The sequence below is a fragment of the Euphorbia lathyris genome, chromosome 10 (genome assembly GCF_963576675.1).
Source record: "Euphorbia lathyris chromosome 10, ddEupLath1.1, whole genome shotgun sequence".
Lineage (NCBI taxonomy): Eukaryota > Viridiplantae > Streptophyta > Magnoliopsida > Malpighiales > Euphorbiaceae > Euphorbia > Euphorbia lathyris.
Window position 1 is genome coordinate 44601136 of NC_088919.1, and position 144179 is coordinate 44745314.

General features: G+C 34.6%; 13 protein-coding genes, 1 long non-coding RNA gene and 1 pseudogene across 24 annotated transcripts; 7 read left to right on the forward strand and 8 right to left on the reverse strand.

The window, feature by feature from the left end:
* Positions 1–6248: 6248 nt before the first annotated feature.
* LOC136209536 (uncharacterized) lies at positions 6249–7264 on the reverse strand. The gene is made up of 2 exons (XR_010677573.1): positions 6859–7264; positions 6249–6774 (listed from the first exon to the last, which is right to left on the reverse strand). It is a non-coding gene; the product is annotated as an uncharacterized lncRNA (long non-coding RNA).
* A 23321-nt stretch (positions 7265–30585) lies between these two features.
* On the forward strand, positions 30586–32943 carry LOC136209069 (ABC transporter G family member 20-like). The gene has a single exon (XM_066000426.1). The coding sequence runs from the start codon at positions 30690–30692 to the stop codon at positions 32868–32870; it is 2181 nt and encodes a 726-aa protein (XP_065856498.1). The 5' UTR covers positions 30586–30689; the 3' UTR covers positions 32871–32943.
* Positions 32944–38196: 5253 nt separating this feature from the next.
* LOC136208722 (serine/arginine-rich splicing factor RS2Z33) lies at positions 38197–41377 on the forward strand. 5 transcript variants are annotated; one of them, XM_065999849.1, is made up of 8 exons: positions 38208–38351; positions 38468–38582; positions 38876–38989; positions 39674–39713; positions 39861–39956; positions 40216–40403; positions 40523–40624; positions 40742–41377. In XM_065999849.1, exons 3-8 carry the CDS (start codon positions 38883–38885, stop codon positions 41157–41159), a joined length of 951 nt encoding a protein of 316 aa, XP_065855921.1. In that variant the 5' UTR covers positions 38208–38351; positions 38468–38582; positions 38876–38882; the 3' UTR covers positions 41160–41377. The 5 variants fall into 5 exon arrangements, with proteins under 5 accessions (XP_065855920.1, XP_065855922.1, XP_065855921.1 ...); XM_065999848.1 differs by lacking the exon at positions 38468–38582 and having other exon boundaries at positions 38197–38351; XM_065999850.1 differs by lacking the exon at positions 38468–38582 and having other exon boundaries at positions 38197–38351; positions 40526–40624.
* A 2011-nt stretch (positions 41378–43388) lies between these two features.
* LOC136209089 (uncharacterized) lies at positions 43389–52444 on the forward strand. Of its 2 annotated transcripts, XR_010677390.1 has the most exons (5): positions 43389–43736; positions 43820–43898; positions 44435–44522; positions 44757–44902; positions 52242–52444. XR_010677390.1 is itself a non-coding variant. In XM_066000460.1 (4 exons), the coding sequence occupies exons 1-4, from the start codon at positions 43512–43514 to the stop codon at positions 44848–44850; spliced, it is 486 nt and encodes a 161-aa protein (XP_065856532.1). In that variant the 5' UTR covers positions 43390–43511; the 3' UTR covers positions 44851–45075. The 2 variants fall into 2 exon arrangements, 1 of the variants encoding a protein (XP_065856532.1); XM_066000460.1 differs by lacking the exon at positions 52242–52444 and having other exon boundaries at positions 43390–43736; positions 44757–45075.
* On the reverse strand, positions 47005–48907 carry LOC136209088 (uncharacterized). Its single transcript, XM_066000459.1, has 4 exons — positions 48700–48907; positions 48442–48620; positions 48166–48364; positions 47005–47333 (listed from the first exon to the last, which is right to left on the reverse strand). Exons 1-4 carry the CDS (start codon positions 48869–48871, stop codon positions 47110–47112), a joined length of 774 nt encoding a protein of 257 aa, XP_065856531.1. The 5' UTR covers positions 48872–48907; the 3' UTR covers positions 47005–47109.
* Positions 52445–60493: 8049 nt separating the features above from the next.
* Positions 60494–64034, reverse strand: LOC136209905 (protein ALUMINUM SENSITIVE 3). Its single transcript, XM_066001534.1, has 3 exons — positions 63656–64034; positions 63320–63565; positions 60494–61607 (listed from the first exon to the last, which is right to left on the reverse strand). Exons 1-3 carry the CDS (start codon positions 63893–63895, stop codon positions 61293–61295), a joined length of 801 nt encoding a protein of 266 aa, XP_065857606.1. The 5' UTR covers positions 63896–64034; the 3' UTR covers positions 60494–61292.
* Positions 64035–67963: 3929 nt separating this feature from the next.
* On the reverse strand, positions 67964–74816 carry LOC136208923 (uncharacterized). 4 transcript variants are annotated; one of them, XR_010677322.1, is made up of 12 exons: positions 74686–74816; positions 74483–74534; positions 74284–74376; positions 74085–74168; positions 73568–73956; positions 72830–72891; positions 72275–72365; positions 70403–70483; positions 70167–70268; positions 69705–69829; positions 68960–69121; positions 68272–68406 (listed from the first exon to the last, which is right to left on the reverse strand). XR_010677322.1 is itself a non-coding variant. In XM_066000213.1 (11 exons), exons 1-11 carry the CDS (start codon positions 74794–74796, stop codon positions 68259–68261), a joined length of 1338 nt encoding a protein of 445 aa, XP_065856285.1. In that variant the 5' UTR covers positions 74797–74816; the 3' UTR covers positions 67964–68258. The 4 variants fall into 4 exon arrangements, 3 of the variants coding, with proteins under 3 accessions (XP_065856285.1, XP_065856287.1, XP_065856286.1); XM_066000213.1 differs by lacking the exon at positions 68960–69121 and having other exon boundaries at positions 67964–68406; XM_066000215.1 differs by lacking the exon at positions 68960–69121 and having other exon boundaries at positions 67966–68406; positions 74284–74347; positions 74686–74769.
* Positions 74817–75059: 243 nt separating this feature from the next.
* LOC136208921 (pentatricopeptide repeat-containing protein At3g29230-like) lies at positions 75060–77042 on the reverse strand. Its single transcript, XM_066000211.1, has one exon. It carries the CDS (start codon positions 76873–76875, stop codon positions 75061–75063), a length of 1815 nt encoding a protein of 604 aa, XP_065856283.1. The 5' UTR covers positions 76876–77042; the 3' UTR covers position 75060.
* A 7092-nt stretch (positions 77043–84134) lies between these two features.
* On the forward strand, positions 84135–86989 carry LOC136208925 (uncharacterized). The gene is made up of 7 exons (XM_066000216.1): positions 84135–84442; positions 84601–84736; positions 85005–85089; positions 85179–85226; positions 85323–85361; positions 86419–86522; positions 86603–86989. Exons 1-7 carry the CDS (start codon positions 84274–84276, stop codon positions 86724–86726), a joined length of 705 nt encoding a protein of 234 aa, XP_065856288.1. The 5' UTR covers positions 84135–84273; the 3' UTR covers positions 86727–86989.
* Positions 86990–89879: 2890 nt separating this feature from the next.
* On the reverse strand, positions 89880–92450 carry LOC136208922 (pentatricopeptide repeat-containing protein At2g37320). Its single transcript, XM_066000212.1, has 2 exons — positions 90832–92450; positions 89880–90484 (listed from the first exon to the last, which is right to left on the reverse strand). Exon 1 carries the CDS (start codon positions 92363–92365, stop codon positions 90836–90838), a length of 1530 nt encoding a protein of 509 aa, XP_065856284.1. The 5' UTR covers positions 92366–92450; the 3' UTR covers positions 89880–90484; positions 90832–90835.
* Positions 92451–95798: 3348 nt separating this feature from the next.
* LOC136209295 (uncharacterized) lies at positions 95799–101062 on the reverse strand. Of its 2 annotated transcripts, XM_066000727.1 has the most exons (10): positions 101013–101062; positions 100713–100801; positions 100500–100636; positions 100145–100276; positions 98048–98191; positions 97320–97387; positions 97159–97209; positions 97002–97061; positions 96479–96910; positions 95799–96366 (listed from the first exon to the last, which is right to left on the reverse strand). In XM_066000727.1, exons 3-10 carry the CDS (start codon positions 100621–100623, stop codon positions 96328–96330), a joined length of 1050 nt encoding a protein of 349 aa, XP_065856799.1. In that variant the 5' UTR covers positions 100624–100636; positions 100713–100801; positions 101013–101062; the 3' UTR covers positions 95799–96327. The 2 variants fall into 2 exon arrangements, with proteins under 2 accessions (XP_065856799.1, XP_065856798.1); XM_066000726.1 differs by lacking the exon at positions 101013–101062 and having other exon boundaries at positions 100145–100273.
* A 4811-nt stretch (positions 101063–105873) lies between these two features.
* LOC136207969 (dirigent protein 17-like) lies at positions 105874–108988 on the reverse strand. 2 transcript variants are annotated; one of them, XM_065998827.1, is made up of 3 exons: positions 108791–108988; positions 107100–107185; positions 105874–106876 (listed from the first exon to the last, which is right to left on the reverse strand). In XM_065998827.1, exon 3 carries the CDS (start codon positions 106562–106564, stop codon positions 106046–106048), a length of 519 nt encoding a protein of 172 aa, XP_065854899.1. In that variant the 5' UTR covers positions 106565–106876; positions 107100–107185; positions 108791–108988; the 3' UTR covers positions 105874–106045. The 2 variants fall into 2 exon arrangements, with proteins under 2 accessions (XP_065854899.1, XP_065854898.1); XM_065998826.1 differs by lacking the exon at positions 107100–107185.
* A 4923-nt stretch (positions 108989–113911) lies between these two features.
* On the forward strand, positions 113912–115822 carry LOC136209929 (pentatricopeptide repeat-containing protein At2g37310). Its single transcript, XM_066001561.1, has one exon. It carries the CDS (start codon positions 113919–113921, stop codon positions 115785–115787), a length of 1869 nt encoding a protein of 622 aa, XP_065857633.1. The 5' UTR covers positions 113912–113918; the 3' UTR covers positions 115788–115822.
* Positions 115823–125601: 9779 nt separating this feature from the next.
* LOC136208106 (E3 ubiquitin-protein ligase SGR9, amyloplastic-like) lies at positions 125602–126409 on the forward strand (annotated as a pseudogene).
* A 3930-nt stretch (positions 126410–130339) lies between these two features.
* LOC136209128 (E3 ubiquitin-protein ligase SGR9, amyloplastic) lies at positions 130340–131387 on the forward strand. The gene has a single exon (XM_066000507.1). The coding sequence runs from the start codon at positions 130351–130353 to the stop codon at positions 131185–131187; it is 837 nt and encodes a 278-aa protein (XP_065856579.1). The 5' UTR covers positions 130340–130350; the 3' UTR covers positions 131188–131387.
* Positions 131388–144179: the final 12792 nt, after the last annotated feature.

Here is a 144179-nt window from a genome sequence, read left to right on the forward strand (position 1 = left end):
TTTGGATCGTACATTCAGCCTTTAACCTACCTTTTTCAATATACTCCTTTGTTCACCCCTTTGAGCCATAGACATTTTTTTTATATCGCCAATTTCCCATTTTTCCATAAAAAGTAAACCAATTGATTGAAGAATGATCAAAATTCAATAAAGCGTCAATGTTCGTTCAATTTGTCTAAAGAACATTTGAAGACACTACAACAGATGAACAAAGCCATCGAAATCTAAAAAGTGCCCGCTAGGTTGAAAACCCGTAAGGGCGATCAAGGCAAAAGTTAGGGCAAATAAAAACGAAAAAAGAGCCTGCTAGATTGACACTCTCAAAAAGAAATATAGGCAAAAGAAAAGACAAACAATAAAAGTCAATCGCCTGAAACTGAAAGTCGATTGAGGGGAAAATCATCCAAGATAGTAGTTTCCTTTTGACAAATAAGGAATTCTCAAAATCAATTGGTTTACTTGATTCTTCTAAACCCTCTTCCATCATTATTACCCCTTGAAAACCTAAAAAGACCTTTCGATCCTTAGTCATGATGTTAGTCTATATTAGGAGAGAGGAATAATTAAATTATGCATATGACAATTTGCATTTCAAATTTGACTTGATCTTGATAATCTAGTTAGAACATGAAGCTATGATTCGAGCATACACGTGGAGCTGTGACAAGAAACGTCTTCTCATCAGATAATCAAAAGGAGCTCATCTCGTTATTCAAATAAGAGCAAAAAAAAATGGGAGCATAAATAAAAAAAACTTCAAAATTTGTGCAAAGACTACAACAAGAGCACTTCAACAAGCAAAATACCAAAAAGCATTGGGGGCAACAAGATCGATCTTTTTAACATCAACATAGACTTATTCACGTTTGAACCGATAAGAGTCTACAATTGTGAAAAAGGCAAAACTGGGGGAAATCATGGAAATGCCACCAATACAAGCCAATGATTTCATCAAATGTGAGTTGTGGCAATCGAGACGGCGTCACCAATAAAGGTGAGGTTTAGAAGAACATCACATCGAGACACGTGGAGCAATGAAATCTTCTTTGATCATTTGAACTTTTTGATGGTTTCATTATCTAAACCATTCTCGAAAAACTCAACGAAAAATAAAATGAAAAACAAAATTCATGCCAACATTCATCTTTTGCTCATAAATCTTCCATTGAAAATGGTTTTATTCATTTGTTAAAGAGTCGTGATCCTGAAAAATATGTGAAATGAATGTTTTGACTTTTCTGGAATCACAGTCCCTCACAGAAAATGGGACATTGATGCACCACTTCAAATCATTCTTCATCTAGAATCTTGCTTGGGGGCAACCTGGCTAATTTCCTTGGCACCGGATCCTAGGGTTGTAAACGAGCCGAGCCGAGCCGAGCTTTGGCCTGCTCGAGCTCGGCTCGGCAGTTTCTTATCGAGCTCGAGCCGAGCTTCGAGCTCGGTTCGAGCTCAAATTTCTGTTCGAGCTTGGCTCGTTTAGCAGCTCGATTGTTCACGAGCTGCTCATGAGCCGAGCTCGTTTAATGAGCTCACGAGCCGAGCTCATTTATCACCGATAAATGGAGAACTAAGATGAGAGAAGAGCACTGAATCGGAGGGTACAGTCCGGCGAAAATAGAGATCGCGGAGTTAGTCGGCAAGAGAACGACAACACATAGAGTGTGACTGTGAAATTAGAGACGGAGAACGAGATACAGAGAATGGTGGACGGAGTATTAAGAAGACGGTCCGACGAAAAGCGATTGCGATACGAACTGTGATTCGCGAAGAAGAAAGAGAATAGTAAGAGGTGGCTGGCTGGGGTTTAGTCTTTAGATAAGAGGAAAAGAAGGGGAGGCGGCAGCATAGAGTAGAGATGGAATGAAAATTGAACCCTATCTTTCTAATTATTATGGGCCTATCTTTCTAATTATTATGGGCCAAGGCTGATGTTTCTAATTAATTCTATATGGGCCTTAAGTTATAATTTTTATTATATTTAAATTATCATTTTCATTGTATTTCAATATAATTTATATTATTCACGAGCTTTTATCGAGCTTGTTCACGAGCCTCTAATCGAGCTTGCTCGTGAGCTTTCGAGCCGAGCTTTGGTCTGTTCAAGCTCGGCTCGTTTATAAACCGAGCCTGAAAATCGTGTTCACGAACGGCTCGTTTACAAATCGAGCCGAGCCGAGCCGAGCTTTTATCGAGCCGAACGCCGAGCTGCTCATGAGCGGCTCGGCTCATATACAGCCCTACCGGATCCATCAAACAAAGGTACCAATGATGCCAAAATTGAAACAAAAAAGCATTGCGGTTAAGATAACTTCCCATGATACGAACAAAAAGATAAAATGGTTCAATACACATGTTATAAAGAACCATAATCTTCAAGAGCATGAAGATTCAGATCATCCTCGAAGACAACAAGAAATCAGAGGAACAAACTCGAGAATAAATCAAAGAAAACCTGAAGCAATCGAGGCCTTTAACCAGATGAAGTCAAGATCCCCGAGTAGCAATGATCTCTCTTGGATTATGCATTTTGAATGAGCCAAACAGACAAGAAAGCCATTCATTCTTGATGATGTTTTCAATAAAGGTTTTTAAGCCGTCCTTTAAAAAAAATCATGATATACTTTTTGCATCGAAAGCTCTAATTTTCTCAAAAGTTCATTTGTGAAAGTTCTCATGGAAATTAGAGTCGCAATACATATCACATTTTTGCATCAGTAAAAGCATGCATTCATAAACATAAACATTACATGTGTCTTCCATGTGTGTAAATACACTTTGTCCTGCATAGCCACCGAGTTATTTTAGGGGAAATCAATAAAAGCTAGGCAAGCAATCACCGATATTGTCCCAGCCAAATTCGAAAAAATCAAGAGCAAATGCAAAAAAAAGGATATGGAATGTCCGTGTGTAGAATCGCCTATTCACATCATTTTAACATCAATGGCAGAAGAGTCTGCAAAGTCATCCAAAACAAACGGAGGATGCCCGTTAAAGGTCATTCAAACTGGAGAATGCCCAGTCTCAGAGCCATTCATAACTGTAGGGTGAACATTTCAAGTCATCCAAAACAACGGAGGATGCCCGTTAAAGGTCATTCAAACTGGAGAATGCCCAGTCTCAGAGCCATTCAAAGCTGTAGGGTGAACAATCTCAAGTCATCCAGAACCAATGGAGGATGCCCGTTAAAGGTCATTCAAACTGGAGAATGCCCAGTCTCAGAGCCATTCAAAGCTGTAGGGTGAACAATCTCAAGTCATCCAAAACCAATGGAGGATGCCCGTTAAAGGTCATTCAAACTGGAGAATGCCCAGTCTCAGAGCCATTCAAAGCTGTAGGGTGAACAGTCTCAAGTCATCCAAAACCAACGAAGGATGCCCGTTAAAGGTCATTCAAACTAGAGAATGCCCAGTCTCAGAGCCATTCAAAGCTGTAGGATGAACAGTCTCAAGTCATCCAAAACAAGTGGAGGATGCCCGTTAAAGGTCATTCAAACTGGAGAATGCCCAGTCTCAGAGCCATTCAAACTGGAGAATGCCCAGTCTTAGAGCCATTCAAAACTGGAGAATGCCCAGTCTCAGAGCCATTCAAAGCTATAGGATGAACAGTCTCAAGTCATCCAAAACAAGCGGAGGATGCCCGTTAAAGGTCATTCAAACTGGAGAATGCCCAGTCTCAGAGCCATTCAAACTGGAGAATGCCCAGTCTTAGAGCCATTCAAAACTGGAGAATGCCCAGTCTCAGAGCCATTCAAACTGGAGAATGCCCAGTCTTAGAGCCATTCAAAACTGGAGAATGCCCAGTCTCAAGTCATTCAAAACTGTAGGATGAATAGTCTCAAGTCATTCAAATTGTAAGATGAACAATCCCATATCGGTTGCGGGGAGCCGCTCTAAAAACTCAATATCAAGTTGCGGGGAGACGCTCTAAACACTCACACACAAGTTGCGGGGGGCCGCTCTAAACACTCATACATAAGTTGCGGGGAGCCGCTCTAAATACTCATACACAAGTTGCGGGGAGCCGCTCTAAATACTCATACACAAGTTGCGGGGAGCCGCTCTAAACACTCATACACAAGTTGCGGGGAGCCGCTCTAAGTACTCACACACAAGTTGCGGGGAGCCACTCTAAACACTCATACACAAGTTGCGGGGAGCCGCTCTAAACACTCATACACAAGTTGCGGGGAGCCGCTCTAAATACTCATACACAAGTTGCGGGGAGCCGCTCTAAATACTCACACACAAGTTGCGGGGAGCCGCTCTAAACACTCATATACAAGTTGCGGGGAGCCGCTCTAAACACTCACACACAAGTTGCGGGGAGCCGCTCTAAACACTCATATACAAGTTGCGGGGAGCCGCTCTAAACACTCACACATAAGTTGCGGGGAGCCGCTCTAAACACTCCATATCAAGTTGCGGGGAGCCGCTCTAAACACTCACACACAAGTTGCGGGGAGCCGCTCTAAACACTCATACACAAGTTGCGGGGAGTCGCTCTAAACACACACACAAGTTGCGGGGAGCCGCTCTAAACACTCATACACAAGTTGCGGGGAGCCGCTCTAAACACTCACACACAAGTTGCGGGGAGCCGCTCTAAACACTCATACACAAGTTGCGGGGAGCCGCTCTAAACACTCACACACAAGTTGCGGGGAGCCGCTCTAAACACTCATACACAAGTTGCTGGGAGCCGCTCTAAAAGCTCACGCACAAGTTGCGGGGAGCCGCTCTAAACACTCACATACAAGTTGCGGGGAGCCGCTCTAAACACTCTATATCGGTTACGGGGAGCCGCTCTAAACACTCACATATCAGTTGCGGGGAGCCGTTCTAAACACTCATATATCGGTTGCGGGGAGCCACTCTAAACACTCACAAATCAAAATCAAATCAACACGAATCAAGTCAGATCAATACAGATTGATCCAAACATTCAGGGAGTTTTACTAAACATTTCTTTGTTTTTAAGTTTTTACTTTTTCGCTCAATAAAGTGCAAAAATGGTTATCTATTTGTACTTTGTATACTCCATTTCCAATGGAGATATACAAAGGGGGGCAGCTGTAGATACTCATTTTTGTCCGGGACATTTTTATGTTTTAGCTGACAATATTTGGAATTTCGACAAATTTATAAATTATATCGGAAATAAAACACTCCATTCTCACATATGATTTATCTAAAAAATGGAGCTTTTGCATACCAATTTGTTATATCTCAATATAATTACCAAATCACACTCAATGTATAATTCATTGGAATAAATGAATTTTCCATCTTGCTATAAATTATATGTGAGATATAATGTATTATTTTCTGAATATGATTTTGAAATTGTTATATTTCAAAATATGTTGTTAGTTAAAATCAATTTTTATTTAATAATTAAGATAACTTATTCATTTTACGATTATGATCAAGAAATGAATATAGTTTTAAAGTATGATTTATTGTTAAGAGATTAGCTATTGAAGATAATTTTTTACATAAAATCATATTTAGAACACAATTTATTTCTTAGAACTAATTAATCATCAATGAATTAAGGTTCTAACTATTAAGAAATAATAAAACAAAAATAAAATAAAGTGCTTTTATGAAAAAAATAAAGTTTAATCAATTTTCATCTTTTGTTTTACAGATAAGGTCTACATGCAAAAACTCCAATCTCAATCTCAAGCCACAAGAATCAAATACATTATTTGATTTGAATTTAAAAGCAGAAAAGGCCGAATCCACCATTAAAGGCAGCCAATGCACTCCATCTTCATCTTGAAAAGAGCTTCAGTTTGAAAAAAGACATCTTGAAAACATGCAAGAGACAAATGCTGCAGAAGACCCACAAATCAATAATAACCTCACATTTCAGTTCTGAATATAGTTTATAATAAAAAAATCTTTCATTATGATCCTTTTTAGCTATAAAAGGGGGGCCGAATTGTTTTAGAGAGGGGGGAGTCCAGTTTTCAGAAAGGGAATTTTGGTCCAAAGCTTAGAGAGAGCATATTTTTAGAATGTAATTAGAAGATTGGTTTCTGTAAATGTTCTCAATGTAAGCTTAATCTTGTACTCTCCATCAAACTCAATACAAACTCATCCTTTTTACATATAGTCTTTAAAGCTTTAAGCTAAGGGTTTTTATTCCTAGCTTATAGAAACAGTGATTAAGAGCATACATTTTGCTTTTAATATGAACTGATTCTGTAAGTTTTAAATAAAAATCTATTAGCTCTCAGCTGATTTAAATACTTGTTATTCATTATCTTTCATATTTTTGATCTATATATTACACTAACATTATTATGTACATTCAGTTTATACTAATCATCTAACATTATTATACTAACATTATTATGTACACTCAGTTTATACTAATCATCTGTTATTTATGCTAACCATTTATATTTATTCCAATTATTTATATTTATTTTAATTTTCTAAATTAACTAAGTTAATTAAAGTTTGAAATTAGTTCATTTGTAAATTATTATTTTTTATTACCCTTCAAACAGATTAAATCTGATTTCATTCAAATCCCACTGGTACTCTCACTTCAGCTCTCATCGTTTTGGATAGGGCAGATTTCCACTATTATATTTTTGTGTTACAGGTTTTAAGAAAAAACTCATTACAAAAGATCAGAAAGACAAAAAAAAAACTAATCAGCAAGCTAACTTAGAATCTATATATATATTTCCTCCTTTATTTTTTTCCTTTCCAGGAGCTCCGCCGCCGTCCTCCGATCACCGGCCATCCACCAGATCTAGAAACAAGAGAACTTTTAAAATAACAGATCTAACCAAGAACGTAAAAAGGAGACAACATAGAAATAAAAAAAAAACCTTACCTCAACGCCGACGAGACGAGATGGAGTTAGACGGCTTGAACAGTAGCGGCAAGAGCTGAGCCGATACGGCGGAGGGGCAGATGGCGCGTCAAAACGGAGGAGACGATGAGCAGGTGCACAATGGAGTGCTCAGGCAGCAGCAACGGCAGACCAGAGAGCGGAGTGCGACTGTAGATGCGGAGGCAGACGCAGTGACTACGTCTGAGAAGAAGGCTGAGCGGCGGACTGAGACAGCAGGCGGAAAACGGATGGGGAGGAGCATCCAGAACGAACTATGGCATCAGGAACGGGTGGCGCCGGCCAAAGGGGTGGCTGTCGCTGCAAACTTCTTTTTGAGAGAAGAGAAGGAGGGGAGCACGAGTGTGGCTGCACATGAATATGTGCAAATAAACCCTAAAAATCCAAAGTTATATATTTATATTCATATTTTTGTTATTTTAAATTTACCCTTCAATTTTCATTTCATTACAATTCAGATCCCATAGTTTTAAGTCATTCATATTGAGCCTTCTTATCAATTTGACTTTATTAGTTCAAATAACTCTAAATCTTTTTTCATCTACCACATTCTAATTTCTGAATCCAACTCATAAAACCTCCGCCATTGGGTAATGATCTGGTGCTTACTTCATAAATATGATGAATTTCTCGCCAACTTTGCTAAAATTATATTTATTTAATGGAAATGACAATATATGATTTTCTGTTATTTTATCGAGTCTCTACCGCTGGATAGCAACTTTTAAAACTATCAAATCATCTCGATCATTGGATAATGATTCAAATAAATAAACGATAAATAATTAATAAATTATATACTATTAATATCTTTAAAAAATGTGTTGATATTTTAAACTATATTTAATCAACAAATAAAAATAATTTACGGGTTCCTCTATCAATTTTGATCGTTGGATAACGATTCTATTACGGTCGTATGACCACAACCTTACGAGTATCGTCAAAGGCTTGAATAGATACTATTAACAACATTTCGAGGCAATCATAAACACAAGCACGTAGAAGTACAACAGTACCGATTTATCGGGCGGGATAGGGTGAGATTTCGTCTCTTCCCTATACGTAACCGGAAACCGAATTTGGAATCATCGCAGACCAATACCTTATCCGAACTTTACCCGAATGGGTCAATTCGGAATCAAATCGGTGTCCAATCAGACCGTCAAACTGATTGGTGGCGACTCGAAAACCCTTTGGACCAGTCTCCTTGGAGTGACTGTCTAGCACCGTTGAAAACCAGTAGAGCGGGAGCCATATCGAAGATATAAACAGTTCGCGATCCGCGGGCACGGGCGCGACAATATCATTGCGCAACTTCATTGTTTTGGAAGGGGGAAAGTAATAGGAGAGGAACTCCTTTTCGAGCTCGACACATGATGTAATGGTTCCGGCTTCCAAAGAGTGCAACCATTCCAACGCTTGGACTGTCAAAGAGAAAGGGAAAAGTTTTAGACGTACGACCTCAACCGGGACACTATTTTGTCGAGAAGTATCGGCACATATAAGAAATTTATCGAGGTGTTCGTTAGGGTTCTCATGGAGTTCTCCTCAAAATTGACCGAGTTGTTGGATCAATTGGATCATGCTAGTATTTATTTCATATGTGTTGGCCGGGATGGCGGGGGCGACGATTCCGTTGCGATTTTGTGGTCGATGCGGAGCTAGGATCTCCATCATTGTCCGGGTGTCGTTTCCTCCTCCATTCGGCACGTTGATCACCGGTGGGTTGGTTTCATTATTGACGTTGGCCATCTTTTCTCTCCGAATCCTACAAAGAGTTTGTTCAATCTCGAAATCAATAGGAACGAGAGTATCACTCCGAGATCGGGTGTGCATAAACTAAAGAAATAAAGAAATTATGAACAAGAAAGAATATTGTTAGTAAAAGTGTATATAGACAATTTATACAAAGATAATGCTTAGACTAGCAATAAAATGTTTTTGTCTAATATTGCAAGAAATTATAAATCCCCGGCACGGCGCCAAAAACTTGATGAGTGTCCGGTAGAGCTCTAAATATATATTATGATAAAGATGTTACGACTATGGATGTGATCTTCCTAGATGCTCTATCTCTACTAGACGCTACTACTTAGGGGCAAGTGTACCCCGTCGTATCAAGTAATAATCCGGTTAAGACCGAGTATCGAATCCATGGGATTTATAACCACAAGTATTAAACGATTCAGTTTTATATGTTATCTAAGCGGTGAATACTTTGGGTTGATTTGGGAAACAACTACAAGCTACTCCTAACTATGGGTGAGATAGATTTATATAACGAAAACTCTACGAAGTGATATGGATGGCGATAAGTTATAAGTATGATAAACAATGACTCCAAATATATACGGTTAATGATTTACTCTTGCAATGACGACTACGTGTAGTTTGACCGACCCGTGAAGTACTTAGACTACGTGGTTCCTAGTCAAGGCGTGTCTAATGCTGGGGATTAGAAACTAGGGCCCGTAAGTTCCGTGGCTTGTCAATTCCTACGGCTTCCGGTAAGGCAACACCTAAGTGAATCCCTAAAGATAGCCCGAATGGCATCGGAAATCGCGCTCTCCTACACAATAATCAATTACAAATATCAAAACAAGTAGCAAGCATCAACACGTATAGAGAAATAGAGATTGTAAATCATAAATTATAAATATGGGTAGCATAAATACGGAATACAACCAAGCCTAGTACATAGGAAGAGTACAAGCTAATTAGCAAGTGAAAAGGGAAGAATCAGCCCTCGGAACTAGCTAACCAGACTCAATGCCGTCTCTTAGGTCTTGGAGGTGGAACTCTCGAGCTTGGTGAACGAGGATGGAACGGAACTTTTACGGAGTAACGGAATACACGAACAAGCTCTCAAGGTGATAGAGTTTTGCTATGTAAAATCTGAATGCCTAAATGAGTGCTAATCACTCTTATTTATACACATCAAGCTAGGGGTAAAATCGTAAATTTACAAGATACAAGCATGGAGATACATATTATTTCTGCCGTTGCACCATGATACGCCACGCGTAGGGTTGAGGACGCCCCGCGTATTGACCCATTCCGTTAATACTCTCTTGCATGTGGGCCAAATTTGGATTTTGTTGTCTCAACCACGCCCTGCGTAGTCTGGGGTACGCCCCACGTGATTGAGCTCCTAAGATTTAATAGCTTGAATCATGCCTTATACGCCACGCGTAGCCTGGAGAACGCCCAGCGTATGTGAGTCTCTGGATCTTTAGATTGAAGAATTTCCATATACGCCCCGCGTGTAAGGTGGGACGCCCCACGTAGAACCTGTTGACTTGGAAGACCATGCAGTCTGACCTTCATGATTGAGACTATTATTGCTTCTACGCCCCATGTATGTCGGTGGGATTTTGTTTATTACTCGTACCTGAAATACAATTCTCGAGAGCCGAGTTAGCTTGACGTTTTAGTTTCTAAATTTAATAAAAAATAAAGACAATTAACCGAAAGTAAGAATTTTATTTTTATTTTGTTATTTTATTAAAAACTCCTTATTTTTGTAATTAAACTTATTTATTTAGTCCTAAATTAAATCGTAAACCACGCTAAAAGATAGGGACGAAACGCCCCTATCACCGATCTGCCACCCGATTCTGCTCTCTGTAAACATGGCATAAGTTGATACTATCGAAAGAGGAGCAAATCCTTCTAATTGCCTTGACTAAATTTTGGCTCCCTAAGCACAGAGCCCTTTTATCAGAAATTAAATTGATTGCTTCAAGATTGTCTGACTCCACGAGCAACTTCCTAATCCCTAGACCCTCTGTCATCCTAAGAGCATCTGCAACAGCCTCTTAAATTGGCTCTTAAGTTAAAATTTGAGAAGGGAGAATAAAAATTCAGCTCCAACAGTCTCTTAGTGGCTTCTCAAATCACTAAGAGCTCATCCATCCTCTCTATTAATAGAGAGCCTTTCTCCACCTCTTAGTGCCTCCTAAATTCATTTTGTATTAATAATTTATTATTAAGAAGTCTCTCTCATTTCACTATTGGCAAATACAACAACAATCATTGATAATTTTAATTATAAAATAATAAATAAGGAGTGAATATAAGGAGTATTGTTGGAGATCACATATCTTAGTCACTCTTAAATCACTAAGAGTCAATTATTTATATTATTTTTAAAGAGTGTACTAAGAGTCTCTTGGAGATGCTCTAAGCCCAGAAAAGATACCCCAAAGCTCAACAATAAACGAAGAGCCCAAGCCCAGATTCTGAGCAAAACCAGACAACCAAGCACCTCCATCATATCTTAAAACACCACCGACAGCAATTCTTCCATTCTCTTTACACGACCCATCGGTATTCAACTTCACCACCCTCTCACCAGGTCTATCCCAGTCTAACCGATGAACAACTTTCCTTTAGATAGAACCTGTTTTTTTTTAGTTTATTAAGATATTGATCTTTTATTCAGACACATTAAATCTATTATTTTTTTTTTACATTAAACAATTTTTTTAATAGCAAATAACAGGTAAATCAAACATATTCTTAATATATCTAAACAACATAACATAAGGATGCTTTTTGCCAATGTATTTACATATGTATTTACATATGTACAACATATAAATATGTATTAGCAATTTAGCATCATAGCTTATTTTAGGGATAAGTTTCAAAATACCTTAATGATGATACAATTAGGGTTTACTCACTCATAGTCATTTCATTTAAAAAGTAATTTTTTTTTGTAAAATTTCTTTCTTAATCCCTAAAATAACAGTAATGTTAATAAAAAAACCTATAAAATCTAAGTAAATTATCATTTCACATTACTCATTACTTTTTTTTATTGATAATAATTATTTAATTATTTTTTTGATAAATATTTTCATATGGAATTTATAATAAGCTTCGAATAAATTATTATGTTGGATAACAAGATGCGAATCGAATATCCACCCAACCTTAAGAAAGATCGAAGCAATGGGTGGCTTCAGCCTCCTCCACATGTTGAGCATCTTTTCCAGTGCCACTGAAACGCCTGTCCTTCTGAGGATCATAGTTCTCAATCCCAATTTGCAGCTCAATTGTCTTTGTAAAATTGCGCTTCTTTTCTTTTGAAGCATTCACGTATTCGGTCTCAGTAGAAGCTTCTGTCTTGACCTGCATATTTGTTTGAGTTTTGACCCGAGCTTCGGGAGTAATCCCTTAAAAAGTACCCAATATCTCATCCTCATCCAACACAACAATGAAGGGCGATTCCTTAGGAATCTTACCTAAATAAATGGAACCACGACATATGAGGCCATTACTGCAGCATATATGAAGCAGGTATTAAAAACTTATATAAAAAACTGTTAAAAACAAGAGGTTGTAAAAGCTTACTAGAAGGTGAACTATCTTCAGTAGCCCTCAAAGAGCCACTAAAGTTCGTGGCGGAGGGTGAAGACGGCAGACCATTAGGAATGTAAGAGGATACAATATGAGCTGCCTCAACTGTTACCTCAACCTCCTCCCCAACACATTTCTTCATGGCGAGCAGCCTCAGCCGCAGTCGCAGCCTCAGCCTCCTCCTCAGCATGTCTCTTCGCAGCCAATTAGCAAGCTAGCAATTTGAGCTACACATTACTCATGTTAGAACCTGCACATACAGGAATCAAAAAATCAAGACAACGAAAAAGGAGTGTTCAATTCTAACCTGCAAAGATATGATTATATGTGGGTGTTCCCTTCGGATGAACTTGGTTATCCTCATCCACTATAAAAAATGGCATATCCTCCACCAAGTGACTCAACAGTTGATCCCTCGTAAAAGTAAGATGTAGATTTGTCAAACAATCATACATGTCTTGTTCATCATCAGTAAGGGGAGCCAAGTAACGAAAGCTGTCTTTTTCATAACGGCCCAATTCCAGGAGAAATGGTAAGAAAAGCCGAGGGGATAGAGAGAGTCCCCTAAAATTTCACCGCTCCCATATGTAGGAAGGCAAATCTAGAACCAACGAGGTTTAAATTTTTTTATTGTTGGAGGGTTTATCATTCACAAATGGCAGCATATTGGTTGGAACCTTGGAAATCCACAAAGAATCATCAATGTCCCTTTGATATATGGAGTCCAGATATGCCGAAGCAGAGGCCCCGTCAGCATGAATTCCAGATCCTCCCAGACCTTAACCAAGCCTAAAAAGTCCGTTCAAAATATTGTCGGAGAAGAGGAGATGAACCCCATTTTCAAGAAAGATTTGATAAAACCCAAGTGACCCTTAGGTGCCTTAGTTATCACTTGATCAGAAGTAGGAACCCTAGCTTCTAGATGTGCGAATTCAGGCTATCTGGACACTAGTGTAGCCAATGTAAGGTCATCAAAGGTCGATGGTTTCTCATAATTCCTCAAACGGGGAATTTTCGGTTTCTTAGGCTCTTCAGGCTCTTCATTCTTTTTACTTCGAGACTTGTTATTCTTACTTGCCTGAGGTTTCTTACCACTAGATGAACCCGCTCGTACCATTGAGCAATGAGAAGAAGGAAGACATAAAGTAAAGAGGAGAAATAACTTACTTATTCGGGGGGTAGAGCAGCTTCCTAAAGTGAAAAAGGGGGATAACAAGGAACCAAACGAGAGCAAAATCTCAACTCCAAAAAATGAGTGAGAGCAAGGAAGATGAGAAGTAACTAGATGGAAGAGTGAGGAATGCAGTAGGGCAGAAAGAATAAAAGCGTTTTAGAAAATGAAAAGACTCGAAGGCAAATGAAGAGTTTTTCATCACCAAAAGAAACAGTCTCATAAATGAGTCGTAAAACACAAGATTCTAGGCCCAATCATAGTCGAACACGTCAGCAAAATCAAGAGCCTAAAATAGGCGGCATCATCATAACTCCAAAATGACGGTTTAGGGGGATTAAATCACAAAAAGGCACTCTTATAAAGCAAATTTTAAATAAATCTTGAGAAAATGTCTAAAAATGTTAGGGGGAATATGATATCATGCAAAATGACATCACGTGGATGACATCATTCTTGTCCTCCTTGGAGTTGAAAGACCACGTGTCAGAACAAGCGGTCCAAGTTCAAACGACAGCGATCCAAGTTCAACGATAACGGTCCAAAGACGTCTATGGAGGTCTGAATTTGGCAAACGGGGCTCTAACCCCCTAATTATAAGAGAATCTTCTGAAATCCTACGAGATAAATGATTCCTCCTAGGATTCAGACTCCTTGAAGGATAAGGAATCTTAGTCCCATGAGGATTCCTAAAGAGGTAACAACCTTAAACCTAAAAAGCCTATAAATAACATGTATTGACACAAGATACGGTACGTTAACTACTATCGCACAACTAATCCATATCTTTTAATCTGATCTAATAATAAATTGACTTAGGCATCAGAGCGAGTTTGTCGGACTTCGGCCCTGTCTGACCTACATTTTGTTTTACAGATTCATTATGACGTCGGATTGCCTAAGTTGTATGGACACATAAGCAATATCAGGTAACCGGTTATCAATACCATTTCTCGTGAAATAATAATAATAATTAAACAGGTGTAAGTGTAGAGACATGAAAATGAATTGAAGAATGCAAATTGAAGAATGTAGAGAAGGGATTATCCAACTCAGTTACCTTCCAACAACTATCTATTATTTCCCTATATTGGGCATTTGGTGCTTGATGGCTTTATTCCAATTTTAAGAAATTACATCATTTTCATCATTTATATGCTTCTTATTCTCCTCTCCATTTGCTTTCAATTAATTATAAAAATCTGAAAATGCTTCAGAATGACATCAAGCTTACCACCCATCTTCAATTAGAAATAGTGGGTCAGACCTTAAATGATACACTCACCTATAATCCTAAAATTAATTGTGTTTAGAAATTTCAAATTAATTACAAAAAAAAAAGCATAATCAAATTATTTAGATTTACAATAAAAAAAAATAATCAAATTATTTATATTTACAATAATTTTTTTTTATCTCTTATATATAGTGAATTGTTAAATACCGCCTCCAAATTACTAGTTACCACTTCTATTTGGACTTTTTTTTTACCATTTTCATAATTTTGATAAAAAAACTGAAAATTCTTTCTCCAAAATTACAAACTGGAACAACAATAATTGAAATTATGAAAATAATTGATATGTGACAACCCGAAACCCGAAAATGGATGATTACGAGTCGGACACATTAAAATTTACATTTTTTTATAAAAAAATCATGAATATAATGCATATTTTTTTTATGACGATTAGCATTTTTTGTCATAAAAAATTAGAGAATTTTGTATTTTTCATCGTAAAAAGTTGAACAGTTTAACATTTTCCGTCGCTAAAAGTCTACAATTGTGCCTAGGTCCAATTTTGGTCTAGGAGGGTGCCGGATCTGCCCAGCCAATGGCTTGGGCGGATATAGCACCCGATCAAGCCATTGGCTGGGCGGATCCGGCACCATCATAGACCAAAATTGGCGTTTTTTCTCAAAAAAAAAATATATATATCAAAAAGGCAAAATTGTCCAAATGGGGGCAGTCATAAGCAATGTTATCAGAACCGGACCGAACATCAAACCGGATTGATAACTGGATCACGAGTCACTTGGTCGGACCGGATAGCTCGGATTGGTCGAACCGGATGATGTAATAAATAAATAAATAATATTTATATATATTAAATATATATAATTATTTTAAAATTATTTCTTATACATTATATATATCCAAAATAAATTATAAACAACTTTTGGTTTGTTATTTTTTGTTAATTTGAGTCTTAAATATATAACGAATAAATTAAGTTCAGAATAAATTGAAACATATCAATGTGTTCTATGCCATGAGATCTTTTTAAAAATCTACTCATAAACTCAAAACGGACATGTGATGAATGAGAAATTAATATTCAAAGTGAACGGCTTGAAATGGTTTGGAAGAAAATAAAAGGAGATTAAGCATTCACATCCCACATAGAAAAGAAAGGAAAAGCTTAATTAGCTTATAAGCAAATAAGCTTTACAAGGCTTTAACCAATTACTAGGGAAAAGGTTCTCTCACGTGCAGGGAGGGTGCAATCGATTAATCACCGGGTTAGGGGCGCATCTGCACGACGTGGGCGACGCGAATGCCGCACCGTAATAAGGTCCATTGACTTTACCACTTTTGCTATTCAGTGTCCCGCCTAAACAATTTAACCGGACAGGCTCGGACCGATCTTCCCACCGGTTCCCGGCCGGTCGGTCCGAGCCTAATAACATTGATAATAAGTAATTTGGGGTGGTAACAACATTCATATATATTTAGATTAAAACAATTATCGTTATATATTTAGAACTTGTTTTATTTATAAATTAAAGTTATTTTTGTATATTATTGCTAGTAACTTATACAAAATTCTCTATAAAATAAATAACTATCAACAATTTGTTTCTTAATACTAAGTAAACATTTTTTTTTTGGGATAAAAATATTAAGTAAACATTTATATCTATCATTTGAAACAAAATATCAAAAACAAAATGGTGCTTTCAAAAATAATATAAAATGGTCACTATTCCTTAGGAGTGTACGAGAGATAATGATATTATAATAGTTGGTCGCAATTAGTTGATGACATTAGCTGTTAGCAGAATTTTTTTGTTAGTTAATTTAATTAGTTGATTGTGTAAATTTGTTTAGTAAAATTTAAATAATTGTTAATAGTTGTTTGTGTAAAATGACAAATAAAAACTGAAAAACTGTTTCAAAGATCTGAGAACGTAATGTAAAACGTGTCCATAAACTTATACATTATTGCGCGTACATTATACATGAACTTTATACATTAGAAATGAGTAATGAAATATTCAGTTTCAAACTAAATTTATAAGTTTGATTTCTATTCAACACATTCATACGTAGGTTTGCAAGGTTTGCGGTCATGCTTTGGTGGCTCTGGTATAGACGTAACAGGCTGATCCATGGCGGCAACTGGATTGAAGATGAGGTTCTACACCAGAAGGTGCTACAGTTGCTATCGGATTGGCTGCCAAACACGGATTCAAATGAAAACAACCCTTCTATTGTGTTGGTCCTTGATCCTAACAAGGTTTAGTATCCTCCCCCACGAGGTGTCACTAAAATCAATTGTGACGCCTCATATGGGGAAAATGGCCTTTCCGCTAGGGTTGGACTGATGTTACGGGACGACAAAGGGCCGATCCTAGCTTCGACCCTATTGAATTTTGTGAATCTGTTGAAGCAGCGGAACTTCAAGCGATTATGGAGGGACTAGTAGTAGGAAGTGATTGTTTCTTCACACACATTTGTATTGAGTCGGATGCAAAGGTAGTGATTGATTCCTTAAACGGGATCAGAATCCCGACAGCGTCCTTGGATAACTTGTATAAAGATATCTGTAGTATTAGCTTGGGGTTCGCGTCCATTTCCTTTTCTTTCGTTCATAGGGAGGGTAACGTACCTGCTCATAAAATGGCTCGCTGGGCCAGGGACATTACCACTTCGATGATCTTTATAGAAGATTGTCCATTATCAGTTTGGGATCAGTATGTAACGACGCCGAAAGGCTTTAATTAATGATATTTACCCACCTTTCAAAAAAAAAAGGCTTTATTATGTGTCTGCTCTTGCTAAGAATATATTGAGTTTCAAATTGTAAACCATCGAAAATTTCTGTTAAGAATCTATTTAGATTAACTACTGCTTTTAGTTATTTACTTTTTTTTGTTGTTGTTGTAAATATAAGCTGGGTTTTCTTCCAAAATAGTTATAACCGGATAAAGTCTAAAAATATTACTAACATTGATAGCTAGGAGTAATTTTATCTCTAACGTCTAAATGGTGCAATTTACCCCTAACATTGACAACCAAGAACAATTTTACCCCTAACATTGACAAATTAGGTCAAATTGAGAAATAATTCATCAAACTGTTTTTTCGGTCATACACTTCACATTTGCATCATTTTATCACTCATTAGTAACAGATCGCAACCATTCGGACATATGTGAATTTTTTTTTGAAAAAAATTTAAAAATTAAACTATATTTTGTACTAGTTATACACAACTCCAAATATTTTATCGAATCTAAAAAGTATTAATGTCCAATTCTATTATTATATACAAAAAAAAATGTTAAATCTTTTTTTAATCCAACTAATAGGTAACTAGTTGAGGATAGAGAGCAAAATATATATGTTTTATAAGGGCAAAATTGCTCTCTAATGCCAATGTTAATGGCAAAATTGCTCCATTTTAGACATTATGAGTTAAATTACTCATCGTTATCAATATTAGAGGTATTTTTGCATTCATCCCTTTAATCAAACACCATATATTTACCATTCAAAAGACAATTAAATACCGTTTGATTCTTTTTTTTTCATAATTTTTTATATTGTTCACTTCAAACAATAGAATAAAAGTGTTTAGTTAGTCAGGTGCTGAGAGCCGTTTTAGGAGAAAAACCAGCTATTAACAATAACAAATAGTAAACAATTGGCGACAATAACAATGATTGGGTTTGTTTGGTTTATCATTTATTTGTTGTTGTTGTTTGCTCTTTACTATCGGAAAAAATTGTTTTTTTCAAAAAGTATGGATTTTCTACTTTTTTTTTTTTTTTTTTTGACAACCAAAGAAGCATATATTAAGAATCAAGAAGAAGCATATTACAAATAAAATCAGGGGTATAGAAAACCACTCACCCTGACGTAAAGGTAAAATACTACTTCTAGCTAACAAATGAGCAACAGAGTTTGCAGAACGACAGACAAAACGAATAGAGCAATTAAAAAGACTCGTTCAATGAAAAAATGACAATCATTGGCTAAGGCGCTAAAAGGAGATGAAACCTCTAACGGGCGGGCCATAGACTGTACCACGATCAAAGAATCTGATTCAATGATTACATCCTTCCATCCGGGGTCTTTGATCCAACTAAGAGCTTCACGGACCGATAGCGCTTCAATGAACGATGCATCTTGATAATTCTGCAAGGTTCCATTTTTAGCCGCAACAAAACGGCCCGACTCATCCCGAACAATACATCCAAACCCAGCCACATTCTCGTCCGCGAATGACGCACCATCCACATTCAATTTTAGGAAGCCTGTTGGAGGACGCTGCCACACCATCAGGCTTGGCACAACCGAACTGCCTGAAGGAGAAACAGACGCCTGCGCTTTCTTCCAGGCCTGTAAAAAGGAGCCGGCCGACTGGTACAGGATCGAGGGTTGTGAATCCTTCCGATTCCACACAATGTCATTTTCTACTATAAAAGATACTTTTTAACTTTCAAAGTTTATATTAAACTGTTTATGAATTGTGGTTATCACATAAATCAAAACCCACTTCTCTAATATACATTTAATTCATGGATATCAATCTCTTTTAAGGTGTTTTTAATTAATAGTTTAATTTCAAAGCAGATGAGCACCCAAATACTGGAGTCCACAGAAGATATAACATCCATAGCTACTCCTCTCATTAAAATACCAAAAATTGAAAAACTAATAAAAGATTTTGATTCATTACAATAATAATAATAACAGTATGGAAGAATAAGGTTTTCGTAAACAAAAACAAGACGTGCGTACATTAAATTAGGAACGTTGGTTCACCTCTCATCCATCTCAATTAGTCTTTACAACTATATCTACCTATGCACGAAACAAATATTTACCCATAAATAACACTCATTCTACTATTCCACGCAAGATACATATTCCAACAATTATATTAATGATATTTTAACATATTCAATGTAACGATCGATGTCGGGATAGAAGGTTTGTGTAAGGAACGATCCTAAGGAATGATAATAGGGGCAGGAATGAACTGAATCTCATGTCAAAAATGGAGAGAAAGTGACTGAGATTTATTAGTAAGGTGAGAATCTAATACATGCAAACACGTTTTAAAGCCATGAGATCAAGGTGTTGGATTTAGGTTAAAGCGGACAATATCTACATGGTATTGGATCATGTTGTTACATTTAATACACTAATTAACTCAGATGAAATGGTATACATTCTACTTTTAATTAATTGGGTATATTGCTGCTCGTGTATATAATAGAAAATTTCCACAAATAAAGATGTCGATATGTACGAGTTTTGCGGATATTCAATTCTAATGGAGACTATCTAAACTTATATTTAAAGGATTTCAAACTGAAATAAAATTTGAAAAAATACGTGTTGGTCTGGTCCAATGTTTGCTGATCTGCACTGAGGTGGAGCATTGGGTACACTCTAATGCAAACAAAGTCAGTGACCAATTAGAATAAAAAACGTGAAGTATCACATAAAAATGAAGAGACGAAAAAGTAGATATTACCCATTTATATTCTGTTAGACATGTGAAAGCACTGTTCTACTCCTAGAACTGGACGATGAGGTTGTTCTCGCCATGCTGAATTCTGTGGGTTTTTTTATATCATCGAGCTTCTTAGAGTTAGAAGGGCTTTAGAAAATGAATTTGGCCTCTGTTTATACTTGGTTCGAAATAGATATCCTTCCATTACTACTCTAATTTGAACATTAATGTGAAGAGGTGTTTAATGCCTTAGGTCTTTTGCACTTATCCCGACATCTAATTGGTGTTGATTTAAACCTCTGTAACTATTCGATGTAAAATTGACAGTCACATATAGTGGTAAAAATGTATAAAAGCTTGGATTGAGTCATTGAGAACCTTTTCACATTCAATTTCTTAACTATAAAGTGTAAAGGCTAGATTATATTGGCGTTTGAATCTTATAATGAAGTAACATTTTCCTTTTCATGTTAGTTTCACTTCATAATTCCTATTTTCCTATTGGTATTTTACTTTTTTTGTCATTGCATTTGATTTAAGTTCACTTGGTCATTCATCCTTATTTTGAGTCTGTAGACCTTGTTCTCCTTTTCCCTTTTATATGGATGCCTAAATTTTCTTCTTCCTTAGACATTTCCTAAACTGATGACTCTAGCAATGGAGACAAGAATACTCAGTTGAAAAACCAAAGAAATTAGAAGTCACCCACTCTCAAAGGTATCCTTTCCAACCTTGTTCAAATGTAATTCCTTGTTTTTCGAGCTTTTAAGGATGCAAATATCGATATGAGAACCATATATGAAGAAGCCTGAAGGTAATTATGGACTAAAACAAAGACCTAGAGCATGCTTGGCAACAGATTCGAGCACTATCATCACCCTATGCCTTTAATAAAGTTGTCCCTTATTAACAAAGTCATTAACGTATTAACGCTTGGGGATGTAGCCTTAGTATCTATGTATACAGAGTTAGAAAGGTTTATACAGTGTTATGGATAGTAGGGGCGCCAAACTCTCTATAATGAGTAATTTTAGATAAATGTACATCTTTCACCTCAAAGCTAGTAGGTCTTTACTCCTTTAGCTCAAATGGATTCTATTCATTCCGTCTTTTACAGCTCCGGCCTTGAGCATCGTTCCTTCGCTCATAAGATTCTCTTCTATCATAGACTTGTTTCCCATTCATCTCTCGACTAGAATCCCTATGAAACTTGTCCTTTTTTGCTTCAACAAAATCAATAGGGTGCTTGTTGTCATCATAGCGGACAAAACTCTGACCCATAATCACCATTTCCTCAAAAGTTCTAGACGGTTCCGTGTAAAACTTATGCTTCAAATATTCACATTTTGTTCCTTTTAGTCATGGAATTTGTGGCAACCTCCAAGTTTTTCTTTTTTTTTTCTTTAAAAAAGTAGGAAGATGAGTTTTTACCCCTTACCTCCCCGAGGTTCAAACCTAGAATGTCCATCTTTAAACATTAATTGATTACCGCCATGCCTATCCCCTTGGGGCTACAACCTCCAAGTTCAAAGATATGATAAAAGAGACCATCTAATGAAACCTCATGAGATAATCTCTGAGGGGCTCTATTACCCTTTACCGGACATTGTGAAAATCCGTACTTATCGTATAAGCTTTCACTGCTCCAACAAATTGAGCTACAAACAAGTCTTTCAAATATCGAAAAGAACTATGGACCATGATGCCAGCTCTTTGTACCATTCCTGAGACACACCTAATAGGGTAGCGGGAGAGATCTTACACATCATAACGTCCTTTTGAGTGTACAGTTTCATCATGCTCACGAAGGTCGGACAGTGCTCGTTTGGGTCCTCCATGCTATAATAGTGAAGCATGAGAGGAGTTTTCTAAAGAGGTAGAAAAGGAGTGTTAATGGTGAGTTGCGAGAGGGGAGTGTGGGAGGATATCTAGTAACCCACCATTCCATCAAACACCTTTTAGAAAGCGTTGGAACAATACTTCCTAGAATTCTCCTCTCGGGGTCTTTCGCTACTATCCTTTGGATCGACATCATCCACGACTTATTTGTCTTTCTTCTGTTGAGTGCTATAAGAGCATTATTATTGGCACTCTGAATATTTATTTAACCCTTATCTCCTTCCCCTCATTTCTCATGCTCAAAAAGGATGCATTGTCTTTGTTATCTCATAGCTATTGATTCTTAAATTATAGCGTGCCAAATTATATGAAATTGTTTTAGTTATTAAAAAAATTATTTGAAATATTCGATATAATAGTCAAATAATTATCAATCCGTTTAAATTTTTCATTCGATAGGATAAAAGTGATCATTATAAGGGGTAAATTTTTATAATTTGTATGTTATCCCATAGATAAGTATCTCCCATTGATTATGACAACACAACCAAATTGTTATCCAAAATAATTTCTTCTTAACAAGATTGGACCTTTTAAATGTATGCATATCTAGTAAATATCAACTTGTGATATATAATAATAAGAATCTAAAATGAGAAAAAGGACAATTTTATTCATCTACCCGTGAAATATTATCACGTTGACTCTTCTATTAAATACAAAGAACAAGTACAAAATTAATTTCTTCTTAATAGGATTGTTCCTTTCATATTATCACATGTATGGCCTCAAATTTTTTTTTTTTTTTTTTTATACACATAAGGATACATTGTAAAACTATCCATAATATTGGAAGCTAAGAGTATTTTCACCTTAACGTCGTAAATGTTACAATTATATCCTTTAACGGTTATAAGTTGAACCAATTATATCTCTAAAATTTATAAGTTGAACTAATTTTACTCTTAACTACATAGTATGCAGTTATGAATCTCATTATTTTCACTTCACATTTCTGTCATTTCATCATTCATCAGTCATAGATCAAAGATAGATGTACCCACGTGAAAAATGATGATTAAAAAAAAAAACATATATCGTATCTACACATGCCTCTAATCTGATGCATAATATGAAATACTTTTTTTAACTTATTTTTTTTCACGTGCGCACACGTTCTTTCATTATTAGTGATAAGCAATAATATGACGTGTGAGAGGAGTAAAGATAATGAGATTCATGACTAAGTAGAGTGCTCCATTAATAATGACTGAAAATATGACCCAACTTTCTAACGTTAAGGACAAAATTAATCCAACTTGCATACATTAGGAGCATAATGGTACCATTTTAATGTTATGGAAAAAATTAATGTTGATTACTAATGTTGTGAGTATTTTTGTAATAGGTTCCTTTATATACACGATATAATTCAAAGAGATAGTTCCTATAAGACAATTGTTATTTTTATTGTATTTATATTTTACATAACAAGTGAAATTTTAAAGCGAAAATAAAATTAAATGAGAATAAGAAGAATCATAATTTAACTTACGAAATTGTCCAAATTTGTCCCTATTGTTTTCGGAGAGATACAGATTCATGTCTAACTTACGAAATTATAGAATTTTACCCCAACGTTTCCAAACAAGATCAATTTTATCCTTACTTAAAAGAAAATTTTGACTCATTATTTAATCATTACATGAACCATTTGTATATCAATTATGTCTGAAATAATTATTTTGTTATACTAACATAGTTACAAAACTACATGCCAAAATGTCAATTTTTAAACTTACATATACAAGTTAATTGTCAAACCCGACCCAAAATAAGATCAGATAAGACGGTGAGACATTACCACCGACTTATTATATAAACCAGTAGCAATATCTCTCAATTAAGGAGAAAAATCAAATCAAAAACCAAATTCTGGTTTAAAGCTAAAATGAATAACATATATCGTTTCCAGCTTAACTTTGTCATACGGAGTCCGATTAAGGCGATTCAAAAACTCCTGGAAACATAAGATAAAAATAAAGAACTTTCATTTAGGACTCCATGACAGATTCGGCCTATATCTGGTCGAAAAATGCATCTTAAGATTCAGGTGTGAATCTGATCTTCCAGCAGCACCTATATAGACAATTCTCTATATCACTAGCTCAAAGTTATGACTTAATCATAACCGATATCACACTATTTCATAAGTTCTCAACTCCAGCTAATTATAGATATATCTACATGTAGACAGTACAAACCAAACAAAAGGACACTGCCAAAAACAAGTTCTTCAAGTGTCCGTATACTATCCACATATATGTACATGAACAAAATGGATGCAATACCCTAGAGACGACTTGCACCTCGTAGCTGTAACCGAACCTCGCCCTAGGATCGAGTACCCCTCTCGGTACCTTGCACTTCTTCGCCTAAAACAAAACATTAAAAACATTTGGAAAACATAAGACAAAAATCTCAATAAGAAACTATCAGCTATAGAAATCAACTTTACTTAACATAACTACTTATATACATTTATAAAGGATTTAATCAAAACCTTGTAAAATATACTCAAAACTAAAGTTCATAATAGGATCAAGGTATTAAACCAAAAACCAAAAATATATAATCTTGTATCCATTCTTGAGTTCATCCCCTTATAATTCAAATCACAATTCACAATATATACGAGACGTCTCTTAACATTGCCTATCCCATATGGTCTTACCCAACACTTCTCTGCCATACCCAATAGGTCTTCAGACTGTGTACACAGGCCATATTTCTCACTAAATATGGTCTTTGAAACTTAAATCCACCATACCGGACTACTCTCAATGGATACCAAACATTTAATTCCATATATAGATATAGATTGAAACCAAATATATATATGTATATATGTATATACTTCACTTGATCATAATCAAGTTCACAAGTGTTCAATTCTCCAAAATATCAATCGTTAATCAAATAAAATTCCAACAGTAATCAACCAACGAAACCTCAAATCAATATAACCTAGTAAAAGCTGTAATTCATATTTAAACATAGTCAATAGTTCATTTGAACTATAATTTCGCAAGATTGTGAAAAACCTCAATTTTATAAAATTCCAGCATAACCCTAAAATATCAATTTCTGGAAATTCTTTGATTATATATATATATCTATATACATAAAACTCAAAATATAGGTGATAGTGACTTACCTTGACTGCTAATTGAAGAAAACAACTCGTTCAATTCGCCTCTAAATCCTGTCTAAGACGTTTTCCCTCCAAACGCTTCCGAAACTCAAAAACTCTTCGGTTAGGATTTAGATCTATGCCTAAGGATGCTATAGTTTAAAGTTCAAGTGATTTGGACGGTCGAATCTCCGTAAATCAAAGAAACGGTGGAGAAACGGTCGAAGAACGGTTTGATAATAATGAAAGAAAAAGAAACAGAAGAAAAGAAAAGAAAGAAATAAGATGATGATGATCCTAGCTCCTGGAACCATTGGGATTTATATCCCAAATTTGACAAATATCCATTTTGATCCTCCATCTTTATATAATCTTTTAATAATTACCCTAAACTTTTAATTTGCACATCAACCCATCAAATTAACTCCAAATTTTTCCTATAACACCAAATAAAAATCACATACCCCATAATAATAATATATATTAATATCTAGGTATAAAGTTTAGACATTTGAACACGGACGTGACAATCCTCCCCACCTTAAGAAATTTCGTCCACGAAATTGTACTTACCCGTCTAGGTGAATAAATGGGGATATTGTTGTCTCATATCCTCCTCTCTTTCCCAGGTTGCTTCCTCACGAGAGTGTCTGTGCCACATAACTTTAACAAGTGGTATGGTTTTGTTCCTGAGGACTTTCTGTTCTCTAGCTAGAATAGCTACTGGTTCCTCTTTATAGGACAAGTCTTCAGACAATTCAATTGGCTGCTCTTGAATGATGTGATTCGGATCACTCCTATACCTCCGTAGCATTGAAACATGGAATACATCATGTATATTGGAGAGATTCTGAGGCAATTGTAATCGATATGCAACTGGCCCAACTCGTTCCACAACTTCATATGGACCAATGAATCTAGGACTCAACTTCCCTTTCTTGCCAAACCGAAGTAAACCCTTCCACGGTGATACTTTCAGAAATACTCTGTCTCCCACATCATATTCAATTGGTCTCCGTTTTAGATCTGCATAGCTCTTTTGTCTGTCTTGTGCTTCTTTTACCTTCTGTTGTATGATTTGCACCTTTTCTGTTGTCAACTGCACTATCTCAGGCCCTAATAACTGTCTCTCGCCTACTTCAGACCAACATAATGGAATACTACATCTTCTTCCATATAAGGCTTCATAAGGTGCCATATCAATACTAGATTGATAACTGTTATTATATGCAAACTCCATTAAAGGCAAATGTACATCCCAACTACTTTGAAAATTCAAAATGCTAGCTCTCAGCATATCTTCCAAAGTTTGAATGGTACGTTCACTTTGACCGTCAGTCTGTGGATGGAAAGCTGTACTGAAATTCAATCTCGTGCCTAATGCATCTTGAAAACTAGGCCAAAACCTTGATGTAAAGCGAGGATCCCTGTCAGAAACAATAGAAACCGGTACACCATGAAGTCTAACAATCTCCTTGATATACAACTGTGCCAGCTTCTCTAAAGAAAAAGTCACTTTCATCGGAAGAAAGTGGGATGATTTTGTTAATCTATCCACAATTACCCATATAGAATCATTACCATGTTGTGTACGAGGTAATCCACTGACAAAATCCATTGTAATATGTTCCCACTTCCATTCAGGAATAGGAAGTGGTTGTAAAGTACCAGCAGGTCGTTGATGTTCTGCTTTGACTTGTTGGCAACTTAAACATCTACCCACATATTCAGCTATTTCCCTTTTCATTCCTTTCCACCAGAAATGCTCTCGAAGATTTCTGTACATTTTAGTACTCCCAGGGTGCATTGCATATGACGAATCATGAGCTTCTTCTAATATCTCCTTCTTGATATCATTAACATTTGGAACACACATTCTGTCTCCAAACATTAACATGCCATCTCCTGTTACCTTATATTCAATCTTCTTCCCCTCGCTAACGTCTTTTCTGATTTGTTCTAAAAATTCATCTTGATTTTGAGCTTCTTTAATTCTGTCTTGAAGAATCGGTCTCACCTTCAGCATTGCACATAATACTGCCTCATCTCCACAAACCAGTTCAACATTCAAAGCTCTCATATCAAGCAATAAAGGCATTCTCACTGATCGTATATAGCTCAAACTTCCAATGTTCTTGCGACTCAAAGCATCAGCTACAACATTAGCTTTACCAGGATGATATTCAATAGTCAGGTCATAGTCTTTCAATAACTCAATCCATCTCCTTTGCCTCAAATTCAATTCCTTCTGTGTCATTATATATTTCAGACTTTTATGATCAGAATATTAGACACTTTTCACCATAAAGATAATGTCTCCAAATCTTTAAAGCAAACACCACGGCAGCTAATTCAAGATCATGTGTCGGGTAATTCAATTCGTGTGGCCTTAATTGTCGTGATGCATAAGCAATAACTTTATCATTCTGCATCAATACAATTCCGAGACCTTGCCCTGATGCATCACTGTACACTGTATAACCTTCACCCACTATAGGTAGTGCTAACACAGGAGCACTGATAAGTCTTGTCTTTAATATATCAAAACTTTCTTGACATTCAGGTGTCCACTCAAATTTCCCACATTAGGACCTCTACCATTACCCCGATTATTTCCTCTCCCAAACAAATTACCTCTACTTCCTCTGTCAGTCTGTAATCCTCTACCCCTTCCAGCTCTATTCAGTTTAGGACAACGAGTACGTACATGTCCTTCCTCACCACACTCATAACAAACAATTCATCTTTGTGGTTCAGTTGTCCTCCCTGAAGGACAATCCCTCCTTAAGTGACCACTTCCGCCACACTGAAAACACTGTAATGTTCTCTTTCTGCATTCATCTGACCTCAAGACCCCATCCTAACTCTCTTCTTTCCTCATCTCTACCTCTACCTCTACCTCTATTTAGAGGCGGTCGGCCACGCGGTCGTCTCGGATGCATCTCTATGATAAAGACACAATTATAATTATATGTAGATATATGCTATGCATGAATGTCATGTGTGCAACACAAGAAATACAAAGAAGCACATTATATTACTTATATATCCACTTATGGATATGGATTAACCCTATTGCTCTGATACCAAAATGTCAAACCCGACCCAAAATAAGATCAGATAAGACGGTGAGACATTACCACCGACTTATTATATAAACCAGTAGCAATATCTCTCAATTAAGGAGAAAAATCAAATCAAAAACCAAATTCTGGTTTAAAGCTAAAATGAATAACATATATCGTTTCCAGCTTAACTTTGTCATACGGAGTCCGATTAAGGCGATTCAAAAACTCCTGGAAACATAAGATAAAAATAAAGAACTTTCATTTAGGACTCCATGACAGATTCGGCCTATATCTGATCGAAAAATGCATCTTAAGATTCAGGTGTGAATCTGATCTTCCAGCAGCACCTATATAGACAATTCTCTATATCACTAGCTCAAAGTTATGACTTAATCATAACCGATATCACACTATTTCATAAGTTCTCAACTCCAGCTAATTATAGATATATCTACATGTAGACAGTACAAACCAAACAAAAGGACACTGTCAAAAACAAGTTCTTCAAGTGTCCGTATACTATCCACATATATGTACATGAACAAAATGGATGCAATACCCTAGAGATGACTTGCACCTCGTAGCTGTAACCGAACCTCGCCCTAGGATCGAGTACCCCTCTCGGTACCTTGCACTTCTTCGCCTAAAACAAAACATTAAAAACATTTGGAAAACATAAGACAAAAATCTCAATAAGAAACTATCAGCTATAGAAATCAACTTTACTTAACATAACTACTTATATATACATTTATAAAGGATTTAATCAAAACCTTGTAAAATATACTCAAAACTAAAGTTCATAATAGGATCAAGGTATTAAACCAAAAACCAAAAATATATAATCTTGTATCCATTCTTGAGTTCATCCCCTTATAATTCAAATCACAATTCACAATATATACGAGACGTCTCTTAACATTGCCTATCCCATATGGTCTTACCCAACACTTCTCTGCCATACCCAATAGGTCTTCAGACTGTGTACACAGGCCATATTTCTCACTAAATATGGTCTTTGAAACTTAAATCCACCATACCGGACTACTCTCAATGGATACCAAACATTTAATTCCATATATAGATATAGATTGAAACCAAATATATATATGTATATATGTATATACTTCACTTGATCATAATCAAGTTCACAAGTGTTCAATTCTCCAAAATATCAATCGTTAATCAAATAAAATTCCAACAGTAATCAACCAACGAAACCTCAAATCAATATAACCTAGTAAAAGCTGTAATTCATATTTAAACATAGTCAATAGTTCATTTGAACTATAATTTCGCAAGATTGTGAAAAACCTCAATTTTATAAAATTCCAGCATAACCCTAAAATATCAATTTCTGGAAATTCTTTGATTATATATATATATCTATATACATAAAACTCAAAATATAGGTGATAGTGACTTACCTTGACTGCTAATTGAAGAAAACAACTCGTTCAATTCGCCTCTAAATCCTGTCTAAGACGTTTTCCCTCCAAACGCTTCCGAAACTCAAAAACTCTTCGGTTAGGATTTAGATCTATGCCTAAGGATGCTATAGTTTAAAGTTCAAGTGATTTGGACGGTCGAATCTCCGTAAATCAAAGAAACGGTGGAGAAACGGTCGAAGAACGGTTTGATAATAATGAAAGAAAAAGAAACAGAAGAAAAGAAAAGAAAGAAATAAGATGATGATGATTGTAGCTCCCGGAACCATTGGCATTTATATCCCAAATTTGACAAATATCCATTTTGATCCTCCATCTTTATATAATCTTTTAATAATTACCCTAAACTTTTAATTTGCACATCAACCCATCAAATTAACTCCAAATTTTTCCTATAACACCAAATAAAAATCACATACCCCATAATAATAATATATATTAATATCTAGGTATAAAGTTTAGACATTTGAGCACGGACGTGACATTAATCATATAAAAACAACATAAAATGTTTATTATGTTATTAAAAGAGTCATAAAGAGTTAGTCAAAATGCACAAAATTATTCCATATCAAGAAACTTGTTTGAAATGTCTGATGCGCACTCTTATATTAGTATCTTAAGAGTAAAACTATACTATTTCATACGTTAATGGTAAATTTACACTTCTTTTAGACCAACCGATATAAATTTGACCATTCTCCCTATTTCAAGGCTTTTTGGTTTTGTTTTTGTTGCTAACTTTAATAAAAATTGAAATGTATATATAAGCTTTCCTCCCTAAGACTAAATCATATACCCAAAAATGCATAAACAAGAACAAATCAAAATTATTAAAGCTGTACAACTTCCTCACCTACTACATATACTACCACACCACATAGTGGTTGAATTATTAGATACATACCTCAATTCAAATCTATAAATTGAATTGCAACTAAACCTAAACCTTAACAACATTATTATTCACAAATGTCTCATGTTGGACTTTCCGAAATGTCACACACCTTGTCCTTTGATCAATCCTTCCCCATCTTCACTTCTCCAAACACTCAATTTCATATGGACTTCCAAAAAACACATCCCCCCAGATCCAAATCCAGTATCTCCCTCACTCTCGGCGACCTCTTAAAGCGCGTCGAAGATGCTCAGGCCGACGCTGCCGCGGGCACCTCCATGCCCCTTTCTAACCCTTTTCTCCTCTCCTTCCACAACTTATCCTATAGTGTCAAAAATAGTAACAATCTCTCTCTATTTCCATGTGGGGGTTCCTCATCTTCGGAGACGAAGATTTTGCTTAATGATATAACGGGAGAAGCGAGAGAAGGCGAAATCATGGCGGTTCTCGGTGCGAGTGGCTCGGGGAAGTCTACGTTGATTGATGCACTTGCGGATAGGATTTCGAAGGAGAGCTTAAAAGGGTCAGTGACTCTAAATGGGGAAGTGTTGGAGTCGAGAATGTTGAAAGTGATATCGGCTTATGTTATGCAAGATGACCTTTTGTTCCCTATGTTGACTGTGGAGGAAACATTGATGTTTTCCGCGGAGTTTCGGCTGCCTCGTTTGCTTTCGAGCTCGAAAAAGAAAGCGAGGGTTGAGGCGTTGATTGATCAATTAGGCCTTCGTAATGCGGCGAATACTGTGATCGGTGACGAAGGGCATCGGGGTGTTTCCGGAGGGGAACGGAGGCGGGTTTCGATTGGTATCGACATCATTCATGACCCGATTTTGTTGTTCCTCGACGAGCCGACTTCCGGGCTTGATTCGACTAGTGCTTTTATGGTTGTTAAAGTTTTACAGAGAATTGCACAGAGTGGAAGCATTGTTATCATGTCCGTACATCAGCCGAGTTACAGAATCCTGAGCTTACTCGACAGGGTCATCTTCCTCTCCCACGGCCACACTGTTTTCGCCGGACCACCGAATTCTCTCCCCGAATTCTTCGCGGAATTCGGACATCCGATTCCGGAAAACGAAAACAGGACGGAATTCGCTCTCGATTTGATCCGGGAGCTTGAAGAAATCCCCGGCGGAACAAACACTTTAGTTCAATTCAACAAATCCTGGCAAGCTCAGAAAAACCTGACAGTTCAAATCTCCGATTCATCAAAGCCGATTTCACTCAAATCGGCGATAAGTTTAAGCATTTCCCGGGGAAAACTTGTCTCCGGAGCAACAAATGATTCCAATTTATCATCTTCAGTTCCGACTTTTGCAAACCCAATTTGGATTGAAATGCTAGTAATCGCAAAAAGATCAATGCTGAACTCAAGAAGAACCCCGGAGCTCTTCGCAATCCGATTCGGAGCTGTTTTCGTGACGGCCATAATCCTCGCGACCATTTTCCGAAATCTCGATGACTCGCCGAGAGGCGCACAAGAAAGACTCGGCTTTTTCGCATTCGCAATGTCAACAACATACTACACTTGCGCCGAGTCAATACCCGCATTTCTCCAAGAACGTTATATCTTTATGCGGGAAACCGCCTACAACGCATACCGAAGATCCTCCTACGTCCTTGCACATTCCGTTATCTCTATCCCATCTTTAATCCTCCTCTCCATCGCGTTCGCCTCCACTACCTATTGGGCAGTGGGGCTCGCGGGGGGTGCTTCAGGGTTCTTTTTCTTCTTCTTCACAGTCTTATCAGCATTTTGGGCCGGAAGTTCATTCGTAACATTCCTTTCCGGGGTAGTATCCCACGTAATGTTAGGGTTCACTATTGTTGTCGCGGTGTTAGCTTACTTCTTGCTCTTTAGCGGCTTCTTCATCTCAAGAGACCGAATTCCCGCCTACTGGGTATGGTTTCACTATCTTTCACTAGTGAAGTATCCTTTCGAAGGAGCGTTACACAACGAATTCGATGACCCGACAAAGTGTTTCGTCCGGGGAGTTCAGATGTTCGATAGTACACCGTTGAACGCGGTTCCGGTGCAGTTGAAATTGAAGCTATTGGAGAGCTTGAGTAGAACTTTGGGGAGGAACATAACAAGTAGTACTTGCATAGTTACAGGACCAGACATTCTTAAACAACAAGGTATTAATGATTTTAGCAAATGGAGTTGTTTGTGGATCACAATTGCTTGGGGATTTTTTTTTAGAGTGTTGTTTTATTTTACTTTGTTGTTAGGAAGTAAGAATAAGAGGACCTAATTAGTAATTTTGTACTCTTAATTGGACCTGATTTTAATCAAGAAAAATTAATTATTATTGGTACAACTTCTTCATCTCCTTTTGCCTAGATTCAAATAAAACAATCCAATTTGCATTCTTTCTTCTAATTTGGTTTATATATAAATATTGAAATGGAGTCAATGATTGATTGGTGTGAAATTGAAAATAATTTGGTGAAGTTTTGATTTTTTTTTTTTTGAAAACTTATAGTTTGGAATTATAATAAATTAAGAATAAAAAAGTATCTTACTTGAAAGATGGGTGGGTTGGGTTGTCTCATTATTACTTGTTGTTTAGAAACAAATGAATGTTAAATTAATACATTAGTCATTCAATTGGATGCAAGTTAAGTAGAAGAAAGAATTTGCATAATGAATCTACTTACTAAGATAATGTTAAAGTAGGAGTTTTATACAAAGTTATATGGTAATTAAAGTTGGAGTTTTATACATCAATCCATGGATGTTAAAGTTAAAGTAGTTTTTGACAATCAGACTTTAATGGGTTCGAATATGCAACGTCAAGCATTTCCACTTTTTCGATCCGAAAAATGCATTGTTGGCACTAGGGATGCACGTGGTCGATTAACCAGTCCATTAAGCTTAATTCGGTCGATTAACCATTTGATCGGTTTTTTAAAATCACTAACCATACACTAGCAGGCCCGTCCCTGAGCATGGGCAGGAGGGGCGCCTGCCTAAGGTCCATGGATGAAAGGGGCCCAATTATAGTAATGTAGGGTACTATAATAGGCTTTTAAACTATACTTGATTAAATTTCAAAAAGAAAATATATTTTGATTAAAAACGTTGTCATAAGATTCTTTCCAAATAAAAAATGGTGGCATTAGATTAAATTCAAAAAGAAATTATATTTGATTTTTGACAAAAAAAAAAGAAATTATATTTGATCAAAAACATGGGCATCAGTTACTCAGTAGTGTTTCCAAATTCTCAAATTTATCTCACATTCTTTCCAAATTTCTTAATAAAAATGTTGGACATCAATTCCCTTATTTATCTCAGAGTCTTTCCATAATTAGCTCTCCCACCCATTAATCCTAACAAAATTTCTAATTTATCTCTCTCCGTCTTTGCAAAACTCTATCAGATTCTGATTTACTTGTTCTTCAGAGACAATTTGAGAGAAGCACATTAAAATCTTCCAATTTCAAGAACTTAGCCGCTAAAGCTCGTTAAGTGAGATGCTTTTCAGATTTGGTTTTTCATTTTTCTATTATCATACTTTGTGTCCTGAAGAGCATAAATCTATCAGAACTATTTCATAATCTATTAAATTTGAAAATTTTGCATTTAGAAATGTTCATAGACATCATTTTGTATAAGAAATTGGGTACTTAAAGGAATATAAAATGTTTTTTTTCATGCGAAATGTTTTTTATTAGATTGTTTGTTAAATGTAATAAAAAAATGCTATTTTTAAGTAATATTCTTTTATACAATTGACTTTTTTATTTTATTTCTTACTTGTACTTATTTATTAGGGACCCAATAGTAACTCGCCCCTGGGCCTCTAAAACTTCAGAATCGGCCCTGTACACTAATCCATTAAAATCGGTTAACCATTAATCGGTTAACCAATTATTTCGGTCGGTTAACCTTTTATTTCGGTTTCTAACCATTAGTAAATAAAAATAAAAATAATAAAAATAATTATAGCTTTTATTGTGAGTGGGACATTGGGTCAAGAACGAGTTGAAGAGATTAATGGCGGAAAAAAAGATGTGCATGCATTGTGTCTATATGGACTATAGACTCGAGATTGAATGAGCTGAAGAAAGGGCAGCAAAACTTAGAAAGTAGAAACAAAGTAAAAATTCTATAAAAAAAAAAAAGAAACCAAGTAAAAATAGGATTCTAAACAAACAAATGAAAAAATCATTCATAAATAAAAAGTATTTATTTTTATTTATCAAGATAATATTGGATATTCAACTTATATTTTAATTCGTATAAACAAATTTTAGCACAAGTTAAATCTTGTCCGTATTTAGTCAACGAATATTCTATTTTCCCAGAACCAAAAATGAAAAGAAAAGCAAAAAAAAAAAAAAAAAAAAACAACAAAAAAAAAAATATTATCTTTTATGGTAAGAGTTTATAATTTGTTTTATATGCAAACAAAAAAGATATATGCTATGCTCGTATATATAGTAGCAAAAAATATGAACTAAAGAGGAGGACCCAATTTCGTTGCGGCTTCCATTAAATAATAATCAACCGCACAGTTTACTTAAATTTCTTAACATTTTGATCATTGCATAAAAATCTGATAACTTTGACATTTTCTAAATTCAAAAACTTATTTCAATTTTATATATTGTTTATTACATGATTTAAGTTTCTTGTTTTTTATCTTTATTTTTTTATCACAATATTATCTTTATTTTTTGAAAGTTCTTTTTTCCTATCTTTCCTTTTTCTTCAACAAAACATCAATGAGTGCTTAGTTAATTTAGATAAATATAATTAAGTAACTAATTAATTACTAATTAGTATAATTGAATAATAGATAATTATATATATAAATATAAGTATAAATAAATGTATTTGTATATTTTTTTAATATTTAATTGAAATTCGGTCGGTTTCGGTTAACCGCGGTTTTTGGAATAAGAAAACCGTAACCGTAACCATTAACCATTATTTTTAAAATTAAAAACCGTATACTAGTCCATCGGTTTCGGTTAACCTTATTTTCGGTTTGGTTTCGATTTGGTTTTTCGGTTTTTCGGATTTTCGGATTTTTGTGTGCACTCCTAGTTGGCACTGGATTGGAATGCCAAATGGCTCTAGATTCAATAAAATTATTAAAATAGTAAATTTGTGTCAATAAAATTACTATAGCTGGATCAGATAATCTGAACCAACGTGGTTGATATGTCGACACACTACAAGAAAAATAGATTGTTTGTATTGTCACATAATCGTGTAAAGTTGTCACATAAAAATTTATGCGATAATTAGATTGAAACACATTTTTATTCTGACAAAAATAATTAATAAGGAAATTAGATCCCAAAATATTTAATTTAGAAATTAAATTAAGTTTGATTTTTGCTAATAAGTTTGTTGAATGATATTTATAACTTAAGCATTAAATCAAATGCAAAGCAAAAAGGCTCTAGGGAAATAAAGGCTCAAGCCTTATTTCTGGAAACAAAACTAGAAACCCGATATACAGAAGCCCAGAAGGTTTGTGTTCTACCTATTAAAGAGTGCTTTAATGGATTAAAGCTCAGAAGAAGGTATTCTGAGCACTAGACGTAGGCGAGAGGTCGAACCAATATAAATCTGTTGAGTAACGTATTTCTTAACTCTGCCTTTATCACCTTTGATTATAATTGCTTGCTCTAATATTATTATCTCACACATAGGCTCTGACTGTCAAACACTTATTAAATTGCTAATCTTAAGAAATTATTAATGCCTTGTGTGATCTTTATTCACTTGTAAAGAATTGTAATAAAAAGATAAGTGCATTAAACAGAAGATGTGATGAAGTTGAAGAAGTTAAACTCGGAGACACTTGATATCTCCTTCAAGACAACACTCGTCAAGATAAAAATATTAAGACGATGATGAAGTTTGTCACAGAAGTCTATGAGGAGAATAAATCTAGAAGAGAAATAGCCACCACCATCAATACTCTAAAGGCCAAATTTCCACTAGGAAAGGATGGAAACGACAATTAGAAGTTGTATGAAATTTCTGTGGTAAAGTAGGCCATGCTACTTAGTTATGCTGGTATAAAAATAACTATTATGATTCATATGATGAACAACCTGTTAAGACTAATAAAAGAGGATCCAAAAAGACTTGGATACCTAAGAAGAAATGATTAATCCCTAATCGGAGTCTTAAAAATTTCCATTGTCGAGCGCCGATAAGGGCGTTGACATTCTTGATAGAATTAGGGAGGGAAGTGTTTACTTTTTAAATTTTTTAATTCATTAGCACGTGTTCACAATGTGGCAAAAAGAATTATGTGTGGCAGCCAGATGACATTAAGCTGCTTGGATCAAAGTCCAGGTTATTATTCTGATGTTATGTGGACACTAAAACAACCATTGTGACTTTGTTGTGGTTGAAATAAAAGTTTAATAAATTTATTGCGCTATTTTAAAATTCAATAATCATCTATATATAATATAAAATAATAAGGATAGAGCTGAGGTGTCACTTCCTCATTTTTTACTGATAAAAACTATAATATAATATATAATATATTAATTTTAATTATATTATTATATTTATCTATAAAAAGATTATTTAAAGTAAATGTGAAAATAAAATAATAATATTTAATTTATATAGCACTTTTATATCATTAATTGTAATTATTAGATTATATTTTTGTTAATATTTATAGGTTAAGATGAATCCGTACATCGCACGGATCAAAAACTAGTATTGATAATAGACAAACTTCAATTACATGGATACTTTTTACCATTTCTAAGTAAAAGAAACCACATAAGTTTTTTCTTTTTATTATATTTTGGCTTACTATATCATCTCCTCTAACTTTTTCAAAAATCTTTGATTACGCGCTTAAATTTTTAAAGTGCCTCGACAACATCCTCAATTTATTTAAAATATAGTCAATTAATCACTCGCTTACAAAAAGTAAGCTGTATGTAAAAAGTATGAATGTTATTGCACAATTTATAGAATAGATTAACATATATTAAAAAAGGAAGTTCTTACTTGCTCAACTTTAAAACATGTCATTTATGATAACCTTATACTCCGTTCTTGATCATTTAACTTTTTCAAAGCACGTGCAATGCACCTTCCGCAAGCAGTTTATTCTTTGCAATTGAGTGATTACTTGACTATATTTTAAACAAGTTGAGAGGGTAGTTATAACATTTTAAACAAATTTAGAAGGCTATCGGAGCACTGGAAAGTCAATTTTTTTTTGGTACAAAAGATGTATTAAGCCTTATTTTTTACTTTCCCATATTATTTTTATTCATTTAGTATATGTTTCAACCATTAAGTATAATATTTGATGGAAATATTTTTATTTTTATTTATTTTATTTTAGAAAACCTTATTCTTCTTTTATTTGATTTGGTGCATATAACTTTGAATTTTTGAAGAGCTCAAAAATTATAGTTGGGCTTCTCTGAATAGAACCCATATAGAAAAAGCCCAATCAAGCCATCAAGATCGGCCCAATAGTTCTAGACCACATGCGGCCGAAAGTGAAAATAGCTGCCGTTGTTTTATCAATTTCCTCTCTTAATTTCTACCCATTGGATTAGTACCAATCCATCTTCACCGTCCAAACCCATCTCCCTTGCAATAAAATGCTATCGGTTTGTTAGGTTTTTATAAATCTCGACAACTCCATTATCGTTTCCCTTTTTTGCAGAGAAGACCTAATCCTTTTCGTAGCCTTAATCGAATTTCAGGGCTTTCCTCTTTCGACGTAAGAACTTCGCTTATTCTTCACTTGTTTCTAAGTTTTAGCGTTATTTGAATTTGAAGTTGAATTTTTTCAATTGAAACTCCGTAACTTTTTTTATCTGTTTGATTGGTTGTCAGATTTTGATTTTGATGTAAAAGCTGCTGTATTTTTTTTTTGTCTGATATTGTTGAAGCCCCGATTGATAGATCTGTTCCTTTCCCTTGTTATCACTTCATGAATATCTGCATCTAGGTTTGTTTTCTTTTGCCCTCTCATATCTTGGGTTTCATCTGCTATGAGTTAATTTTAATATGTTTTATGTGTGGGTCTTGTTTTATACAGCGGTGTCAAATTGAATTGATTAATACAGGGCATTGGCTAGGAATTACTGTATAAGGACTAACATGCATAATCATGTTTTAATTGTTGTGTATCCAATTGGTCTTGGTTGGTCATGTCAGGCTCTGGATCATATAAATTAGTATATTATTTTATTAGTATCTTGGTTAACTTTAACGGTGTATGTCAACTATTAATTGCTGCAGTTTGAAAATGCCACGATATGATGATCGATATGCTAATACTCGCCTCTACGTTGGACATCTTGCCTCTCGCACAAGGTCACGAGATCTTGAATATCTTTTCAGCAAATATGGAAGGTAACATCTAGTTTCTAACTTTATTTTTTGGGGGATTTGGGTCTACCAGTACATGGCTATGTCCTTGTTCAATGGAATAGTTGTTTGGTGTTTTTTCTTCTTGACTAGTTTAACTAGTTGCAGAATCTCCAAAAGTACTCTGGCCTTTCCTCATTCCACTGTATAACGTGGTCGAAGTCCATTTAAGAGTAGTGTGTTTTTTATACCGTGCCCAGCAAATTGATCATCATCTATGTGGTATTTATTTTTAAATGAGAAATCCGTTGGAGTTCTTAATTAATGGTTGTAGTGTAGGGTATGCCACTTGCCTCCTGCAAATACTTAGGGAAAAGTAGGTCTTCGGCAGGTTGTTTGTGTGTGGATTTGTGTTAACTATCACGTTATCTGTGTGGGAATCTGTGGCCCCTAGGTGTCATTTTTTAACTTGAATGATCTTGTTGAAGGTTTCTGGGCTTTTGCCTAACCTGGAGGCCTATGGTGAGAGGGTTGCCATGGTGGAATGGTGGAAATTCTTGCCGAGTTATAGGAGACTTTGGCGATACTTTCTATTATGTTATTGCGTGTTTTTATGGAATTGGCAACAATCTCAAACTGGTGTTTAGTTCGTCTATGAGGGGTGAAGTATCATACACTTGCAGTACTTAAGTAATGATGGCCTTACTGTTTGTGGCAACCGTTTCGCAGAGTACGAGATGTGGATATGAAGCGTGACTATGCATTTGTTGTAAGTGCCATATCTTTATTCTCGTGTATTTTATGATGTTGAATGTTACCATGACCTGCTTTGAATTAGTTTGTTGGTATGTTTGCAAGATTATAGTACAAAAGTATGGTCTCCCTTGTTTGTTTCTGTTCTTACTTCTTCAAACAGGAATTTAGTGATCCTCGAGACGCTGATGATGCAAGATACCATCTGGATGGCAAGGATTTTGACGGGAGCCGTATTATTGTGGAATTTGCAAAAGGGGTGAGCTTTTTAACTAGATCCCTCTTCAATTGAATAGTTTGCTTATTTCATACTTGTTGTTGGTTATGGAATAGAGCATTGGAGTTTTGGTTGCATGGTTAAAAGGGAAAAATCAATAAAAATGTTTTTTTTTTTTTTTTTAGTTGATTCTTAAATTTATTTGCTCATATAGTGTTTCAGTCTGTTCTTCGCAAGTACTATTATTGAATTCAGTTTTCCATTCTTGAAGATGATCAATGTTTACCACCCAAATTGCCAGGTACCTCGCGGTTCTCGGGAATATTTGGGTAGGGGTCCTCCTCCAGGATCTGGGCGTTGCTTTAATTGTGGAATAGATGGTCATTGGGCTCGTGATTGCAAAGCTGGGGATTGGAAGAATAAGTGTTATCGCTGCGGAGAAAGAGGCCATATAGAGAGAAACTGCAAGAACAGTCCAAAGAAGCTAAAGTAATGTATCTGGCTCTTGATTCATGGGACATTGCTCTTCCTGCTTATTTAATTTTGTGATTTCAAAAGTTCATTTCAATGCTGTACTTTAAAATCTAATCATGTACCCTTCCTTTCAGAAGAGGCCGGAGTTACTCTCGATCTCCTGCTAGGTCACGGTCACACTCACCACGCCGAGGCAGAAGCCGTAGCCCAAGTTACAGCAGAGGTCGCAGCTACAGGTTTGTTTGACTTATCTTATAAACAGATGATTATAAACTGTCAGTGGATCATACAATAATCACTGCTGCCAATTTTTATTTCTTTGGGACATTGATGACATGCACTTTGTTGTACAGCCGGTCAAGATCTCCACCACCAAAGAGAGAGCGAAGCATTGAGCATGATGACAGGAGGTCCCTGAGCCCTGAGCCAAAGAATGGTGTGCTCTCAAAGAGTAGGAAGCGCAGCCCAACACCTGATGAAGGCAGCCCACGACCTTCACCCAAGTCCCGGAAACAGGATGATCAGCAAGATAGGTCAGAATATAGTGGTAGCCCAAGGAGGAGCAGGAGCCCTAGAAGACAAAGCCCGGTAGCTGGGAGGTATGGAAGTCGAAGTCCAATTCAGACTAATGGCCGAAGCCGAAGCCGCAGTCCTAGTCCTCGGGATGACAGGAGCCCAGTTGATGATGACTATGAGGATAATCGCCGTTCTCCAAGAGGCAGCCGCTCTCCAAGAGTTAGCCGTTCTCCTAGAGGCAGTGAGTCGCCTTAGAAGTGCAGTCTAAAGGAACGGGTCAGTAGAGCCTCAGTTGAAGAACAATCCATGTTGTCTGCAAGACATTTTATTTTGATGTTCTATTAAAACAATCTGTTATATCATTTTACTTTGAAAGTAGGAAAACTACAATGAAAAAACATTTGTCATGGATTTGAGATATTTGTTTCTGAATTATCTGGTATTGAGCTTGTTAGTTAATATTTTTTGGAGCCCGTTTGTGTCCATAAATCATTTGGCAAGCTTTTGAAGGTAATTAGTTACGTTATATGAATAAACAACAATCCAAAAGGTGAGATTGGTTTGATTCAATTTGGAGATTTGAAAGTTTACATGATCCTCCAGCAGCCGACACAAAAACAAAACCCATTTCCCTGTTCATCGTTCTTCCCATTTTGAGGAGTTCTCTTTCATCCAGCAGCCGATTTCCCAGTTTATCGTTCTTCCCATTTGCAGTTCTTCTACTTCATCTCATTTCCCATTCTATTTTCAATTTCCAACTGAGAAATCACACAATGCGATCTCCTTACCTGATGCGATCTATACAAGGAAGTGTGAGCAGTTAGTGTGTTCATTTTGTTTCGGTATAATTTTGTGTATGGATGAATTTAGTGCATAGGGTCTTGTAGCTCTTTCCTCTGTTGATGATTCCTACACCTCTAGCCATAATGTTTTGAAATTTGTACATTATTACTTCGAGTGTCCTGAGTAATGAAAGTGAAGATTCCTGCTGCTCAACTTCAATTTATGGGATATCTTCCCACTTGTTTCAATATGATAGTGTATAGAAAAAAAAAATAGACTCCATTTTTCCATTGGATAAAGATTATGGTTAACCATTGATTTTTGGTTAACAGTTGAGAAATGGTTAAAAATCGTGAACCAAAAAATCTAACCGAAATTATTGGTTAACTATTCGTACGGTTAATCGATATGTTTGGATCGGTTTCGATTTTATTGGTTTAAAAATCGATAGGTTTGGTTCGATTAATTTAATTACCTAATAGAGAGGTTAATCAAACTGTGCCTACCTATTAGTCACTAAATTTATGAACACCGTGTGCAGCTTGATGACCTAAATCCAAGCCTTGATAGCGCACGCTTGATTACCTAAATCCAAAGCCTTGATGACCTTTATTTATTTATTTATTATTATTTTTTTTATAAAAATGCTATATTTCATTTTATTATATTAAAAGGTACAAATACACCACGAAAATAAAAAGGTATAAAACCTCTCATCCATATAGGCAACAACCAGTACGAGATTTACTAAGAGAAGAAAAATGGACTACAAAGACCAATAAAAGACTACAAAGAGCAATGAAAACTATAAAAAGTACAAATACAACAAACATAGAAATCATATTCTTCTCGTAAGTCAAATCCCTTTGAAAAACCGCTGTAGTCCATGCTTCATCATTTAGGCTCTTCCGGACATTCGGAATTGAGTCCTTTCTGTTATTGCAACCACGCAGATCTATAGATCTACGGACAAGATGAACATTTTCCCCTCTTGCTAAGACCAAAAAAAGAATAAAAGAAAGAAGTATAGCGAACAGATGTAGATCTGACAGAAAAAGAAGTTAGACTTCAAATTGGTAAGAAAAGGTAAATCGGAAGCTAAAAACGAAGAAAAACATAAGTGGCAGGAGGAAGAAGAAAGACCGTCGTCCTTCTTCCTCCTCTAACTAGACTTGTTTAGAAAACTACAACGAAGAAAATGACGGTGATGATGGCGGAATAAAGAAGAAAAGTAGAGAGAAGGAGGAGCTTCTCTCTCTTTATTGATCTTGATGACCTTTATTGGGAAGGTGTTAAAACGAAATTCATTATCCTCATTTTCTTTGGGATAAAATTTTACTATTTTCATGGTTGTTCGTTAAACTTTAAAATGAGATATAAATTTTATATTTTTAACATTATGACCGATACATTTTAATTAAGGTTTCAAAATAATTGTTAACGATCTCAAAATGTAAATGTTCAAGAATTAAAGTTGTTTAAAACCATATTTATCACGAAATCATATTTTTTATTATCCAAAATCATAATTTCTAGAGTTTAAAATCTATTTCTAACTAAACAACACTTGAATGATCTCAAAATGAAAATTGTAAGGAATTGTGTTTGAAAATATCATCAATTCTTAGTATTTTTATTTTGACATCAACAGTTATTTTGAGGAGGAAATTAGAATTTATGACCATAATGTAAAGTACCCATTTTCATTTTCTTGTTTCGCTTTAAAAGTGAGCTCATTTGCTTCTGGAGTTGTGATTGAGCTATGTGGAAAGATAAACTTAAAATTGATGTACAAGGGTTAACAATATTTATAAACAAATCAGAATGTCTTGCGCTGTGAGTGTTCCCCTCTGCAACAGCGGCATCTGGGCTGGTGCGCAGAAAGATAAGAAGAAAAAATCGCGGAAGGTGGGAAATGGGGGTTTCGGATGCAAGAGGAAGGAGGAAGTATGGCGTTGCGTTGAAGGTTGTGGCGCATGCTGCAAGCTGGTTAAAGGACCCTCCTTCGCCACTCCTGAAGAAATCTTCACCAATCCCTCCGACATACAGGTAGTTTATTGTATTGTATTATCCTCTCTTACTGGCTAGCTAGCTTCAAATTCAATTGCATCGACTTTTCATATCTTCCATAGCTTTACAGAAGCTTAATAGGCCCTGATGGATGGTGCATTCACTATCAAAAAACAACTCGCAAGTGCTCTATTTACCCTGGTATGTTATGCTTCCTGTTTTCATCATTTCATTCAATTTAGAGAGGCAATGCTTTCCTAGTATAATGCCATAGAACTTGGTTTCTAAACAATATATTAGGGTTCCTTATACTTTTGCCCAAATCATCCACTCAGATCTTTGAACTTTGTAGATGTCTCATTACCTATGTTGCACGGAAATGGGAAATGAAACCGAAATGGATACCGGGAAATATTATTTCTAAGAAAAATTAGCTAGGAAACGGTGGAAACTGAAACAGACACGAATCCCGGAAACACTAATGAAGAAGAGTTTCCGTGCAACATAGCTCATTACTCCTTAACTTGCTTAAAGCTACCTGATTAAAGCAAAATGAAGATTTAGATAATTGAAACGTGTATACTTTCAGCAAGTTCTGGAAATCTCCAAAGTTTAGAAGGCTAACTGGATTATTTAGCTAAGTAGAGAAGCGGTATGAATCACATAACACGATTATCTGTTTACGCACTGTTGAATTTATGTTTCTACTGAATATGAAAGCATTTGTTTTGGATTAGAGCGTCCATATTTTTGTCGAGTGGAGGCAGATGTATTCCAGTCATTGTATGGGATTAGTAACAAGCATTTCAACAAGGAGGCTTGCAGGTTGGCTCTTTAGCTCTTTTGCTTTCTTATCCCACACTCAGGATAACTTTTACCTTACTCGTGAAGTAATACATCTGATCAATCAAAAGAAAAACGTTTACCACTTCATGAATGATGACTAGTGTTACGAATATAAAATTGATTGATCAGATGTATTGCGCGGGAAGTATTATAGAATTTCTCCTTTGTCTGCTTGTTTTTATAATAAGATTGCCCTCCATTTTGATTTTGCAGTTCATGTAGAGATACCATTAAGTCAACCTATGGTCCTCATTCCAAGGAGTTGGATACTTTCAATGACTCTGGTTCTGTTTCTGCTTCTGCTTAATTTCCTTTTCTTTCTTCAACATCAACTTCTCAACTACCATATATGGATGAAGGTAATTCAATTTGCTTTACAATATCAACTTGTTTCTACTTTAACTATATGTTCTTTGTGGTGTCAAATTATTAAGAATTGGAAATGAATAAAAAAAGAACTCCATTACAATTCTACTTGTTGCTATTGTGTTGTATTGCCTTGTGTTATGTTGCCTAGAACGGAACGGAAACGGATTCGAAAACTAAAACGGATACCAGAAAATAATATCTATAAAAAAATATTGGAAACAGGAATGTAATAATAAAAATGCAAAGGTATATTTATAAATTTTTAAAATTACAAAGATGTATTAACTTTTTTCTTATATATGCATTAAAAAGTCAAATAACAGATAAAAGAAGAGATTTTTCTATTTTGAAAGCTTTTAGAAGATGATTTAAAAAATATTAGAGATTTACTAAACATGTGATTAAGTTTTTTTAAAACGTGAAATACTTTAAAATCGTGCAACATGGGTGATCAAGAAGATATTGGAGTGTAAATGATATCATATGAATGAAAAAACAAGCACTAGTTGAAGTTGAAGTTGACCTTGTGCTTTTTTTTTACTGAAGATGATCACAAATATTGGAATAAAAAGATTTAGAATTGGATTTAACATTTAATTTTTTCTTTAAGAATAAACCGAATTTTACTGCAGACTTACTTCAAAATACAACTACTGAGATTTCCCTTTAGAGCTTAAGGTCGAACACAAATATCGAAGATTCTTGAACATGACTACATATCCGAATAAAAAGATTTAAAATTAGATTGAATAGTTGACTTATTCTCTAGGACCAAACCGAGTTGCACCTCTTTTATTAGGTACAATCCTGAAGATTTTTGAATCCCGATATTGAACTGCACGTTGCTGTCTAATAGAATAGGATACTCTTGCCTCTTTTGTTATGAAAAAGATGCCATCTTTTCTATGCTGCTTTTTGCCCCAAATAAGATTCCGATAACAAAAAAAAAAAGTCTGAGACTTTGTTTATGAATCGAATCTCATCTCCAAATGGTCCTTCTCCTTCCACCATTGACACCCAACTACAAAATGGCTTTGAGCTCTCCCACCTCTACCAATCAAGGCACACCTGAGACTCAGAATTCTTTCTTCAATGGCCTTATCCAGTTATTATATGCAAGAAATCCATGGCACAAACAACAATTATTCCAACCCTTTTGAGTTTTGCTTTGATACGTCCATCACATGTGAAGAAAATCTCTCTCCATTTTTGGAATCTTTAGGATATTCTGCGGATATTTCTTCCTTCTACAATATTTCTTCCTTGTATGAGCAAGATGAAGTCTTTCCTGCAATTAGCCCTTGTGAGAGAGACCTGCTCCCATACAACTTCTGGAGGAGTTCCGATGGCGAATACGACTCTTGCTTCGCGAGCAATGACTACACGAATGACAGCTCTTTCTCTAATGCATTTGAGAAGACCGAAATTCGGTTCCAAGGTGAAGAATATGGAGATAATCATCTTCTCAATTATGACAGTTTAGAAAGCCAGCAGCTTTCTGTTGACGACCGTTGTTGGTCTGACTGTGAATCTTGGTTTGGGTATGCAAATGAGGAAGATTCTTACTATGAAAAGCAATGTTGCTATGCTGTGGATGAAACCGCGCTTTTTGAAGGTATTTTCGGTTACTGGCCCTGCTTGATGCAGAAACAACAATTGCCTTACAGGGATTAAGCGATTCAGAACTTAAGCTTCGAGCTAAGTTCGAGTAGAAATTAACATTGTGTTCATCAAGCTGTCAAATGTAGTTCACTGTGCTTTATGCAGTATAAATAAACCAGTTTTCTTAAACTGACTAGCTTTATCCATTTGATGTATTCTAGAAAATATTGAAAATGCAACAACTGTTTTCATATAGCATATATCTACCATCTTTATTGATTTTCAATCAAAAGAACAACCGAATAAACACAAGTCAAACGTTACAAAATAAAAAGTTATGGCAATTCAGTTCCATTTCTGATAATTGAAGAACCATGAATGTAATTAAGCCTTGGCGTCTCACTAACAAGATAAGTTTCTACTTACTTCTACAAACGTTCATACTCTAGTACACTAGGCTAAATCTGTTTGCAAAAAGTGAACAAATCACTAAAATAAGAGGAGATTTGGTATAAATTTTGAATCTTGTTAGAGTAGAAAAAAGAATTTCTGTGTAGTTGACATAATGTACAGATTATAAGTCAAGTATGTGATATTACATTTCCAAGTCTAAGCCGAGTTCGTCCTCAATGCCATCTTCATCTTCAAATAGCTTCAAGAATCGAGCTTGATCTTGCTCCCTCTTCTTCTTTTGCCAGTACTTGTGCAGCAGTATAACCCCAAGGACTAATACTGTTGAAACCACAACACAGATCAATATCACCAGAAAAATATGCATTCCGTTCCCCTTCTGAGGCAAGCTTGCACCAGAGTTCAAATCTGAGCACATATAAACAAGTCAATCGTTAAGGAAAGACACAATCCACAAAAAGATGTAGGAGATGGTTTTCAAAGAGGTTTTTTTACATAAGAACTAGCCCAGTGCTGGCTAAATTCATCCCTTTTCTGCCTACTTCTGAGGTTAGATCCACCAAAAGGACTTGCTTTTAGAAGGAAACTTCCATTGAAGCAACAAATACTTATGTTTCACGGAAACAGAAACAAAAATGTATACCAAATTACCAACATAGTGTTCAAACATAGCAAGGAGACTATGTTGCAGAAACAGATACGGAAACCACCATAGTCTTCAAAACGTAGCTAGAAACGACACATGGAATTACTAACCTAGTCTTCAAAACATAGCCATGAAACTATGTTGCACTGAAACGGATACAAAAACCACCGTAGTCTTCAAAACATAGCTTGAAACGACACATGGAAACACTATTGAACGCTATTGTTGCATGGAAACAGAAAGAGACACCAACATAGTCTTCAAAACATAGCTAGAAAACTATGTTGCAGGGAAACCAACATACTCTTCAAAACATAAAGAACAATTGTTCACAGAAACCAACAAAGTCTTCAAAACATAACCAGGAAATGGAATGGAAACAAAAATGAAACGAGAAACACTACCAAACACCGGAAACGGAATCGCAAAGCGAAACACTACCAAACACTACTGAAGAGAGTTTTCGTGCAACATATGGGAACACATGAATTATTAATGGAAGGCACTTGAATGCACACATAGCAAGTAACAAATTTTCTGATATAAACAAACCAGTACAGAAACAAGCATTCAAGAAATAAAAAGATTACTGACCAGCAGCTAGAGATAAACACATAGGACACAAGAAGGTAGCATCAAATTCATTCTTCTTGTGACGCACATATTTTCCATTAGAATCCTCAAAAGCTGAGGGACAAAATTCCCATTCATCATACACATCATCAGGTTTGAAGGTATCCTTCTCGTAGAATCCACATCTCTTGCACTTCTTGCTAGCGTTTTCGGTTAGAGGCTATACATTTCAAAATCAAAATCAAAATCAAAACCAAAACAAAATTAAGTATGTCGAGAAGAGAGAATAGCAATTACCTGCCAAGATTCTTCGCCATTGAAGGTATAAGAGACATTAACTTCCTTGACATCGGGCAAAAACGTCTTGTTCTCTCCTTTACAAGAGAAATATACATCCGGCTTAGAGGTTTTTAGCCACTCATGAGTGTTGTAGATTTTAATTGAATCGAGCGTCACAACAGCTGATGATAGAGTACCTGCGAACAAACAACAAACACCCAATCAATCTCAATGAATCGATGAATTCGATCAAACAGAGGCTGAGACTGAAATTACCAGGAATATCGGTGAGGTATAATAGCAGAAAACAAATCAACATAGCTAAGTTTTGGTTGATCGGGCGTCTGGTGAGAGATGAGGAATTAATGGCGGTGTGTAAGCTTGAATTTTGCGATCGCAGCTGACTGTTCGCTGGTGTGCTATCATACGCGTGATGCGCAGATGGCATCACCTACGTCATCTGTAATTACGTGACAAGGAATTAAGCATCTGTAATTTCTAACATATCATATTTCTAGAAAGTCCAGAGTTGCAATTATACAAAATTGCTAAAATTCAATTTAGTTCAACTATTAAATTATTTTTTATTAATTTAATTAGTATTTCATGAAATCATCAGCTTTATTTATTATTATTATTATTTTTTTTTTTTTTGAGAAATGCTTATAATTTCATAGCTTAATAGGTATCCAGCCCCCTAAACTTGTAACTTTTTTCACCTGACCCCCTCAACTTAGGGACAACCTCTCAACCCCCTTAACTCTCCAAAAACATCACATACAACCCCTTAAACTTGTAACTTTTTTTCACTTGGCCCTCTCAACTCAAGGGACAACCTCTCAACCCCCTTAACTCTCCAAAAACATCACATACAACCCCTTACACCCCTATATCCGGTCAAAATATTGACCCGTGTAGAAAATGCGCTGGACTGTTGACCACACCAATGCCACGTGTCATTTTTTTCTTAAATTTTTCCATGTAAATCCAGTAAATTACCCCATAATTTGGGCATCCGTAGAGTGTTCTTCCTTGATTTGCAGGTTCCCACGAAACCTTAAGTACAACATATTCACCACAAAAACATGATTCATGAGTATCCACCATGAAATCGGTTTCAAGAACAACACAAGCCCTAACCTAATTGATAAAAAAAAAAAAAAAATTATCTCAGAAGAAGAAAGAGGCAAACAAGAAGAAGAAGAAGGAGAAGAATAAAAAGAAGAAGGTAGAGGAGGAATAAAGGAGATGAATACTTACTGTTGAACTTGAATCGGAGACAGAAAAGAGGTGAATCGAAGGAATCGGAAAAGAGGAAGGATTTTAGGGATTTAAGAAGAAAGAGGATTTTTTTACCGTTTAAGTTTCTAAAGCCAACCTTCACGCGCTTTCTAATGAGTGCAACCCCAACTTATTTCATGTCAGAGCCACGTAGGCGTTAAGAGGCTATATGTGATGTTTTTAGAGAGTTGAAGGGGTTGAGAGGTTGTCCCCTAAGTTGAGGGGGTCAGGTGAAAAAAAGTTGCAAGTTTAAGGGGTTGTATGTGATGTTTTTGGAGAGTTAAGGGGGTTGAGAGGTTGTCCCCTAACTTGAGGGGGCCAGGTGAAAAAAAGTTACAACTTTAAGGGGCTAGATGCCTATTAAGCCTAATTTCATTAGATCAAATATGAAAAAGTACAATAAGCAAAATGTAAGGGATAAAACCTCATATGATTACACGCTAAAACAAATACAATATCCATGAAGGGATGAAAATGACTACAAAGAGCAAAAAGAGTCCATAAAAGGCACAAAAAACATAAAACAACGATATATTTCTCGTTAATCCAAATCTGTAGAAAGACATTTGCAATGCATTTTCTCAATAATAGATATGATCTACACTAAGAAATATTATTAATTGGTACTTAGAAATTCTAAAAATCAATAAAAAAAAGGACAAGTGCTTTGCGCCTAGGTTCGTGTCCCCACCAAGGTTATCAAATCCGGATCGGTCCGACCGGTCCAACCCAGTTCGACCATAACTGATCATAATTTCGGGCCGGAGATGGTCCGATTGTTAAATCCTTAAAAACCGTTCAAACCGGCTGGTTCAACCATGAATCAGTTGATCCAATGCCGGTTAAGCAGTTTGGTCCGGTTTGTTTTTAGGCATGTTTACTTAAAAAAATATATATATAAATTTTGACAAAGGTAGGATTCGAACTTTGGACCTTTGACTGGTTCAACCATAAATCAGTTGACCCAATGCCGGTTAAGCGGTTTGGTCCGGTTTGCTTTTAGGCATGTTTACTTAAAAAAATATATATAAATTTTGACAAAGGTAGGATTTGAACTTTGGACCTTTGGTCTATAAACCCTAAAGTCTAATACTCACCACTACACTACCATTTCACTTATGTCTATTATTAACTATTTAAGAATAAATAATAATGTTATCACTTAAATAATTAAAATATGATTTAGTATTATTTTTTTCAATTTAGATAAATATCATTAAAAAATTATTATATTTTCAGGTTAAAAATAAATTATTATATTTTCTCAATATTAATACAGTTTAATTAGCATTTGATTTTAAATATATACAAATAAATTTTAAAAATCTAATAAATTTAAATTTAAGTTGAATTATAAAATACATATCCTATTAGCATATTTACATGTTAGTTATTAATAAAAAATTAATCACTATTAATTTTAAAAGTATATATTTTTTTAATTTTTATATTTATTTATCATATTAAATTCATGTTTTGATACTAAATAAATGTTATTATATTAGTAGAATTTTTATGAATATAGTTGATATTATACTATGTTATAAGATTAAATATGAATAAAAATATAATTTGCACGTAATTTTTTACCGGTTGAACCCCGGTTGAATCCCGGTTAAACCTCAAACCCTTGACCTTTGTCTTTTCCGGTTGTTTGATCGGTCCGGTTTTGACAACCATGGTCCCACTAAGCGACGGTTCAGTGAGGGATCGCACCATAAGAGTGTATTGGGGGCAAGCCTTCCCTTACCAATTTTTTGGCAAGAGGCTGCTCGTAGACTCGAATCTCGAATCTGACAACAACGTTTGCCGTTGTGTCTATTCTAATATATTTATTTTATATTGAGTGTGTACTTTAAGACTTGCAAGCAAAATTGATTAAATTTCCATAAAACTATATCACGTTTGCCATAATTTTCAATCTAATGCTTTAATTTAACCCACGATATAAAAGAATTGAATTCTTATTCCTTTTTTTTAAGCAATTGAATTCTTATTCCTATCTTTTTTTTTTTTCATTATTTAAGGTGTTTTAAATAATGAAAAAAAATAAAAAGTTCAAACAATTCATGAATGAACATAAAAAAAAAAGCATTATATACTAATTATGATTGATTTGTATGGTTGATATCTTACAAAATCATGTCAACACATGGCATCTCAAGAATCTTCAGATCAGTCACCACGTATCTCAAAATAAAATAGGCATTCAGTTCTATTAAGAAACTTCCATGGAAAGTTTCTTTTCTGAAGGGAACCCCTATGTGGCTAAGTCGAAGATTCTATACCATGGAAGACTTTTCCTAGAATTAGACTCCAAAAAGGAGAAAGAGTCTTAACACCCAAAGGATTCTTGAAAGACTAGGGATTCGGCCCCGTCTTATATATAAACATGTATAACCACATCCTATGATGTGTTAACTCTACAACCCACACTTAGTCCTTACTCTTTAACACTTTTTAAGCACTTACTGATTTAGGCATCAGAGTTAGTTCGTCGAACTCCGATCTCTCTGACTTTTAGCTCTGGTTTACAGGCTCATCTAGGAAGATTCGTCAAGACGTTGGGCCCTCCATTCAGAGTTCATAAACACGGTTATCAAATAGTTAAAGGACTCAATTCAATTCGTTTAAATTAGAAATTTTAAGTTCGAATACTGGTGTACACAATAAACCTTAATTAGAATTTTTTTTATCTGACAGGATGTTGATGAACTCCGAACTTATAGATTAGTTAAAAAATCATTAATACATAATGTTATAGGTAAACAATTAATCCGTCCTTATGTTTTTTTTTTAATACACTAGTATATATTATAAGGTCTTTAAATTTTATCTTAATCATTTATTTAAACTCTCCTTTTATTTTTCTATATGAACGTACAAAACTATTAAGTTATATAAGTAAAAAAACTTCTCATTTTTATTTGTATTGATTTTTTTCCGTATATTTGTAATGGAATTTGTATATTATATATTCACTTTGTACATATTAATATATAAAAAAATTTATATTATTTATTCTCATATTATTTATTATTTAATAAAATATTTTTTAAGTAATATTAAATGTTATCATGGCTATATAATTTGTTCAAAATATCTATAAAGTTTATTAGAGATACAAAGTTTACATTTACAATTTAAAATAGTGTCTGCTCTAAATTTTATAATTTTTGAGATATTTTTCATTTATATTTGATGAGAATTTGGGATCGAAGTAACGATGAGAAGTTGGGATCCAAGTGATTCATCATGGTTGCTTACTATTCCTGCATCGGGAGCGGTCTTTGAAATACACTTTTATGGTCAAGTTAAGACGTAGGTGGTATGAAAGATAATGATAATAAAGTAGAGAGAGAGTAGAGAGAGAATTTCTGGATCCCTTACCATCGGGTAATATCCCTTACTTATAGGCGTGTCCCTTTGAATGGGAAAAAGTTTCTTCTTGCTCCTAGCCTGGATCAGGGCGCAATCGCCAATCCAGTCTGGATGTGACTACGATGGATGGCATGATTTTTTTGGTGGGCCTAATTCTTTCCTGGAAGCATCACCTATGGGCCCTTGAGGCCCAAATTAATCACTTTAATAAAACAAAATCTACACTGTTAAATTAAAGTTATATAATTGTATAAAAAAAATTAATAAATCAAATGCTATATATTGGAGAGATTAAGTCTGAGAAAAAATTTATAAAAAAAATTGTGGGAAAAAAGAGAAATTTTTATAAAATATAAAAATAAATATGTTATATAATTTTATTATTATTTAGTTTAATTTGACAATTGATGCTAGAATAAAGAATTAGCAGAAACAAAGTTTAGGGACGGTATAATTATTTTAAAAAGATATGGGGAATAATAAACTATTTTCCTTAATATTATCTGTATTTAGTAAATTTGAAAGTAACAAATTCTATAAATAACTCTAAGTCTAAATTGAGTAGGGATTTTTTGAGATTGTGAAGTTAATTTACTAAATGTTATTAAAAGGAGAAGGGAGTTAGCAAATAGTGATGTGAAATGAAATGGTTAAATTAGTAGGAAAAATATGAATGGTTAAATTATGAGAAATTTAGGCAAAATCTCCAAAGAGAGTATGAACCCAATAATAGGAAATAACAACAAACAAGAAATTTGAATGGTGGAAAATGAGATTGAAACCAACATAAACCCAAACATTTCATTCTATGTCATGCCTTCAATTTGTCTCTCACAAATTGAGAGCAACAAAACACAATAAACATAATTTTCAAATTAATTCTTCATCAATAATCTTCTTAACAATGTCGGGATTAATCTACGCAATACTACTTTTCTCGCTAGTCATGTCAGCAACCGCGACACTTCAACTCGGGCAAATGGTAAGCAAATTCAAAATCGCTAGGCAATACACGACAGCCCACAACAACGTGAGAGCGTCCCTAGGGGTATCACCCGTGATATGGAATCGGACACTTGCGAGGTACGCTCGTAGGTGGGCTGCTGAGAGGGTTGTAGATTGCTTGTTGACCCATTCCCCGAATAACCCGTACGGGGAGAATTTGTTTTGGAGCTTGAAAGGGCATTGGTCACCTGAAGCTGTGGTGAAGTGTTGGGCAGATGAAGGGCCTTATTACAACCCTAAAACTAATGAATGCATCAATGGTGAGATTTGTGGTCATTACACTCAACTTATTTGGAAAGATACTAAGCAAATTGGATGTGGAAAAAAACAATGTAATGCCAATAAGGGATATATTTACGTTTGCGAATATGATCCTCCTGGTAATTGGTACTATGAGGGTCCCTTAGGCGGGACGTTTACCAAATCTATTATTTATCCTCCTCCTGGTGCTCCCTGATCTCAATCTTCCATCCAGAGAAATTCTATCACCCCGAAACATTGAAAATGTAACAATCAGAATTTCTCTTTATTTCTAGCTCATGATATTAATTATGTATTATCCCGACCACCGACCTTTTTCTTAAATGTTACTTGTATGAAAAATGATATGAAAATTGTTCTTTGTATATATGTTGGTTACTTAGCTAAAATTCTCAATCTAGAACATAGAATCTTACTAATTTTGTGGGTTTTTTTCATATGTTTCCTTCCTCCATTAATTTGCAGTTGCCTATTTTAATAGTTTGTGTTTCTTCAATATTACCACAAGTATGAGAAAATGAAGATTTTCAAGTTATCTAATACCAGAAAACATCTGTTTCGATATGAATGAAATGTTTTTGGTCATGTTTCTGTAATTTAAAAAATGAAAACTGATTTCTTTAGATGTAATATGTTTTTAGAAGTGGATCAACGTTGATTCCATGTTTAGTAAATCTTTAATATTGTTTAGATCATTTTCTACGGGTTTTCAAAAGGAAAAAGTCTTTTCTTTTGCCATTATTCACACGACTTGTGTGTAACTTTTGTTAAATATATATATAAATATTAAATATACGATATTATAATTTTAAAAATTTATTAATATATTTATATATTCTCATTCAATACTTTTTTTAAATGAAGAATACGTAATTCTATAAAGCTCTGAGCATTCTAATGAAATTGGTATTTCCAGAAACCAGAAAAACCGCGAGACGTGAGCTTGCTTGTCATTCTATATTGTTTAGAAATACATTTTTTTGTTTCTGTTTGCATTTTTGTCCATGAAATATAGACTCTAACCAATAGAAATAAATAAAAACTTTGATATATATTTTTGTTTTATTAATTAAAATATTATTTTATTAATTTTATTATATTGAGCCATCAATATAATAACCGTGTATATTAAGCCTTTTTTTTTTTGGTTCGTAAGGGTATCCACCGTCGACAACAGTGACTATCCCTTTCGCAGTGTATATTAAGCTTTTAGTTATTAAGGAAGTTGGCTATCAATTTTTTTTGGATCAAAAAGCTTTTTTTTTTTTGTGAGGATGATTATCATTAAGAAAAAGCATCAATAATGTCGGTATAAAGTAGGTACAAAGTAAGCTCCAAATAGTAGTCGGACAATCTTCCAGATCCTTTGTCCAAAAGGCTAAACTATGAGCTACTTTATTCCCCTCTATCCTAACAAACGAAAAGCTACAAGAATTAAGCATCAAGGTTATTAACATCTTCATAGAGGAAAAGGAGAGAAGATTGAGGAAGGGCTCCGCTAGCCAAGGTTTCGACCACAATCTTAACCAATGGTGGAACCAGAACCCCGGATGACCCGGAGCTCAAATATATCAGTAAAAAAATTTCAAAACGTCCAAAAAAAATCGAAATTAACTGTGCGATTGACGGTAAATTTTTAAAGTCCAGCCCGTTAGGGTTGGGTAAATTTTTTTTAGCCTCCAACGCATTAAAACTGTAAAAATGTTACCATTTTTTTTCAAAAAAACTAGCATTGAACTAATAGAAAATTAAACATGTTTACTTTTTTTTAATGGTAAAGACATAATAAAAATGAATATTAAATATGTCTACTTTTTTTAATGGTAAAGGCATATTAAAAATGAATTCAAAAGTGTTATCAAAATACAAATAAAAAGTCCATTTAAATTAATTAATAATGGTAATATGTTTTTATAATTATTGAAAAATAAAATAATTAAAAAAAAATGAAGTTGGAGGGAGTCGAACATAGGACCTCTCAAAAAAAAAGTAAACATCTTTAACCATCACATCTACCTTTAAACATGAGTAAATTACACCAATAGTACCTGAATTATACCTCAATTCACACTTTGGTACCTGAATTACATTTTGTCTCAAAAATATACCTTAAGTAATGGTAACCGGACAATATAATACGTTTAGCCAGTCACTAATTGGTCAACCCGAATTTTGACCATTTTTAATTAAAATTTTAATTAATTTCTCTCTTAGTGTCTTTCTCTCTCTCTTCCATTCTCTCACTTTCTCTCTCTTCAATTCTTAGTACTGAACCAGAATAGTTCTTCCTCCTTCTACTTTGCTTTGTTTCTCTCTCTAAAAAATGAAAATTCAATGTTTATCTCTCTCCCATTTCCTTTCTCTCTAATAAATCCATCCTTTTCATCTCCAAATTGAAAAATAGCCACAATAAATTAAGATTAAAACTGTTGAAAAATGAATATAAAAATTGGATATACAACCTCTGGAAGCTCAAAAAGTATATAGCAAAAACAGGCTATTTTGTTTCTTTTTGCTTCTCTAGATTGTTGGTTCAATATTTTCATTTTGGAAAGATATGTTTCTGAAAGTGGTGCCAAGAATGAAATAAGTATTGAGAAAATGATATATTCTCTAGGTGACAAGATTAGAGATGCAATGCAGAAGATTTGAGATTGAGCTCCTATCCATGTAACGGATGTGCCCGTGTCAGCCATAAGAACCGTCGGAAGCAACTCGCAGTGATTGCTGCTGTTGTAACCACAGTAGTCCACGCCGAGCAGCGGTTGAGCCGCCAGACTTCATCATCGACGAGAGAGAAAGATAGAGAAAAAAAGAGAGTGACAGATCAGTCGATGCCGAGTAGCGGTTGAGCCCCCAGACTTCATCATCGACAAGAGAGAAAGAGAGAGAAACGAAGAGAGTGATAGATTAGTCCACGCCGAGCAGAGGTTGAGCCGCCGGACTTCATCATCGACGAGAGAGAAAGAAAGAGAAACGAAGAGAGTGACGGATTAGAGGAGAGAGATTGAGTCTTTTAATTTTTAATTAAAATTTATTAAATAAATAGTCAAAATCTTAAAAAGTGGTCAAATAAATGGTCTAAATTCTAATTTACTGGTTAGTGTCGGTTAGAAATATTAAATTGTCCGGTCATTTATAGTTCGAGTATATTTTTGAGACAAAATGTAATTCAGGTACCAAAGTGTGAATTGAGGTATAATTCAGGTACTATTGGTGTAATTTACTCCTTTAAACATTGAAATAATACTACATAGAGTCAATATAATTCTTTTCAAAATATTACCAGACACCATTACTATTTTTTTTCCTCAATTCTCCGACCGTCTATCGGGGCTCGAGCCCCCCTAACCCCCCCTGGTTCCGCCCCTGATCTTAAGGAAGTTGGCTATCAATTTTTTTTTGGATCAAAAAACTTTTTTTTAGGTGAGGATGATTATCATTAAGAAAAAGCATCAATAATATCGATATAAAGTAGGTACAAAGTAAGCTCCAAATAGTAGTCGGACAATCTTCCAGATCCTTTGTCCAAAAAGCTAAACTATGAGCTACTTTATTCCCCTCTACCCTAACAAACGAAAAGCTACAAGAATTAAGCATCAAAGTTATTAACATCTTCATAGAGGAAAAGGAGAGAAGATCGAGGAAGGACTCCGCTAGCCAAGGTTTCGACCACAATCTTAAAATCAGACTCAATATAAATATTCTGAAAAAAAAACAGTCTCTAGCAAGAGTGATACCTTCCAATATAGCTCGTAACTCAGCTGTCTCAACGGAGGGACACGAATGTCTAGGAATACCGGTTGTAGCCAGCATACTACCTAATGAATCCCGAGCAATCAAACCTATCCTTACGAAAAGACCATTTTCCACATACGAAGTATCACAATTAATTCTAATGATGCCTCGCGAGAGTGTATACCAAACCTTATAAGGGCCAAGGCTTAATTGCTTGCTTCCATTCATGCAATAATAGTCGCGCTTTATCGATCAGAAGACCAGGTGCTACCCAAGCGTTATCATGTGCAAAGTTGTTTTTTCCGAACCACATGCACCTTTTTATGTCTTATGTGACTAGAAAGATTTTTTTTTTTATTTTTTATTTTAAATGGTAAAAAATACCATTTATAATAGAATGAATTAATAACGCATCTCCTGCTTGTATAACCAAATTTTCTTGTAAGTAAATCTACAATGGTACTTTAAAATCCATTTTTAGAATTTTTAGAATACGACTCTAATAGTACTTTATAACATTATCCTATATATAGATTAAGGTTTTTGGTACTTTATATATGAAGTACAAAATACCTTATTCTATTTTTAGAATAAGATTTAATAATTTTTTAAGTTTATAAAAATATTATTTTAATGTTTTATATAATATAAAAATAATAATTTATGAGGTTTTATTTTTAAATGTATGTATGCTTTTAGTTAATGTGATTTTTACTATTTAGATAAATTTTAAATTTTTTATTGTTATTAAAAATCATAATAATATATATTACTGTTAGCGATATTTTCGTAATATTACTAATTTCAACTTTATTACGTGTGGTTTGGTGCAGACGTGTCAGAGAAATTAATTTTCAATTAATTTGGATGGTTATATTGATGAAAAATGTGAGAAAAAACTTGAATTCTAATTAAGCGATTGATGAAGGATATAAGAATTGAAAAGAGTCCCTCTTGGATATTTAGATCCACTATAAAAGCCCAGCTAATTACTCGAATTGTAAATATAATGCCAAAAATCAATACATTGGATGTGTGGAAATAGTTACAATTGTTCAAACATAAAAGCAAGCAATTGCAATCACATCTAATATTATATGCAATAGTTAACTTAATTATATAATTAATTCTGAAATAAAATGATAACAAAATTGAATTGATACACGAATAACTAAATTGAAATTTAATTAACTGGAATTGAAATAACAACAATTGGAAAATGGAAATGACGAAATGAATTAAAATGATAAACTTGAAGCCAAATAAATGGCTATATTGTTGTGGCAGATTCTGTTCGGCGTGGACTTCACTTGCAAACGAATGAGTTAATCTAACGGTCAAAGAGGATTGATTTGCTGCAAGGCTTCGGTAACAATTTGAGTAATATATTTGGTACGTTGTGGAAATGTTTCAGAATTGATGTATTTCGGGTTTGCTAACGAAAGCAAATTACTTGGAATGATGTTTATGATGTTGGGAATGCCGAATAACGAGCTTGTGCAGCTCGGAGTTGATCGTAGATATGAAAGAATTGATAAAATTAACTTAAGTGATTAATTTACAAAGTAATTGTAATCAGATTTTTGAGAAGTTATGTTCTCGATGAAAAGAATTGATTGTAAAAGAATTTATTGAGATGATACGAAAGCCTAAAATCAAATTTAGGATGTTAGGAATAAATGTATGTGAGAATTTGGGACATAAATAGAATGTAGGGGTCGAAAAGATCAAAATTTGACATTTACCGATTTTGGGCTGGAAAATTGTTGGGATTGTGATTCGTTTTGGACGAATTGATGATTTGAGATTGAAATGGAGTTGCTGAAATGTTGTTTCAAAATTTGGAATCGTTGTTTTGATTGATTGATTTTCTTTATTTGTTGCAATCATCACTCCACCACTCTCTAAAAACATTTTCTACACTTTCCATGGTCTGAAGTAAGGCTTTGAGGAAGAAGAATGTAGGTAGTGGGAACTAGATTTTCAGATTGGTTTATGTCTTTTTAGATTAGGAGATTAATCCAAATCATCCAAAAATCTGTTATATCATGTTGGATTCATATAATGTGTTAAAAAATCACATGTAATTTTATTATATTTAATAAGGACGACATGTCAAAATATGGAAGGTTATTCAATGCAGCTGTCGCCGCCTCCTCACTTTCTAGGAAGACCAAAACGGAGGTCTCCATCCTAGCTGTCCAATCGGCTAAGTCTGATAATGGAAAAAATAGTCCATTCCGTGTGTCGGAAGATCCGTTTGAAGTGTGTACAATACATGCTCATTCTACCATGTGTTGAAATCCTACTAATAAAGGAAAATAACAAAATTCTAATCCTCGACCGCTTAGTCTAAGGGACACAGATACCATATCAAGGAATCAATTAAACTAAAAGCTTAAGATGATAAAGAAGAGCCAATACTTTTTATTATAATCTCTAACAGGTTATAATCGTGTTTACAGGTTATAATAATTATAGTTTTATTACCTTTATTAATTATGGTAAGATGTAAAAACATGAAAAGATATGATTAATGATTTTAAATACATGTCATCAATGGTATAAGGAAAATATCCTATGACTGTCACATTTTCATTGGTAAAACAAATTACCCAATATACCACTTGGACCAATGATATGTAACAATATAGAATGGTGAAGGAAAAGTTGTCGTATTGGACATGTGGATCAATGGAATAAGTACATCCATCTCAAGAGTGATCATCTAGAGTTGTACGGGTTACAATTAGCACACGTCAAATCTGCGTGATCCATCAGGAGATATGCTCTCGACCTCCCCTAGCACGTGTCCCAGACGTCAACTAGGATTAAGAAGCCATCACATTCCCAAAATACTCTCAGAACCTTATGAATAAAGAAATTGGCACGATCACTATATCTCATTCTAAAATCATAGATTTCCATTTCTCTTATCTTCATCCTCGTAAATTTTACAAACTTAAATATAGGAGTAAGACTCCTTTGATCCTTTTTTTTTTGTCTTACTATAAAGCTTATCAACTCGAGAAACAAATAAACAGTCATTCCCCTCCATATTTACTCACATCAAGTCTCATCGAGATGATTGATGAAATTGAGTGAGTGAGCAGTAGAGATGTCATTTTCTAACACAACAATACCATTTAGAGAAATAATTCGCTTGATACTATCGTCTCACATGATAACTCGTTTTGACATCCTCAATTAGCGGTGAAGACGTTAGTATCTAATTGATAAGCAGGGGTGAAGAAGGAAGGCCAAGAGAGATAAGTAGAGAGGATACTACTAAGAGTAGAAGCTCCAATTAGCATGTTCATTACCACAATTTGGAGTTGAATGGCTTCCAATGGTGATGCTCCTCCCATTATAAGTCCAGTCATGGCTCCTGGCAGAGATATCAATCCCACTGTTTTTGCATTGTCTAATACTGGTGAAAGAGCTATTACAAGTGCCCTTTTCACTTGTTGTAGTGTCGCTTGCCGAGGTGTTGCCCCCAACGCCAATGCTGTTTCTACCTGCCAAAACAAACAAAAAAGACCTCCAAATTTAGTTGAATGCGTCAATTTAATACATAAAATTTATAGAATACCGGGTGCAAGACACCTCATTGTACTAGCTCTCCAAATTGGGGACCCGATTTAATTTTAATGGAACTCACTTTCAATTTCTTAATTATTGATTAGACATCACGAAGGTTTTGTAACAAACTACTACTACTACATGTGGTTTTCAACGTTAATAATAACAAAAATGTTTAATATTGTTAAAGTTGTAGGGTTAATTAAAAAAACTGATGTGTTACAATGATTGTTTTTTTGCTGTTGAAACCAGGATTGTGCTCTTGATATTCGCAAAATCGATGACTTTTGGGTTGATATAGCCAATTTAACGGTTAACGACGTCAAAATGAAAATTTTTAAAAATTAAAATTGTTTAGTATCATTTTATGTGTAACCATAATTTTTATTTTTTAAAACCATCATTCTTTGATTTTTATTCTCTAAACATTAACTTCCCTCTTCTCGAACAACATGAATGTTCACATGGACCTTAATGACCAAGTGAATTTGGTCATTCACCGTTTGATCTAGGTTTATTAAATCTAAGCCATGAGATGTTTTGAATCTCCACCTTAGGATTCTAATAAACCTAAATCTAACGGTGAATGACTAAATACTGCATGGTCATTAAGGTTCATGTGATCAAAACCGAGCAAAACTAAGTTGTTTAGTATCATTTTATATGTAACCATAATTTTTATTTTTTAAAATCATCATTTTTTACTTTTATTTTTTAAATATTAACTTTCTTTTTTTTTGAAATCACATATTAATTTTCTCTATACTTCTCAAAAAATATATAAATAACCTAAAAACTAAAAATTGTTTAAAATATTACCAAATATTTAAAAGTTTTTATTTTGAGATTGTTAACGGTAAAATTATAATTTTATAAAATTTCATTGCAAATCATTGTAGCCACAACTTTCTTTTATTTAAACTAACTCTAATGTTTTATTTTGGTTGTTGTTTTGAATTTTTTCTCCAATTTGCTATTTTTTATTTATAAAATAAATTATTATTATATGAGAGAATATTAATGCAAAAAACATCTTGCGCCAAGTCATTAATTCAATTTTTCTAGTTTAAATTCTCTCAACTTTAATAGTGCGCCACTGCTATAAAGTCAGGTCTCATTTTGTAAAAAAAAAAAAAATGTCAAATATAAAAACTAGGTCTAATACATAAATAACCTCTGAACTTGTCTAAATGTTGCAATCGCCTGTAACAACTTACCCCTTAAACTTGTCCAATTATAAAACATAACTCCAAATTGGGAATTTTTTACCCCGTTTTTGAAGAAACCGTAAAAAAGTTTTTCCGGATTCGTATCACGCCAAAGATCTTATTATCATATTTCACGAGCGTTGCAGATTTTGTATTTTACGTGTTTCTTCAATTGCAGTCCATGTCAGCAATTTGGGGTTGTGTTTTACAATTGGACAAGTTTAAGGGGTAAGTTGTTACAATTGGACAAGTTTGAGGGGAAGTTGTTACAATTGAAAGTTGGAGGAGGCAGTTGCAACATTTGGACAAGTTTAGGGGTTATTTGTATATTAGGCCTAATAACTAGCCTTCCTTGTGAAAGTTTCCCTAAAATTGATTTTGCTAAACGGAAAGGGCAATCCTAAAATTGAATGAATAACAGAACAGAATTAATACCATACCAAGCTCATCTGGACTTTGATATCGTCTCGGAGTCGTCTCATAGCAACGCCGGTGACAGTCATCGCATTTCCAACCATCATTCCGGCAACAGGGATTACATATCTCGGAGTGAAGGGGAAAACATTTAGAAGCAGAAGCAACAGCATTGTCGCCGATGTACCTGCCAGAATACAAACTCCGGCTATATATTTCCCTCTCGGAACATGTTTTGCTCTTTCACCTGCTGTATAACCAGCAACAGAAACCTTGCAGCAACAAAGGGGGGAAAACTTCAATTCAATTCACCATTAAATCAAATCAGATCGAAAGAAAACGAAATTGAAGAAATGAATTACCATGAAAAGGTAAGCGAGGAGGATCCAGAGAATGTTCTGTTGAGAGAAAATGAACTGCAAAACAAATCCGATAATAGAAAGCTGAAGAAAAGATCGGAAAATGGAGTAAATCATCTCCCGTTCCAAACCTAAATTCTGGAAAAAAGAGAGGGAAACCGCCATTAACACCACGGAAAGAGCAGCAACAGGTTTTATCATGCCCTTGAGGAATTCAATTAGCCACTCCATATCCATATCCATAGCTCAGATCAGATTCAGATTCAGATTCAGATCAGAGCAAGTAATCCGATTGTTTTTCTAATTTGTAGAAAGAGGGAAAAGCCTTCCCCGAATAATACAACTGAAGCATCTCCATCTCCATCAGGTAGTAGAGTGGAGTTGCTTTATATTAATATTGTTAAATGGTTAAATATTTTATTTTATGAGGATGGAATTGAAATTATCCATCCCGGAAAATGACGGGACGTACGTACAACTTTATACGGCATATATGGAATTGATTTTAATTGATATAATAATTCTCTGAGAATTTGCTACTTTTACTTTTGCGTTGTCGTTTTGAAGTCATGTCCACCTAATTTTTGACGGATGCGTTGTCGTTTTAAAATAATGTCCACCTAATGTTGAAATCATGTCAAACCCTATTTTCACAGTTTTCATATTGCAATCCGTTTTCTCATTTCCTCACTCCTGCTTTCAAATAATAATATTTACCGGGATAAGGTATTAAAATAGATCTAAAGTTTTTGGGAAAGTACTAATTTAAATTCAACGTTCAAAATAGTATCAATATAGGCTTAACGTTTATAATATAATATCAATTTAGGCTTAACGTTTATAATATAGAATCAATTTAGGCCTCATGTACAAAATAGCATCAATATAGGCTTAACGTTTACAAAATAATACGAATTTAACCTTAATGTTTACAAAATATATCCAATTTAAACTAAACGTCACAATTAAATTAACCATATTATATTCTTTTCCTATTAACTTCATATGTTATCTGTTTATTTAGTTCTATTTTCTTATTTATTATAATACAATTAATTAGTATTCTTGTCCATTAAAACCTTATATTTGTTTTTCATCAACCATTCCGTAACTCCTAAATTTCATGGCTCATGTAAAATAATATTGATACATGTCAGTGTTCGAAATATTGTGGATATTCAATTACTTTTAGTTTGCATATATTACATGAGCAATGAAATTTAGTAGTCATGGAATCATTGATGAAAAACAAATATAAGATCGTAGTGGCAAGAATACTAATTAATTGTATTATAATAAATAAGAATATATAACTAAATAAAAAGATCACATATAAAGTTAATAGGGAAAGAATATAATATGATTAATTTAATTATGACATTTAGTTTAAATTGTATATATTTTATAAACGTTAAGCTTAAATTCGTATTATTTTGTAAACGTTAAATCTATATTGGTGCTATTTTGTACGTGAGGCCTAAATTGATGTTATATTGTAAACGTTAAGCCTAAATTGATATTATGTTGTAAACGTTAAGTTTATACTGGTGCTATTTTGATTTTATGGGTCTCACTTCCACAATTTTGGATTTTAATTAGTGGGTGATTCTATTCCACTCTTTGCGATTTTAACTTTGTAGGGTTGTTGATGCTTTGAAGCTCCGACTCGACGAGGCTTGTTTTAGCCATCACCTCTCTTTCTTTCTTTCTTTGTCTGCCCAATTTGTTTTTTTGGTGAATCTCCTTCTTTGTGTTAACGTTGCTGGAAGCCTCGTAAATGTTGCTTCAATCGACAGGGCCGTTCCTGACCTATTAAAGGCTCGGGGCGAGATGATAAATTTGGCCCCCTTCATATATACATTTTTAATTTTTTTATTAGAAGTTAGATGAAAAAGAAATAGTCGGATATTCCAACTAGGTTGGTACACCCTAACGAATCTTCCAATACACTTAAGTCTGAATTTTATTAAAACGCAAAGAATAAGAACAAAAAGTTAAGAATACAATCCCAATAGGGACTAACAAAACTGAAATTGCTCTAAACGGTTAAAGTTATACATTCTTAAATTTTAACCACTTAACCGTTAATCAGCTATCAGAACGTTCAACTCTCTTCGAAAAAATAATCAAACACTAACAAAATCAAAACACAAACTAGAACATAAATGATATCATAACACTAACCAACCAAACTATATTAATAGAAAAGAAACTTACAATGTAAATTTTTCTATATTTTAGTTATAATTTTATAAGTAGTTATGATTTTTTTATGTAAAGCACAATGTCAAAAATTGAAACAGTTGCTCCGAATATGAGCTGAAATTTAAGTTTTTAGCAAATATTGGTGATTTATACTAATATTAGTTGAAATTAGCAAAGAAAAAACTGACTTTTTTTATAAATAAATTTGGGCCCCCTAAGATGATAGGCCCTGGGCCACTGTCCCAGAAATCAACCCTCAGGGCCGATCCTGTCAATCGAGTTCTATTGGTTTCCAGCAAGATTATTGTTCCGATGTCATCTCTTGTGTTTTTCAAATTACATTTTATATCCTAAATAAATTTGAGTTTCTATGAGTGATATTGTTTTGAGATTATGTTTGAGCATAGATTTTATATTTTGAGTTCCTGCCTCGATTGTCTAGTTCTTGAAAAATAGTGAGTCGTTATCGGACAGGAACTGGCTTGAGAAGAGAGCTGCAAGTTGTTACCTAAATCTATAAGAAATTGAGTATGATTAATATGTACGCTTCCATTTGAGAGTGAGTTTAATAAATGTACAACCCAACATAATATAAACGAATTAAGAGTTTATTAAATAGATTATGGATCAAACCTTTTGAGGCTAGAGTTAACATGCTAATTTAATAATGATATAAATATTTAGAAGTATTTTTTTTTTTTGATAAAAAGGTCACGTATCATTCCATTAACTTAAAAATAAAAATACAACACGGAACAAAGAGGAATAAAACATACATCCCATGCAGGCAACAACCAGTACAAGACCCACAAAGGGAAGAAAATGACTACAAAGAACTACAAAGAACAATAAAAAACTACAAAGAGCAATAAAAATCATAAAAGATACAAATACAACAAACATAGAAATCATATCCTTCTCGTAAGTCAAATCCCGTTGAAAAACCGATGTACTTCATCATTTAGTCTCTTCCGGACGTTCGGATTTGAGTCTTTTCTGTTTGTGCAACCACGCAGATCTATAGATCTACGGATAAGATAAACCTTTTCCGCTCTTGCTAAGACCGAAAAAAGAATAAAAGAAAGAAGTATAGCTCACAAGTGTAGATCTGACGGAAAAAGAAGTTCAAGAAGGTATATAGACTTCAAACTAATAAGAAAATGTAAATTTAAAGCTAAAAACGAAAACTAAAATATAAATGGGAGGAGGAAGGTAAACCTGAAAAGTGACGGTGACAGTGGTGGTAGCGAAAATGACCGGATCTGAAAAGAAGAAAAGAGAGGAAAAAGTAGAGAGAAAAATGAGCCCCTCTCTCTCTCTCTCGATAGGAGGAAAATATATATCTTCTTACAAATATGCTCTTGGATCTGTCCCGGATGCATATGGGTGGATTTAGGCTCTCTTGGAGCCCCGTTTAGGGAGAGAGTTTAGACCGTGAAGGTGGTGTTCTATGGTTGAACTTTTCATGGGCTTGGACTTGAAGTGTATGGGCTCACTTACCACATTACAATTGTTACTCGTAAACACATTACACGAACCCAACATAATATAAACGAATTAAGAGTTTGTTACATAGATTTTGGATTAAGCCTTTTGAGGCTAGAATTAATGTGCTAATTCAATAATGATATAAATATTTAGAAGTATTACTGTATCTTTCCATAATTTTAAATGTCACAGAGATAATAAAATCACATATATCCGACAAACATGACACTTATAAATACGATTGGATTGACATGATTATGCCAGAGAATTTTTAGATTGGATTAAGATTAACTCATTTGGCACTAATCTAATAAGGCACAAGCAGTATATTTGTTGTAGGGACTCGTATAGTGTGGACGCAATGGGAACATTTGTCATATACCGCGATTTGAAATGTTGTATTGTTGCTTCTCCGAAATAGCTTCGATTCCTGGTACCCGGCAAGCAAACATGGATATATGTACAGGTTATAGCTTTCAAGGATTTTATTCAGATAACACATCTGATTTTCACCTACTTATCGATTTTTGCATTGTTGGCATACCGACACGTAAGGCGGTGTGTGTTATAATGTAACTTGGGTACAATTCTGTTGTTACAGTTCAAAGCCTGTGACAACTAATTCAAACCAGGTATCACTCAAATCTCATCTCAGTCTTCAGCTTAGCTTGTCTTTCATGTTGATGAATCATAACAAGGACGAACTGAGTTCATCGTGCACGGAAATGTTGAGGACAAAATATTTACAAAACCAGTTCCACTGTTAACCCATCTAAATAATAACAATGGCATTAAAGAATGCTATAACTCAACTGTAATTTACATATGGTTGTTCTCTGGAAGAAGATGAACAGATGACAGAGAAGGGAGTAAGCACTTGGTCTGTCATTTGTATGCATGATTACAGATAGAATCATGTTCTAACTACTAGAGATATGAATGCTATGAAGCTCCACAAAATTCTATATCTTCGCTTCGTCTTTGTTTTCTTTCTGTTGTGTGCTCGGATCTTTTTCCTCGTTATTGGCTGTACTGACAACCGACTCCTCATTTGCTGCGTTCTGTCACATATTAAAAACAGATGAAGATCAATTTACACAAAATTGAAGAGTTGAACTCTCTGCATTTTCAACATGTAAACGAACTCTTGTCCAACTATTCTCTGTCAATTTATGACTGCTTTCTAAAAGATTTTTAGCATTCATTCAACCTTCTTTGAGGATGAACTTAAGCCAACAGATTTTTTTGGGTAAAACACATTTACGGCCCCTAAACTTCATTTCTTGACATAAAAATCCTTCAACTTTATGTTCTTTAACATTAAAGTTCAAATCAACAAATATCCGCAAGGCAATTTAACGAAATGATAACCTAGACAAATTTGGCTACATCATTGACTCTTTTCTTATTCATGAAATTATAGTCAAGTGCCTATTTTACCTCATCCTTTCATTAATTTTTAACTATTTTTTGTTGATTTGGACTTTAATGGTATAGAATGTAAAGTTCAAGAATTTTATGTCAAGAAATGAAGTTTATAATGTGAGTAGAACTATAGTTTAGGGGCCATGAATGTAATTTATCCAAAATTTTGGTAGAAGTATAAGCACTTGCCTTGCTTCTGTCACGCCAGCCGAAGCCAAATTTCAGTATGTCCAACTTTCTTATTCTTTTTTCTTTCTCCACATCAACATATCTGTTTTGAGGATTTATGTGTGTGAATATGTTCTTACAGGACTGGATACAGAACTTTGATTGCTTGCTGCTGACCTTAACCTATAAGTGAAATTGCATATTATTGTCACATGGATGTGAAGAACATATTCACACATAAATCCTCAAAACAGATATGTTGATGTGGAGAAAGAAAACAGAATCTGGCTTTAGAAGTGTGACTAGGTAAATCAAGAGTCACAACCAATCATATGCATTGAAGTATGCAAGCACTTATTAATCTAACACACCTCCCTCACGCCAAGAACCATCTAGAGCGTGAAACAAAAATCCATGGGTGACCCAACATTTATATACAAGGCTCCGATACCATGTAAACAAAGACCTAACTCGCTCCAAAAGGTACTGAGGGAGAGAATTGTTTCACATATATAAGGAGTCATAGAGCTTCAACTGGAAGGAGATGAAAATAAGGAATAAGTCTCTTCAAATCAGGTAGTATGAAATTAGTTGCAGTTATACCTAGAGTGACGACCATAACTTCGGTTCAGAAAGCATTACTTGCATTGTTGAATTACTTCTCATGGCATCATATTATATATATTCATGTGGCTAATATCAATTGTTTTCAATCATATGATCTTTGCTACATAAAAGCAAGAAAAGTTGAAGATTTTCCTTGTACCTTGGAGAAGATAGAGCTTTAGCTTGGCCAGATTCATAATTTCTTGTAGCATCCAACATTGATTCTGCCATAACGACCCTTTTCTCCATCTGAGCAAGTGAAGCCATAGCCTTCTCATATTTCTCCTGTACATATAATTGTATTGTGTATGTATGGTGTAAAAATGGAAAGAGGAAAAAATAATGTTTAAGTTCCTGAGGTATTAATTAGTTATGCTTTGATTAAGGAAGACACGAACCTCCAGTTATCTAATTAAACAACTGTTTCACAAATTTTCTTGCCAAGACCAGGTACAAGTAAAGTGTGCCAAGATAATGCTAATATATTGATAAATTTAGCTTGGAAAGCGAAGAATATGCTTCTTCCAACAAATTAATTTAGCAATCTTTGCATTTTCAAGAAATGTAAATCTACCTATCGCAATCACAAATAACAAGAAACCCAGAGAGAAGAGGAGAATACCTGAAGTACAGTTACTGCATATCTCTGAGCAGCTGCATCTTGCTCAGCACTTACACGAGCTTCTTCAGTTATCCTCTGCTCTTGCTCTACCCGCATTAGGACCTATAAATTAAACAATAATAAACTATATATATAGGACTACACACAGGATAAGCATAGATCATTCTTCCATGAGCAGATATTAGAGTAAATATTCACCTATTAAAAAAAATGACTATAAAATTTGTTATGTTAACCTGGATCATCGCAGCTTCCTGTTCTTTTTTATCAGAAAGGATTTGCCGAAGCTCGTTAACGTAGAACTCCAATCGCTCAATCTGCAGAATGGATCTCAAGCATGAGAAGCAAATTAAGTGGCAATAAGCTGAAATAAAGAGCATTCAGCTTAAGAAGAGATGAAAGAATCTTTCTGCTAGTATATCTTTGATGTACTTCTCTGGGTAAATTACATACGTGGTGTACAACCTTTACCTCAAATCACACTTTGGTGTACAACCAAAATTTTGTTATACTAAACCGTACGAACTTCAGGTGACCTCCCACTAAAGTGTACAGCCGGTTTTTATGACCGGTCAACGCTGGTCAACTATGCCACGTCAGCATTTTTAATTTTAGAATTAAAAAAAGTGGGATCCACTCTTTATGAAATGACTAAAATACCCTCATCTTCTTCCTTCAACTCCTCTCTCCCATTTCTCTCTCTAAGTCTTCTCTCACTCCTCCCTCATGACTAAAATAACCAGACCCAAGAACCCACCGTCGCTTCCCAGAATTAATTTAATATGCTTGCTTCTCCAATTCCTTTGCAGTAATAAAAGTGCCATGAAACCCATAAGGAACTCGTGAAGGAAGTTGGACTGTTGCTTCCAGCTTCAAACTCTTTGAATTCACTATCAGTAGCTCTGATTTCCACTCTTTTTCATCATGTACGAAGCACAATACGTACCCTTCATCTTCTTTTCCATTTGGAACGAACATAGGCGGTTAGTCTCGGTGAACCTGTAGGAATAGCTGACTGATCCATTGTCAAAGCGGGCGGCATGAACCATACCATCACCGTTGAACAAGTGGTGACCAGCCACCGGTTCGTGAAGTGGGTTAGCCCCGTTTCGAACATAACGTGAATACAATCTGGGATTTGTCCGGTGACTGGTAAATCATGAACAACGGGCTGTTTGGGAACGGAGGTGAAATTGCCGGCGATTTGGAGGGCTGGATCAGTAGTTTTGGGAAGAGGGTGTTTTTTCTCGTGAGAAAGAAGAGCGTTTTCGAGAACATCTAAAGCCATAGAGGCAATCTTTTGAAGGAAATTGAATTGATGTTTATGATCAGAAGGAAGAGGAAGAGGAGAAGTGTTTTTCTTGATAATGGTAGGTGAAAATTAGAATGTTTAGGAAAGTGACGAATGGAAGGAGTGTGAAGAGAGGATGAAATGTTGTGCTTTCTAAATGATGTCTCTAAATTAGAGAGAGAGAGAGCAGTTTCTAAATGGTGGATCTTGTTTGATAACGAGTTCTTGGGTCTGGTTATTTTTGTCAGGAGGGAGGAGTGAGAGAAGCCTTAGAGAGAGAAATGGGAGAGAGGGGTTAAAGGAAGAAGATGAGGGTATTTTAGTCATTTCATAAAGAATGGGTTCCACTTTTTTTAATTCTAAAATTAAAAATGCTGACGTGGCATAGTTAGCGTTGACCGGTCATAAAAACCGATTGTACACTTTAGTGGGAGGTCACCTGAAGTTCGTACGGTTTAGTGTGACAAAATTTTGGTTGTACACCAAAGTGTGATTTGGGGTAAAGGTTGTACACCACGTATGTAATTTACCCGTACTTCTCTCTATCTTATATGTTTTATTCACTTGTCAGGTTTTATTACAACTTCAAGCACTGCTTGAGGATCTGAAAATCTGAATTCAGATTGCAATGGAGAAGAGTTAGTAGATGTCAAGTTGATTTAATAGCGGTTGAGCCTATGGAGTTAACAAGCAAGTAACCCTCAGGTAATTCCAACTCAGTTGGCTGGAGTATTAAGCCTAGTCAATCAAGTTCAAGTGGGAGTTACTCAGCTAGCTCATATAACTTTCAATATAAGTAGAAGCAACAATCATTTACCAAATAAAACTTTGAATGTATCTTTGCACTCAATTCAAGTCGATTATCTTCTTTGACCATCTCCATGAGTGCTGTCTCCAACTCTTCAGATCTGGAAAAGGACAGGATCGAATAAACACAAATGAACTTTTCACTGCTACATTTACAAGATAATAGGTAAATTAGTATCAAACATTCTTCTTATGAGTCATTCATAGCTTTCAAACTGGTTTCCACTTATTGGTTAACATGAGTGTCCCAATGATATCAACAGTGTGATGAAACTACTATTAGACACAGAACTAGACGTCGACCTCTTCTGTTGTGGTGGTGAGCATGAAGGCTAAACAGAAAAATGGATACAAGATAATAAGAGCAACACAAACAATGAAGCTGAATATTTCGATGCAAGACATCATAATCTGCTGATTTGATGAGGAAATAAAAATATGGATTCTGACAGCATGATATTAACTCCTAGGATGAATGCATTTCATTTCCACTGTGCCATATTCGCTAAATAAAACTAATACATCCTAAGAAGATGCAGTAAGTAGACACAAGAGAAGTATGAACCTGAGTGTGGAAGATCTTTTTTCCTCCAGCAGCCTGCACAATTCAACCTTCATCCAAACCACCTGCACAAAAACTGTTAATTGCTGAAATTTAAAATGATTGGAAACAGATTCTTTCTTCAAATGTGTACGATACAAACAAAGAAAGAAGATTATAAACTCCATATTTCTTTAAACATTATTGGATTATGGAATGTTTGACATTGATCATCCACCATAAGAGTATAAGTCGACGAAACCATTTTAAGTAGCACAATGCGGCATAAAATCTTATGATCAAAACTCATGTTTCCCATTACTACATCTCAGGCCAAGTATATATTTTCTAGTGGCTTCAGTAATAGTTTCCAAATAGCGTTAAAATTCATTATCATTTATGAAACTGAACCATCATACTGCTTCATAAAGATTAAAGGAGTCTTAGCCTATGTTGCACAGAAACTCTTTAATAGAGTTTTCGCATTTCGTGTCTGCTTCCGTTTCCTAGCTATGTTTTTTTTAGAAATAATGTTTCCCGGTGTCTGTTCCGTACAACATAGGTCTTAGCACCAAAGTAGTTCACACCATCTAACATCAGATGAAGGCCACAAAGAGTTTTCACTTTTCAATGATATGTCAATGATAAAAAGGAACCCAGAAAGGCTGGTTCGAACTTTTAAGAAGTGAACTGGCATTGAGGTAGCAGATTACAATTAGGCATCAACAATCTAAAGAGAAGAGAAGGAAAAGAGAAAGGTACCTGTTCTTGAAGATCTGGTAGCGAATCACCTTCAGCTCCTAGACTATCAAGCAAAGCATCCAGACTAGTAGCTGATTTAGACTTCTTCTCTCCTTCTAAAGTGTTTTTGTCTTCTGTTAGGGATCCGGGCTCATGCTTGAAACTATATAGCTTAGATGCAAGCCCTTTTGAATCCTTCCAAACTTTACCACCTTTTGATCTTTCCTCAATTACTATTTGAACAGATGGCCTATGCTTTTTTCTCAACTCTAGCAATCTAGCTTCATTCACAGCCAAAAAACCCATGCAAGCAGTAAAAACTAGTTGGCTGCTATCAAATGTTGACCCAGCAAGGGATTGCAACAAAGTAATCGCATCCCCAGCATCTTTGGTCGTCATTAATGCTGGACCTACAGAAAATGGCACGAAAAATAGTTATTCTATAAAGGCCCTAGACATATAAATTACAATTTACCCGAAAAAATTGAATAAGGAAGATATTAAAAGCAAATACTTGATTATATGCATTAGTCAGTACCATATAATTCCATTAAAGCAAGTGCAGTTCGAAACAACATCACTCGATTTCCTTCAAAAAGAAGAACATCCCAAACTCGGAGGACTGAAGAAAAAGAAACCAGCAGGTTCAAAATCAATCTTGAAACAAAAAATAGTACAAAACATAATCAACCAAAAAGAGAAAATCAATTTGAGATTTTATTGACATGCAAGCTCACCACTTTCCCAAGGAAGCATATTCACAAAGATGGAAAGGAACCAAGGTCCGGAGATCCATGCCACCTGCACTCCCAAGTAATCCAGATGATTAACTGCACCAAAGGCATAAATAGAATAAAAAAAAACTATCCACAGATCCTATGAGAATAAGAAGAAAACAGAAAATGCTAGCATAACCAGTTCTGAACATAGACAAACCCAGTTTAGGAAACCTTTCTCGCATTAACTCCTCAAAAACAAGTTGGTCCACCTAATGATACAAGAACGGGTTTAATAAAAGATCAAACAACTAAAAAATCACTGCTCTCAACATAAATAGTTTGCCTATCATATAATACACACACAGATCAACATGTATGACAAAGTAGAAGCAACTGATTTTGACTATGGACGACTCGCACCTGAGATTCTATCATTTCTTCAGTGTAGTAGCCATCAAAATAGTCATCGATAATGCCCACCTGAAAAATTAAGCCTGTTCTCAAGTTAAAAAGATATGAAGGGTTAGCCATTGGACCCGAACCTCGTTGATTCTACGAAACACCTTGCGTCGTGCTTCCTCAATAGCTGACAGCAGTGGCTCAAGATATTTAAAACAAGTACTTTCTCATTGACACCTACAAAAATCCGTTATCATCCCTTCGTGCAACGTTAATTGCAGTAGTAACATCAGTTGGGCAGTAATTAAATTTCTACTGCGATATATTCTTGGAACCCACATAGGAAAAGACTTGGGAGACATTAATAACACAATTGACTGCTTCTGGAGCAGAACATCATCTCCTTTGCTCAAACTCTATAATGTTTGGCACATATCCTGATGATCTCAACAATTTCGTCAAACCCCTCAAGGTTGTATATATTAACTGACTCTCAGGCAACCTCTCATCTAGAGAATAAAACTCAAAAACACCATCATTCACCTCAATTAAGCTACATCCTGGTATTTTTTTGGATCCTGTATCTCTCATTGCAACTTTAAATCGTGCAACATCTTTCCACCTTCTAAGATCACCATATATGTTGGAAAGCATCACATAATTTGCAGGGTTTTTAGGCTCAAATTCTATGAGCTTTTGAAGTGCCAATTCAGCCAATTCAACATTTTTGTAAATCCTACAAGCCCCAAGCAAAGAAGCCCAAATAACAGCATCTGCTTCCATAGGCATCTTGGTCACAAAATCCACAGCCTGAGCTAGATGCCCAGCTCGGGCTAGCATATCAACCATACATCCGTAGTGCTCTATTTGAGGCACAATTGAATAGTCATCAGTCATCGATTGAAAATATAAAAAGCCATCTACAATCAACCCCATGTGTGAGCAAGCACATAAAACACCTATAAAGGTGATTCCATCTGGCTTTTCTCCAGCAATTTTCATTTGTGAAAACAAACTTAATGCTTCAGCTCCTCGCCCATGTATCGCTAAGCCACCAATCAGGGTATTCCAGCTAATCAAATCTTTGATTTCCATGCTTTTGAACACATTGAGCGCATTTTCCAAATGACCACATTTAGCATACATGTCAATTAAAGCATTCCCAACATATACATTTCCCTTATAGCGATTACTCTCAGAAAATACATGCACCCACTTGCCCAAATTAAGAGCACCCAGTCGTGCACATGCTGATAGCACTGTCACAAGTGTGGCATCATTCGGATCCACATTGCGTTCAACTAACATACTCTTAAAGGAACTCAATACTTTTAAAAAATGACCATTACGTGCATAGCCTCCTATCAATATATTCCAAGAAAATACATTCCTTTCAGGCATTTCATCAAACAGTCTTTCAAAGGCCTGAAGATCACCCCCCTTATTGGCATAACCACTTAAAATTGTGTTCCAAGACATGACATCCTTCCTTGGCATCCTACTGAAAAGCTCCCGCGCTGTTAACATATCCCCTTTCTCAATATAACCCGAGATAACAGTGTTCCACAAGACAATATCACGTTCAGGAGCTAAATCAAAAAGGCGATGTGCAGTTTCTATATCATCACAAGAAATGAAACCTTTAATCATTGACGTCCAAGCAACCACATTTCTCTCCAACATCTCATTGAACACCTTATAAGCAGCTCCTATAATTCTTACGCTAGAATACAAATCGATTAACATAGTGCCCACAAACAAATTTGCTCTAAATCCACTCTTTATCACATAGCAATGCACTTCTTTCCCTTCCGTGAAAGCATTAACCTTCACACACGATTTAAGAACAATTGGGAAAGTAAAGCAGTTAGGCTTTATATCCATGTTTTTCATTTTGCTAAACAAGACAATAGCTTCCCTGTAAAATGTATTTTGGGAGTAGCCCTTAAACATCGCATTCCAAATTGAGACACTTGGGTGAGGAATTTGATCGAACACTTTGCGGGCAGATTCCATGCTCTTGAAAGCTGCACAAACGACTATTAATCTTGGAATAATATAGTCGTTGCATTCAATTCCATGGACAATAATATGCGCATGGGTTTGGTGAAGGTGTTCTGGGCTCTTACATGATTGCAAAAGAGAGATGATCTTGTCTTCCAGAAGTCTGTGAGGCAACTTTGTTGCTAAAGTTGAAGCAATTTTAGCCATTTTTAACCAGATAAATGTTGTTCAGCTAGGTTGTTGGAAGCAATTTCTGATTTCATATTGAGATGAAACTTCAGGTGGGCTACTTAATCAGTCAGCTTAGACAAGGAGATAGAACCTGGGGATGTTTCTCGACGGATCCAGTTTTCGGAGTAGGTACGGAGAAACAAGTCAAGCTCAAAATTCAAAATACCATAAATATAACGTTTACAACATAATATCCCGGTTAAAACCTTATATTTGTTTTTCATTCTGTCTGAACATTTTATACAAGTTGAGTGGCTATCAAGACAACACTCAAAACTACGCCGTTTTGAGTATATAAACTAAATAAAACGCGGATTACTACTGGTGGAAGTCGAACCTACGCACTTGTCTCTACAAGACACGCTACTTACCACTGAAACAATAGCTTCTCTTGTACATTATGTTACGCGCGCTGTTTAATATGTAATAAATGTGTCTAATAATTAATTTAATAGAAAAAAACACCAAAGTGATGGTGCAAGGAGTCAAACCGTGCACATTGGTTTATCCTGGACGCTGCTTACCACTGTGCTTAGACCTGACAAAGCGACACACGACCCAATGACACGACACGAACACGACACGCTTTTTTAGTGTTAGTGTTTATAGTTTTATGACACGACACGAAAGTTGATACGACACGAAATGACACGTTAATTTTCGTGTCGTGTTCGTGTCAACCTGAAAACACGGAACTGACCCGAAATTTAATTACAAATATACCCTTATGATTTTAGGGTTTGGAAATGTAAGGGTATTTAATAGGAAAATCATTTCTAAAAATTTGAAACATATTTCATATTGTTTGTAATAATTATTTTAACTTATTAGGTTTTAATTTTTTAAATTATGAATTTGAAATAAAATTCAAAATATTTGGAATGACAGGTCGGGTCGTGTTAGACAAGTCGTGTTGAGCATGTTAGGTCGTGTTAGTAGGTCAGATCATGTCAATTTAATTGGTTGTGTAAAAAATTCGTGTCGTGTTTACCGTGTCAAGAGCAGGTCATGTTCGTGTTTTGATTTTGTGACACGAAAAGTTTTCGTGTCTTGTTCGTGTTTCAGGTTTTGACACGAACCCGAAACCTGACACGACACGAACACGATACGAACACGAAAATTGCCAGGTCTAACTGTGCTAATAGCTTCTATTATTTAATATTTGACGCATGCACTTTTTTTTTTTTTGGTAAGAAGGGAAGAAAAAAAAACAAACAAACAAAAACCTAACCCGGGATCAGTCTAGGAAGACTAACCCCAATCCTATCCTCAAGAAGAGAAGGTAACAGAAAAGAAGGAGGAACGGAAAGGGTAGAAACACCTAACATCCCCCCATGCCCAGCAGCTGCCAAGCGATCCGCCACGCGGTTTTGCTCCCTATAAATATGGGAGAAGGTAAGAGAATCGAAGGCAGGACGAAGCCTCAATATGGCTTTAATGAGATTCTGACTCTTAAGACAAACAGTCTGTCTATCCGAAATCATATTGACGCATGCACTTATTAATATCGATTAAATGTGCATAATAATGAATTATTAATAGAAAAAAAATGTGCATAATAATGAATCATTAATAGAAAAAAGATCCAAGAACATACTCCAATTTCTTATTTATTTAATTCCTCTATATTTTTGTAATCTATGTTTTAAAATGTTAAGAACGATGTTTTAAATATTGTTACATATGTTCGAAACTTTATAATTTGTGTTCTAAAAATTAAGTATAATGTTTTAAAAAAATCAGTAAATATATGGATCATTTTTGTATTTGTTCTATAATATAATTTATAACTCATATTCTAAATAACATAACGTATGTTCTAAAAAACATAATGTATGTTCTAAAGTTTATAGTTTGTATTCCAAAAATTAAGTATAATGTTCTAAAAAAATCAGTAGATATCTGGATCATTTTTGCATTCGTTCTATAATATAATTTATAACTCATGTTCGAAAAAACATAACGCATGTTCTAAAAAATATAACGTATGTTCTAAATTTTATTGTGTTCCAAAAATTAAAATATATAATCTAACGTATGTCCTAAAAAATATGTCGTATGTTCTAAACTTTATAATTCGTGTTCTAAAAGTTAAAATATATGTTCTAACGTATGTTTTAAAAAATATATTTTCTTATATAAATAAAATATTAATATGAAATTTTATTAAAATATATAATATATTTTTATTTAAAAAATATAGTATTGGATTTTTTTAGCATCAGAGGCACTTAATAATATATAAATAAAAGAATTGTATAATGAACAAACTAAAGTAAGTGTCCCAGCGGTAATACATGTTGTGCACGTGCCCCAGATTCGAATCCTTCCTCCCCCATCTTTCAATTTTGTACATCAATCCCTCCCCTATATAGCTTCGCGGTTTACGTTTATTCGTAGAATCGCAAACTGCGAAGCTCTTTAAGGCATTGTGGATCACCGAAAACCGCAAAGCTAAACCTAACATATACTTCGCGTTTCAACTAAACAACGAAGAACTGTGACTTCACAGTTTTGTAATTGGCTTCGTTGTTCAAGTAACCACGAAAGCACATTTCCTTTTTGTCTTTAGTACATTATTTGACAATGTCTTTGTTTTTTTAATAATAGCAGTATGTCAACTGACCATTTTTTGTATGTGATGACGTGGAACGACCAATGGAAAACCATGGGAAAAGCCATGACATGCGAGGGGGATGAATCAAAGTTGCTTCGGCTATCAATGAAAATCAACTTCGAAATGCTTCAAAAGAGAGTATACACTTCTACACGTGTTGATTCAACATCTTTTGACGTACGTATGACTTTGTAAACTACATATGGCACAAACAAAGTTCTTGGGATAGTAGTTGCGATTGTCGATTCAAGTGATGTTGGATGCTTCATAGAGTATTGCCGAATGAATCCAAGCGATGTTATCCCACTATATGTTAATTTTGAATCACGCACAATAGATGCAAAACTATCGCGAGCTATGAAGACACATAATGTTATTCAATCAAGTTGTGATGCCACCATTGAAGTGGACACAACCGTTGAAGTCAAAACTCATCGGACAGGCAAAGAAAAGATCACTGATTTCAACCTCGCATCCAATCCTGGTTTAGATGATATTAGCTTGAATCCTATTTTTTTATCCGGAAGAAACGATATATGAAAAAGATATTTGGGGTCATTTTGACCCCGGAAAAACGGTACACGAAGAAACGGTATGTGATGAACAACCTATCCTTCGGAAACAATCTTGTCGCGAAGGTGTTCCTAAAAGAAATGCACGAGCTGACCATGTATCAGTAAGTATTTATGAGGTGGATGATGAAGAAAGAAGAAGAAAGAGGATTGATCCATTTCGATGGCTGCTAGAGGTCTATGATTCACCTGTGCTTCCTATTACATATAGTGCATCAAAAGGGGTTGTTGGTTTAAAGGTGCAAGATGTATTCTCAAACAAACGAGAATTTCAAGATGCACTTGGAAAATACACGGTGAAGAATAGGTTCGAATGGAGAGTGCACAAGTCTAACAAGTCCATGTTTGAAGTTAGATGTAAGCATGATGAGACATGTAAATGGCGTGCTAGAGGTATTGCGATACCCAATTTTGATATGTTCAAGCTCTGAAGAATGGATGAAATGAACAAATACACATATGCCAGAGATCAAATGTTACCACATCACATGCAAGTGGGGAAACAAGTTATCGGCATACTACTTGTGGATAAGTTTGATCTCAAGGATAGAGTATATACACCAAAGAACATTGTGAAAGATTTTGAGAAAGTGTATAAAATCAACATGTCTTACATGCAAGCTTAAGATGTTGGGCATTAGAAGATGTGGGGGGTTAACCGGAACTACTGCAAGACCTTGAAAAAATGCAATCTAGATAGGGCAACACATATTCAAAATATCTCAATTTGCTTGTAATGTTTTAACAAGTTATCTTTAATACAATTGCATTCTTTAAAAAAAAATTGTGCGCAATGCACTTCTATTAAACAAAGGAAAATTATATTAAAGAGATAAAATAAAACCCTTAACCCATCCCACCCCAATGTGATTCGAACTCATGACTTTTAGAGTCATAGGTAAGTTCTAAACCAACAGTAATATTTTATAATTTTATAAATCTTGTAAAAAAATCTTGTTTTATCTTTTTCAATATTAATAAAATTTGATTAGTATTTAAATACAAAATAAATTTAAAATTCATATAAATTATAATTCAAATTTAGTTACAAAATGTATAATACAAAATGTATAATATATTGTTTATTTATATGTTAGTAATAATAATAATTATCATTATTATTATTGTATTATTTAGTTCAAAAATTATATTTTTTAGTTTATAATGAGGACGTTGGATCTTCAGAGTTGATCAGGTACATGAGGCGAGGTTGCTGTTGCTCCGGTCGCCGAACATGCGTCGGGGGAGGCCCTTTGTGTACGCTTCGATGCCAAAGTTAGTAGCAGTCTAAGAGTAGATAGATAAAGTAGAGAGATCAAATATGGTGGAGAGACCTATACTTTCCCTTTGTCCGGGTATTTATAGTGAATGTGGTGGGCTTATGGGCTTAGAGAGCCTTGCTTGTATCGGGGTTGATTGGTTTGGGCTTAGTGGGCGGCCTTTGATCTATATTCCTCATCAAGTAGTCCCCCTTCGGGGGTCCTTTGAGTATTTATGCGAGATTCAAAACATTCTAGGAGTAGCAATGAATGCAATTGCATCGCTTGGGACGGCCTATGAATGAGAATTGTGTCGTTTGGAATGACTTATGAATAATAGCGTCGTTTAGGACGTCGTGAGAATAATTGCGTCGCTTGGGACGACTTATTAATAACAATGGTGTCGTTTGGGACGATTTATGAATAATTGCATCGCTTGGGATGACTTATTTATAATAACGGCGTCGCTTGGAACAACTTATGAATAATTGCGTCGCTTGGGACGACTTATTAATAATAATGGTGTCGCTTGGGATGACTTATGAATAATTGCGTCGCTTGGAACGGCTTATTTATAATAACGACGTCGCTTGGGATGACTTATGAATAATTGCGTCGCTTGGGACGGCTTATTTATAATAACGGTTGCTTGGGACAACTTATGAATAATTGCATCGCTTGGGACATCTTATTAATAATAATGGTGTCGCTTGGGACGACTTACGAATAATTGCGTCGCTTGGGACGACTTATGAATAATTGCATCGCTTGGGACAACTTATTGCGTATAAACACATCGAGGGACGGTCTTCGAGGAGTAGATGAACATATATACACGTCGAGCGATGGCCTTCGACAAATAAGTGAATATCAATATACACGTCAGAGACGGTCTTCAACAAATATATGACTATATACACGTCGAACGACAGCTTTCGAGAAATAAATAAATTACACGTCCGGAGACGGTCTTCGGGAAATAAAGAAATATACACGTCCGGAGATGGTATTCGACAAATAAATAAGTATACACATCCGGAAACGGTCTTCGAGAAATAAATATACGCGTCCGGAGACGGCCTTCGAGAAATAAATAAATATACACGTCCGGAGACGATCTTCGATAAATAAATAAGTATACACATCCGGAGACAGTCTTCGACAAATAGATAAATATACACATTCGGAGACCGTCTTCAAGAATAAAGGAATTAATACATGTCCGAAGACGGCCTTCGATAAATAAATAAGTATACACGTCCGGAGACGGTCTTCGAGAAATAAATAAATATACACGTCCGGAGACGGCCTTCGACAAATAAATAAGTATACACGTCCGGAGACGGCCTTCGAGAAATAAATAGATTACACGTTCGGAGACGGTCTTCGAGAAATAAATAAATATACACGTCTGGAGATTATCTTCAATAAATAAATAAGTATACACATCCGGGGACGGTCTTCAAGAATAAAGGAATTAATACATGTCCGGAGACGACTTTCGATAAATAAATAAGTATACACGTCCGGAGACGGCCTTCGAGAAATAAATAAATATACACGTCCGGAGACGGCCTTCGACAAATAAATAATTATACACGTCCGGAGACGGCCTTCGAGAAATAAATAGATTACACGTCCGAAGACGGCCTTCGAGAAATAAAGAAATATATACGTCCGGATACGGTCTTCGACAAATAAATAAGTATACACATCCGGAGACGGTCTTCAAGTATACTCATAACCCTTGATTGTGGTGAAGCTCTTAGCCTAGTGGTTGAGAGCTTACCTATGCCTTGGGAGGTCATGGGTTCGAATCACATCCGGGTCTGGTGGGGATTTTTCTTTCTTTTTTAATGTAAGCGCATTGTGCGCAAATTTTAAAAAAAAAACTCATAACCCTTGATTTTTAAAGAAAATTTACATAGAAATTTAGTTTTAAAAATTATATCTACAATTATTTTAAATAATAATTTGAATTATGTTTTTTTTTTTTTTAAAGAAATTTGAATTATGGCAAACTAAGTAAATTATTATTTTAATGTATTTTGAGATCAAATTTATAAATTAGGGTTTTAAGATATATATTTTAGGGTTTATGATTTATGAATTGAATCTAAAATTTATAAATTAGGGTATAAAAACATATTTATTTATGATATACAAAAAAAATGGTAACATATTGAAAATTAATTTATAATCTGATTTAGTTACGATTTTATAACTAATTATGGCTGCATATCTTTTTTAGTTTTATAATCGGTCCGATTTTTTACGACTACGAAAAATAGGGTTATTGTGGTTTCACATTTTTACAGATTGGTACCGGTGGTTTTTTTGTCTATATTTTCACATTTTTTATTTTCAAAATTATTATTTTTAAAGTTTTCTCTCGATAAACATTAACTTTCTCTCTCGTCAAAAACACCATGTAAATAACCTCAAAACTAAAAAGTTGAAGAATTAAAATTGTTTAAAATATAATTTAATTTTTAAAAATTTTCATTTTGAGACTATTATCGGCCAAACTTAACAAAATCAATGAAAAAAATGAAAATTTTACAACCCACATAATTCATAATAAAAGAAATAAATGTACTGATCTGCAAAAAAAAAAAAAAAAAAAGAAAGAAAAGAAAAGAAAAAAACGTGAAACATATGACATTTATTTGAACTAACAAAAAAAAACACTATCTTCTACGAGTTTATGTAATATTGGATTCAGCTAATAGGTTTTGATGGGCTATTATAGGCCCAGCCCACGCCCCACATTTGAGTTGAAGGCAAAAGCTACATTCGCCGCAACGACGCCGCTTATCTTCTTCTACCTTCGTCCATTACTTGGTCTAAGTGGCGGTAACCGGCGGCACGGCAGGACCATAGCTTCTTCGCCTTGGAAATTAACCGAACCCTAAAATCTCCCACAATGGCGTTCCTTAAACATGCGATCAGATCCCCATTTACTCTTGCACCTTTCAAGCCAAACTATGCCTTGTCCTTTCTCCAATCGTCGAACCATTTTTCCACCGGGGTGGAGCAACCACCGCCTCCGCAGGATTCTTCATTTCAGCCCTTCCTTAGAAATGCCGGCTCAGGTTCTTCCGTCTTCCGTCTTCTGCATTTTTCTTTTTGTCTAGGGTTTAGGGTTTTATGGTTTCCAATTTTAATTGATCTGTTCATTCATATCCCAATTTTATATTTTATGCCTCTTTTATATCAATTAGAGCGATTGATTTGTAAGTATTTGTGTCAGGTATGGTGTATGCCAAGTTATTTGGGTTGACGAAGCACACATTGAAGACTGACATTATTACTTGGTTTGAGGGTTCTAATTTGACTCCCGATGATATTAAAGTCGTCTACAATCGCAATTTTATGCCTCTTGGAATGTAATCTTTCTTCCGCTGCCTCTTTTTTACATTGAAGCATAATTCTATTTGTTCCGTGTTTGTATTGGTATGGATTGCTGAATGTTTTGTGTGGATCGAAAAGACACATTGAAGCTAATTCTTTTGTTCTAATGATAACAGCTTGCAGCTTTAAATGCTTTCACTCATTTTTCTTTTCTGTTCTATAATTGTTATATTGCTCTGTTTGTTGTGGTAGGATTTGTTTAAAGGAAGTTTTATTTGAGCTAGTTTTTTTGTTGGCTTTCAGGATTATACAGTTTTCTTCTGGTGCTGCATTTGATGTAGCATATAAGACCCTTTTGAAAAGGGGCCGCCTTATCAAATTGGAGAGGGTAATGCTGTGGAATGGCTTACTTATAAAATTTAGTTAATCCCGCTTGAAGAATTTCTAGTATTAATCTGTTCTTTCTTTGGATGTCAGGCTGACCGTGATGTATGGGATAATATTGTACCTTATGAGGGAAGACTTGTAAGACAAAATCCTCTACTTCAGTACTGTGTTACCTTTTCTTTTTTGGTATTTGAAATCTTCCGAGTCTTGATGTGTTCTTTCTTTGGATGTCAGGCTGAGCGCCAGTTTGATACTACTTTTGATGGAAAAACAGTAAGACAAATTCCTGCACTTCAGTACTTTCTTACTCTTAGTTAGCTTTTGATTGTTTTTTTTTTTAAATTTCACGTTTTGCGTTGAAGAAATATAAATACATTTAGTCAAAACTTAAGGCAACAATTAAATTAAGTTGTCAACAATTAAAATAAGTTGTCAACAATGGTTGTTTGTGCATTTGATGTTATTTACTTTTTTAGAAACTTGTGTGTCTACAAGTTGAAGGAGACAGCTAGTCAAGAAAAAAGATACATATGGTGGCTACTAGCTTCAATTTGAACTGATTTTCACAAAATAATTTTCTCACAGTATCTCGTTATCTGTACTTTGCATATCAATTTTTCCAAGGAATGGAAAGAGATGATAATACGAATCTTCTGGCAGACTTCTGTACATGTAATTTTCCTATAGAATTTTTCCCAGGTGTGACAAAATTAAGAAACTATGTTGGGTGTTATTAAATAGCAAAGGTAATGATTGCCAAATTCTTTTTGGAGATCTTATTCTGCTACTTTGCAGAAAACCTAGGTAAAATATCCATGGATTGAAATTGACTATTTTATTGTTTTCACAAAGATCGCTTTGGTTACCTATTTATTCTAATCCATTTTGAAGTTATTTCTAACTTTAAATGATGTTGAGATTCTTGTAAGAGATAGTACTGTTGCTTTGAGATATATTTTGGCAATGAACATCTATCTTTTGTGACATGGAGAATGTTTTTGTTCAAGTCCTGGAGTTTGTCAAGGGATTTGATAATTACCGCATGTTCTTTTCGGATCCTGTTTCTGGTTTCTCAGTTTGTTGCATTCACATGCATAACCATTAATCCTCCGATTCTGTACAACGTTAAGGAATGGTCGCACATGTTATAGAATTTTTCCCTCTTGCAGAGTATATTTCACATTCATTTTCCGGTTTTGGACCTGATACCCTTCTCATCATAGTGTATTTTACTGCTGGCCATCCATGCAGTACAGCTTAGTGTCATGGTCAAATTGCCTGTAACATGTCTAAGCTTATGTTTTTTTGGTTCTTGAATGGCTATGTCTAGGTTTTACTCCAAGGAATTCCACCAAATGCAGTCCCGGAAGATCTTGAACGCTTCCTGTCTGGTTGTCAATTTGATCCATCCTCTACAGTATCAATGACACAAAGGTTGGTATGGAGGTCAAACTGCTTTGCCAAATTTTTTATATCTATTTAAAATATTTCTGCTTCAAATGTTGTTACCGCAGAGGACCTATGGAAAAAATAGCGCTCATCCGTTTTAGTTCAAGGACAGAGGCAATGAATGCATTCATTATGAAGAACAGGGGGTATTGTCTTAATGGTCAGATAAAGATGCGATTACTCCAGTAACGCGTCTTTCCAATACAAGATCATGTTCTGCCCATGGATTGTTAGCTTAACTATTCTTCTATCTCAGATTTGATGTTTCTGCTTAGGATGATATTTGATGCAAGCATAAATTTTCTCCATGTTTTGATTGTTAGAATAGAAAGGTTAAGAAATAAGCTTTACGAGTATATTATTAAGTTGGTAGTTCTTGTGATGCTGGCACTAATTGCAAGTGGTGATGAATTTTGTGAAAAACATAAGTACATTATCATCTTTTCGATTTTCGATTTTTGTTAATTAAGTTAATAAACTTTGAATTCAACACATTGAACTGTTGATTAATTAATATTGCACGTATTAAGCCTTTGATAATCACAATAGTTAGTCATGAATATCAAATTTGATTGAAAGTGCGTCATTCATTTATCAAAATTTATTTGAATTTTTTACGTGTTTGATGTGGTTATAAAAAAAACAAGGCAAAGGCATTATTTGATCCATGATTTTTTATTTTTTGGTTCATTAAACTCTTGATCTTTTATTTAAATACATTAAGCTCCTTATCATTTATTTTTGGTCTCATTAAGCCATTGATGACTAAAAAAAAAGTAATTTTGAACATAAAAAATATATTTTTTTATAATTTCAAATATATATGAAGTTAATAATATTTTTTTAACAAAATTACATATTCCCAATTTACTAATTTGCTCATCAAGGACTTACAACAACAACAACAAAGCCTTAGTCTCGAAATGATTCGGGGTCGGCTAACATGAACCACCATATAAAACCGTGAAATCAAGTCGTGTTAGCGACACAAACAAATTCACTCCCTCCACTCCGTCCTATCCACTACTATATTTTCCTCAATTCCCAGTAAACTCATATCACTCTCGATCACCTTCCTCCAAGTTTGCTTAGGTCTTCTCTTATCCTTCACTACTACATCCCTTTGCCACTCTTCGGTTCTCCTAACCGGCGCATCAAGCGCTCTACGTCTCACATGGCCAAACCACCTTAGTCGGTTTTTCTCTCATTTTATTCTCAATAGATGTGACCCCTACTTTTGTCCTAATTATTTCATTACTCACCCAATCCTTTCTCGTATGATCACACATCCATCTCAACATACGCATCTCCGCCACCGACATCTTATGGATGTGGCAGTGTTTCACTGCCCAACACTCCGTACCATATAACAATGCTGGTCTAATTGCCGTCCGGTAGAATTTTCCCTTCAATCTATTAGGCATGCCGGGGTCACAAAGGAAACCCGTAGCACTCTTCCACTTCGACCAACCAGCTTTAATCCTATGAGCAACATCTCCATCTATTTCTCCATCCGTTTGAATAATAGATCTTAAACACCGGAAGCAATCCGAGGCCTGAACAACTCTCCCATCTAGGGTGATTGTCCCTGCCTCCCATCAAAGACTTAATGAAACCAAAAATACAAGATCAAGGGTTTAATGTATCCAAATAAAAGATCAAGGGCTTAATGAACTAAAAAATGAAAGATCAGTGGTCTAATGATATTTTTTTTTGCCAAAAGACAACGTGTCTGATATAGTTATAAAGAAAATTCAATTTTAGATTTGATGCAATTTTCGCATTTTTACTAATGAGATGCTTAATGTATGTGATTGTTCAGAAGTTTAATCAATAAAAATGGAAAAAAGCTCCTTAAATTTTAAAAGTTGAATTTATGGGAAATTTACAAGGAAATTCATATTTTAATTTTTTTTTACAATTTTATCAGTAACTATTTTCAATTATATCATGCGCCAGAATACTATGGCAGTTAAAGAAAATTTAGCTTCCACCGATTAACTACTTAAAATAATAACTTGACATTTGTAGAATAAAGTTTAATACTTTTGAGATATTAGGAATTAAACTACTAATATTAATAAAATAATAATATTACTATTATTTATGATATTTATGTAAAGAACCCTTGATTTATCAAGCTTAATAAATCCAAGAAGAAAAAAACAATAAAATTGATTTTAGGAATCTAAGCTATCACAACCTTTTTTTTCCTGGAAGATATGAAAACTACAATAAAAAAATAAAAAAAATAAAAAAATAAAATAAAATCAAGATTATTAGTATGATAAAAGTTAGGGATGAGATCAAATTTGATTCTAACCTTTTTTAATGCAATTTTAATTTTAATGTATAAAAATGATACAAGTTTTTCTCTATACAGTAAAACATCTATATAGGAATACTCTATATAGGAATAACCTCTATTTTGTTATAAAAAAACTCGTTCCCAACTTGGGCCCGGTTATAAATAGGAATAACCTCCTAAATGTTATTTGTTATACACTTTTCAAGTCTCACCTTTAGAAACTATGCCTCTATATAGTAATATATATTAAGAATTCAAACTAAATTATAAAATATTAAAAAAAAAAACTATTGAAATTATCTATGAGTGGGAAACACCCTATTATTATTTAGGAAATATATTATTGATTGATTTGTATTAGGCATAATTATAGGGCTTGATTATAGGCATAATTATAAGGCTTGATTTTGTAAACTTAGGCATAATTATAAGGCTTGATTTTGTAAACTTTTGGGTATTGATTATAGACATAATTATAGGCATAATTATACCAACCTCTATTTAGTAATAACCTCTCAATTGTTATATAAATAGTCCGGTCTCAAGTGTATTCCTATATAAAGGTTTTACTGTATAATCAATTGAAATGTCTATATCTCTATCAAATCAATTTGAATGGATAAACTGAAGTAAATTTATATATATTTTTTATTAGTTATTTATAATTATATTAATAAAGTAATAAATATTTTAGATATTTGGACATTTTATTTTCAAATATGTTAGTGAAATACCTTTTGTAAGATTTTATGTGACATAAATAATAGTTAAAAAATTCTTTTCCAATTTTGGTATTCTTGTTGGTAATCTTGATTGAAAACATTCATACGTTACGATCAAAGTCAAATTTCTTATAGGTTAAATTTCATCATTATTTATATATCAAATTTCTTATAGGTTAAATTTCATCATTATCTATTCATATAAATTAATAAGAGCAAATATTGAAAGGAAAGAAGCTAAAATAATCATCTACATAGTCCGTGAATCCTATGCCAGGTGGTTTTTTTTAGTAAAATGCTGAAGAAACAGGCCAGCAAATAAAAAGAAGAAGAAAAAATAAACTAATTATAAATAAATCCATCTATCAATCCTTCCCACGGTTATGAAATAAAATATTCTGAAACGGTTATGAAATAAAATATTCTGAATGACTGCAGTAGATATATTACACAAAGAAAGACTCCTACAAAATTTGCTATCCGATCAACCGTACAGTTTCCTTCATGATAAATATGAAGGAACCGAGTCTTCCACAATCTGTCACGCAGCTGCTGACATCTACTAATTAAGTAAGAGAAGGGGTGAGTGTACCGCCTTGAAAGAGAGAACCACCTTAGAATCAAGCTCAATGATAATATGCCTGTACTCTCTGTTCCAAGCAAGTTGCATAATAAAAAATGATCCCCAAGCTCTGCAAGAAAGGCTGAACACATGCCAATATTGACAGCAAACCCACCTAACCAAGATCCCTGCCAATCACGAATAAATCCACCAGCAAAAGCCAAAGCCTGGATTCCCTTTACAAGCACCATCCGCGTTTAAATTAACCTAATCTTGCTCCGGAGGTCTCCAACTAACCCATCAATGAAATCAACAAAGGTCTGCTCATTCCGTCATTTCCAAATCCACCACTGCCCTGTCGCAAAAATAGCGGGCCAATTAACCCCTCGGACTGAAACTGTAGCACTAAGGTTACAGTCAAGCCAGCTGATCAAATTCGAACCAAAAAAACAGTTCACCAAGAAGTTGGTCTCTGGTTTTTATTAGTTTCTTTTAAATAGAAAAATAAAAATACATGTAAAATGTAATGAATAATTAAAATGACAAAAAATAAATTCTTTGGTCTGCCTCCAGCCATTGCCTCTGACGCTGCTAAGAGTTTGCTGTTGCTGTTGCTAGTAATCGGTTAACTGATTTTTCTCGCGAAAAGAAGAATCAAACAGACACTTAGTTAAGCTGGTATCAACGAGATTCAGCATTCACCTCATTATGACACTTGAAAGGCAGTGACCTCTTCTTCCATTATCATATGGTTACCCAAATAATCCAGAACTGTAACAATTTCCCTAAGTCTAGAGTTTGAACTGTCTTCTGCTCTAAATTTGTAAGCTTTGTTCTTAATCTCAATCCAGCTAAAACCAGGATATGTTTTAACTTCACCATCTTTCATCAACTTCCTCACTCTTGCTGCCTCATCCCAGCACTTCACACTTGAATACAAATTTGCTAATTGCACATGAGTTGCAGCACAATCCGGTTCGAGCAACAACCTGCTCTCTGCAGCTTGTATACCAATCCAAACCCTCCCATGAAGCCTGCACGAAGACAACAGCGAACCCCAAATAACAGCGTTCGGAGACCTTGGCATCTTGAAGATAACATGTAGAGCATCTTCTATGAACCCCGCGCGGCCAAGAAGATCAACTAGACATGAATAGTGGTCCAATTGTTGCACCACACCATATTCAACCATAGTGTTGAAGTAATTCTTCCCTCTTTCGACTAAACCTGCGTGGCGACACGAAGACAGAACACCGAGAAAAGTGAAGGAGTCGGGCTTTATTCCGACTTCCTTCATCTTCTCAAAGAGCTCAATTGCTTCAAGTGCTAACCCATGGTGAGCATACCCACTAATCATTGAATTCCATGACACAACATCTTTATTTCTCATGTTTTCAAATATGTACAAGGCATCTTCAACACTCCCACATTTAGAATACATTGATATAAGAGAATTTGCAATGTGCAAATAGGATTGAAAACCCATTTGAAAAATCTGGCAGTGAGCACTTCTCCCATGCCCAAGAGCTCCCATGCCTGTACAAGAGCTCAAAAGGCTTGTAAAGGTGAAATCATTAGGCTTCAATGTTGAATTTCTCATCACTGAGAATAACTCCAAACACACATCAATTTGGGATTCCTGTGCAAACCCAGAAATAATAGCCGTCCAAGTCACCACATTTCTCACTGGCATTTCGTCGAACAGTTTGTATGCATCTCCTAATCTTCCACATCTACCATAAAAAGTAATCAGAGAACTGCCAACATACGCACTAGCAAGAAACCCAGAAGTTAATCCTAAGCAATGATACTGAATCCCACCTCGAAGATCAAGCAAGGAAGTACATGAACTGACTCCACTGGACAAGGAGCTGGCATCGAAATTGAATCGAGTAGTATCAGAATCCGAATCAGAATCAGGATCGTTTACAGAAGTAGCTTCAAGTAACTGATTAATGACATTGGGAATTCGTTTAATTGAATTGGATTGAGTGGAATCTTGATTGGAATTTGTTCGTAGAAAGTCCTGAATTAGGCGAAGATGACTTGGGCGATCGACAGAAGGAGTAGTCGGGGTTTTGGGGGATATGATGTTTAGAATCTTGAGTGCCTTATCGAACTGCTTGGGTTTTGCAGAGTGTACAAATTTGTAGGAAGAGAAACGCATATGGCGGGATGGATGAGGTAAACAGTACGGTAGTGATTTTGATTTGTTGCTGACACGCCCAATGTTCATGCCTAGAACAACCTACTTCTGGCCGTGCGGGGTGCTTAAAACTATATCTTTGGGCGGCTAAGGGTAAAAACATTGTCGGCAAAAGTTCTTTTTGTTTAAATTTTGATCTTTTAAGTTATGAATTTAAAGTGTTTGGTTGAAATAGAAAAACATTTGGGGAAACTATTTTGGATGAAAAATTAGACCTTAAGGTGTTTTTTTTTTGGTATTCTACGAGGCTAGAGATAGAGATAGAGATAGGAATACCGATACGGATAAAGAATAAAAGATTGAGATAAAAATAAAAATAAAATAGAAGAATTTGAGTTAGAGATAAAATGATTATTTTACTATATACATCAATGTGATCAAAACTAATAGATCCATATATTATTATATTGTTAAATGTGGAATTAAATTAATTAAATTTAATCTATTATCGAAACTTTTGGAACGCTGTATTAAAATTCCAAAATATAAAAAATGGAATAACAAATATATTTAAAATGATAGATTTAATTAATTTCATTCAATATTAATACTACAATAATACATAGATAAATTAAGTTTTCAAAAGTTCAAATATTAAAATAAACTTGAGAAATATTTAGAGCGCTCTACTCAATTTTCAAAACACAACAAAAAAAAAAAATAAATAATAAAATTTGAGGAACATATTAGACTTTTTCATTTAAATAAGTTATCATCGTGTCTTATACCACCCTCTCTCTAGGTATAACTTTGCTTCTAATTTATAATTTTTAAGACATTTTCATTTATTTTTTTAATGAAACAAAATCTACACCGCTAAATTAAACTTTCATGAAATAAAAATTAATAAAACAAATACTATGTATTTGGAGAGATTAAGTGTGGGAAAAAATAGAAAACAATTGTTTTATCATTAAAAAATATAAGGAATGGTAGTTTTGTCATTATTTAGTTTAAAGCAGAACCAACTAGTATAATATGTAAAATCATAAGGAATTATAAATTATTTACCCTAAATTTTAATATAAACTTTGATAAAATAAAAATGAAATAAAAAAAAATAAAATCAGAAAAGTAATAAGAGAATAAAAGAAAAAAGGAAAAATTTGTAGAAAGGGAAGGATTTATTGCTATTTTTTCACAATGACATGTACCCTTCTTCAACGAATACAAGGTTTTAATGACTCTAAAGTTCACTGAAAATTTGCTTTCAGCTCTAAAAAGTCAGATTCAGCCAGCCATTTTCTACCATTTTTCCGACTACCTCCGACTACCTCGACTTCATTAATTTAAGGATGGTTTCCTCCGTTTGAATACCTAACATATCAACTTTGATCCCCAAACATTCATTTTGTTCAAAATCATGTTAGAAATTTGACTTTTTAAGCTTTTTCTGACCACTAAAACATCATTTTTTTCTAGATTTTCGATCTTGAAAAAACTCAGATTCGACCCACCCTTTTCTGATAAAAATTTTGCAGCCTCCTTCGAGTGCGTTAAATCAAAAACTTGTTACACTGATTCAATTCCTAACATACCAACTTCGACCCAAACCTTCCTTTCACCCTAACTCTTACCTGAAACTCAACCTTTTAAGCCATTTCTAACCCCGAAACATCATTTTTTGTCTGCTATTTATTTGCATTTTTGTTTAATTAGTTCAAGTGTAATATTTCCCACATAAATTCGATCTCTCTCGAGCCTTAGAAACTAGTGTTCTTTCGGAATCGTGGTCGTGATATCAGACAAATTCCATGATCTATTCTCAGTGGCGGATCCAGGATTTGAGGGAGGGGAGGGGCAAAATTCTACGTAAAAAAAATTAGACAAAAAATGCAAAATTGTTCAATTTTTTATGACAAAAAATGCAAAATTGTTCAATTGTCATGCATTATTTTCATGATTTTTTGATAAAAAAAAAGTAAATTTTAATGTTTCCGACTCGTAATCATCCATTTCCGAGATTCTCGGGTTGTTACGCATCAAATATCCCTAACGTTTTGGGTCATGAGCAATTTTACCCATAACATCTAAAATGGTGGAATTTTACCCCTAATGTTTGTACCCAAGGGCAATTATACCCCTAACGTTGATAAATTGGACCAATTTCAGACACTATTATAAAATACAGTCATTTTTTTCTTTATTTTGCACCAATTGCATATCAATTTGTTCTAAAAAAATGATATAATGTTTTTTGTAATTTAATAATAAAACTGGAGATTAATATTTATAAATTCGGTGAATTTTTTGAATTTTTTTGTCTTATTCATACAAAAGACAATATATTTTTAATATTTTTTTCACATCCCAACATATGTTTGTGATTTGTTTCTGATAAAATAACATATGTGTGAAGTGTAGATGATAAAATTCATGACCGAGAAGACAGTTTGATGAATTATTTCTCAAATTGACCCAATTTATCAACGTTAGGGGTAAAACTACTCTTGGCTTCCAACATTAGGGATAAAATTGTAGTATTTTAGACGTTAGGGGTAAAATTGCTCATAACCCAAAACATTAGGCGTATTTTTGCACATTAACCCTTCTTTTTGGACTAAACAATTTTTTTTTTTGAGGGGGGGGGCAAATGCCCCCTCTGACCCCCCTACATCTGCCTCTGTCTATTATTGTTCATCAAATTCAAGTTCGTTTTTCCAGCTCTCTAGGTGATATGGAAAATGGAAGTCATACATTAGTAGATCTACTATCATTTTAAGATGAAATTTGGCTTGGTCATCTTTTGGAACTGATGAATCAACTTTTTTTTCCCTTTATAAAATCAATTTTTCCCAAGTGAAGGATTGTAGTAACAAAAAATGTTTGAGACTTGCTAATCTCATTAGCACAATTTTTATTAATATTATTAATATTTTACTATGTTATAAAGTGTTAGAATTATTCGGTTAATGGGCCGAATAATTAATCCGTTCGAAATGGAAATCGGCCAAGTCCATCTATTTTGCATTGAGAGTTTTGGAGCTTGCACTCTTGCGATATACATATGTTTGAGCTTTAGATGTAACTAGGCCTCATGAAATTTGAGAGTAAGGACTTGATAGTAAAGGATAAAATTTCCTTACTATTGTAACTTTTTGATTACTAATTAATTATGGGATCCTCCTCGCCCGTAGATGTAAGAAATATGTTATATTTCAATTTTTTTTTTTGTCAAATGTGATGTGAATGAAAGAGAAAATAAAATATTATTATCAAATTTAACATTTAACATTTGTACCGAATCCTGTAATTGAATCACCAGGTTTTTTACATTTGAAATCGGTGTTTTAAACATGTCAATTCATATACCTAATGAATCCAGTATCAGATGTTTCGAACACTGGTTTCATACAATAAAATAAAATGTCATGTTTATAGTAATTCAGTTATTGCTAATGCTGAAGACTAAGGTTTACTTGATGCTGTGAAAATTACAAAAAATAAAATAAAAACCTTAAACTCAGAAAAAAAAAAATATTTATCTTTTCTATTTATATATTAAAGTATCCAGAACATATGATTTTATCCTCCAAAAATCATCCCATGGGGTCAGCAATCTTCATACAGTTTTTAATATCTATCTTAATAGAACGATTTTCTATTTTCCGAAGCAAACTGTTTGATTTCTACTGTATACAAACCAAAAGCTATACACAAATTAATATCTTATGGTGAATACAATGTGATCCAGTATCAAACCTCATACGTTATTTCTCTACTTCTTCGACTCCAAAATCCCAAATCTCACTATCTATTAGTTTCTATCAATACAATGTATCGACTAGACTATTTAGACAACTAAATCACGGTGATACATGAACAACCTTAGACTAGTGTACACGTACAGGTGATAACAAGTATGACAGCGAAGCAATGACAAGCAAAACTTGGATCCTCAACTGATCTGAACATCTGCAACTTGTAATCGACTTCTCAATGCCCCTTTTTTCTTCAACATATCTAGCACGCAAAGCACGAACCAACATGATTCAGGAAAGCTTCAGCCCTTTAACTGCTGCAGCAAAAATCTGGAGATCATTGTCAAAGAATTGAGCAATCAGGCGCATATAAAAAAAGGTTTAACATTAATCTATTTTTTCTTTCAAAAAGCGCTAATTGTGATCTGAACAAAGTTCACACCTTAGGAGAAGCTCCAGCAGTCTGTTTCCTATCAGCACGAGTTCGATTATGGCTACTTGCTCCCCGATCCTGGATGTGATGGCTTCGCTCAGCAGCATTTAGCGCTGAAGATTCATCATTAGGAACTTCATCTAAGCTATCCCGTTGTTTGCTTTTTACTTGGCCACTGCTTCTGGGATTAGAACTGTTATTTTGTGTATTATTTGTTAGGCGATTTTGATCATTCTTGCTGAACTGGGTAGCTGCTGCACGAGCACCATCAATTGCTGCACTAAGACTTGATGATTTCTCCACTTGAGATGATTTATGAGGTGATGTCTTGGATATAGACCCGGGTTTTAAGGAAAAAGGATCACAAGGATTTGGAAGGGGAAATCTTACTGGCATTGGACCTTTCACTGGGGTCAGACCTCTAACTGCAGCCTCGTGTATCTGTCAAAGGTACAAACCTTGCATGAATATCAAACTTGCACAACATCATATGAATAACTACATGCAAATTTATTCATTTTACAACATATACCTTCCTTCCCAAATTATAAACACCTTTGAAGCCTCGCATCTCAAATGGAACTAGCAATTTCTGAAAAAGAAAAACAAAAGATCAATAAAAATTGGAGCAAGTAGAAAGTAGCAAATAAGAACACTTCCAAAAGTCAGGGTAAGTGCAGAGGGCGCACCTGCGGCCGTTCACAAAGCCAGCAAAAATCTGTTTGTCCCTCTAACCTTACCTGCAGGTTAAGAAAAGCCCCAAATCAGGGAACATAGTTTACAGTTTATCAATTAAAGAAACCAAGTGCATGGATTTAAAAAAAGGTCAGAAACTCAAATTTTTGCCTACCCCTTCAGGTATCGCCTCCCAGCTTGCTACTTCTTCACCTCTAACACAGCCAACCACTTCAACACACCCTATAAAATACATAACCATAGTATTAAATTTATCAAAAGTTTGAACCAAATGAAAGACAGAGCTAACAGACAGTAGGAAAGGAAGTTCCCAAAATGATTTTACAATTCATGTAGCAAAAGATTAGAACTAATCAAAATGAATGAACTACAACAATTCAAGGCTTGAATCACGACATATAATTCACATAAAAAGCATCTATAGATGGCTAGATAGATACTAGATACCATATATATATGTAATCCAGTAAATCTAGCATGCGGATTAAATTCATCTGCATTCATTAGAGAAGGGAGACTCTGTTAAAATATTGTATCATATACAAAGTCAGCCATCAATTTGAATAAAGAACTTGCTGTAAAGCTTGCCAATCCAACAAACAACATAAATTTCATCAATTTTAATGGAAACCTCTCCTTGTCTACGAAATCAATGCGGCATCTTTAGCCAAAAAAGACACCCATTATTATGCATTCTACTGTGGAATAATGCTGACAAACAAGAATTAGTAAAATGGAGCTAGCCCCTGCATTAGAAACATTAAACTAGCAATAAAAGAGAAAAAAAAAAGGTAATGAATACCAGTAATGACTCAGGGAAGCATCAAGCCAGGATAACACATTTCATGAGCACAATTCATCTAGATGAAACAAACCAAGTACCTAAAAGTCTTGAAACAAGATAATGTTCAGGAAACTTAATATCAGTAATTCCATTCACTGCATAGATTTCCCTGTAGAAATCCTCCATTGCTTTAATTGTAGCTTCCTCTGGAACTTTACTTGCAGCATGAATCCAAAGGCGGCCTTCAAAAAACAAGACATGATAATTCATAATAAGTAACATATTTGGTCATAAGAAAAGGAGAATATGAAGAAAAGTGCACTTATTTTAGCCTTAGTTAAGTAAATTGAAAATGTTCTAGACTTGCCTCTGAAGCACGCACTAGAGTGCTAGGAGAGTCTTTTATCAAACCTTGGTTAGCTTTAGCTCTCAATTTAAAAATTTATGCACATAAATTGGAAGTTTTGAGTCTACAATGCAACTTACTTTACTCCATTCGAAACTTTTAATGGAATCCATGACAATTTGGGCAATGGCTATCAATTTAAAGTTCTCATACGGAATGCAAACAGAACATTTAACTTAGTTTATTTCACTTAATGGTTTTAATGGAACTCATAACCATTCATGCTATTTATTTTGGTCAATAAAGCAAAATTTTTGCGCCAAGAAAATCAAATAACTACTGAACTGTTACAACCGACTTGATAGAACTCAAACTCTAAATAACCAAACAACAAAACAGAAACAGAACAAAGAGTGCAGAGATTATTAATATATCAATATAGATGAAACAAGAACAATAGCAATGCTCCAAGGATGAACCTTCCCTCTCTCTTAGCAAAAGCTAGAGCCAAACAAAATAGAAGCATCTCTCAAACAGCTCCCCTTCTCTATGTACATCCAACCCTTACAATTAACAAATTGTACCAGCACTCTCTCCCCAGCAAATACGGTTCCAGCACCAACTCAATTATTCCCTACACGTGTCTCTTCCAAGAATAATCATTACCCTCCTTAGGGCCATGGGTTAGATAGGCTAAGGGTTTCCACTAGTGATGGGCTCTCCCTCTCTATCATTATACAATTTACACTAAAACAAACTCTACTACCACTCTATTTTTATGAACTGCACTTATTCTACTAAGACAGCTAAATCCCTATGTCATCTGTACGCAACCCTATTTATCTTGCATTTCCTAAGCACATGCAACCATATATTCTTTAGAAAAGGACAGCAAAATAAAAAACGTTTTTGAGTTTCCACTAGTTCATTACATGAGCTGCATGTGTTAGGAGTTAAAAATTATCATCCCTACTTCTACATGTTTTCTTTCACCACTAATCTGTAAAGAATATCAAGTCATGCTTTAATCCTTGTGATCAAATCCCAACATCCAAATCTCTGAACAGAATGCTTTCCCAATACAAAGGTCTGAACATAATGCTTTCCCAATGCTTTCCATTTTCTTTTATGCTTTAACTAGACATCCAACATGAATTTTTACTCAAGAAGACCATAAAAACGGACATGGGTCTTGTGAACTTCCTTACTGGCAAGTAACAAGATCCGAAATTCAAAGTTATCCAATCAACAAAAAGAAATTCATCATTACAATTAATGGAGTCATTGAAAACTTTTAAAAAATACTTCCAAGACAAGTAGTGTGATAGACCTAAATAAGCTACACCATCTCACACTCTTCTTGTGCTAAAGTCAATTGCTAAGATTATTTCACTGAATAAGAGACTAAGAAATCTGTTGCTAGTTGTCTTCCTATTTTGAACTTTTCCCAAAAGCATAGAATCCTCATTTCCTTAATCCAAAAAACACGGGTTCCTAGTCCATACGAATTAAAATATCAAGCTTAAAATAGGCAGCAACAAAGGGAAAATCGGCAGTAAATTTCTTTTCCAAACTAGGCATCATCCAAAACTTGGGTATCCCATACAATACTATAATGAAAAACAGAAAAAGGAATAAGAAAACATAAGAGTAGTTTCAAGATTCCAATTACATAGAACACTTTTAAAAAGCAGTTAAAGTTAACAAAATAATCAATCTATTTACAACATAATAACAAAAAAGAAGCAAGCTTCAGGCTCTCAGCTAAAGACCTGCAAAGAAAAGATAAAATCCTAAATTGAAAATTGAAAATTGTAAGCAAAAATTAAAAGTTGAAGAGACGATTTACCTCGAATAGGAGCCGGCCAAGACCTTCCTTCAATGCGCTTGATTCCATAAATCAACAGAGAAGCCCATGGTTGGTGCATGGTCAAGCATTGGTTAGTGTAATTCTCATAGCTGCTTCTTCCTCTTCCTCCTCCTCAAAAATATAAAAATAATTTCTTATATAAAAGAATTTAGAAAATTATTATTAAATTTTAAAATTTTAAGTTAAATATTTTGATTTATTAGAATAGATGATTATTTGATATAATTTAATTTTTTAAATTTTAAATTTTATTATATTAAAAAATCAATATAAATGGAATTATTAACTTTTTAAAAGAATAATTAAATGGATTTTGGGTAGTAAACAAACTAACTCGGTTTGAGCCGATTTGAGACCGGTAGAGTCCTCTTCATGGGCATCCTATCCATATCAATAGCATGGCCTTTTCTCTGGATGATCTGATCAAAGGCGCTAGTGCTTTTGATAGGCAATGGCATGTTCCCTTCTAGCCTAATACACATAAGGAAACTTGCTTACTTTCTGCCCGTAGTAAAGATAATTGGTTGAATTGAACATAATACATTACCTCTGCAAAGATTCCTGAAGCTGCTCAACTTTTTTCTGTGTCTCCTCTTTGATTTCATCAGCTCTTGGTCTCTCAGAATCCACTGATGCCTGCAGGCACACAAAGCTGATGTCAAATTAATTATTTCTGCAGTTAAGTAAAGCCTCCAAACAATGTAAACTTATTGCAGGTATAATAATAGTTGCAGCTTTAGTTTGCAACTTAAATCTGTATTCATTGTGAGCAGCCATTGCTCTCAAACCCGTTTGCAAGAGAAGTGCAGAGACATGTAGGTTCTTGTAGGCTTTTCTAGCTTCATACCTGCGGACATGCTTCTGAATTTTTACAGCACCCGCCTCCCTTTTCATGCCTTCAAATTTTTTGCATGCAAGTCTTCCTAGAAAACTCAAATTTATAAAAAAAATGAGAAAACACAAATTTATGAGTGACATATGTATATATACACACAGAGTGTGTTTTTAAGATGAATCACCTCTCCAAAGTGCTTGTATGTATATAGCAGCCTTCCGCAGTGCAATAAACCGTTTACGAGCACAATGAGTTCGTACTCGCCGCTGGATGGTTTTTGCTGCATTACTGAGTACCTCAGTTCTTCTTGCATCTAATTCAGCAGCCTGCAATTTTTTTGGAGGCGAATTGAATAAGCATATCTTTAATCAAAGAACATAATGGATGTTTATGCAAGTATTCCAAAGTTTTTCCAGAAGATATACTCATTTGCATACAGACCATTTTGAGCTTTCGAAGCTCCCTCCTGGCTATTGTTCCCCTCCATCTGGTTTGGGACACAATTGCTCCTCTCTTCAGCCTCTTATAGTACAAAGAGGCTCTATGACAACGCCAATGGGCTTGCATTTTTTGACAAATCAGATATGCCACAAACTCCAAATCAGATGTGCCATAAACTGTCACACCCGACCCTAAACGGCATCGGGTATGAAAGGAAGACCAAATAACGAACATAAGAGTCCAAAGTCGAACCTATTTTTCTAAAAAAATATATATATAAGAATTATAACCTAATAGTCTAATAAAATCTTAACGAATATTTAATTTGACTGTCCAATTCAAAATATTACAGTCTACCCGAATCTTCTTAATTATAAAGGAAATATAAGAGTTTGTTTACTTAATCGGCTTGGACTTGATAATATATTTATTATCAAGCTTCCTATGTATCCCATTAAGTTACGATTTGGGAATCAAAGCCACGTAATTCTAACTAGTCACAAATAAATCTAGTTTCTAGCTCGATTGTTCTCAGCACAACTTAAATAATTAAACCAAATAATCAAATAATACTATAGTTAACAAACCAGCAACAGTACAAAATTTATAGAAACCAATCTACTTATAAACTACCCAATAATTGATAATTACTTACAAGAAAAAGAAAAAATGTCGAGGATGGACACAACATGGTGAAAATCTCGGTACGCAAACAAGAGACTTCAAACCCAAAAGTAGTAATCTCATATATAGGTAGCAAGGAAGGAGATTTTTCTGCCAAATTGAATTAGTAAATTTATGTATCTACAAATCTAGTTTTCAAACTCTGGATAAAAGCAAGTGTGTAAAAGGATATTGATGGAATCAAGCACCCTATGTATAGTTAAAGAAATTCTAACGGGTCTATTTGACAATAATTAAAAATGTATTTGCTAACTTGAGAGTTTAAAGAATGGAGTTTTATTCTAAAAAAATAAAAGACCCACTTTATCACTTTAATCAATTATTCTTTATATTTTTATTAAATTAATCAACCACCATTCATGAACTCATGAACCACAATTTAACAAAATCAATTTGATATATCTTTTTTTTTTTTTTTTTTTTGCAGTTGACTACTAATTCCAATGGTTGAGAATTTCATGAATTAGCCATGTTCAACGTGACCTTAATTAGAATTGTTTGAGACAAAAATGCAAGCAAAGATCATGGAGTTATGAAATTAATCAATTACTATCAACCAAACTAGACTTATTGAAATCTGACCGAAGGAAACCTGTCTTAGGGAACAGATCGGTGACTGATCTCCCATGGCAGGGGCCAAAATACCCCGGACAACCCAAATTACGAGGAACCAACGCTAACCTCTTCATTTCCTCCTAATGCAAGTGAGTAAAACTCACCGAAATAGCTCGAAAGTAGGAGACACTCAAAATCGCCCAAAACCAGATAGCCGCACTAAAATGTATTATTTATCCATATCCCTATCCCACATACCAAACATTGAATAATAATTTTCTACTATCATATTTTTATCCTTATCCCAACCAGTTATCCTTATCCATATCCTAACATTTATTCCTATCCCTATCCTAATAGAATACCAAACACACATGTTTATCCTTCCTCTGTCTCAGCCTCCTATCTCCCAAACAAATATGAGATAAGTTATTTCGATTTTTTTTATCCCCATCCCACATTTTATATCCCCTAACAAACACCCTATAAGTTGACATTTAGGAGAATAATATACGGACCATTTAATCTAATATTATGTAAATAGGAACATCAAAATTAGTTTTGTATTGGTTTATATATTTTAAAGTGCAAAAATATCCTTAACGTTTATAGGTAGAAGCAATTTTATCCTTAATGTCTAAAATGATCAATTTTATCCTTAACATTGGTAGCCAATAGTAATTTTACTCCTAACATTAACACAAATAAAGTGTTTCTTATTCTACACCAATTGTACATAAGTTAATTTAAAAAAAGATTTATATGTTTTTTGCGATTTAATAATAGAATTGGAGATTAATATTTTTAAATTCGGTTAAATATTTGAATTTTTTTTGTCCAACTCACACAAAATACAATATTTTTTTTTATTTTTTCCACATTTAATCATATGTTTGTGAAGTGTAGAGGACAAGATTCATGGCCGAGAAAACAATTTGATTAATAATTTCTCCAATTGACCCAACTTGTCAACATTAGGGGTAAAACTGCACCATTTTAGACGTTAAGGGTAAAACTGTACCTAAGAGCTTGTTTGGATGGAGGTATTTTAAAGTAAGTGAGGGTAGCTAATCTTGTTTGTTTTGAGGTGTAATTTAATGTAATAGTAAGTGAGGGTAGGTGAGGTGAAATTTGGGTGATTTTCTTTACACCCCAAATTGGAGGGTAGGGAGGTGACAAATTTTTCTTTTCCAAAATTACCCTCTATAGTTTATTTTAAAATAAGACATTGTTTGGATATAAAAGTAATTTTGTATATAACTTACCTTACCTTACTTTACCTTACCATCAAACCAAACACAATTATATTATTAAATCATCACTTACCTTACCTTCTATCCAAACACAACAAATTATTTCATTCACTTCAATTACCTTACCCTACCTTATTTTACTTTAAAATACCCTCATCCAAACAAGGCCTAAGTGTAAACGTTAGAGGTATTTTTACACCTTGTCCCATAATTATATGATATAACATAACCCAATTTGATCTACTTGGCCTCGTAACTTAAAAAGTGTTTATATGTATAGAGACTCACCTTATTAATTAATATTGTTCATTTTCTCCATTACTTAATGTATTTAAGATTTCTTTATTAATATAAGGGATAAGATATCAAAATAGATATAAGTGTTTAAGGAAGTATCAATTTAGACTATACGAACAAAATGACACCAATGTTTACACAAACAAAATGACACTAATGTAGGTATAACGTTTACAAAAAAAATACCAATTTAAGCTTCAATTGTACTGTAAGTGGAAAAGAAATCAAAACTTAAAAGGAGTAATATGAATGACATATCACATTTCTTTATTAAGGCCAATTTTATTTTTACAATGTTTTGTAAACATTAAACCTATATTAGTACTATTTTTATAAATGAAACCTAAATTGATACTTCTTAAAAAAAAAAAAAAATTATTTTTATATCTCATTCCTTAATATAATCCAATCGTTTTACTAGTAGTTAATTTCTAACCATATTTTTTTTGGATAAAGTTCAAATAAAACCCATGTGGTTTCACTAATTTTCAGATAAAGGACTATAGTTTACTTTTTGTCAAAACAAGGATTGAGGTTTCAAACTTGGATTAATGCTATTAAAACCATCTTTAACGACCTGAAAATGAAAATTTTCAAGAATTAAAGTTGTTCAATGTCATATTTTCTATGGAACTGCATTTTCGATTTTCGAAAATCATCTTTTTTGGAACTTTCTCTCTCTAAACATTAACTTTCTCTCTCTTTACCAAACATCATCTAAACAATCTCAAAATAAAAAAGTTGAAGAATTAAAATTGCTTAAAATATTAGTAGTTCTTAAAATATGTCATTTTTGAAGTCGTCAAAGGTGATTTTAATAGTATCAATCGAAAAAATCCTTATTTTGTTAAAGTTAAAAACCTCAATCCTCGTTTTGACAAAAAATAAACCACAGTCCTTTATCTAAAAATTAGTAAAACCATAGGGGTTTTATTTGAACTTTACTTTTTTTTTTTTATTATTATAAAAGTGATCACTTTCATTGATAAAAGGAGGGGGTGTAGTCAAAATGAAGAGTCAACATCCGAACAACAGAAAAGGCTATCAGATTTGCTGATCCTTTAGAAGAAAAAAAACATAGTAGTATCAAAAAGAAACTAACAAAGTCTCCAAACCAAATCCTTGAATACAATTAAAAAAAAAAATCTCATAATCCAGAAATTCAGTAGTAAATCCGTTGAGAAATCCATGAAAACATATCCAAATTGCACACTCAAATCAATTATAGTCATCCCCGGAGACATCCAAAACTAAAACTGAAATAATGTACAAAACAAGCAACATCAAGATTACATTTCAGCCAAATATTAGATAGTGGCAATCATTGATGCAACGGATGTACGAAAAATTAAAAACACATCTACTATTGAAAATGTTATCTTTCCGTCTTTCTCACAGTCTATAACCCTCCGAAATTCCGACAGATCTGGCTAGAGACGGAATGCTCCTCAAATTCTTGAAAACCCCCGATCTTCCCTCTTACTATGGTCGCAAGATCAGCCCTCTTTTGTGAAAGTCACCGTCTGATTTAGGGAGAATAGATCTAAAAAACGAAAATGAAAGCGAAAAAGAGAGAGATCGAAACTTAACGTTGAGTCATCCAACTAAGTCGATAAATACACGAACTTCACAACAAATCAATCGAAAAAATACAAACAAATTGTGCATATATTATTTGTTCTTGAACAAAAAAATTTAGTAAAAAAGGATCCAGAAAACTGCTCTAGCTAAAAATCATCATACTGTACTTTACAAATATAAGAGCCAGTGGTTCATGTTCATGGCCTTCTGTAGTTCTGTTATTAAAGTTTCTGTTCATATACCACCATTTGCAGTCTCCTTGCTTTTTAAGCTTTTAACTTTACTAATGCTAGGCGGCTGATTCGCACTTTTCGCAGATTTATGAACGGTTTTCGAACCCTTGTTGATGATTTTCAGTGCTAATGTTTTCAGGGGAACTGTAATATCCAAAGGAACCAGAACATCTTCCAAATCTCTCCACGCAAAATCTTCAAAGTTCCCGTCGTCATACATCACTCTATACCACCCAGTTTCCGCGTCAAACTGACTCACCTTACCAGCGTAGTACTCCCCCCGAAACTCCTTCTGAATTTCCCTTCCTTCCAACCATTTGCCAAAGTTAGTATCTCCAACAAATTCTGCATCGCCACTAATCTTTTGTTGTACTTCTTCATCGGTACTAGAATTCGCAAGAACACAAGAGCTGCCACTTTGGTTGATGTCTGGCACGCCGTTAATAAGTACAGCAGGTTCTCCTGGTAACTTGAAAACACCAGTAAGCGAAAACTCTGACTCTGGACTCATATTATCCATATCTAGTACTTGTGTTCCGCGTCAAATAGCGTGTCGAACAACCTCAAAATGTAAAAATCGAATACAATGATGCTTTGAAATCGAGCTTAGAAACTGGCAACAAAATTAATCAAGATTTTTCTGAACTAAATACTTTGTAAGAAGATTGCCAAATGACTATCAAACTATCTATGCTGAAGCTTCAAGTTTCTAATAGTCACTACATTATTCGAATCACGATAGCTGTAACAATTGCTTCTCGTCATATTTCTGTTTTCCTGACTTAGGTTCCGTTTAGTTCTCCTTTTTGTAGCTCCTTTTTGTTGTTTTACCCTAAACATTGGAGATAGAGTGTTTGATTAGGATTGAGAAACAACTGTTTATAGCTATTTTAAAAGGAAAATCATCTAACATCTATTAGGTAATAACAACAGCAAACAGTAAACAACAGTTAAAAACAAGCACTTAGCCTCGAGTAGTACAACAAACTTAGAAACGAAAAGGGAACTCAACGAACTCGTGAAAAGGATGTGAAAGCAGTCAAAACAAGCCCTACCTACACAAGTTTAAGTTCGAACGAAATTTGTTTCATCCACACTTCCCAAATTCTAAGCCGAAGAAACTCCAAATCATCCTCAAGTCCTGAAAAAGCAAATGCTCATCAGCCTTGCTTGTTGCTTAATAGGCATTACAACCATTCAATCTGTCTACTTATTGTTCCTACCATGAAAAGCTCACAAATTTCTAATTTCGTTTATGTTTTTCTACTAGTTGCTTTCTATGTTACACGGAAACTAAGCCCTTGTTTGGGAGGAGGTTAATAGGAGTAATGGAAGGTTAAATATCAAATTAACCTTGTTTGGGAGTTGTTTTTTAAGAGTAAATGAAGGTTAATGGAAGTTAAATGTTTACTTCCTCTAACCTCCAAACTCTAAGCCCTTGTTTGGGAGGAGGTTAATGGGAGTAAATGGAAGTAATGGAAGGTTAAGTATTAAGTTAACCTTGTTTGGGAGTTATTTTTTGAGAGTTAATGGAGGTTAATGGGGTTAAATCTTTACTTCCTCTAACCTCCAAATTGAGAGTTAATGGGAGTAACGTAAACTTTTTTAAAATTTTTTGACTCTGCAGAGTAAATTTAACCTTCCTTCCCCTCCAGATTTAAATTCCCAAACAAAGTTCAAGATTTAACCTCATTTACATCCTATAAACTCCCAAACAAGGTTAATGTTTAACTTTCCTTTCCATCACTTCCTTTCCCTTTCCATTACCTCCATTAACTCTCACCTCTCTTAACCTCCCAACTCCCAAACAAAGGCACCTCTAAATTGGAGGTTAATGGGAGTAACATAAACATTTTTAAAATTTATTGTCTCTGCAAAGTAAATTTAACTTTCCTTCCCCTCCATATTTAAACTCCCAAAAGAGGTTAAACATTTAACCTCATTTACATTCTATAAACTCCCAAACAAGGTTAATTTTTAACTTTTCTTTCCATCACTTCCCTCCTCTTTCCATTACCTCCTTTAACTCTCATTTCCATTAACCTTCAAACTCCCAAACAAAGGCTAAAATGGAAACAGACACGAAACACGCAACACTGCTGAAAAGGCTAGTCTCCTATATGAGAGATGGTCAATCTAAAATAGTAATTAAGTTGGGGGTGTCATCAATTTCATAATCGTGTAATGTAATCTATATATATTTCACATGATATAAATAACAAAAAATTCATAATCTTGCCAAAAGGGTTGTCTCTAGAACTCATGTTATAGTGTCAGAAATTGATAACCCTAACTTAGGTGAACTTTGCGAAACTACTAACACAGGAGACATCCAACTAAAAGGGAAGGGGATAAGAATAGCAAATAGTCAATGTTAAGCAAGGAGAAAGAAATTTAGCTCTTGAGACAATATACAACTTCCCAATTTCAACAATTTGTGCCATCCAAATGTAAAAGATGAAGGAAACACCATGAAACCTGACAATTATCGCAGAGTTTGATTTCTTCAGAAAACGAGAATGGCTGAAAACATCTTCTCAGGAATTGTATCGGTTGTTGATTATAATAAGAAACAGGTTCGGCTATTTTTGAAGAATCATACAAGGTCAAGCAAACCCTAATCTCATTCAATTTTAACTAATTCCGATTGGTACGAAGAACAATTTGTACAGGAATCATATTTATAAAGACTTCAAAAACAAAAACCAAAATTTCCTATATATAAAATCGATCGAAATGTGCTTACCAAAGTGAAGAGAATTGTAAATTTGTAATTTGCAAGCTGAAATTGATATCTCAGTTTCGATGAAGATGTTTCCGAAACATTCTTTTCTCCAGCAGATTGAAAACCAGATTCATAATCGGAGTCGCAGTTCCTTTTTACAGTTACAGTATTTCTTCTCATTCGGTGCAGGCTCGTCCCTGAGCAGGGACAAGAGGGACGTCCGGGTCGAAGGATGAGAAGGGCCAATTATAGTAATGTATTAGTATCTATTAAATTATATTTGATTAAATTTAAAAAAAAAAATTACAGTGATTAAAAACGTTGGTATTAGATTCTTTCCAAATTAGTTTTTCTAAATAAAAAGCGTTGGTATTAGTTATTAAATAGTCTTTCTAAATTCGCTAATTTATCTCGGATTCTTTCCAAATTTCCTAATAAAAACTTTGGGCATCAATTCACTAATTTATCTCAAAGTATTTTTATAATTAACTTTCTTACCAATCAATACCAACAAAAATTTATAATTTATCTCTCTATTTTTTAATCACACTCCAATTCATCCTACATCCTCAGTTCATCTTCTCAATTCATCAGCTATATAATCAATTTTGTTTTCTAATCACCCCACTGTGAAACTTCCAATTACTAATAGCATTTTTTGTTGTCTTTGAGAAACTCTATCAGATTCTGATTTACTCGGACTTCAAAAGAAGTTTGAAAAAAACGTATCAAAATCTTCCAATTTCAAGAACTTTGACGCTAAACCTCGTTAAATGATGTGATTTTCAAATTTGATTTTTTCATTTTTCTGTTATCATGCTTTGTATCGTAAAAAGCATAAAATTTATTAGAATGATTTCATAATTTATTAAATTTAAGAAATTTACTTTTAGAAATGCTTATAGACATCATTTTGTATAAGAAATTGGATACTTAAAGCAATATAAAATGTTTTTATTACATATTTTGTTAAAGGATAAATAATTTATTAGTCCCCGCCTTTTTACCTAACACACTATTTAGTCCATCTATTTTGAAAAACACATTATAAGATCCCTATTTTTTTTCAATATTAACAATTTGGTCATTTTGTCTAGTTTTTTTAGATTTTTAACCGAATATATCTTAGCTCTCAGTACAGTTATAGTAGATACAAAATAGCCACGTAACTCTGTTATTTTCTGGCTATCTGTTTATGCCAAATATAACGGTTAAAAAGCTAAAAAAATTAGACAAAACGACTAAGTGATTAATATTTATAAAAGATAAAGATCTTATAATGTAACTCCGCCTGTGAGGGTCACTTTGTGGCATTTACAGCCGGTCCCAAGCCCGGACAAAGGAGGAGGGTTGCGGTAGGTTTGTGGCGGCCAGCGTAAAACTTAGCCACATCTTATGACATGAACCAGAATATGAATATTGTGGGGGCGTTCCCTACTCAGCGATGCGTTGCACTTCCTAGACCCGAGTGTAGTGAAAAATGTGCAAGGGTTGTTAGGTCGTCGCCCGAAGCGGCGCGCCATCCCAGGACCCGGGGGTGGTGTCAAATATGCAAGGGTTGCGGGTAAATAAGCTAGTCCAGGGTAACGGTAATGGTAGGGGTAGGGTAGTAGGTTACGGTTTGGGACATGGAACATAGGCTCTTTGACAGGAAGATTAGTTGAAATTGTAGATGTTATGAAGAGGAGGAGAATAAATATAATGTGCCTACAAGAAACTAAGTGGGTTTGAGCTAAGGCTAGAGAGATAGCTCATTGGGGTTATAAGCTTTGGTACTCAGGAAAGGATAAGGGTAGAAATGGAATAGGTATTCTTATTGATCGAGAGTATATTGATGATGTAGTAGCGGTGTCTAGAAAGAGCGATAGAATTATGAGTGTTAAGCTCGTGATAGAGGATGAGGTTGTGAATGTCATAAGTGCATATGCGCCACAAATAGGATTAGATGTCTCTATAAGACAAGCTTTTTGGGAGGACTTGGAAGAAGTGGTGCAACAGGTTCCTAGGGATGAAAAGATGGTACTGGGTGGTGATCTCAATGGACACGTGGGTTCTAGGCGAGATGAGTTTGAGAATATTCATGGAGGGCATGGTTTTGGAGATAAAAATGAAGCAGGAAATGATATTTTGGAATTCGCATCAGCCTATGACTTGAGTATCATGAACACATGGTTTATGAAAAGAACATCCCACTTAGTGACTTATCGGAGTGGCGATAATGCGAGCTAAATCGACTTCTTCCTAGTAAGGAGTGCTTGGAGGAAGAGTTATATTGACTGTAAGGTGATCCTTGGTGAGAGTACGACAACCCAACATAGAGTATTAGTGCTTGATTTTCAAAGTAGGAGATGTATAAGAAAACGAACATCACAAGTGGAGACTAAGATTAAGTGGTGGAAACTGCAAGGGGAGAATCAACAAAAATTTGTGGATGAGATGGCCAAAAAATATATTGGACTTCTAATATGGACATAGATATAGGTTCGATATGGACTAAGATGGAGCATAGTATAAAGGAAGTAGCGAAGGAAGTTCTAGGGGAATCTAAAGGTAGCATGCCACCGGGTAAGGACACATCTTGGTGGACAGAAGAAGTACGACAAACAGTAAAGAGTAAGCGAGAATCCTATAAAATATTAGGGAAATGCATGAGTGATGAGAACTACGAAAAGTACAAATAGGCTAAAAGAGAAGTAAAAAAGGTCATACGAGAGGCTAGAGCAAAGGTGAATCGGGATCTATATACAAGGTTGGATACAAAGGAAGGGGAAAGAGACATATATAGAATTGCTCGGATGAGAGATAGGAAGCCGTGAGATCTCGGAAAAGTTAAATGTGTGAAGGATGTGGACCAAAAAGTCCTAGTTGGAGATAAGGATATCAATGAACGATAGAGGTCCTATTTTGATGACTTATTTAATGGAGATTGCGGACAAGATGTTGGTCATATAAGTATCCCTCATGATATGATAAATCGTGACTGCATGCGGAGAATTCAAAAGGGTGAAGTCAAAATGGCATTAAATAAAATGAGATTGAAGAAAGCAATAGGACTTGATGGCATCCCTATTGAGATTTAGAGATGTTTGGGAGAGAGAGGAATCGAATGGTTGACGACGTTCTTCAACAAAATTTGGAGACACAATAAGATGCCATCAGAATTGAGGAAAAGTATCCTAATCCATTTGTATAAGAACAAAGGTGATGTCCAAGATTGTGCCAACTATCGAGGAATCAAATTAATGAGTCACACTATGAAACTTTGGGAGCGAATGATCGAACAAAGGCTAAGGAGGACAGTGAAGATCTCGGAAAACCAGTTTGGCTTTATGCCGGGAAGATCAACTATGGAAGCCATCCATCTAATGAGACAATTAATGGAGCACTATCGAAATAAGAAGAAAGATTTGCATATGGTTTTCATTGACTTGAAGAATGCATATGATAAGGTACCAAAGGAAGTACTTTGGTGGGCCTTAATAAGGAAAGGCATTTCGCGGAAATATATTGAAATCATAAAGGACATGTATGAGGGAGCATGCACCAGTGTACGTACCAGTGTTGGGAAGATTGAAGAGTTCCCTATTACGATTGGAGTGCATCAAGGTTCTGCACTAAGCCCATTTCTTTTTGCCATCATTATGGATGAAATAACGAGTTCACTTCAAGATGGTATACCATGGTGCATGTTGTTTGCAGATGATATTGTGTTGGTTGATGAGACGAAAGAAGGTGTGGAGAGGAAGTTGGAACTATGGAGACAAACTTTAGAATCTAAAGGCTTTAAGTTGACCCGAAGTAAGACAGAATATTTAGAGTGTAAGTTTAGCAACGATAGGAGTATGGAGGCAGGGACAATCACCCTAGATGGGAGAGTTGTTCAGACCTCAGAGTGCTTCCGGTATTTAGGATCTATTATCCAAACGGATTGAGAAGTAGATGGGGATGTTGCTCACATGATTAAATCTGGTTGGGCGAAGTGGAAGAGTGCTACAGATTTCGTTTGTGACCCCGGCATGCCTAATAGATTGAAGGGAAAATTCTACCGCACGACAATCTGACCAGCATTGTTATACAGTACGGAGTGTTGGGCAGTGAAACACTGTCACATTCATAAGATGTCGGTGGCGGAGATGCGTATGTTGAGATTGATGTGTGGTCATACGAGAAAGGATAGAGTGGGTAATGAAATAATTAGGACAAAAGTAGGGGTTACATCAATTGAGAATAAAATGAGGGAAAAACCGACTAAGGTGGTTTGACCATGTAAGACGAAGAGCGCTTGATGCGCCGGTTAGGAGGACTGAAGAGTGGCAAAAGGGATGTAGTGGTGAGGGGTAGGGGTAGACCAAAGCAAACTTGGAGGATGGTGATCGAGAGTGATACTAGTTTATCTGGGATTGAGGAGAATATGGTAGTGGATGGACAGAGTGGATGGAGAGAATTTGTGTCGCTGACACGACTTGATTGCACGATTTTCATATGTTGGCTCATGTTAGCAGATCCTGAATCATTTCGGGACTAAGACTTTATTGTTGTTGTTGTTGAAAGATCTTATAATGTGTTTTTTGAAATAGAAGGACAAAACAGTGTATTAGGTAAAAAAGTGGGCACTAATAAATTATTTACCCTTTGTTAAATGTAACAAGAAAAATGTTAAAATAATCTTCTTTTACACAATTTACTTTTCTACTTATTTTTTTATTTCCATTTATTTATTAGGATCTCATTTGGTAATTCACCCCGGGCCTCTAAAATCTCAGAGTCAGCCCTGATTCGGTGAGTCGGGTTTTCACAAAGGGTAAATTACATAATGGTCAGAATTAACAAATTATTTATAACTGTGTCAGACCCTTAAACAAATTTATTTAAATGTCATATCTGGTGGGTTTTTTTAAAACTGTTTTTATTTCCTGTAACTGAATAACTGAAAATTTGACAAAAACAAAAATAAAATTATGATATTCTGATATTTTAAGATTTAAAATCATATAATGATAAAATACATAAAAACGATTTTCATAATTGTAAATAAAAATTAGAATCTGATTTTCGGTGTAATTTCCTTTTTCACAAATCGCAGCGTTTTAGCATGTATAAAATGATAAACATTTCAACTTCGGAGCCGAGAGGCCCAATTGCCAAATGAATGAAGAACAAAATCTTGGACGGCCGTCTGCTGAGCTCCGCCGCCGGCCTCGACTGTGGGTTATACGGTCGCTTCCTCCAGTACTTAGCCGATCTCCGTCTAACTCGTCAAGGTAAGCAACTCCACACTCGACTTATCCTATTCTCTGTTGCGCCTGATAATTACCTTGCTTCCAAGCTCATCTCATTCTACTCCAAAACCAATCATCTTGCTTATGCCCGTCAAGTGTTCGATCGAATTCCCCTTAAGAACACCTTCTCTTTTAATGCGATGCTCATGTCCTACTCTCTACACAATCGCCACGCAGATGCATTTAGCCTTTTCTCTTTGTTAGTTTGTTCCAATTCAGGGATTGCAGCGCCTGATAATATTTCAATTACATGTTTCTTGAAGTCACTATCCAGTTTTCTGTCTGATTGTGTTATTTTGGCTAAGGAGGTTCATGCCTTTGCTCTGAGAAGGGGATTTGTTGCTGATGTATTTGTTGAGAATGCTTTGCTTACTTGTTATTCGAAGTGTGATGATTTGGTTTCTGCGAGAAAGGTGTTTGATAAAATGCGGGTGAGAGATGCAGTGACTTGGAATTCAATGATTTCAGGGTATTCTCAGGCGGGGAATTATAATGATTGTAAACGTTTGTATAGGGAAATGGTGGATTATTCTGGTTTCAGGCCTAATGAGTTTACTGCTGTCTCTGTTCTTCAAGCTTGTGGACAGACTACGGATCTTGCTTTTGGAATGGAAGTTCATAATTTTGTTGTTCATAACAATGTTAAAATTGATGTTTCTCTTTGTAATGCTTTGATTGGATTTTATGCGAAATGTGGGAGTTTAGATTATGCTAGGGAATTGTTTGATGAGATGATTGATAAGGATGAAGTTACCTATAATTCTCTCATATCCGGTTTGATGACTCATGGATATGTTGATCAAAGTTTGGATCTGTTTAGACAAATGAGAACTCAACAGTTGAGTACATGGAATGCAGTGATTTCGGGTTTAGTACAGAACAACCGGCGTGAGGGGATTTTCGATATGTTTAGAGAAATGCAGGCCCTTGGTTTTAGACCAAATGCTGTGACAATTTCAAGCATACTTCCTGCATTCTCAAACATAAAAGATGGGAAAGAAATGCATTCTTATGCTGTTAAAAATGGTTATGATCAGAGTATCTATGTTGCAACTGCAATTATTAATATGTATGGAAAGTTAGGACATCTTTGCAAGTCAAGGACAGTTTTCGATCGATCAAAATGTAGGAGCTTGGTTATTTGGACTGCAATAATCTCAGCATATGCTGTCCATGGAGATCCTAATACAGCTCTCAGTCTTTTCCATGAGATGTTGGATAGTGGAATTCAGCCGGACGAGGTCACCTTCACGACAATTTTGGCAGCGTGTGCTCATTCCGGGGTGGTAGTTAAAGCTCGAGAGATCTTCGATGCAATGCCTAAGAGATACGGTATTCAGCCGTTGATGGAACATTATGCTTGCATGGTAGGTGTTCTAAGCAGGGCAGGAAGGCTATCTGAAGCTCGAGAATTTGTTTCGCGAATGCCAGTTGAACCAAGTGCAAAAGTTTGGGGTGCTTTGCTTCAGGGAGCTTCTGTTTGTGGTGATGTTGAACTTGGCAAGTTTGTTTGTGATCATTTGTTTGAAATCGAACCCGAAAATACTGGAAACTACACGATCATGGCGAATTTGTATTCCGAGGCAGGGAGATGGGAAGAAGCTGATGAGGTTAGAAAGAGGATGAATGAAATTGGGTTAAAGAAGGTCCCTGGCAGTAGCTGGATAGAAACTAATAAAGGACTGCATAGCTTCACTGCAATGGACAAATTTAGGGAAAATTGTTCAGAGATTTTGTGAATTCATTCCATCTATAATTTATTTGATTGCTCCAATCTTCTGTTCAAGTTATATCTGGGATCAAATGCAGTTACCAGAATTTTGTCATCATACAGTTGGGAAGCTTTGAAGGCGAGCCTTGGCGCAACGGTAAACGTTGTTGTCGTGTGACTGAGAGGTCACGGATTCGAGTCTTAGGAGCGGCCTCTTGCCAAAAAAATTGGCAGGAGAAGGCTTGCTCCCAGTACACCCTTGCACCGGGCCGCCCTTTACAGTTGGGATGCTTTCAACCATTAGAAAACAGTTATTATTGAGAGAACACTACAATTTAACGAGGTTCGATCAATATTGTCTATATTTCACTAATGAGCAATATATTTATTTACAATAAAGAAGAAAACAACTTTGCCTTAAAATTAAAGAAGGCTTGTTTTTGGGATGTCTTTCCTAAAGATCTAAAGTTCTTTATATTATCTTGGGAATCCTTTGCAAAACTAAAACTAAGCAATGTGAGATTTGAAAAAATAAGTCAATTGCCAAAAATGCCAATTGAAAAAATAAGTCAATTGTCAAAATTGTCAATTGTCATGATCTTTTGAATTCCAATCAAATTTGTTTTCCATCATTTTCTAAATTTAGTAGTGTCGTCAAATGCAACCTTCAAATTTTGAGAACCTTAGTCAAGTTCAAACAATGTTGAAATTTGATTTATGTTACCACCTTTGTTGCTATATGAGTGGGATTGTGAACGGTCAGAATCTTTTAAAACTGTATTTGACATGTTTTAAGAATTTCTCTTGTGAAATGATATTGGACGTCAATATTGCTTTATTCATGCATGATAAACTTGGTTTTCTACTAAATAAATAACACTTTAACATGCTTCTGGCCAGATCCGAAGTCTTTCATAAACCCGTGAAGCCAAATTGCCTCGGTAACGACCTTTGCAACTGCCATGTACTTCACCTATGTTGTAGACAAAGCAACTGTTGAATGTAATGTAGATCTCCTCCAACTAACTGGTGTCTTTGCTAAAGTAAACAAATAACCAGTAGTTGACTGTCGGTTATCTAAATCATTAGCATAATCATAATCACAATATCCAACTATGTATTTGCTAACTTTCTCATCCCACTCAAACATCAAACCAACATCCACATTATGTTGGATATACAATCCATTTCACATATTGCCAATGTCATTTACTAGGGTTATGCATATACCTGCTCACAACTCCAATTGCTTGTGAAATGTCGGCCTCATACACACAATCGCATACATCAAGCTACCAATAGCATTTTCATATGGAACATTTGACAAATATTTTTATTCTTCATCACTTTCAGGAGATAGAGTTGCCTTGAGCTTGAAATGAGAAGAAAGTGGAGTACTAATTGATTTTGCTTTTTCATCATACCAAAATGCCTCCTTATGGCCTCTGCAAATTCCTTCATGGATATCCTGAATGATGTAATACCTTTTGGTAAACCCCAACACACTTGAACCATGAGTGATTGAAAGATCTTTTGTAAAGAGCTATGGGTAAACCCGACACACTTGAACTATTCGACTTGCAAATGAGAAACAAATAAACTTTTTATAGCTTTCATGATTAGTAACCATTCATGTTCTTTTTAATTACTTCTCCACTAATCTTACTAACTTTTGTATGCACTTTCGAAGAGGCTTTATGCAACAAAACCACCCTCTCAACTGAATGCAGTCTTCGCAATGATAAGAGCGCAAACAAATTAGTAACTACCGACTTAAAAAGTGAAAAAAAAATTAAATATTCATTAATAGGTTGTGATAACTGAGTATCTGAACTGTGCACACGTGTCCCAATGTCTCTACGAACTTCCTCAACATTTACCTGTAAAATATAATCACAGGTCAGACGAGGCCGGAGTATGGCAAACCCGCTCCGATATCCAAGTCAATTTGATGATTTAGGAAGAGTTTGAAAGTATGGACTAGTTGTAAGATAATTGTTAACGTACCATATCTGGTGGTTATATCTGTCTACATATAGGGCTTTTAGACCGATGCTTTTACTAACTAGGAATCCTTATGAGTTGAAGATGTCAGTATCCTAGCAAGAGGCTGGAGCTTCTAAAATCGCCTTTAGGCGGACTCTGTTGCACGTGATGTTTTTGTCTAAAGGGATAGTGCTGATATCACGTGTATGATGTGTGTGATGTCATATTAGGTTGGTATTATATATAATTGACCTACTCATATAGTGAGAATTCAGTTACGAGAATTAAAAAAAAAAAAACTCATTAAAAATGGTGTAAACAGAGTCAGATTCCAAGTGTCTGTTATTATTATTATTATTTTATTTCAAATATTAAATATAAAATGTTTGATTATGATTGACAACATCAAAAATCAATTAATATCAGATCTGTCTATGGGCCAGGGTACCCGTCCGACCCATCCATCTCCGTGTCTTTTTGGGTTAGGTTTGGACAATGAAAATTGAACTTAGACCCGGTGCGGTCCAGATCTGCTAAAATCCGTCTATATTTTAGGCAAAAATTGATTAAAAAAATAGCACATGCCGGTTCAACCCGGACCGTCTATTAATATTAATTAGTAAATTTATATATTTATATATTAAATATTTATTTTTAAATATAAATTTTATTTTATTTAATGAAAATTATGTATATATTTTTAGGTAGGTTTATATGGATTAGATTTGAAATTTAATTTTTAAATCCGAGCCCATCCTGGACCAAACCCGCTTAAATTAATAATGAACTGGACATAAATTAAATGAATGTTTTTACATAAAAATCCGTTAGGTCCGACCTGTGTGGACAGATCTAATTAATATATATCCGTTACTACCAACAACATCTCTAGTAATAAAAGAAAAAAAGCAAGCCTTAATTGGCGGTGACCAGAAATTATGTTGAGTAGCAAAGCAAGCATGCTAAGTGAGAGGAGAGGAGAGGGCCATCTTTGTTCCTTGAGTGTGAAGCTTTTTTCAATTATGCTTACTTTATAAGTTGTTGTATATTTCCCAATATTTGGCTGCTACAAACTTATAATGATGTCCCCTAAAAACCATTACTCGCAAATATGTTCGGTTCTAATATTCTATGGATCCTAAACGAAATAAAAGATAAACAACTTTTAATAATAAAAATTGTATTTAAAAATTTAAAATAGAAATTTAAGATTATTTAGGGTAAATAATTTATTAGTCCTCTAATTTTTACTTAATACACTGTTTAGTTTTCTTATTTTGAAAAACACATTTTAAGGTCCATATCTTTTGCCAATATTAACCTCGTGGTCATTTTTTCTATTTTTTTAGGTTTTTAACCGAACATATCTTAGCTTTTAGGACAACCACAATATAATACAAGTTGATCATATTACTCTATTATTTTATATATATATCTGTTTGTGTTAAAATATAACGATTACAAGTCTAAAAAAACTAGACAAATGGACCAAAGGGTTAATATTGGCAAAAGTTAGGGACCTTATAATGTGTTTTTAAAATTAGGGGACTAAATAGTATGTTAGGTAAAAAGTAAGGGACTAATAAATTATTTATCCGATTATTTATAATAAAAAGAATTAGTAAAAAAAATCGAGCTACTTTTGACCCTAGGTCCCTGAGCGGATGCAGGGCCGGCCCTGGGCATAGGCTCGGAGTGTGCCGGCCTAGGGTCCAGGGCTGGAAGGGGCCCAAAAAATTTAGCCTTTACATGCATATATGAATTTTTTTTTTAATATAAATAGTGATAAAATTGTCTAGGGGAACCTATTTCTTTCCGAAACCTATTAATAAAAAAATTAAAGAACTTTGTATAAATTTTTTATTATTAAAAAGATCCTTATTACTTATTTTGTCTAGATCCTATATTGTCAGGATCTGCTCTAAACGAATGCACTCCTAATCTATGCCCAGAACCGGCCCTACTCTGAAAAAAGCATTTGCTCCTAGATCTCTCACAAAACTTAGCACTATTAATATAGAACGAATAATAATGTGAAATGGTGTAAATTACACATTCCAAAAGAGTATAATTGGGAGGGTGACAAGACTCAAAGAGGCATGAGTTATTTTTTGTGTTTATCATTGCAATAATGGAGATATAGAGATAGGGGACAAGAGAAAAAATCCATTAATTGATGGCCCAAATGCTATTTATTTGGTTAATTATTAGTATAGTTACATATAAATGTGAACAAACAAACATATATTCCTCTCCTTTTCTTCCATGTGCTCACAACAACTACTTCACTATCCCAAGATTTTTCCACGTTGCCGCACCTATTTCTCTTGATCCAATTCCTCAATTCCAACCAAATTCAGAATACCCCAACGTTTCAAGTGAAGTGCACATTTAGTCTAGCGTATAAAATGGTTTAAATTTAAGGGTCTGTTTGTTTTACCTATTGTTTGTTGTTTGATGTTTGTTGTTGCTTCTTGCTTCTTACTGTTTGCTGTTACGGTTTGCTGTTGGAAAAAGTTGCTTTTCTAAAAAGCAAAAATTCTCTGCTTTTGTAAAACGCTGCTTTTCAGGTGTAAAAGACAAACAAGAGGTCACTAACCAAACACCTAATGCTTGCTTTTCAGGTGTAAAAGGCAAACAGGAGACCACTAACCAAACACCAAAAACTCTCCATTTTGAAGTGAAAATGCAAACAGGAGCACGAAAAGGGGGTCTTGGTATAAGGCAAGCTAAGGACAATAATAAAGTCCTGTTAATGAAGCTTCTTTGGAGAATGTGGCAATCCCCCTCCTCCCTTTGGGTTCGTCTTCTGTGCGGCAAGTATAGGAAAGATAGAATCTTTGGTGGCCCGAAGGAGAGGGTTGTCAGCTGTTCCTTCCTCTGGAAAGGGCTTAGTGCTGTTTTTGCTGAGTTCTGTACGGGGATTGGCTTGGAGGTGGGTAATGGGAGATCCATTAGTTTCTGGTATGACACCTGGATTGGTGACAAACCGTTGATTGAGGTGTGCATCGCCCCTCCGCCAAATGATCTCCTCTCCTGGAGAATTGCTGATGTGGTGGACTCGGAGGGAGACTGGATCTGGTCTAAGTTCGACTCCTTTCTTAGCCTGGAGACCCTCCTTAATATTAGAGGTGTGAAGATTAGTAATCAGGAGGAGGATAAGGACAGACACTGCTGGGCCTTGACTAATAATGGTTCTTATTCTTGCAAATCGGCCTATGAAGCTTTTACCCCTAATAGGGCTGATCCTCCTTTGGAAATTTGGAAGTCCATTTGGGCCCTCAAAGTCCCCTACCGCATTAGGAGTTTCCTATGGCTGGGAGTCAAAGACAGGCTCCTCACGAATGCAGATAGACACAGAAGGCACTTGGCTGTATCTGGTGCCTGTAGCAGATGCAGCGGCCATGTGGAAACATTGTGCCATGCTTTGAGGGATTGCCCGAATAGTAGAAAGGTTTGGGAAGGGGTCCTTCCTCACCACATCCTTCCTTCCTTTATGGGGTTCTCTGATATTGACTGGTTCTCTGAAGGCGTTAATGGGAATTTGTTGGCCAGTATGGAGCACGGGGCTATTCTCTTCGCTATTATTTGTCACCAAATGTGGAAATGGAGGAATGAAGAGTTATTTGCTGAGAAGACTGTCTTTATTACTGACCTCCAGTTTTACTTCTCGAAAAAACTCTCTGTTATTACAAAGAGTTTTGAAGGAGAGCCCCTGGTTCACCCCTCCTCGGTTAAAGAGGTCCAGTTAGTTGGTTGGAGGAAGCCCAGGGAAGGGGTTGTCAAGTTGAATACGGATGGCTCCTGCCTTAGTAATGGCAGAATTGCTGCTGGTGGAGTTCTTCGGGATGCTGGTGGCGCCTGGCTGGCTGGGTTTACCCATAACTTAGGTACGGGCTCCTCCTTTACTGCAGAGCTCTGGGGGATCTTGTCTGGCATTAAACTCGCCATTCGCATGGGTGTTAAAAGACTTTCGGTGGAGTCTGACAATTTGGAGGCTATCAACAGGATTTCGGATAGACAGGCTGTTTGTCTTAAGAGTCAGAATCTCATTAAAGCCATCTTGAGGCTTCGTCCTGCCTTCGATTCTCTTACCTTCTCCCATATTTATAGGGAGCAAAACCGCGTGGCGGATCGCTTGGCAGCTGCTGGGCATGGGGGGATGTTAGGTGTTTCTACCCTTTCCGTTCCTCCTTCTTTTCTGTTACCTTCTCTTCTTGAGGATAGGATTGGGGTCAGTCTTCCTAGACTGATCCCGGGTTAGGTTTTTGTTTGTTTGTTTTTTTTTTCTTCCCTTCTTACCAAAAAAAAAAAAACACCCCCTAACTCTAATGTTTACAACTAAGACCAATTTTAGCTTTACGCTATCAAAAATTTGAAAGGGCTGTTTTGATTGTTATTTAACTATTACATCGGACCTTTTAAATAAGTTTGTCGATAAATTGGAGTAATTTCGTACATTTTTTTGTTGATGGTTATGTAACTATATTAATAACACAATAAATATTTTAGACAGTTTGACAAAAAAAATTGTAATTAACTTATATGTAGTTAGTTTTTAGCATTTTAATAGAATTTTTGTAATTTTGTTAGTAATACACTTCTTAGACATAACTGATATTTGGAAGGTCTGAAGTGACAGTTAAATATCAGTCAAACTATTTTTTCTAATTTAGGACTAAAAATGATCTTGTTTGGAAACGTTAGAGTTAAATTCACATTATTTTATACGTTAAGACTAAATCTGAACTTACATTAAAACATCAGGGTTAAATTTAGTTTTACCCCAACCAAATCCAAACTCTTTTTTCTCCATTTTCATGTAATATTTAATTTCTGACACGTGTCATAATTATCTTACTTAAATTAAAGTTAATCAAAATTAATAGAATTAAAGTAAGATAATTATAGCACGTGTCGGAAATTGAATAAGAGATAGGCAAGAAAGAGGAAAGTAGGAACAAAATTTCTTCCCTATACCAGTGTTCTACCTTATAATTTAGTTTGTGATGTGAGCTTTTCAAACTACAATATTTTCCATCTACAAACTCTTTCGAGTTTTTATATTAAGCATTCGATTTTCCATGTCACTTAGAGGACTCCTAATTCACAATTGGATATGTGTATTGTGACCTCGCTTGATAATTAAAATAGTACGATCACTTATAATATGTTTAGGTCTATCACATGACAAAATATGTATGGAAGATCCTGCATTTGACATGAAGAGCCGGATGCTTCTTATAATTTCTCCTTTCAATGGTGAGTCACACTTCTTCTATTTTGGATGAATGTCTTTTTTTTTATTAACCAATTAGAAAAGTGAATTTTAGCGAAATCCACTCAAATAAATATATAAGCTATGTGGTCCATTTACACCGATTTGCTCACCAAGCAAAATTGGCGTTTCTTCTCCGATGATTGAGTTTGTGGGTAAATTTAATTAAAGGTGTACAACATTTACCCCAAATCACACTTTAGTGTACAACCTTCAATTTATCTCACTCATATGTACTAACTTAGAGGTGATCTCCCACTGTGGTGTATGGCCGGTTAAAATGACCGGTCAACGCGCCACGTCACCCTTATTTCAATTCTTCTATTTAAAAATGTGGGACCCCTAATTGTCAAAAGACTAAATTATCCTTTTTTTTTATTTTCCCTCCTTATTAACTAAAGGCTCATTTCCCCATACATGTTCTATCCATATACATTCTCTCTCCTATTTTGCATTATCTTTGAATGTTTGATATCGTTTCTGCATTATTACGTGTTTAAACCAAAGCACAAAATTACACAAAGAATTGATACAACATAAAGTCATTTAATCAACACAAATATAATCATTACATTCCAAAAGGTTAACAAAGTCATTCTCTATTTTTACATTAAAATAACACTCACCAAATCAATCCATAACACACAACATAAACAGAGCAACTATTATAGCAGCCACAATCTCTATCCATTTGCAAATCCTTCCCTTGTTTCTTTCTATGTCAATCACCAACCCTGTATTCTGTTGCAAAACTACTTCACAACAACTTTCCCTTTCTAATTCACATTTCACTCTATAACTTTCTTTTTCAATCCTGTCGAGCTTCCTCAATAATCCAAGAATTACAGATTTTGTTCTTCCATCCATAACTGGGTCCATCCACTCGAAGAAGTTGCAAGCATTTGGTTTCTATTTTAGACAGGGGAAAAGTCAGGAATTTAACAGAGTATAAGATGAAGAGATATACGGGTAAAAAGTCAGAAATTTAAGAGAGTATGAGATGAAGAAGAGATGAGTTCTTACCTCGAAATTGATATAGTTGAAGTATCTTCTGCCTAGATTTGAATCGCTCCATGAAGTTCTCAGAGGAGCTTCGATTCCACAGTGGCAGATCATTCCGCTCCCAAATCAATGGAGATTATGTGTGGTTGAAGGCATTATAAAATCTGTTGTGTTTATATCGATTAGGGTTTTTTAAGATCTAATTCTACACCTCAAACATTGGAAGCCATCGAAGAAGAGAGAACAATAATGGAGAGAGAGAGAGAGAGAGAGATAACGTATCTGAATAGAACATGTATAGGTAAATGAGCCTTTAGTTAATTAGGAAGGAAACCCAAAAAAGGGTAATTTAGTCTTTTGACAATTATGGGTCCTATGTTTTTAAATAGAAGAATTGAAATAAGGGTGATGTGGCACGTTGACCGGTCATTTTCATAGGCCATACACGATGGTGGAAGATCATCTCTAACTTGGTACATATTAGTGAGATAAATTGAAGATTGTACAACAAAGTATAATTTAAGGTAAAGGTTGTACACCATTGATGAAATTTATCTTGAGCTATTTGTTTTCAATATTTGCAAGTAAATCTGAAAGAGTAATATGCTGGCTTTTAACAGATTCTCCTATTCATAACAGATTTGTAATTGTTACAAATCTATCAATTAAATGCTCCATGCTTTGTTTAACTGCTAGCTTTTGGTTTTATTTTTTTTTCTATATAAATGAATATGAAGTTCATTCTTTCTTGTATGGGTTTAAAGTGATAAATGCAATTCTTCAATTCTGTTTCTCTTCTCTCTAAAATTCTCATGGTATCAGAGCAATTGTAAAAGTGCATGGCCAGAACAAGACGAAATCGTTTCCACGAATTAAGATAAGAATCAAAATTTTCTGCAGAAGAAGAAGAACCTGTAAACATGGCTAACAACAATTCTAATTGATTTTAGATAAATCATTCAGATTAGTCCCATTTTAGTTATGAATCATTCAGATAATCCTATTTTGGTTATTAGCAATGTATAACTAACTGGAAATATTCTTAGTTTTTCACTGATCTTGATTCATATTCTATATACTGAACTTTAAAACTACATAAACAGATTAGAAAAAAAGATGAAATAAATAAATAGAGAAACATGATAATTCATTAATAAATAAATCGTGATGGCGGCAGTGGTGAGTAAAACTAAAGAAGTTATAGAGAACGAAAATTAGGAATTTTAGAAGTCGAAAATAATTTAATGGGTAAGTTGTATGATTCAGATTGAGTGGATGAATAATTTAAATTCCATTCAGTATTTTCTAATCCAATTCGAACAAATTCAACCAAATCCAATAAAAATATAAAATTATTGGGCTGGGTTAGATTGGACTGGGTTGAATTGATGGTTTAGATTTACGTGTTATAACTCTAATGTTACTCTATTCAAATAATGTCATGCTAGCGGTTAAAGTAATATGGTAGTATCCCAGTGGACTGAACACGAAAGTAGTAGAAATTTGACATTATAAAAGACCAAGTTTCCCTTTAAGCTCTTTATAAAAGTACATTTGAGTTTCCGGATCCCATAAAATGGAAGATGAAGAGACTATGATTACTATAATTTCAGCTCTCTCAACACTCCTCCTTCTCAACTTTCACTTCTCACTCACTTCCTCCTTTCTCTCTCCTCTCCCTCCGTCTTCTCCTCCACTATGCGCCACCTCCACTCACTTTCCCTTTCCGACAAATCCCTCCTCATCGCCAATCACCTCCTCTTCACCCTCCACCACCTCACCTGCCACTTCCTCCCTCCACCACCACTTCCTCCATTGCACTCAAACAACGTGATCTCGATGCAATCCTCCTCCTCTGTGATGTCTATCAACACAATCCTCACGTACTCAAAACCACTCTTCACTCCGAATGGTGAGAGATTTTATGCAAACTCTGCTCTGAAACTATTTTAACCCACTACGGCGTCGGAGTTCATTATGGTGGCATAATTTTACCTTACATTGAGGTGATCGCAAGGTGCCGAAGATTCATCAGAAGTGGTGTTGGTGGGGAGAAGGCGAGGACGGAAGTAGCAGCAGCTCTAGCGACAGTGGTGGCGCTTCTGGCGTTGGAGGTGGAAAAAGGCGGCGACGGGGAATGTGTGATATGTATGGAGGAGATGGAAGAAGGAAGAGATGTTTGTCAATTGTCATGCCAGTATATGTTTCATTGGATGTGTATTTTGCCCTAGTTCAAGAAGAGGAACGCTTGTCCATGTTGTCGGTTTCAGCTTCCGATCGAAGATGTGATCAGAGAGATCCAACAGTTGTGGAATGTGGTTGTTAAGATGAGTGGCGGGGCCTTGATGATGTGGATGAATCAGATGGAGTTTAGATATAAATAAATGGCCGTGATGGAAGGGTAATAGAGAATTCTTATTTAGTATAGGATTCCGAATCAAATCTTATTTAGGCATTTTAATCCTATTGTATGAAAATTTATTTCAATAATCTGTTCGTCCATTCAAATGGCGTCACGTTAATAGAAAAAATAGAAATATTATTATTATATAAGGAAATCCAGGTGTGATATCATATAAAGGGGAAATATTAATATATTATATATAAGGAAGTTTTGTTGGCAAATTTCTCCCGTTATGTCTATATTATAGATCATTTATTGTTGTATTTAAAAAGATTACGTATACATTAATTACATTTTTTGGAGAGTAAAAATTCAAATCCAAATGTATTAGAGGTAATATATTGTTGTATTTAAAAACATTAAGTATACATAATATTATACCAAATGAATTAACTTTTTTTTTAATTACAAGATTCAAATCCAAATAAATTAAGTTTGGTGAAATGTTCGAACTCCCATAAGATACAAACATCTTATGAATGATCGAGTGAAACATCAAACGTTTTTCAGGAGCTTTTAAACAAAAATTTGGCAAAAGAATTGTTAGACCATCTCTAGTGGTCATCACTTTAGTGTTAATTAGTACATTTAATTGTAACTAACCCATTAGGAGGGTTGTTACTAAATTTATTAACTAACTCTTTCTCTCTCCTTATCAGGCTTAGTTTCTTTCTCCACACACCAAAGTGGAATACATGGTAGATATAAACAAATGGGAAGCAAGCAAGGTGAGTCTCACGCATTGGAAAGCAAGTGGGAAGCAAATCTGCCCATTGAAGTAAAGTTTGGTTAAATGTTGTCTAGTCCTTCTTTATTATTTAATATCATTTTTTACATAATAAAATTTTGAAATAACAACTCATTCTAGTGGGTTGTTATTTTCGTTTATTACTAATCCTATGTGGCACTTAATTTGTTACAAACTTTACAATCTAACACTAAATATGCTCTTATAGCAAGCATGAACTAGAATGAACATTAATTGACTTATTTTTATAAAAGAATTAGATATAACTAATATATCAAATGACTTACATTAATTCATTTATTTTTTTTGTAATAGGTGTTATTGGATATATATATATATATATATATATATATATATATATATATATATATATATATATATATATATATATGTTTTGAATTTTTACAAAATAAATTATTTTAAATTACACCGATTACTTCACTATAATCAATAATAATTTTATCTTTAAAAAAATTATATTTAAATTTAATAAGTTTTTTATCTTTTAAAAAATTTATATTTATATTTTAACAAAACATAGGATATGATACAAAATTCCTATTTAGGTATTATAATCTTGTTATATGAATTTTTTTATAATCGGCCGGTATCAGTATTTTCTCCCATCCATTCAAATGATGTCATATTTTTTTCGATATCAGTACTAGTCTCGTCCATTCAGATGATGATGACACGTCAATTTAATTATTGGTGTGATATCATCTAAATTGAGGAACGAGTATGAGTTTCAACTCATAAAAAAAAATATTTACATAGAAAAGTTTTATTCTGGAACTTCTATTATGTGATGTATCATTTTTAATGATATTATATCAATTGACTTTTATTACTTGAGTTGTTTTTATAAATCGCGGTTATTGGATTTGAAATAGAACAATATATATAAAAAAATGTGTGTATATAGATGTTTTGTTTACAAAATAAATTGTTTAAATTACACTGTTAATTTCTAATTACAATCAATAATATTTTTATCACTTAAAAAATTCATTTTATAATTAATAATAGGCAAAAAGCATCCTGAGGCCCCTGATCTTTCATTGTTTGGTGCATTAAGCACTCGATCTTTTATTTACACACATTGAGCCCCTGATCTTTCACTATTTGGTGCATTAAGCCCTCAATCTTTCATTTAGACACATTGAGCCCTTGATCTTTCATATATGGGTGTATTAGGTCCTTTCATAAATCAATTAATATATAGATTTATTAAGGGCATGTTTGGTGTGACAACAAATAATGTTCTAAAAATAACAAATTCTAAAATAAAAAATATATTATACAAATTAATAAAAATAATTTAAATAAAAAATAAAAAAATTATTGAACACAATAAAACCTTGTTTTTCGATAATTATGTTCTAAAAATAAAAATAATGTTAAAATTGAAGCACATTTTGTGGAAATAAGAAGGGTAGTTTTATCAATAACAAATAACTACAAACAACTGTTCATGAAAAGAGCTTTTCGTGAAAAGCTCCAAAATGTTGCAGTGTCCAGAGAAAATGCGAAACGCTGCAATTATATAAACCTAACCAAACATGCCCTTAATAAACCTATATATTAATTGATTTATGGAAGGACCTAATACACTCATATATGAAAGATCAAGGGCTCAATGTGTCTAAATGAAAGATCGAGGGCTTAATGCACCAAATGGTGAAAGATCAGGGGCTCAATGTGTCTAAATAAAAGATCGAGGGCTTAATGCACCAAACAATGAAAGATCAGGGACCTCAGGATGCTTTTTGCCTTAATAATATTTTTATTTTTTAAAAATATTATATTTACGTATTAACATAATACATATTTTCAAATTAAAATGCAATTATGTAAAATAAACTTAAACATCAATCCTTTTAGTCAAGACTGATTTATTTTAGAAATACCATAAAATTTCTTTGTAATATTGAAGAAATTATACTGTGAACCAATATTGTCCCCTCCACTCAAACATTATCACATCAATAGTCACTAAACTTAATTGGTAATTTGATACTTTTTAATATATATTATGGTCACTAAACTTAATACTTAATTGGTAGTTTGATACTTTTTCATATATATAGTCACTAAACTTAATACTGGACCCGAAGTCGATATTTAGTTTAAGCGACTTGAAACCATTAATCAGTCAAGTCAACCTTAATTGGTAATTATATATTTTTTAATATATATTATGGTCACTAAACTTTAATTAACGCTTCAAAATGACCGTTAATTGTCTCAAAAAATGAAATATTTTTTTTCAAAATCACAAATTTTAGAGTTTTCTCTTTAAATATTCACTTTCTCATTTCTAGCTAAATAGCGCCTAAATGACATCAAAATTAAACCGTTGAAGGATTAAAGTTATTTAGAGTATAATCAACTTTAGGAATTTTCTATTTTGAGATTATCAACTGTCATTTTGAGACATTAATTTAAATTTACTGGTTATAATGTTAGAAATTAAAAAATTTAGTAACTTTATTATGTTTTGAAATTTAAAGTTTAATAACCATAATATTAGGTAGGGTATAAAGTTTACCGCCCGAATATTTAAGCTTAATGCCATTATGATTCCGATTGTTTCAGATAAAAAATAGTGTAACGATTTTAAGTAAATATGATGTGATATAAAAAGATATATATTTTTATTTAAATAATCCGAGCTGTTCAATTTAATTCAACCATTCAAAGATATATACTTTTTTTACCACCGAGTGATCAATTAATTACATTTTACGCAAGTTCAGTAGGCTAACTGAACATTTTATGCAAGTTCAGGAGGCTATTGGGACACTTTAAAAGTTCAGGGAGCCAATCAATCTTTTTGGACAAGTTCAGAAGACAAATGATGTATTAAGCCTTAAACAAATTAAGAGACTAACAAAACAGTAGGGTTAGACTATGCTTGCTTTGTTTTTGACAAAGTAAATCTTACTTTATTTTTTCTTTACAAAGTAGGCTCATCTAATAATAGAAAAAACAAAATAAAGCTTATTTTATAAAAAACGAAGTAAGCATAAAAATCACCGATTCAAGGTGCAATCAATCTTTTTCTACAAGTTAGTTTAGGGAGTTTGATGTAATAAGCCTTTATATTATAAAAGGCAAAGTTTCCGTTCAAGCTCTTTATAAAGTACATTTAAGTTTCAAGATCCCATAAAATGGAAGATGAAGAAGAGACTATGATTACTATAATTTCAGCTCTCTCAACTCTTCCTCCTCCTCAACTTTCACTTCTCACTAACTCCCTCCTCTCTCTCTCTCTCCACCACCACCGCCGTCTCTTCTCTCTCCTCTCCTCTCCCTCCGCCTTCTCCTTCACTCTCCGCCACCTCCACTCCCTCTCCCTCTCCGACAAATCCCTCCTCATCGCCAATCACCTCCTCTTCACCCTCCACCACCTCACCCGCCACTTCCTCCCTCCACCGCCGCTCCCCTCCGTCGCACTCAAACACCGTGATCTCGACGCAATCCTCCTCCTCCTCCTCCTCTGCGACATCCATCAACACAACCCTCACTTACTCAAAACCACTCCGCACTCCGAATGGCGAGAGATTTTACACAAACTCTGCTCCGACACCGTTTTAACCCAATCAAGCGTCGGAGTTCATTACGGCGGCGTAATTTTACCTTACATTGAGGTGATCGCAAGGTGCCGGAGGTTCATCGGAAGCGGAATTGGTGTGGAGAAGGAGAGGACGGAAGTAGTAGCAGCTCCTGCAGCGGTGGTGGCGCTTCCGGCGGTGGAGGTGGAAAAGGGCGGCGGCGGGGATTGTGTGATTTGTAGGGAGGAGATGGAAGAAGGAAGAGATGTTTGTGAATTGCCATGTCAGCATATGTTTCATTGGATGTGTATTTTGCCGTGGTTTAAGAAGAGGAATAGTTGCCCGTGTTGCCGGTTTCAGCTTCCGACGGAAGATGTGATCGGAGATATCCAACGGCTGTGGAGTGTGGTCGTTAAGATGAGTGGCGGGACCCTTAATTTGGACGGCAGGTGATTGGTTATTTATTGTGACGTGGCTGAATTAGATTGAGTTTAGATATAAATGGCTGTGATGAAAGGGTAGTAGATTGAGACACATGTGGTTTACGTTAGAATGAAGGTTAGTTATTAATTATTGATTAGGATAGGATTCACAATTCCTATTTAGGTATTATAATGGGTAAAATAAAATTATTTAAATTTGTTTTTTTTGTTCGTATGTGTATACACCGTCTATGGGTGAGATTGCTGGTAACGGAAATTCTTTCCATTCTTAAAGGCGAAGAACGCTGGACCTTTGGTTAATGGAGGAGGAGCCATTCGCCAAATTACTGACACGACATTTCAATGTCATGTCAATACCACTATCATATTAAAAAAATATACTACAAATTTTAATTGACGATCGATATGACACGTGAGCTAATTCATAGTTAAAAATTTAATTGATAATCTTTGTTTATTGTGGTTAATTTGTGGTTAATTTTTTTTTATTATGTCCTATGATGTTGAGACATGTGATTAGATATCACGTAATCAATTTAAGTGGAAAAACAATCGGAAAACGTCCAAAGTGGGTTTATTGGGACAACAACAAACTTAATTGATTGTATTGAAACAAATTAAAATTTTATGACCTTTTAGAGACATTGTTCAAACTTTTATAACTATCGGTACTAATTACTCATATTATAATCATATTATGTGAAAAATTCTATAATCAGTCGGTATCAATATTTTCTCCCGTCCATTCAAATGATATCACATGAATGGAAAGATTAATATGTAAGGAACTATCTACAGTGATCTTTCCCGTACAAAACAAAATTGACCCATTCCTTCATGGGAATGGTTCACTGTGCAAGTCAGCCTTGCACAGTGGTAACCATTCCAGCGCCATGTGCACCGGAATGGTTACGTTTCTCAACCATACTTAAGAAACAGTCTCTTAGTTGAAATTATTTTTCAACCATGACCAAACATGAAATTAAGTTCCATTTTTACTCTAAACAAAGGTTTAATCCTCTTTGTTATGTCATTTATAGTTGGGTTTAAAAGTATTAGATATAAATTAAATTATATCAAATTACTTATAGTAGTTGAGTTGTTTTTATAAATTGGTGTTATTGGATTTGAAATAGGATAAATAAATATATATATATAAAAATGTTTATATATATTGATTTTTTTTATAAAATAAATTATTTAAATTACATCATTACAAATTTAATAATTTTATTTTTAAAAAAAATTATATTTGTCGGGATAAGCATATATTCACAACATATATATTTATCCGAATAAGTAAACGGGTTTACGGGTTACCTCTTGTAGCGCGGATCCCGTTCTTGATTTGCAGCGGAAGGTGTTGAGCGATTTTCGCAAGTGCACGGTATACGCTTGTAGTAATAAAAGATATCGAACCACAGAGAACGCTTTTTAACTAAAACTTATTTTAATTCAGTTTTATTCACGACTTTAGGTTTAACTTAAGAAAATCGTTTAATTGATTGTATTGGTTCGGATTAATTAGGGTTAGATAAGAATATTATATTGAACTTAGAGTATAGGTCTGTCTTGAGAATTAATTACAAGACAGAAGCTTTCGTATTTGGAATGAATCAAAGGTATAAAACTTATTCACATTAAGCAAAGAAAGCAACTATAACTTTGGTAAGATTATGAACATGTAATAATACAAGAATTTATGCAATTAAATGGCTTTGAACCGTAGAAATCTCTCTGGGTCGGAGCAGATTTCTACCTTAATCAAATTAGTATTTTATATCCGATAAGCCGCGGTCACGATCATATCTTCCGTAAAAACTAATTCTTTCAAGTGTTCAACAAAGTTTCTTTATAAATATGATTGTATAAAACGTTTTAATAAAAACACCAATTTATCATTTTGAAAATCATTTTGTCAGAACAATATCAAAATAACAACAAGAAGAATGTATTGTATAAGATAAATATATTATTAGTGAATTGTGAATCTTCACAAGTTAACAGAGAAGAAGAAACATGGATAACATTTTGACGAAAACTTTGAGATCCGGATTTTCAATCTTTCCCTCAAACTCCGTAGGTTTGTCAGACCTCTTTGCGCTTCAGCCGTTAGTTCTTCTCGATGAATCTTCAGAATAGAGACCGGTCAGTCCACTACCAGAATGAAAACTTGTCTCTGATCTACCTTTGAAACTAAGCTAATACTACTGTGTTTATAACTAATCTAATAACAACTTGTGTACATCAAGTTTGTTTATACAGAAATGTAAACTAATCTGACTCATTTCTGAGTCAGAGTTTCTTCAACATAACAACTCTCTAATTTCTCTAACTATTTCTCCACATTGATTTCTGAAATGAATCACTTATTTATAGTTGGTGAAGGGTTGTAATTGATGGGCCGTGTCCGCTGGTGAAGGGTCGCTTTTATCCAAACGAACAGACGCGTTTTTTGGATTTAAACATGTGAAAGCTGTGCAAAATTCTTCGCTGTCTCATATGAGATTCCGAGAATCTCAGTCGCGACAGGGGGTGAAGGGGCGAGCTGAAAACTTCGAATTTCCAGTGACTGGTGTTCGTATGTCGCGACTGAGATTCTGAAAATCTCAGTCGCGACAGGGGCTTTCTTCCCCATCTCTCGACTGTTTCTCGTCTTCCTTGAGTCGGTCTCCTGATTGATACGTATTCTTGGCACGTAATTTAGGGTTTTCCTCCGTTTTAGCTCCGTTTTAGCTCCTATTTGGATTTAACCAAATAATTAAGTACTTTGCATCAAAGAAGTAAATAAAGACGTAAAAGTACTCTAAATGAATATAATTAGCACGATTTCAATGTAAATTTAATGTATTTACATATGATATTTTATGTATATTTTGGGCTTAACAAACTCCCACACTTAAGCTTTTGAGCCAAATTTCACTGAATTTATTCTTTACTCAATCTCTTTATAAATAGAACATATATCCATATATTCCTCTTTAAATTAGTTAAACCGAAAGAAAAACTTTTCATGGTAAATTTATACGCAAAGTATCAAACTAGCTAGTGTAAAAGAGATATATCATTCGTCTTGTATCTCAATTTTTATATTGAAGCATTCGGGACGGTGTAAGGACGCATGTTTTTGAATCTTTCGTTTCAAGGCATTTCAAAGCACAAAATTTCCTTTCCCAAACCTAAACTATTACAAATATAGATTTATTAAGGACTTATGTTTAATATATTTACTTAGTCACGCCCGTGATAAGGGTGGTCTCGTCCGTGACTTTATATGAATTAATTTTCTTTTGTGTTCGTTTAAGAGGTACCGACCATGCTATGGGTGAATGCAATCGTTACTTAAAACTTTAAACACGTTTAATTTTGCTTTAATTTCTAACGTTCCTTTCATACCTCGACCGTGATAAGTGTGGTCGCAATCGTGGCCAAAAGTAAACGGTACTTAATGTTATTCCCTTTCATACCTCAATTGTGATAAGGTTGGTCTCAATCGTGGCCAAAAGTTAAGAATACGACTACTTGATTTAATTAAAATGAGTTATAAAAATGAAAATTATAAATTGGGAAAAGAAAAATAGCACATTCATCCTATATTGACTTGAAATTCAACATGTATTATGGCTAAAGTTTCCTTAAAAAACTTCAATTGGTTTTTAATGTAAGACGAAAATTATACCGAGCTAAAAAGCTAAAGTTGTTAGTTCGATTTATGCCTATAAACCTAATTGAAAATTGAAAATAAGATTTATATTTATCATGAATTCATGACATAAAATAGAGATTTGAAACTAAAGAAATTTTACTTATATACATTTACTCGAGACGTTTTGATAAAAAGCGTTTCGGAGATTTGTAAAAATATGTGTAAAAAAATATGGCCCGTATAGAAATATTATTTCTAACGATAATGATAACCTTAAAATATGTTAAACATTATTTTGAAAATTGAATTGTAGAAACATATGAAATATATACGTAATAAAAATTTATGTTTATGAAAAATGAATGTCATTGTTTTTGAAAAATGTTGCACAAAAAACTTTGCATTTCTGTTTATAAAAATGTTGCATTATATACATTACTTAAACATTAATAACAACATGCATTTATACTTAAATATATAGCATTCATTCTCATTCGTTGCATTCATTCGTACTTAAGACTAAAATGAATATGAAATATCTCCTCCCACACTTAATTTGGACCATGTCCTCAGTGGTGCAAAAAGCGATAAAACACGAAAAATAGTACGAAATAAACCGTACGAATTTGAATTAAAAATATGGTACGAGAACATTCAAACATAATAATAAATATAAGTGTACCAAACATAATTAGAAATATTGTACCAAATGAAACACAATATAATAATAACGAAAATGAGTGAAAGATGGAAAGGATAAAACCTATCAAAGTGAACTCGGTGGTGAAGGCGTAGTCTCAACTCCTTGGCGTCAGAAGAAAGATAGCAACCGGCGACGAGTAGATTTGTGCTCATGTCTCAACGTAGTGATATTGGCATCCACCGTGTTTATCCTCGAACTCATTTCGGTATTATTGGCAACTACTTCATCTAACCGCAAATTCATGTGATGGTTATGCTCGTTCATTTGTTTTAAAACACGTTGCCATCTAACTTGTTCTTCAACATTCGGTTCCTCATGTGCTTGATCTTGTGCATTGGCATCAACATTCTCCTCCTCCTCTTCTTCATCAAATTCCTCATCATGCTCCTCATCATCATCTTGGGCACCTAATCCTTGTGAACTTGAAGCTTCACCACCCAAAGTAGCAAAAACACGTCTTGTATGGTCCTCATAGGAGATAAATGTGGGTGGTCCCAATTTCTTCAATAAATTGGCTCTTTGAAGTGCCGTGATATCCAAGGAAGGTAAACCAACATGAGGCATATTTTGATAATCCGCTAATTCACCCCGAGCATCCAAAACAATGCCGGTAATTAAATTACCCATTGGTATTTTCTTATTGCGGGACTTGGAAGCTCGAACTAAATTAGTAAATATCATTCCAATACTATCAATGGTCAAATTCTTAAAAATGCAATCTAGCACAAACAAGTCACGGATTTTCACTTTGGAACTCTCAACCCGACCAAATAAAGAGAAGGATAAAAATTTGTGAAAGAAAAAGATACAATTATCCTTAATTAATTTGCTAGATGTGTTCTTCGGACGAAAAACATCTAGGTCGGTCAAAGATTGCCAAACCGTGTGTGCATCAAACTTCTTTGGTTTAGAGTAAAAATCGTTAGTAGGAAAACCAAACCAATGGCCCATTGCCGCATACCCCACTTCAAAACGAACTCCATTATTTCGAAAAGAAATAATACTTCTCTTCTTATCATAAGTTAGAGTGACCAAAAATTCCCTAATATGCGATTTATTACTAGGAAAACGCATACTAGCAAATCTTGTCCAACCAAGAACGGATAAATATTCATCAATACGTTCGGTAAAAGAAAAGACGTTTACCGTGTTAGTATCGAGAAAAGGCATGTCGACGAACTCTATTTGGGTATGTGAAAAGTGGCGAAACTTACGTCCTTCGGCCTCCGTCGCAATATCAAACGGTGCTCCATATTGAACCCGTAATCTATTGACTTCAGTGGCTTTGGTTTTGTTAGCAATGGTTTTTTTTTCTAGGCATTTTTTGTGAAATTTGGTGAAAGAGATGAAGAAATTTGAAAGAGATAAATTGTGGAGTAAAGATAATGGTGGTGATTTAAGGAAGAAGAAGATGAATAGGGTAAAGATTTATGGGAAAGGTGAGTGAATCTTTGTGTTGGGAAGAGTAAAAGATGATTGATTGGTTTAAATAGAGGTGATATAAATAGGTGTAAGAAGTAGGTATTGATTAGGATATATGAATAGGTAAGTAATTAGAGTAAAAATAGGAAAGAGTGCAAAAATCCGTCCAAATCCCGCCATACCAGTCGCGAGAGCAAGCACTCTAGGAGGATAAAAGCTGCTGAAAAATTTGTTTCTTGCTGTCTCAACCGAGATTTCAGAATCTCAACTGATATTCTGGAATTTCTGGGTAAAAATTGGACTGTTTTGACAAAATCAATATGATCAATTCAACTCCTCTTGTATTTAAGTGACATTAATGCTAAGTTTTAATTCCTGAAACTACAAAAACAAAACTGAAACATTAAATAGAAGGAAAACCAAAGGTTGTTCCTTAATTAAAAGAAATAAATGAAAGAATTAATGCACTTAATTAATCATAATGACATATGTATATGAATTACTTATTAAACATATATACACAAGAAATAAATCTATATACATGAACATCAATAATATGTACAGAATTTACAATCAAACATTATAAATTTAAACAATATCCCTATGAATTGGAATACGTCGTGCATTGGCCCTGTTAATCTTCGCTTGTATGAAGATTTGTCTTTCTTCAGGAGAAAGAAATTGTGGACCAGAACGAAAAATTCTTTTTACAAGTCCCTCATTTTCCAGAAACTCGTAATTCATTATGGGAAATGGTTCCTTATCAGTCCAAGGAACAGAAACTGAAAACCCAGGATGATTCCACATATAATATTCCCAAACCCTATTGTTCGATTCTTCGAACGGGAAACGGCAATTAATCCCTCCATCAAAATCTTTGAGGAATTAACTGTGTTACCTTAGAAAATATCACCTAGCACATATAAATCGGTATCCTGGACGACACTGCTTCTGACTCGACCAAACAGACTATGACAGAGAAATTTGTGAAGATACAGCATGGAGTTAGAATTTATTGATTTGTTGAAGGCAAAACTTGGATTGAATCTCCAAAATCCCGTCAACATTCTCCATATATCTGTAGAAGTCATATCTCTTCCAGGATGGTGTTGAGTAGTGTCCCGTGGCGGAAAACCAAACCAATTATGAAGTTCAGGATATCCAAAAGTGAATATCTTACCCTCACATCGAAAACTGAAACGAACACGCCTCTTGTTGACGAAACGAATAGTAGGCAGAAACTCTAATATCCAGTTTCCAATAATAGGAAACTTCATGGAAGCAAACTTGGTCCATCCCAAATTTGTCAGATAGCGATTCATGTCATCGCTTATCCCGAGTTCTTCGTTCAGGAACTCGTCCAGATATAGCATGCCACAAAATTGTGCATATCTAAACTGCAAATATCGTTTCCCCTCATCATGATTGTAGATTGGAAACCATGCTCCATAGCGTGAAGAGATATCAACACGCTTCTTTCGAGCAGAAGTGTTCTTCCTAGCATTTTTCAGAGATTTGGTCATGTTTGTGAAATAAGATTGTGTCTGTAGGATTTAGAAAGGAAGAAAGAAATTCAGAAATCTGAAAGAGATGAAATGAAATGAAAGAATTCTGAACCTACAGGAATATATAGATTACATAAGTGAAAGGTTGTGTTTGTTTAAGAATTAAAGATGTCTAACTGATACCTTTTGGATAAAACTGACTGAATTTTTGAAATAAGATGTCTGTAATCTCTTACAGGTATATCAAAATGTTTAAAATACAGAAAATCTCAACTGAGATTTCTGGAATCTCAACTGAGAATTCCCAAATCCTGAAACATGGAAAATCTCAATTGAGATTTCTGGATATATATTTTCTCAAAAACACTTAACACTTTATTAAAATTTTCAAAACATGACTAGATTTGAATTTAATTTTACAAAACCTTATTTGTACACAAATTCAAAAATAAAAATAAATAAAAATAAAAACAAAAATTAATTAACCTAAAAATAAAAATAAAAATAAATTAAATTAAAAAGAAAGAAAAATGAAAATTATGAACAAATAATAAGAAAAACTAAAAATTAAAAATATGAAAACTAAATAAATTAATTTTCATAGAATTCGTCCACGAATTCAATTGCTTGAATTGGAGCTTATTCGTAATAGATTTTGCATCGATTACCATTAACCTTAAATCGATCGCCTTTGGAATTTTCTAATTCTAAAACTCCATAATCAAACGTTTTATTAACCACAAACGGTCCATTCCATCTAGACCTGAGCTTACCTGGAAAAATTTCAAGCAAGAATAAAAGAAAGTAGAACTGTATCCCAAACTTTGAAATTATTATTATATTTTTTTCTTCTTTTTTTTTCTTTTTTTAAGCGCTTTCTTTTTTTAGCGTTTTCTCAATTTAAGGATCTAATGATTTCGGTTGAATGTTCGAACTTCTGGTTCTGGCCTCGAACAAAAAACTACGCACATGAACCGAAACTTTCAAAACTATATTAAAAGTATACAATTCCTTCCTGGTGAATAAGATAATTCCATCCTACTTCTGATATATCTGTCTGAGAAGATTTTCCATGATGATTTCTTAGAGAGATAGATGTAGGTGTTTAAGGATGTGATAAATAGGGAAATTATTTAGGTTTAGTGTAGGAACTGAATAAATTTCTTAACAAAGAGATATGATGTTTTTGTAAAGGATTAAGTGTATAGAAAAGAGGTAAAGGTTTCTGGGAAGATTTTTTTTTCCTGGGAAAAACTATCTGTCATGTTCCTGATACTGCAGTTGCGGAACCTGATATACAATTTTCTTAAAAAAAATTTCCATTCCCTTCTGATGTATCTGCATGCTGGATTTCTTTCCTGTAGACTTCTTCTGTGAATTTATATTGATGATCAAATCTCCAGTTTATCTTTGAAAAAACTTGGATTTTTTTTATCAGCAAACATCTAAATGCAAACGTTAAATAACAACGAGGATTTAGTCCTAGTGACCATCCTAAAAAAAAAAAATAAATAAATAAATACATATATTATAAACCAAGGTTTGGAATAAAACACGAAAAACATAAATTTTTGTTAAAAATTTGGCGTTCCCCGGCAACGGCGCCAAAAACTTATTGAGCGATTTCCGCAAGTGCACGGTATACGCTTGTAGTAATAAAAGATATCGAACCCACAGGGAACGCTTTTTAACTAAAACTTATTTTAATTCAGTTTTATTCACGACTTTAGGTTTAACTTAAGAAAATCGTTTAATTGATTGTATTGGTTCGGATTAATTAGGATTAGATAAGAATATTATATTGAACTTAGAGTATAGGTCTGTCTTGAGAATTAATTACAAGACAAAAGCTTTCGTATTTGGAATGAATCAAAGGTATAAAACATATTCACATTAAGCAAAGAAAGCAACTATAACTTTGGTAAGATTATGAACATGTAATAATACAAGAATTTATGCAATTAAATGGCTTTGAACCGTAGAAATCTCTCTGGGTCGGAGCAGATTTCTACCTTAATCAAATTAGTATTTTATATCCGATAAGTCGCGGTCACGATCATATCTTCCGTAAAAACTAATTCTTTCAAGTGTTCAACAAAGTTTCTTTATAAATATGATTGTATAAAACGTTTTAATAAAAACACCAATTTATCATTTTGAAAATCATTTTGTCAGAACAATATCAAAATAACAACAGGAAGAATGTATTGTATAAGATAAATATATTATTAGTGAATTGTGAATCTTCACAAGTTAACAGAGAAGAAGACACCTGGATAGCATTTTGACGAAAACTTTGAGATCCGGGTTGTCAATCTTTCCCTCAAACTCCGTAGGTTTGTCAGACCTCTTTGTGCTTCAGCCGTTAGTTCTTCTCGCTGAATCTTCGGAATAGAGACCGGTCAGTCCACTACCAGAATGAAAACTTGTCTCTGATCAACCTTTGAAACTAAACTAATACTAGTGTGTTTATAACTAATCTAATAACAACTTGTGTACATCAAGTTTGTTTATACAGAAATGTAAACTAATCTGACTCATTTCTGAGTCAGAGTTTCTTCAACATAACAACTCTCTAATTTCTCTAACTATTTCTCCACATTGATTTCTAAAATGAATCACTTATTTATAGTTAGTGAAGGGTTGTAATTGATGGGTCGTGTCCGCTGGTGAAGGGTCGCTTTTATCCAAACGAACAGACGCGTTTTTTGGATTTAAACATGTGAAAGCTGTGCAGAATTCTTCGCTGTTTCATATGAGATTCCGAGAATCTAAGTCGCGGCAGGGGGTGAAGGGGCGAGCTGAAAACTTCGAATTTCCGGTGACTGGTGTTCGTATGTCGCGACTGAGATTCTGAAAATCTCAGTCACGACAGGGGCTTTCTTCCCCGTCTCTCGACTGTTTCTCGTCTTCCTTGAGTCGGTCTCCTGATTGATACGTATTCTTGGCATGTAATTTAGGTTTTTCCTCCGTTTTGGATTTAACCAAATAATTAAGTACCTTGCATCAAAGAAGTAAATAAAGACGTAAAAGTACTCTAAATGAATATAATTAGCACGATTTCAATGTAAATTTAATGTATTTATATATGATATTTTAGGTATATTTTGGGCTTAACAGAAGAATTCAGATCAATCACCCGATCTAGTATCACCGGTCAAGCCTTCAACCACACCAATAGAATTGGGAGAGGAAGACAATTGGTTCACGAACTAAAGCGACGACGAATCCCAAAGAGAGAGAGGGGGCGGCGGCCAAAAGGAGGAAGCAGGAGAGAAAAATTCTCTTTTCTGTGTTTTTGAGATACTGTATCTCTGAAACCTAATTCCTTATACTCTTAAAATTAGTGTCGGTTAGGGTTTCTATTTATACTGAATAAATAGATAACCTAACCCTAATTCTTATTGGGTTTGGGCCCGTTCCATTTCGGGCGGGCCTAATTGGATCCATATCTAATTAATTCCAACATCTCCCACTCGCACGCAATGGAACTTATTCCGAACTTTCTCAATCTCGGTCTCTATCATACTCTTGCAAATAGTTCGTGCGACCGGCATACTATCGAGAGCTCTAGTACTATATACTCGTTAGAACATATAGCTGCTCGATTTTCATGTAACCAACTTGGAACTATGTACTCGTTAGAGATATATAGATCTTAGATTTGAACACAGGTCGTCGGTGGTGTATGCTTTTATCCTAGACTCCATATCATATCCACTGTAGTCTTCGGATCTCTACAGTACATCTATTTTTCACAAATATGCACATATGCATAAGTGTCCGGACGGTGAAGAATAGAAACACTTAGATATGATTCAAATGGATGTCTTTCCCTCTTAACATTATTCTGTCCATTATAATTTGATTCGCTTATCCAGTTAGGGTCTCTTTGGTTGGTATTATCTCATCAACCTCGAGGTATCCCTTTCCAAGGTAGCTACATTAGACTAAATTTCTTAGAATAAGTCTAGGTTCTATAAGGATAAACAATAGTCAAGAAGCGCATCTTCATAACGTGAGTCTCACATTAGGAAAAGGCGAGATCAATCTACTTTTCCATCTCGTGGTCGCTAAAGCACACATGGTATGGATCATGTGTTATGGTGTTCAATTCTTTTCTAAAGAACAGCATGCTATTAACACCATACAGAAGCATAGGTCTAGATGTGCCTGAACATCTAACTTTAGTTCATCACTTATGATGATCACTTCTGTCTATGACAGAAGGCTATAAGTTATCGCAAACTTGCCTTTTTAGATTACTTGTTAATCTTTTTCATGTATTTGTAACACATGTTATCTTGCACCGTAATGGAAACACTTTTCCATGTCTATAGCAAGACGGCTTCTATCATTGAACAAGCTCTCGAAATTGCTCAAAAACAGCCTCATCCTTCATTTATCATCACATTGACGAAATGGGGGAAACTGCTCATGTGAGTGAGCTACATTCTGTCTAAACATGCATTTTGAGTTTATAACAGCAAATATTTACAATTAAATACTCGCACTCGTGTATTGATGAAAATTCATAAAAACCTTTATTAATAATTCATGTCTTACATATAAAACAATGAAGAATGAGAAGTATACTTAGATCCTAAACAATCCTTGGGATCTAACATGTTTAACATAAACATCTCTCTTGACTGGTTTGGTGAGGGGATCTGCCACCATGTCATGAGTAGATATATACTTCACATTAACTTCTTTGCGTGCAATTAAGTCCCTGACAAAATGATACTTAATCTCTATGTGCTTTGATTTGCTGTGGAACCTCTGGTCCTTAGCGAAAGCTATAGCAGATTGACTGTCACTGTTAACTATGACCTGGGTTTGACAATTGGTTGCATTTAAGTTGTTTAGTAACCAATTCAGTCAAACAGCCTCTTGAACTGCTGATGAATACGATACGTATTCAGCTTCCATGGTGGACAGGGCTACACAAGTTTGTTTCTTGCTACTCCAGGAAATCGCTCCATTTCCTAGCAAGAACACATAGCCTGACGTGGACTTTCTTTCGTCCAAGTCTCCTACCCAATCAGCATCCGTGTATCCTCTCAGATTTAGGTCTTTACCTTGATAGCATAGAGAATAATCTGATGTTCCTTTGAGGTACCTTAGTATCCTCTTCACAGCTTCCCAATGTGCTAGTCCTGGGTTGGACTGATATCTACTCACCATCCCAACGGCATGACAGATATCAGGACATGTACACAACATGGCGTACATTAGACTACCTACGGCACTTGCATATGGAACTTTTTCCATCCTTTTCTTTTCGTTTGGATTCTTTGGACACATTTTGGTACTTAGGGTGATGTCCTTCGTCATCGGACTATCTACAGGCCTACTTCTACGCATACCGAAACGATCAATGACTTTGTTAACATAAGTCTCTTGAGACAATGCTAATAGTTTCTTTGATCGATCCCTTGAAATCTTAACCCCAAGTATGTATGCGGCTTCGCCCATATCTTTCATTTCAAAACTTGAGTTTAGCCAAGCTTTGATTTGGTTTACAAATTCTATGTCATTTCCTGCTATCAGTATGTCATCTACATACAGAGATAAAATGACAAAATTTCTACCCGACCGTTTCGTGTAGACACAATGGTCCTCTTCAAGCATCTTGAAGCCATTCTAAATCATTTGATTGTGAAAACGAAGGTACCATTGCCTAGAGGACTGTTTAAGGCCATAAATTGACTTTTTCAATTTGC

Bases quoted from the DNA above. Each gene is read 5' to 3' on its own strand.
- LOC136209069 (XM_066000426.1), top strand. From the start codon at position 30,690: ATGTCTCATGTTGGACTTTCCGAAATGTCACACACCTTGTCCTTTGAT.
- LOC136208722 (XM_065999848.1), top strand. From the start codon at position 38,883: ATGCCACGATATGATGATCGATATGCTAATACTCGCCTCTACGTTGGA. The intron at 38,990-39,673 runs GTAACATCTAGT...ACCGTTTCGCAG, and splicing joins CTTTTCAGCAAATATGGAAG to AGTACGAGATGTGGATATGA. The intron at 39,714-39,860 runs GTAAGTGCCATA...TTCTTCAAACAG, and splicing joins AGCGTGACTATGCATTTGTT to GAATTTAGTGATCCTCGAGA.
- LOC136209089 (XM_066000460.1), top strand. From the start codon at position 43,512: ATGTCTTGCGCTGTGAGTGTTCCCCTCTGCAACAGCGGCATCTGGGCT. The intron at 43,737-43,819 runs GTAGTTTATTGT...TATCTTCCATAG, and splicing joins CCAATCCCTCCGACATACAG to CTTTACAGAAGCTTAATAGG. The intron at 44,523-44,756 runs GTTGGCTCTTTA...TTGATTTTGCAG, and splicing joins TTCAACAAGGAGGCTTGCAG to TTCATGTAGAGATACCATTA.
- LOC136209088 (XM_066000459.1), bottom strand. From the start codon at position 48,871: ATGCCATCTGCGCATCACGCGTATGATAGCACACCAGCGAACAGTCAG. The intron at 48,621-48,699 runs GTAATTTCAGTC...GTTTGTTCGCAG, and splicing joins ATACCTCACCGATATTCCTG to GTACTCTATCATCAGCTGTT. The intron at 48,365-48,441 runs GTAATTGCTATT...TGAAATGTATAG, and splicing joins ATGGCGAAGAATCTTGGCAG to CCTCTAACCGAAAACGCTAG.
- LOC136209905 (XM_066001534.1), bottom strand. From the start codon at position 63,895: ATGGATATGGATATGGAGTGGCTAATTGAATTCCTCAAGGGCATGATA. The intron at 63,566-63,655 runs GTAATTCATTTC...TGTTGCTGCAAG, and splicing joins TCCTCGCTTACCTTTTCATG to GTTTCTGTTGCTGGTTATAC. The intron at 61,608-63,319 runs GTATGGTATTAA...TTGTTTTGGCAG, and splicing joins TCAAAGTCCAGATGAGCTTG to GTAGAAACAGCATTGGCGTT.
- LOC136208923 (XM_066000213.1), bottom strand. From the start codon at position 74,796: ATGGCTAACCCTTCATATCTTTTTAACTTGAGAACAGGCTTAATTTTT. The intron at 74,535-74,685 runs GTGCGAGTCGTC...TTGTATCATTAG, and splicing joins AAGAAATGATAGAATCTCAG to GTGGACCAACTTGTTTTTGA. The intron at 68,407-69,704 runs GTACAAGGAAAA...AATATGTGACAG, and splicing joins AAAGCTCTATCTTCTCCAAG to AACGCAGCAAATGAGGAGTC.
- LOC136208921 (XM_066000211.1), bottom strand. From the start codon at position 76,875: ATGGCTAAAATTGCTTCAACTTTAGCAACAAAGTTGCCTCACAGACTT.
- LOC136208925 (XM_066000216.1), top strand. From the start codon at position 84,274: ATGGCGTTCCTTAAACATGCGATCAGATCCCCATTTACTCTTGCACCT. The intron at 84,443-84,600 runs GTTCTTCCGTCT...TATTTGTGTCAG, and splicing joins CCTTAGAAATGCCGGCTCAG to GTATGGTGTATGCCAAGTTA. The intron at 85,362-86,418 runs GTAAGACAAATT...GGCTATGTCTAG, and splicing joins CTACTTTTGATGGAAAAACA to GTTTTACTCCAAGGAATTCC.
- LOC136208922 (XM_066000212.1), bottom strand. From the start codon at position 92,365: ATGAACATTGGGCGTGTCAGCAACAAATCAAAATCACTACCGTACTGT.
- LOC136209295 (XM_066000727.1), bottom strand. From the start codon at position 100,623: ATGCCATTGCCTATCAAAAGCACTAGCGCCTTTGATCAGATCATCCAG. The intron at 96,911-97,001 runs GTATATGTTGTA...TACCTTTGACAG, and splicing joins TTTATAATTTGGGAAGGAAG to ATACACGAGGCTGCAGTTAG. The intron at 96,367-96,478 runs GTGTGAACTTTG...AATGATCTCCAG, and splicing joins CTGCTGGAGCTTCTCCTAAG to ATTTTTGCTGCAGCAGTTAA.
- LOC136207969 (XM_065998826.1), bottom strand. From the start codon at position 106,564: ATGGATAATATGAGTCCAGAGTCAGAGTTTTCGCTTACTGGTGTTTTC.
- LOC136209929 (XM_066001561.1), top strand. From the start codon at position 113,919: ATGAAGAACAAAATCTTGGACGGCCGTCTGCTGAGCTCCGCCGCCGGC.
- LOC136209128 (XM_066000507.1), top strand. From the start codon at position 130,351: ATGGAAGATGAAGAAGAGACTATGATTACTATAATTTCAGCTCTCTCA.